Consider the following 142,963-nt stretch of genomic DNA (forward strand, 5'->3'; position numbering starts at 1 on the left):
ATCTTGTCCTTTTCTTTGGTCTTTCCGTCACCCTCACACTTTCATACAGAAGTGGTAAACAGTGTTCAACTGCTGAAGACTATGAGAAGGACACAAGAAGCTCCCAGAAAGAGTACATTACCAAAATGAAGAACTAACTTGGCTGCTGCTGCAGACCCACTACGTCACCAGAAAAACCCTGCATAACATTTGCATCAACAGCAAGTACAAACCTTGGAGCTACAACCAAGACTTACTTATTAGCCTGGAAAAAGGAGGGGAAAGCTTGTTAGCCTCACATAAACCACAATGAAATGTACTCAATACATACATAAAAGGTTTCTCCAAATTCTTTGTGTGGCAGCCTAATGGTTTTGAAACTAATGCTAAGGAAATTCAATGTTCAGAGACCAAGAAAAAAAAAACAACACTCAAGGGGAAAATATAACTAAAGAACATTTATTCATTTTTTCACTAAGACTTTATCTTGAGGACATAACTAAACTGTCACCACCACCCCCACCCCAACCTGAAGAAGGGTTAGTACAGTGAATGTTATAAAGCAGATATGAACAGTTTGAAGGATTGGAACCAACATTAACTGACAAACAACCTCCATCTAAATTATCATAAAAATGTTTAAGTAAAAAAAAAAAGGTGGGAGGGAAGGGGGCAAAGGGGGTTTCAGATTGAACAAGATTCTCACATTTCATCTAATACATTCAATCCTGGCTGGAGTATACCAAAATGGAAACAGGATTACTATAATACAAAACTTCCACTACAGCACGCTGTACACACCTGTGTTCCAAGCCCACCCCCATCCCCCTACTGCTTCCAACTCAACTATTTCCCGGCCTGCTGAGCCTGCCGACGAAGGAGCACATAGATCTTCTCTTTAATCCAGTCTTTGTTATAGGGCTGGTATGTCTGGGTATCAGCTCGGTAACTGAGGAACAGAAAGGTAGAAATAATTATAATGGTCAATTACTGTTGTGTTTTTATTTATTTATTTATTTTAAAAAGTTTATTTATTTATATATTTGACAGAGAGAGAGAGAGAGAGAGAGAGAGAACACAAGTAGGCAGAGCAGCAGACAGAGAGAGGGGGGGGAAGCAGGCTCCCCGCCGAGCAGAGCCCGACGTGGGGCTTGATCCCAGGACCCTGAGATCATGACCTGAGCCAAAGGCTGAGGCTTAACCCACTGAGCCACCCAAGCACCCTACTGTTGTTTTTAAAACACTAAATTATAACTGCCCCATGATGGTACAGGTGGGCGTGTTTATACATGAATTTAATGAAAACATAGAAAGAGCCGCTCACATCACTGCTGAATTATAAGTGATAGGAACTTTAGACCACCAAATACAATTTTACAGCAGAAAACGAAACCAAGGTCTAGAAACCTTAAGTTAAATGCTCAATGTGTTACACATCTACTTCTTGACATAGTACGACCAGAAACTGTGAGTTCTTTCTCCTGTCTAGTTACAACTTTTATGGTTTATTATTAAAATACAAAAACTAAACACTGGTACAAACTTGAGATTTGCTAAATTTCTTTAAAATTAGCTAAAACATCTTAAAAAAACATGTTACTACTATGAAGACTTCTTCCCTAAAAAGTGTTAAGGAAATCTTTTAACCTCTATCTCAGGATTTCCCCTTTTAAAAAAGAGTTTTATTTATTTATTTGAAAGAGAGTACGCACATGAGTGCACAAGCAAGGGAAGGAGCAGAGAGGGAGAAGCAGACTCTCTCTCCCCTGAGCAGGGAGCCCAACTCAGGGCTCAATGCCAGGACGCCAGGATCATGACCTGAGCCGAACACAGAAGCGTAACTGACAGCCACCCAGGTGCCCCAGGATTTGCTTTTTATTTATTTATTTTTAAAAGATTTTATTTATTTATTTGACAGAGAGATCACAAGTAGACAGAAAGGCAGGCAGAGAGAGAGGAGGAAGCAGGCTCCCCACCAAGCAGAGAGCCTGATGTGGGGCTCGATCCCAAGACCCTGAGATCATGACCCGAGCCGAAGGCAGAGGCTTAACCCACTGAGCCACCCAGGTGCCCCCAGGATTTGCTTTTTAAGGTAAATCATACTACAGGCTCGTACAGAATTACTGGAAGATGTAACAAGCTTCAAAATAGTTCTAATCAGAAGAGGAGGGTCAGGAGAGCCAGGACTGGCGGCATTAGCAATGAGACTCCAGTGGACTCCAGGCATCCTGAGGCCAATGTATCAATGAATAGCCAACCACTCAGGGTATCTGTACAAGACTAAGTACAAACATTCCAGTGACCTACCACTGAAATCTCATTGGTTAAGCATTAAAACATTTTTGGGCTAAAAAACTAAAGCTAGAGTATAAAAAAGCAGAACATAAGTAACCAGAGATCGCACAAATACAAATCACTTCAGTGTCTCAAAGGCATGTGCATCATGTGGTAGAAACACTACATGGCATCCAAGAGACAGAGATGCACTTTGCCTTTAAAAAAAAAATTAAAAACCCACCAACCTTAGGGATACTTTAGAAAAACAGAATATCTAATTTATCATTATATATAAAATTATATATATATATATTTTTATTTTAGAAACACTAATTCAAACTCAAAGAGACATAAACCACTAAATATCCCACATAATATATTTAAAAATAAATAGAAATACAACCAGAAGTCTACAAATCATCCCAGTAGACAGACTGGTGAAGCCCTAGCTATCATGGCAGTGAAGGGCTCTGGCTAGATTTTGATAGAAATTGCTTCATTCTACACCAAAAGCAAAAATATAATAAAATAACATGATATATACTTTCTGATGTTCTTTTTCGTAGCAGCAAAGCATGCTTCACATGCACTGCCTGTGAAGGATCTTACAAGGCCCCTTCCTGCTCAAATAGAAGGTCTGCCTGGCAAGAATGCAGTACCACCAAGTGTCAGAGAATCCTGAAAATACAGGCAGCTAGCCAGTCATGGTGAGGAAAGAGCAGTGCAATTTTCAGTAAGTAAGAATGACTACCCACAGTCACCAACGTTTCACTGTAATTCCACATTGTGCGTGTGATAATTTATAACTTTATAAGTTATATATAAAGTTATAAGATAACTTATCTGAATCAACTCACTTAATCCTTATTACAGCCCTGAGTGGATACTATTTTTTAAAATTTAGGGGCGCCTGGGTGGCTCAGTGGGTTAAGCCGCTGCCTTCGGCTCGGGTCATGATCTCAGGGTCCTGGGATCGAGTCCCGCATCGGGCTCTCTGCTCAGCAGGGAGCCTGCTTCCCCCTCTCTCTCTGCCTGCCTCTCTGCCTACTTGTGATCTCTCTCTCTGTCAAATAAATAAGTAAAATCTTTAAAAAAAAAAAAAAAATTTATCTGAAAAGCAGACTCCCTGCTGAGCTTAGAGCTTGATGCAGGGCTTGATCCCAGGACCTTGGGGTCATGACTTGAGCCAAACCAGATGCTTAAACAACTGAGCGACCTAGGTGCTCTGCGAGTAGATACCATTACCTCCTCTTTCTTTTTACAAAGGAGGAAACCAAAGAACAAGCAACCAGCTCAGTGATTTGGGCAGGCAGCAGAAGCTTAAAACACTCCTTGACAGAGTCCTCATTCTTAACTACTGAGCTAGGAATCTATGCTCCAACTACTGGCATGACAGACAAACTCAAAAGAAGGAATATTTTATACCACTATCATATTCTTCCCCTGAATAATAAGGTCAGAATCTGGTTTATTAAAAATGCATACATCTTCTACTTTTACAAAATGCTTAACAAAAAAAATAAAATAAAATAAGGGCTTACTAATCTCCTTTTGTTATAATGAGAAATATTCAAAAAAGTTAAATAATTTTCTCTGAATATTCTTTTTTTGTGCTTCCTAATTAAATAAGGGTTAACTTAGTCTACTTCAGATATGGTACAAAAGACTACAATATTTATATCAATACTGGAGAACAACTAAAACAAGAACACAATTTTTTCAGAACTGTATCAGGGCGGGACAGACTTAAGATTTAATTATTTGGGGTGGAGGAAGTGCACAGTGGCGGGGGAGGAGCAGAGGGAGAGGGAGAATCAGACACCACACTAAGCACGGAGCCCAATGAAGGGCTCAATCCTGAGTCCCTGAGATCATGACCTGAGACAAAAATCAAGAGTCAGATGTTTAACTGACCAAGCCAACGAGGTGCCCCAATAAACTTTCACACTGGGGCGCCTGGGCGGTGGTTATGCATCTGACTTCAGTTCAGGTCATGTTCTCAGGGTCCTGGGACTGAGTCCTGCGTAGGACTCTGTGTTCAGCGGGGCGTCTGCTTGACCCTTTTCCTTTGCCCCTTGCCCTCAGTTGTGCTGTCACTCATGCTCTCTCTAAATAAAATCTTTAAAAACAATAAACAATAAATAAAAACCCCTTTAATAATATATTTCATTAGAGACCAGACCTGAATCACTGGAATGTTTTGAGTTAGCTAAGTAAAACTCAAATATTCCAACCAAATACAAGTTTTCAACAGGAGTCACTGGTGAAACAGCAAGTCCTGGTCTGGCCCCAGCTATAATCCAGGAGTCACATGAAGTGCCTGTGAGTAAGACATATATATTTCAAAAACATATTTGCTTCTAGGAAGTATTTGGCATGTAATATTTAAGCACCTGATGACTAAAGATCATCTCATTATAAGGTATTCTCATTTTTCCTTTGTCATGAAAACAGAGTCATCTTAGTTTTAACCTAAAGTCAACTTCTTTAGGACAAAGACTTTGAGGGAGAAAAAAATAAAAAACAAAAAAACTAAAACCAAACCAAACCCAAAACAAAACAAAAAACCCCAAAAACCCCACCCCCCAAAACAAATGACTTTGGTTTAAGAAACCAAGATCAGGACTTTGAACTTCTCAGCATTACCTCTGCATACCAACTGCCATCAATTAGCAAAATTCTCAAGCTTCTCCTGCGCCTATAGGTTTATGTTGCCAAATTATCAGCCATATGTAGATGAAATATCACTACATAGTAGTCAAAATGCAAAGACCAGTTTCAGGCACAGAGTGACCTCACAATACCATAAATCACCTCAAACGGCTGGATGAATAACAGAAAAACACACCTTAAAAGATATGGTGGCTAATACTTACACAAGGCAGCTGAGGTCTGCCAGATCGTCAATAAAATCAAACAACTGACTGATATCATATGTGATAGAGGGGCTGTTGGGATTCATTCTCTTCAGATGTTCTTCATACATTTTACAAACACCTATGAGAGGAGAAAAAACAAGATCTTACAACTGTATAAACTTTAGATATGAACAGCATATATATAACATATATTTAGCAATGCCATAGTATTTTTTTAAGGATTTAACTTTCTAAAGTAATCTCTACACCCAATGTGGGGCTTGAGCCTACAACCCTGAGATCAAGAGTCACGTGCTCCATTGACTGAACCAATCAGGGACCTCCATAATACTTAATTTTATAAAGTTAGGCTGGGAGTGGGACGCCTGGGTGGCTCAGTTGGTTAAGCCACTGCCTTTGGCTCAGGTCATGATCCCAGGTCCCAGGATCGAGCTTCACATCGGGCTCCTTGCTTACTGCTTCTCTCTCCGCCTCTGCCTGCCTCTCTGCCTGCTAGTGCACAAGCTTGCTCTCTCTCTCTCTCTGAGAAATAAGTAAGTCAATAAATAAATGAAATCTTAAAAAAAAAAATAAAAAGTTAGGCTGGGAAAAGAACAGTAAGTTGGTCACTTTCATTTTAGTTTGGCACTAGCAAATTTCTTTTAATTTTATCTATTTGCCAGAATGTTCAGTATTTTATGCCTTAATAATAAAATAAAATGATTACTTCAAGCCACTAGGTCTAAAAGAACTTTAAAGGCTTGTCATATGAGAGTCAAACAAGTGATGACAGTATGGGTCTCACCAGGTTTTTCAATAAACAAATATTCCTAAAAAGACTCAAAATAAATAAAGAAAAACAGCACATTTGGGAATGAAGGATGACAAAACAGCCTTTCTATCCTGCTTTTAAATTTTGATACAATGCAAAAACAAATGAACAAAAAACTGGCACCCAGGAAGAGATTATGTTAAGAGTACTTAAGAGACGGGTCTCTGGATTCAGAGACTTGAATTCTAGCTCTTTTACTAACGACTCCGTCCCCAGAACCCTACTTGTCAAATGGTGAGGATAACAATATTCTTGATGGAGCTATGGTGAAGGTTTTGCAAAATGGTGCATATAAAAGCATTATTAGCACATGTTAAGTGCATGTAAGTACTCAAATATAAATCATAAAAACACAATAAAATGAATCAAGTCACTGATAGCAAACACACATTAATTATCTAAAGAGGACATTATTTAAATTTTATTCAGTGACATACTCTTGTTTCCACACAATGGAAAAATAACCTTTTCTGTCAATTCCCACTAACAAATGCTTTTAATACCCTATGATGAATGAACAAGCGAATAAATGTCATCTGGGAAAACATGTCTTATCCTTTACACTCAGGTCCTTCATGTACCTATAAACAGACTTAGTAAATTTCCCAACAGAAAGTAATATTATAAAAAAAGGTATGGTGTGCCTGGGTGGCTCAGTGCGTTGAGCCTCTGCCTTCGGCTCGGGTCATGATCCCAGGGTCCTGGGACTGAGCCCCACATCGGGCCCTCTGCTCAGCAGGGAGCCTGCTTCCCCCTCCCCCTCTGCCTACCTCTCTGCCTTCTTGTACTCTCTGTGTCAAAATAAATAAATAAAATCTTAAAAAAAAAAAAAGAAGTAATATTCAACTCAAGATCTATGAAGAGCTCTCGAATTAGGGTTTTTGACTGGTACTGGCACACCACACTGTGATCAGAGAGATTACTCATGAGTTACTGAACAGAAAGGTCGAAGTAGAAAGGAAATAAAAATCAGCAAAACGGGTGTCCGCCAGTGGTGCGCCTCGGCCCCGAGGAGAAATTGAGGGGTCAGGGCTGAGGCCCGTTCACGTGGGAGCCGTCGCTGCTGCTGTCCTCCTGCCCTCCCAGCAGCCATCATGTTGGCGCTCAACTCCCGCCTGCTGGACTGGCTTTGCTCACTCTTCTGGAAAGAGGAAATGGAGCTGACGATGGTGGGGCTGCAGTACTCGGGCAAGATCACCTTCGTGTGTCAATGTCATGGCGTCAGGTCAGTTCAGAGAAGATATGGTACCCACAGTGGGCTTTAATGTAAGGAAAGTAACTAAAGGTAACATCACAATAAAGATTTGGGACATAGGAGGACAACCCTGATTCTGGGGCATGTGGGAATGGTAATGCAGAGGTGTCAATGCCACTGTTTATATGACAGATGCTGACAGATGCTGCTGATCGTGAAAAGACAGAAGCCTCTAGAAATGAACTTCATAATCTTGGGATAAACCACAGTTACAAGGAATTCCAGTGCTAGTACTTGGAAAACAAGAGAGAGCTTCCTAATGCCTTGGATGAGAAACAGCTAACTGAAAAAATGAACCTGTCTGCTAATCAGGACAGAGAAATTTGCTGCTATTCAATTTCTTGCAAAGAAAAGGACAATACAGATTCATACTTCAGTGGCTTATTCAACATTCAAAATCTAGAAGAAGCTGAAGCATCTCCTGAAGTCTTCCGGTCCTTCCTGGCTATAATCCTGGAATTGCTGTCCGTTCCTCTGAAGTACTTCCCAGAATATGGTCCTTCGAAACCCAAGAAATTGCCTTTTCCAAAGTTTATTTCTTTTGTGCATTGCTGAAGGTGTGCATCCCTAATCCCTCATAAAGAATCAGCTAAAGTTGTCATGATAAAGTCAGCACACACAGAAAAGCTGCTTATACATACTTGTCTCAAACAGTGTGTAGAGCCTTTTTAAAAACAAAAACAAAACAAAAGAACACATACAAAAAAACACTTGACCATCTTAAATCAAGAAAATGGCATATTTCTGCTCTGGTATTCCTGGGCCAGACTTTCATATTGGTTTTCAGTAAATGTCTATGGTATTTCATTGTAGAATCCATTCGCTTAATACTAATACTGACTTGATAACAACATGAAATTTCTAGTGCCACACAGTATTTAAGAAACCTTAAGCTTGACTCATGTGGGATATAAACAGAATGTTTACATATCTCACAAATGCATGTGAAATGTATAACTACACCTTGGGAATTTTAAAAAATGGTCTACAAGGAGTGAGCTGAGGCCCCAGATCAGTGTTTTATGGTTTTTTACACTGGTGAGATTGTGTATGAATTTTTAAAACATCTGCTTTCTGAGAATTCTTCATCAGAGATAGCAGTTGGGGATATGAGAGGAACTAAGGCATGCTGTTATGTATCTGTCCAGATCATTACTTCTCTATTTTTTCTACTTTTTCTTTTTCTCTTTTTTGGGGTTGGGAGCGGGGCGCGGAGCTCAACACACTTTTATAAAGGGTTGGGAACTGAAGATTTTCTCAAAGGCTTTCATGGATTTAAAGCATTCCAACCAATGTAATAAAATGTGTTAAGAATGTCAAACTTTGTTCAAACACCTGTTTGTTCTTTTTATCTCTAGTCATTAAATCAGTGCTGCCGCATGACACTCTAACTCTCCACTTTTTATATCCAGACTGCTTCCCTTTCTCTGCCTGCTTGTGATCTCTGTCAAATAAACAAAATCTTAAAAAAAAAAAAAAAAAAAAAAAAAAAGGAGGAAAACAACTCCATGTACAACAGCATCAAAAAATAAAATTCTTTCGGGGGGCACCTGGGTGGCTCAGTGGGTTAAGCCTCTGCCCTTCAGCCTAGGTCATGATCTCAGGGTCCCAGGATCGATCCTGCATCAGGCTCCCTGCTCAGCAGGAAGCCTGCTTCTCCCCTCTCTGCCTTCTGTTCTGCCTACTTATAATCTGTCTCTCTGTGTGTCAAATAAATAAATAAAATCTTAAAATACAATTCTTTGGAATAAATTTAATTAAAAAAGCATAGAGGGGCGCCTGGGTGGCTCAGTGGGTTAAAGCCTCTGCCTTCGGCTCAGGTCATGATCCCAGGGTCCTGGGATCGAGCCCTGCATCGGGCTCTCTGCTCAGCAGGGAGCCTGCTTCTTCCTCTCTCTCTGCCTGCCTCTCTGCCTACTTGTGATCTCTGTCTGTCAAATAAACAAATAAAGTCTTAAAAAAAGAAAAAGAAAAAGAAAAAAGCATAGAGGGGCGCCTGGGTGACTCAGTGGGTTAAGCCGCTGCCTTCGGCTCGGGTCATGATCTCAGGGTCCTGGGATTGAGTCCCGCATCGGGCTCTCTGCTCAGCAGGGAGCCTGCTTCCTTCTCTCTCTCTCTGCCTGCCTCTCAGTGTACTTGTAATTTCTCTCTGTCAAATAAATAAATAAAATCTTTAAAAAAAAAAAAAAAAGAAAAAAGAAAAAAGCATAGAATATACAATGAAAACTACAAAATGTCACCGAAAGTAAAGATTTCAAGTATTTGAAGATCTTGTATTCATGGATCATGAGACTTAACATTAAGTCGGTAATGCTCCACAGGGACACCTGGGTGGGTCAGTTAAGCATCCAACTCTTGATTTCAGCTCAGGACAGGATCTCAGGGTTGAGATCTGAGCCCCTCATCAGTCTCCTGGTTCAGCAGGGAATCTGCTCCCCACCCCTACTCATGCTCTCTAATAAATAAATAAATCTCAAAAAAAAAAAAAAAAAAAAAAAAAAAAAAAAAAAAAAGAAGAAGATGGTAATTCCTTCAAAATGATCTATAAATTCAATGTAATCTCTATCAAAATCCAACCTAGTTTTGCAGAAATTGACAAGCTGATCTTAAATTTGATATGAAAATACAAGAAGCCCAGGATAACCCAAAGGATCTTGAAAAAGAACAAAGCTGAAGACTCACAATTACCAATTCCAAAACTTACTATGAAACTACACTAACAGAGTGTGGTACCGCTTCCACATTAAGTACCGCTTCCACAGATCAATAGAAAAGAAAAGAGGGTCTGCAAATAAACCCTCACATTTATAGTCAATTGCCCTTAAAAAAAAAAAAAAAAAGATTTTATTTATTTATTTATTTGACAGACAGAGATCACAAGTAGGCAGAGAGGCAGGCAGAGAGAGAGAGGGGAAAGTAGGCTCCCTGCTGAGCAGAGCGCCTGATGTGGGGCTCGACCCCAGGACTCTGGGATCATGACCTGAGCAGAAGGCAGAGGCTTTAACCCACTGAACCACCCAGGTGCCCCAGTCAATTGCTTTTTGATAGGATACAAAGACAAAACTTGAAAAGAAAGAACAGTCTTTTCAACAAATGGTGCTATGACAGCTGGAGAGTCACATGCAAAAGAATAAAGTAGGGCCCACACTTCACATCATAAATGGCCCAGAGACTTAACTGTAAAAGCCCAAACTATAACACTCCTGAAAGAAAATACAGGCACAGATTTTCATGACTTTGAACATCGCAATGGATTCTCAGATATGGCACCAAAACCATCAGAAGAAAAAAAAAATAAACTGGAGTTCATCAAAATTTAAACCTTTTGTGCTTCAAAGGACACTACTGAGAAAGTGAAAAGACAAGCCACAGACTGAGAAAATCTCTGCAAAACATACATCTGATATAGGACTAGCATCCAAAATATACAAAGAACTCATAAAACTCAACAATCAAAAAAAAACCCCCAAAAAAAAAAACCAAAAAAAAAAAAAAAAAAACCAAACACCAAAAATCAAAAAACCAAACAACCAAAAAGTGGACAAGGGATCTGAACAGACAGCTCACCAAGGAAGATAAACAGATGACAAATAAGCATGATGAAAAGATACTCAACATCATGTCATTAGAAAACTAAAAATTAAAACGAGGTATCACTATCTACCTATTAGAATGACAGAAATCTGAAACAATGACAGCACCAAATGCTGCGAAGGATGTGGAACAATGGGGATTCTCATTCATTGCTTGTGAGGATGCAACATGGTACAGCCACATCTGAAGACAGTTTGTCAGCTTTCTACCAAGTTAAATACAATCTTACCATATGTTGCAACAATCACATTCCTCAGTATTTACCCAAAGGGGTTGAAAATAGGTCCACAAAGAAACCTGCACTCAAATGTTTGTAGCAGCTGCAATACCAGAAGCAATTACTATGTCCTTCAGTAGGCAAATAGATAACCAAACTGTGGTATTTTCAAATGATGGATCGCTCAGCAATAAAAAGAAAAGAGCTTTCAGGCCATCAAAAGATACTTTAGATTCTTAAAAGTACACTCTCTTGGGGGCACCTGGGTGGCTCCACTGGTTAAATGTCTGACTTTGACTCAGATCATGGTCTCAGGGCCCTGGGAAGCCCTGCTCAGTGGGGAGTCTGCTTGTCTCTCTTCCTCTGCCCCTCCCCTGGCTTGTGCTCAAATAAATAAATAAATAAATAAAATCTTTAAAATCAAACAAAAAACCCCACTATTTTGTGAAAAAGCCAACTTGAAAAAGCTATACCCTGTAGAACTTCAACTACATGACATTTTGGAAAGGTGATGATGCTATGGAGACATTAAAAAGATCAGTGGCTGCCGGAAGTTTAGGGGAAGGAATAGGTGAAGCACTAGAGACTTTTAGATCAGTAAATGGTAGATACCTGTAATTATATAAGCCAAAACCCATAAAATGTCTGAAGCAAAGGCTGGACACTAATGTAAACTATGGCCTTTTAGTCAATAATAATGTATCAGTACTGCTTCTACAATTGTAATTAATGTACCACAGTGAAACAGGATGTCAGTGGTAGGGGAAACTGGAAGGACAAGGTAGAGAAGAAAGGGTGTGATGGAATTCTCTGTACTTTTCAATGTTCCTATAAATTTACAACTTCTAGAAAGAAACTAAAGCTATTAATTTAAAAAGACATGGAAGAACCTCAAATGCATACTGCTGAGTGAAATAAGCCAGTCTGAAAGGGCTACATACGGTAATGATTCCAATTCTATGACATTCTGGAAAAGGCAAAACTAAAGAGGTGATAGTAAGACCAACAGTTGTCGGGGGCAAAGGGTGAACTGGGGAGGAGGGATGAACAGGTTGAGCACAGGGATTTTTAGGGTAACTGAAAATTGTTCTGTATGATACTATACCAATGGGTATAAGTTATGCATTTGGTCAAACCCAAAGAACTGTACAACATTAAGAATGAGCTTTAGTTAATAATAACAGACTTTAGGGGGCGCCTGGGTGGCTCAGTGAGTTAAGGCCTCTGCCTTCGGCTCAGGTCATGGTTCCTGGGTCCTGGGATCGAGCCCCACATCGGGTTCTCTGCTCGGCAGGGAACCTGCTTATTCTCTCTCTCTCTCTCTCTCTCTCTGCCTACCCGTGATCTCTATCTGTCAAGCAAATAAATAAAAAAATCTTAAAAAAAAAAAATAACAGACTTTAGTTAATAGTAGACTTTAGTTAGTAATAATAACAGACTTTAGTTAGTCACTGTATCCATACTGGGTTCATGCGGCACCTGGGTGACTTGGTTAAGCATCTGTCTTTGGCTCAGGTCATGATCTCAGGGTCCTGGGATCAAGCCCCATGTCCGGCTCCCTGCTCAGCAGGTAATCTGCTTCTCCCTCTGCCCCACCCTCTGCTTGTGCTTGCATGCTCTCTCTCAAATAAATAATCCTTAAAAAAAAAATTTGGGTTTATCAACTGTAACAAACATATCACACCAAGGTCTTATTAATGGGGGAAATTGTGGAGGTGGGGAAAGGAAGTACATGGGAACTTTATATTTTCTATTTTCTTCTGTAAATCTTAAACTGCTCTAGAAATAAAGTGCATTAATTAGAAAGAAAAAAAAAACAGGCTTCACTAAAATCAGCAGAGGTTGGCAGGGTACTGCAGAAGCGAAGACATGGTAATACAGTTAAGGCCCTAATGTGCCAAGGTAGCACGTGCACAAAGTCCACCATAATGGTCAGCAGAGAAAGGGTCCTGAAATGGAAGGAAGAACAAGAGCTGCTATTCTTTTAACATTAAGAGAATCTGCAATCATGAAGGCATGGTGCCAACTACTTAGAAGATGTCTCTAATTATTACTAGTTTTTTTCCCCCACAGATCTACCCATTGTTGGCTTTATAAGGACAGATTTTAAGGCTAACCCAGTTAGTTTTAGATAATCAACAAATTCAGAGACATGCCCAGCAGCAAAAACAGAGAATATAAAAGCTTTATAGGAAGAAATAAAGAATGGACAACTGCTAAAAAGGGTGCAGAATGTGCACAACTGGTTTACTTGATATGATGATTAAATGTAAGGATGAATCCAATTTGTGATGATCCAATCTATACCCTCTCATCTAATGGTTTACTGAGTAAAGAAACATTAAGGGCTAATAGTTCCCTTCAGGGTGGTGTCAGCTTATCAAATGCACAATAAATTATACTTATTTGTTTCCATTTGCTTTTATTCTGAGCTAATTTTTAGTTTCTAACACTCTGATGGAGTATAACAGGTTTACCTCAACAGCTTTTAATGTTTATTTGTTCAATGACCAGACATTAGAACCTATTAAGGTTCTGAAGATATCCCTAGAGCCGGTCTTAACAACTCTATAGTGCTTGAGTTTAATCACAATACATAAGGAGTAACTGATAAGATATTTACATATCACAATAAACAATGGGATATCAACATAACAAAGGGAGGCTTCAGAAAGTCATTAATTGCTTAAAAAAAAAGTCATTCATTGTAATCATGAGCTGGATAAAAAAATATTTGCAGCAAAAAGATAATATATATAATCAATGCTTGAACATTCAACAAATAAGGTCCTTAATATCTTCCTTCCCTGCTCAAATTAATAATTCAAGAAGTCTGGAGAAAAAACAAGCCCAGTTCCTAAATGAGACATGTTCTAATGTGAATGTCAGGAAAACAAAAATAAAAACTCTTGATTAGTGTTTAAACTCACCCTCCATGCATTCATTCACAGATTCATAGTCAGCGTAAGTTCTGCCTTCTGGCCTCTTGGTAGGCTGTACCAGCAAAATGGTGTGAGACTGCAGGGGGAAAAGTGATTTCAACATAAATTTCCAACTCATATTTGAGAAATTCATAGTATGATGTAAAATCCTCAGCCATGACACAATGACCATTGATTATTAAAATATTATTAATTAGGGTGCTCGTCTTACATTTATGCCTTCGTGCAAGTGTGGTGTCAGAAGGTGGACTGCCAGCTTCTCCCTAAAGTCTCTTCTCTGTAAGGTCTCCCACTCCTTAAGGGCTGCTTTCTGCAACTGCTGGACCTACTGCATGTAAGCATTCAGCATAAACTACGTTGTACTCTTTTTTTTTTCTTTCCTATCATTCTCCCCAACCAGATCATAAACGCACTTAGTTTTCTATCTCTACTGGTCACTTTCTATCTCTAGCCTTATAAGTCTCTTAATAAAAACTCAGATGGGGGCGTCTGGGTGGCTCAGTGGGTTATAAAGCCTCTGCTTTTGGCTCAGGTCATGATCTCAGGGTCCTGGGATTGAGCCCTGTTATCGGGCTCTCTGCTTGGCGGGGAGCCTGCTCTCTCCCCTCTCTCTCTGCCTGCCTCTCTGCCTACTTATGATCTCTGTCAAATAAATAAATAAATAAATTTTAAAAAATAAAAATAAAAAAATAAAAACTCAGATGGAGGCTGATAAAAGTAGAAAAGGGGGAACACTATTATGACTGTAAGCACTGGATCTGATTTATGTTTTTTCCAACCTTGGCACAACAGTGGAGTCACCTCTTAGGGCTTAGACTCCAACATGAAGGCAGAAGATAAACGGGCACTATAAAATTAATAGAGTTAACATTACCCTAGAAAAACCATTAAACTATTCACCCAGTAGATGACTCACCTTCAGAGTCTCAAAATCACATTAAAAAAAAAAAAAAAGATTTTATTCATTTATTTGACAGAGAGCACAGCAGTGGTGAGCAGCAGGCAGAGGGAGAGGAATAAGCAGGCCCACCGAGCAGGGAGCCCAACATGGGGCTCAATCCCAGGACCCAGGGATCATGACATGAGCAGAAGGCAGAGGCTTTAACCCACTGAGCCACCCAGGCGCCCCAAATCACGTATTTTTAAACACTAGAATCACACGAAATAGATGAGCACACTGTGATGACTGTGAATATGCCTCCAACAGCAGACAGACTTCACATCTTCCACCTCATCATGCTCAGTAGGGGGCACATTTTTGTTAGTGGGTCTATTGCAGTTTCTCAATCTCTGCACTTTTACAATCTGGGCTTGAAGGGTTCTCCTTACAGAGGTAGTCCTATGCATTGTAGGATGTTTAGAAGCATCCATGGCTTATTTCCACTAAATACCAGTAGCACTTGAACCCCCTGCTCCTTCCTGAACAAAACTGTGACAACGAAAAATGTCTCCAACTACTGGTCTATTGAAATTATGGACCCTTCCAATCTTTTGCCAAGTGTGTAAGGTCAATTAATTAAATCCAAGTATGATGTAACCTCATTGTAAACACAATCCTCCAACTATTCATATTTTTCTCTTTTACTTTTTGGGGTCCCAAAAATACTTTATGGCAGGTCCCCCAAACTGTTTTGAAGTGGCAAGAATTGTTAAGCATCAAGATATTGGAACTGGGGGCGCCTGGGTGGCTCAGGTCATGATCCCAGGGTCCTGGGATGGAGCCCCCCATCCAGCTCTCTGCTCAGCAGGGAGCCTGCTTCCTCCTCTCTTTCTCTCTGCCTGCCTCTCTGCCTACTTGTGACCTCTATCTGTCAAATAAAATAAATAAAATCTAAAAAAAAAAAGATATTGGAATAGTTGAGGCAGGCCTAGAGTTTCTGAATAAGCATCAAAAAAACCCAGTACTCTGAACACTATATAGAAAGCAAAGAAATTGTTCATATTCCTCCCTCCCCATCAAGAACCAACTCACTCTGATGAAAACCTTTTTTCCCCCCAAAGATTTTATTTATTTGACAGAAAGAAAGTGACAGCGAGAGGGACTACAAGCAGGGGGAGTGGGAGAGGGAGAAGCAGGCTTCCTGGGAACCCAATGTGGGCCTCGGTCCCAGGACGCTGGGATCATGACCTGAGCTGAAGGCAGACTCTTAACAACTGAGCCACCAGGCGCCCCTGATGAAAAGTTTGAGAGAATGTGAGATAAAAATAGACGTTGGTGACAAGAGATGAAGGGTAATTTTCACCTATAATGACCTGAGTAGTCAAGGCCTTTGTTTTTTTTTTTTTTTTAAGATTTATTTATTTATTTGACAGACAGAGGTCACAAGTAGGCAGAGAGGCAGGCAGAGAGAAAGGAGGAAGCAGGCTCTCCGCTGAGCAGAGAGCCCGATGTGGGGCTCGATCCCAGGACCCTGGGATCATGACCTGAGCCAAAGGCAGAGGCTTTAACCCACTGAGCCACCCAGGCACCCCAGTCAAGGCCTTTGTTAAATAGGCATTATAAACCAGAGAAAGCATTTTATTAGACTGTTACACAGCATATTTTCTAAGTCACCTACTCAAAAAACAGTAGTTATGATGGGTCACATGTTGAGAAGAAAATAATTTTATAGAAACCACACTAGCATTCCGGCAGTATGGCTCTCGCTCTGTACATTAGCCACACCAGTGGCTACTATATTAATTCTGTTCTCATTCTAATGCAAACTGAGGGACTAATTTACTTAAAAGAGTAAAGATATGGAAATGGCTATTCACTACGCTAATTTTTACAGTCTTAAAATGAACCTCTGACAAAGCTCAGTATTATCAATACTTACTACGCAAAGATGAGGATTAAAAACTACTAAGAACAAAAAGAAATGACTGAATTTACAAATCTGTAACCAAAACGAGTATTATTTTTAAGTGGCAGTGCTTTCTTATTAACATTTTAAGATCATAAAACTTCCCAAATCAATTTTGATCACTTTCTTCTTTCTGGAGCTATTTTTGAAGCCATTTGGTTTTATTAAAAAACAAATACATATACGCAATATAAGTACATACAAGCATATACATATGTATTTAAATTTCTCACAACAGAAAAATAAAATTGCAAAACCTAAATCAGGAAGAGGTATACAGAATTACCTTAGCAAAATCCTTATTCTCTCTGATTACCAGGCACAAGTGAATTACTTTAACGAATAATCTTGCATTACTAACTAAAAGTCTCACACACATGAACTCTAAGAACCATTCTACTGCTACAAAACAATACATACGATTTGCCCATAGCTTCAAATGCTTCTCCCAAACTATCAAAACAAAACAATAAAAACCAAAAAAACCCCTGCACCCAAAGTTTTTATTTTTAATAAAGCCAAAGGTATTTAAGACCACTGAACCAGGGGTGCCTGGGTGACTCAGTGGGTTAAATCCTCTGCCTTCGGCTCAGGTCATGATCTCAGGGTCCTAGGATCGAGCCCTACATCGGGCTCTCTGCTCAGCAGGAAGCCTGCTTCCCCCCCTCTCTCTGCCTGTCTGCCTACTTGTGATGTTTGTCAAATAAATAAAAAAATCTTAAAAAAAAAAAAAAGACCATTGAACCAAAAATTATTTGTTTTATACACAAATTCTAATTTTTAATGCTACTTGGATTGAGAAGGAATTATCACTGATATTTGCACAACAAGAATGGGTTATTAATTGCTGTCACTTCCTGAGATTTTAAGCATTATAGCACAATACCAAATGACATTAAAGGCAGGGAAAGAAGGAAACTCAGAGATGAAAAAACTTGTCCAAGTTCACATTGTTAGTTAGGACAAAACAAGGACTTGGAAACCCAGTCTCTCTTAATTCCTGGTGGTTCTCTGGGAAACCATGCTTGATCACACACTGAAACGCCCCAATTCAGAAAAGTACAACCTCAAAAAGTTCCTTGCTAACAACAGCTGTGTAACTTGTTAACAGTAACGGCAGCAATCAGAAAACGAAAGCTGAAGTGTGGAAGTAGCCATGATTCCTCATGATCCCTGTGGACCATATCTCCTTTTTGGTGGAATATAATAAAAAATGCAAACAAAATACCCACTCACTCCACTACCACCCCGATCAGATCTGAAGGAACCTGGACCCTCAGCTAAGCCTATCTTTTCCGCTTTCAGTCCCAAGAGAATGAATGCGAACAAGACTGAGGGCTGGGAGAAACGCCAGGTCAGGCATCTGGGGTCTTGGAAAAGAGAAAAATACGTTACGTGTATATTTAAAGGCAGAGCACAGAAAAGCAAAAGAGAGGAGTTGAGAAAGCGCACACAAAGCAAAGACGCTTCCTCCCGGCCCACACGCTGGGTGTAGTACACTCAATCTGTCAGCTCTGGGGACAGGTTTGTCAGACATCCCTCGGCCATTGTTCCCACACTGGGCCAGGGAGTATGGAGGGAACGAGCAGCATCCCCACGCCTGCCTCGACCAAGGAGCAACTGGGACAAAGCGCATCCTGCACACCGCAAGGCTCGCCGGAGCCCGCAGGCGGGCGCGCAAACGCAGGGCGGACCCGGGCTCCGGGGCCTAGTGCCAGGCCAAGCGTGTCCGCGGCGGGAAGGGGAAGGGTCCAGTCACAAACTGGGCGGCCAGGGAGGTGCACGCTCGACCTGGATGGGGTGGGGAAAAGATGAATCGGGTTGGGATCGCCCCAAAGGCCGGGGAATCGGGGAGCCGCTGAGGCCTTTCTCACCATCGCGCCAAACTCTCTCGCTGCAGCCGCTGCCGACACCACCGCCGCACACGAGCTTAGCCGCAAGGCCGCCAACAGCCAATCCCCGCGAGAGGAGCCGCCGGAAGTCGTCAGAAACGCACCGCGAAAGAGCCTTATGGACCATAGAGGTGCATACATTTCCGGCAGCTAGAGGGGATACTGACTCTGTCTCAGCCATCTTGGTTAAGGGCTATGAAATACACAGGGAATTACTGCGGAACTTGAAAAACTATCATTTCTTGTGAAGACACAGTCTATCATACTCTCGTTATCAGAAATACGGATAGAGTAAACAGAGCTATGGACTCTGACACCAAACAGCTTGCATTAGCCCTACTCAAAAATGGCGGCAACATAAGAATCCCGGGCCATAGGTCGGTTGTAACCCGGAAGTACTCTTCTTAAAGGAGGGGGGCGGTGAAGCAATCCGGAAGTGGATGTAATGAAGAGGTGCCACTTGGCGGCCATGGCAGCTGTAGTATCCGTGGCTCTGGGTCAAGGCCCAGCGGAATGGAGTAATATGGGCAGCATCGGATATAGGGCAGAGACAGCTTTGTATCAGCTCCGCTGCTGAACCCCTGAGCCCATCGTTAGAGAGCTGCAGGACTCTTTCCTATTCTAGACTCGGAGGAGAGTTTCCCGGGACTGGTGGGCTGGTCCCAGCCTAAGGGGGACTGCCCCAGGGACGGAGGGGCGCCGGGAGAAAGAACAAGTTTGCTTGGGTTTTCTTCTTTTTCCACCTGGGACTTTGTCTGTGGAGGGAGTGGACTGATTTTTCCACCATCCCGAGACTGAAGAAATCTCCCGCATACCTTTAACTGCTAACCGTAGGGAATCCAAAGACTGGCCTCTGAAAACGCAGGGGCTGGGACCTGAGATTGCTGAAAGTTCTCTCTGGTGCTAAGATCAGCAAAAGGGGGCTATTTCCAGGTGCGTGCCAGAGAAAGGGGTTTCGTGAACACATCTGCTGGTGGGGAGGACGAAAGAACTGGCAAGTCCACTTGTTCTCTTGGAATCACCACACGCGTTTAAGGACCTCCGGCCCCTTTGAAGCCACTGAAAATTTGTAGTCTGGTGACTGTGGGTAAATAAAGGAGGACAGAATGGATGATTTCATCTCCATTAGTCTGCTGTCTCTGGCTATGTTGGTGGGATGTTACGTGGCTGGAATCGTTCCCTTGGCTGTTAATTTCTCGGAGGTAAGAAATTCTCAAATTTCTGTCAGCTGTTGAGAAGTAGTGACAGTTGTAAAGGGAAGATGCTTTCTCAATATCAGAGAGGCACAACTTTTCTTAATAGAAACTAATCTCATTTTAAGCACTCTTCTGGTAATTAAACATTTTTTCTAGATAGATTATACTATTATAAATTGATGTAACATGAAACTAGTGAGATGATTTTGTAAAAAGTAAACTTCATTCATGGGGGCTGGGAAGCACAGTTTCTGCCTTTAGAACAGTTTCTACCCCAAGCTCCTCCATTGGCTAAACTACTGTACTTTTTAAGGAAATCTGGCTTTTCTTAGGGACTAGTGTTATTATAAAATAAAGAGACCAATCTAATTTATTTTGCAGTTCACTTTCATGTATATGAAAAGATATGCTATTTATTCATGTTCTTAATCTAGCTGCTGTTTTGTCACTCAATACCTTTTTCCCTCAGAATTTCCCAGAGGCAGGAATAAGAGTTTAAAAAACCCATTAATTATGGCAGGATTAGTATTTAGAAATGAGTTAAAATTAAGTGACCCAAAAATTGCTGTAGCAGTTCGTGCCTACCTGCTATACCTGACCCTCAAGAGGTTTACATGACATTGATCTCTCAGTGACTTTCTTCAACATTCCTTGTACCCAAAACAACTTTCTTGATGCTTTTGTAACTTCTTCCTTGTTTTTTGACCTGGTGACTTTGCCTTTATCCCTAAATGATTGCTGAAACAGAGGAAAAGAAATCTCTGATTCTTGAAAGCACTTACGAGTAACTGATAATCAAGATGCTCTCTTCTTCAGCCTATGGGAAGGAGGAAAACTGAACTTGTAAAGGAGGCCAAAGCATACCTTACACCAAGGAAGTCCCGTGTGGTAAAGGAGTTGGAACTACTAGCTTACCACTATCTTAACAATGTTAGATTCAGTTGGTAATGAGCAGTTGTCTTTGACTCTAAAGGAAAAAGCTACCTAGGTAGGTTGAGAGCCTACAACTTAACATTACCTAGAATTAACCCCACTTAGCAGGAACTCTGATTAATGAATGAAGTTAAAATGTAAACCATGGCCAAAGTGGTTGTAGATTGATTATCTAAGGATTGTTACTTACATGAGCATGTCTCCTCTTTGCCACAGAGCTGGTAACAGAGAGCAAGCTGTTTGCACCAGAGATCTAGGGCAGTGCTCCTCCAACTATCTGGTAAATGCCTAGCTCTTGTTTTTGTTTAATTTCCATTCCATTGCAGACCAATATATTTATAAAAATTAAATACTAAGAAAATGAAGTGAAAAAATACAAATTATAAACTCAAATGTAGTGTTATTATTTTTTAAGATTTTATTTATTTATTTGACAGAGATAACAATTAGGCAGGGAGGCAGGTGTGGGTGTGGGGGTGAGGTAGCAGGCTCCCTGCTGAGCAGAGAGCTCAGTGTGGGGCTCTACCCATGGATCCTGAGATCATGACCTGAGGCTAAGGCAGAGGCTTAACCCATTGAGCCACCAGTTACCCCTGTTATTATATATACTAGACATACTCTTATATGTCTGTTACTATAACCCCTGTTAACTAACTAACTAATAACTAATAACCCCTGTTATTATATTTACTAGACATACTCTTATCTATTACTCCTCTAATTGTAATATTCATATTCTATGAAATTTTTTGAAGACTTTGTCTCAGTTTCATACTTTCCTTGTTGCACACCATTTTGGATTATAATGCCACATTCTTCATGTGTTAAAATAGTATGGACCCACGGGTATGCAGATGAAAGTAGTGCTGCTCTTACTTCAATAAAGAATTCAAGATATTAGTAACGCACGAATATTCCAGGAACTGTCTGGGACAGATAGTGTAGTTCAAAATCAGTGTCACTATTTGAGCAAGCTATTTAACATCAAAATCTCTTCTTTTAAATAACCTTATAGGATTGTTGTGAGGATGTAATTAATTAATATGCATGCAAGAATATATTCTGGAATGTGATAAGAACTTCAGAAAATCTTGAGGATTATTCTTCTTACTAATTATGAAAACTCTTTAAGATTTTCATTTTTAGAACTTTGTTCAAAATTATAATTTTTAAGCCTTTATTTTGGAACAGACTTCTAATAATGGGTAAACTCCTCCATTTCCCTCTCCAGTTACCAGAAACTTCTCAACAGGTTGGGATCTGAAACGTCTTGTTTGGCGCTTGGCATTCCTATTCACTATGAATGTTCCATTTTGAGAGACCAAGCCTTCTTCTCTAGTCTCCCTACCTTAGAGTATTTTTATTTGTATTCACCTTTCTTTTCTTCATTTATTTTCATTTTAAGGCTTGTCTTGTTTTTCATGTGTTAAAAAGTTTTGTTTTGTGTCTAACCATGATAACTGACTCATTCAGTAATAGATATCTTTAGGGCTTTGAGTTAACCAACAAATCAGACATTTGTGTCTGAAGAATAAATTTGTTCAGTTAGTATGCTCTTCTCTAACAATTGGTTCTTTTTGAAATAAATGTGACACAGTTGCATTTTTCAGGGCGTTTGCATTGTATGTTAAAAGTTTTATTCTCTTCAGGTAGTGCAACAGATGTTAATGTTGTGCCTATTGGGAATTTCATTTCTAAATTCAAGCATTTTACACTTTGCATTCTGATTTATCCATGTTTGGAAAGCAATCAGTAATTTTGCCTTTCCTCAGATTATTTTTTTTTTAAAGATTTTATTTATTTGATAGAGAGAGACACAGTGAGAGATGGAACACAAGCAGGGGGAGTAAGAGAGGGAGAAGCAGGCTTCCCGCTGAGCAAGGAGCCCCATGTGGGGCTCCATCCCAGGACCCTGGGATCGTGACCTGAGACGAATGACTGAGCCACCCAGGCGCCCCAGATTGTTGTTTTATAAGGTTATTGTTTCAATAAGTATCTTTGCTAGATAAAAGTATTTGGATCAGATAAAATCTGATTGAATATTTTCCTGAAAAACTTTCTTTTCCCTAGGATATTCTATGGATAAGTGTTACTGAAACTTACCTGTTTAATAATACTAATAATAGAAGCTTATTGAGTGCCTTCTGTGTAGTGCCAGGCACTGATGTGCATTGTCTTATTTAATCTTTAGGAGATTGAGGTAGATACTGTTAAATCTCATTTTACAGATGTGCACACTCCCGCTGAGAGAGTGTGGTAGACACTGGTAGGGATGGAATTTGAAACTAAGTCAGTTTGATTACCAGTCCAAAGCACTTGACTGTTAGGTGGTATTTCTTTTTCTGATGACTTGTGTAAAGAAGGATGAAAATACCATGAATCTAAATTGGCACCTTAGCTCCCCAAATTAGGAATGTCTTTAACACGACTAACATTATCTCCATTAGCTCCCCAAATTAGAAATATCTTTCACATCACTGACATTTGACCTTCCACAGTAAAACCTCCTATCTTGTGTTTTGTAGTGTAGCAGAATTGAAACCACAGAGATAAACCATCTTCAGATAGCACTGAAATGTTTAAGAAAGAGTGGATTTTGTCTTAGATGCCCTTTAAATTGACACCTGCCAAGTTAGAATCTAAAGCAGTTCCCATTTTGAACTATTTAAAATTAATTTCATACTTGATGTCTTCATAGTCAAGTCAGTTCTAAATTGTGATGTTCAAGAATTCACATCCTTTTTGAGGGAAGAAGACCTGAAATGGATTCTGAAATGCTTTTGTATGTGACAGGCTTAACCTTTCCTTTAATTGCAGAAGTGCAACTTTGTTGAATGCTAACAAGGTTTAAGATCCTCTATAGCTCAGTTTGGAATTCGTGGTAACAAGTAGTAATACTAAGTGTAAATACAGGTATTTCTTAAAACCTTTGACAGAATTCTAGAATGTTGAATGTCTAATTTTATTAAAATAAAATAAAATAGAAATAGTATCAATTACTCTGGAAATTCTTCTGCCCCAGTTATATGGCTTTTAAGTGATGATGTCTTATGGTTAACTAATAGATAAGTACATCATACTATCTATTGCAAGCCCTGTATTTCTCAGGGGGTCAGTTTTCTAGTAACCAAAAAATTATACCCTGGCTTTTGTACCTTGTATGTTTCTTTCATGAGTTCTTCATGCATTTGACAAGGGCAAATTGGGGAAACAAGATGGGTGCTAAAAGCAAAAAATTAAACAATGAAATGAGTTTTGTAGTGAAGCAGTTTAGCATTGCATTTAAGAGTATAGATTCTGGGATGAACCTAGAGGGTATTATGCTAAGTGAAATAAGTCTGTCAGAGGAAGACAAATACCGTATGATTTCACTCGCGGAATTTAAGAAACAACATGAATATAGGGGAAAAGAAGGAAAAACAAAACAAGATGAAAATAGGTAGTCAAACCATAAGAGGCACTGAACTCTAGGAGACAAACTGAGGGTTGCTGGAGGGGAGGTAGATGGGGGCAGGGGTAATTGGATGATGAACATTAAGGAGAGCACTTGATGTAATGAATGTGATATGCAACTGATGAATCACTGAATTCTACCCCTGAAACTAGTAATACACTATATGTTAACGAAATTGAATTGAAGAAAAGTATAGATTTTGGAGCTAAATTACATAAATTCAGATTGTGGCTCTGCCATTTGCTGCCTGTTGTTATCTTGGTTACATTACTTGAACTTTTGTAAAGTGAAGATAATAGAAGTATCTATCTTGTAGGATTGTTTTGAGGATTAAATGAATTGATATACATTCTTGGCATAGTAAATACTTAATAAATATTAGTTATTATAATAGAGATGAAGGAGAATATTGGTAGCACCTCTTTTGTGTGGAACTTGTCCATCCAGAAACTTCGTTAATTTATAGCACCAGAAAAGTGTGTGAGTAGCTAAATAGGTAGCCTGAAGAGCAAGCATTTTACTTGCTCTCTTCTGTTCTTAGGTGTCACTTGGCTTCTGTGTCTTTTTTGGGTAATTTTAGTAGGTTAGTGTGTCATTTATCAATTTATTGCCTTTCAGCTCCAAATTTACTCTTCATTGACTACTCTGCAGAAACAGATCTGGGCCCTTTAAGTATTTTTCCTTTGCCAGCTGGCACAGTTAGAGGATACTGGAGAGAAATTGTAAGAGGAAGGGTGTTTCCTTCTTGGTCCATGTTTGCTCCTGGGCAACGACTCGGGTGACGATTCTTAAAGCACAGGCAGCCAGCCTCCCCAGTGCCCAGCGTCCCCAGTGCAGCCTGCTGCACACACACATTTGGCTTCTCTGGCCGCCAGGTAGGCTTCTCCAGGGCCCAGCTCCTGCACTGCAGGCAGGTTTTCAAGCCAGAGGCTCCTGCTAAACACATACTTCTCCAGCACCCACCAGTCAGTAGTTCTCACTGGCACCACCCTGCCTTGGGTAGTTTTATAGGATAGGAGTGTCTCTCCTTGTAACACAGTTTCCCAGCAGCCAAGAGTACATATTTCTAGCAAGTTTCTCCAGTGTGGCACCACAGAAACTTCTCTGCCTCTAATATTGTACTTTATAATCAATATAGATTTGATCTTCCTTATTTCCGGCACAGAGGTCCTAAAACCCTGGAATTTCCAAAGTGATGAGAGCCATAAAGATGTCTTTTGCCTTGTGAATGAAATGATTTCTAGAATGCCCCTAGGTCCTAAGGTTGGAGGCTGGTTGCCAGGAGAACCAACCATGTGATTGGAAGGTTGGAACCTTCATTCCAAACCTGGAAGGGAGAGGGCCAGGAGGTTAAATTAATTGCCAATGGCCAATGATTTATTCAGCCCTGCCTATGTAATGAAGCCTTCATAAAAACCCAGAAAGACAGGGATCAGAGAACTTCTAGGTTGATGAACACATGGAGATGCTGGGAGAATTTTATGCCTGGAAGGGGCATGGAAGCTCTGAGCCCTTTCCCCATACTTGGCCCTGTGCAGCTCTTCTATCCGGCTGTATCTGAATTATACCTTTTCATAATAAACCAATTAATTAATCTGATAAGTAAAATGTTTCTTTGAGTTCTTTGAGCCACTGTAGCAGATTAATCAAACCCAAGGAAAGGAGGTCAGAAACATAGGTGACAATCTGGACTTGCACTGGCGTCTGGACGTAGGTGGGGTGCAGGGGCGCCTGAGCACCTGGCTCCAAGGGGGAGGGGTCCCAGACACACCAGGTTTGGCCACTAGCTGCTGACAAAATCCAAAGGCAGAGAGATGAGTAATTGTGAAATGAGAAAGGAGTTTATGTCAATGAGGTCAACACCAAGATGGCAGCTGGACTAAAGTCTCAAAGAGGTTTTTCCAAAGTACTGAAAATATTTCCAGGTTTATATGAGGAAAATGTGGCGCAAAGCTCAGTGGGTGCGGGCAGGTGGGCAGTAGCCAGGTCAGTCATTGCCTTGGGGTCAGTTATACAGGGTCTTGCTGCCTCAGGGCAGCCATTACTGTTTCAGGGGGTAGTTTTGTTTCCTTTGTGGGATGCTTTGCCTCTAGGGTCTTTTGCCACAGGTAAGAGATAAGCTGGAAAGAAGAACTTGGTAAGTTAGAAAGGTCAAGGTCAAAATGGAGGCAGTTGAAGTTCTCTTTTATAAAGCTGGGGGGCAGTCTTATAGGATAGAACCCTTAACCTGTGGGGATCTAATGTCTCCGAGTAGATAGTATTAGAATTAAGTTGGATTGTGGTACACCCAGCTGATGTCCCAGCATTGCTTGGTGTGGGGACCCCCCCACCCCCACCCCACATACATCAGAATGGGTCCCAAAACCTTTTACTGCTCTTCATTGAGTCCCAGGCATGCCCTTTCAGCAGGGTTTAGATCTCCGCACACATAGGACCTCTTCTTTGACCACTCTTACCTCAGTCCTACAGCAGGTGCTCCTTTTATCTGCTATTCTTAAGAGTTTGGTCCTATTAGTTAACTTCTCATAATTCTGTCCCCTGTTTTAAACTTCCCCTGTTCAAATTATGATTTTTCTTTCTTGATTGGACCCTGACTAATACAACTAGGTAATGGGTCATAAAAGTCAATAACTGCTAAGGCTGGACTGTGAATCAGGCCTGGAGTAAGATAAAACACTTCCAAGTGCTATGATACGTGGTAGCTGACCTTGAGTGTCAGTGCCTGGGAGTCAGGAGGGAGGGGCAAGAAACTGTGGTCATCTGAACAACCTGTATCATTGGACGACCTAAGTCTTGGTGTGGCCAGATCATCCCACTTTTCAGAAGCTGGAAATCGGGATTTTTACATGAAATACTCTGAATTTTATATTTTGGCTCTAAATCAAATATTTTTAGATCACTGTGTGGGCCAGACAACCCATGTTTATGAATTGCCAGTCTAGAACTCTGGGCTAGACTCGTTTCTAAGCCCTTTGAAAACTAGAAAGAGCTGGGTTCCTGGGTGGCTTAGTGGGTTAAGTCTGTGCCTTCAGCTCAGGTCATGATCTCAGGGTCCTGGGATCGAGCCCCATATTGGGCTCTCTGCTCAGCCAGGAGCCTGCTTCCCCTCTCTCTGCCTGCCTCTCTGCCTACTTGTGATCTCTCTCGCATGCTCTGTTAAATAAATAAACAAACAAACAAACAAATAAATAAATAATTTTGAAGGAAGAAAGAAAGAAAAAAAGACTAGCTTACAGGCATAAAAAAGAAAAGAACAGTAGAAACTGCAAACCAGAAGGGTTGGGGGAAGTAAGTGGGGAAAATACATCACAACATGACAAGAGGGGGAGACTAGAAAACATTTCAGATTATTACAGAACATTGAAGTGCAGTTGTTAGAACCACTTAATAAAGTGGAGGACATCTCCAAGTGTACATTATTAAGGTCATTGTGCTCTCTAATCCAACCACAGTATAATAATTAATAATAATAATAGCTGCAGTATTAATTTATGTGTCAAGATCTTTGTTGATTTTAACAGTAACCTTGAGAGCGAAGAATTCTTATCCTGCTTATGGATGAGGAAACTAAGTTCAGAGTGAGTTTAGTAAATTCAAAGCCGCTATTTTTACAGCCTCTAAATAAATGAACAAATTAAAAAAAAAAAAGCTCGGCTATATAATAGGCTCTTTGTGAAAATTTAGAAAATATGTTCATCTGTAAAAGGAAAATAAAATCATCTACTCTTTCACTGTCCAGTGAGAATTGCTAGTAACATTTTTTATATCTTTCCATTCTTTTTTTTCTATTTGCTTTTTTAATGTGGTTAATTATGTGGTTTATGTATAATTTTACGTTCTCCCTTCTTTTACCTGGTAGTATAACATAAGCATTTTCTTTTCTTTTCTTTTTTTTTTTTTTAAGATATTTATTTATTTATTTGATAGAGATCACAAGTAGGCAGAGAGGCAGGCAGAGAGAGAGGAAGGTAAGCAGGCTCCCTGCTGAACAGAGAGCCCGATGCGGGGCTTGATCTCAGGACCCTGGGATCATGACCTGAGCTGAAGGCAGAGGCTTTAACCCACTGAGCCACCCAGGCGCCCCAAGCATTTTCTTTTATTACTAAAAATGTATTCTGGGCACTTTTTAATGTTTTCATTACACTCAGTTATTTTATGCATAAAAGTTCTTTTTATGTATTTAACTTGTTCTCACATTTTTGCTATGACAGTAGTTTTGAATGAATGTTTCTGTGTCTAATGCTATGAACATATTTCAGATTATGTCCTTAGGAGTCGAATAACAAGATCAAAGGAAATAAATGTTCTTAAGAAGGTTCTCAATCTGTTTTATGAAGTTTTTTTAAAAATGCATTTTTTCCAACAAATGCAAATGACACAGTCTCACAAACGTTGAATACTGTTTTGTTTTTAAAGATTTTATTTATTTATCTGACAGAGAGAGAGAGAACATATAAGCAGAGGGAACAGCTGGCAGAGGGAGAGGGAGAAACAGGCTCCTGCTGAGGAGGGAGCCGAGTGTGGGACTCGATCCTAGGACCCAAGGATCATGACCTGATCCGAAGGCAGACGCTTTACTGACTGAGAACCCAGGCATTCTGAATACTAGGTTTTTAAGCTTCGCTAATTTGATAAAGGAAAAAAATTTTAGGCGGGGTGAGACAGAGGGAGGGAGAGAATCTTTTTTTTTTTTTTAATATTTTTTTAAAGATTTTATTTATTTATTTGACAGACAGAGATCACAAGTAGGCAGAGAGGCAGGCAAAGAGAAAAGGGAAGAAGCAGGCTCCCTGCCAAGCAGAGAGCTCTGTGCGGGGCTGGATCCTAGAACCCTGAGATCATGGCCTGAGCCGAAGGCAGAGGCTTTAACCCACTGAGCCACCCAGGTGCCCCAGGAGGGAGAGAATCGTAAACAGGCTCCATGCATAGCATGAGCCTCACGTGGGGCTCAGACTCACAACCCTGAGATCATGACTTGAGCCAAAATCAAGAGTTGGATGCTTAACTGAGTGAGGAACCCCAGAGTCCTGGGTAAATGTATTTTTATTATTTTAATTTTCTCAGGTCAATTAAACATCTTATATATTAATAATACAGTATGAATTGCCAGTGTTTTCCCAGTGGGTTTTTATTTGTTTTTGTAGTCACACTGAACCACCATAAAGGGGATTTCCATTTATGCTTAGCTCTTTTATGTTTGAAAAAACGCTTTAAAAAAATCAGTCTTGTTTTCCAGAATTGGAGAAAGTGGCATTAATAGAGTATTGCTAATTATTATCTCTAAGTCAAAAGAATTAAGAAAGTGGAAGCCTGTATGCCACTGGAAAAATGGCAAAAATCAGAGCATTGTTTGCTGAATTTTTATCCAAATATCTGGGGCTTGATTTGTTATTCTTGTGAAGAAGGGGCTTAGGAAGCCCTTTCTGCATGCTGCTAATGATGTTAGAGATAATTGATAATGAGCATTGCTCTGTGCTAAGTGTGCTGATGTCCTACTGCTGCATGATAATAGCAGTGTGGTCGTACCCCTCACAGAGGAGGACACTGAACTTACTCAGGGTCACTGCTGCAACTTAGAGGCAGGAAATTTTTAGGCATCTTGTCTCAGTTGTCGGGCCTTGAAGAGCAAGTTCGTATTTGAATTTTCTTCATTACCTGTTCCTGACAGTTAATAACAGGTAATATACCAATTAAATTGGCATAGGAAGGATCGCCTTGAAGTAGGTTTGTTTGTAAGAATATGGAGATGGCCTTTGTTGCTTGAACAAGAGTTACTGTGCACCCTAGGATATTTTATCCCTCAGTTCCTTGAGCTTTGAAGGGAGCAGTCTTTTTTTTTTTCTTCAAGATTTTGTATTTTGATTTGTCAGAGAGAGAGAGCTGAGCAGAGAGCCTGATGCGGGGCTCAATCCCAGGACCCTGAGATCATGACCTGAGCGAAAGGCAGAGGCTTAAACCACTGAGCCACCCAGGCACCCAAATACAAGTTGTTTTAATTAATATATCTGGTCAGTCCTTTGGCTCAGTCAAACTGCAGCTGTGAAACCATAGAATGAAATATTGGTTAATGGCATTGCAGAGTCCATGCTTCTTTTGAGCAAATATGTCATTTCTCTGACAGAAACTATTGCTTTGGGAACCCCATTTTCATCTTGAACCACACTTGGAATATGTAGTTCTTCATTCAGATACATCCTTATAGTGACTTATAGTGACTTACCATAAGCAAAGAAGCGAACCTGTCAGCATTAACTTTGACATATGCATAGTTTTGAGATTGAATCTCAAGTTGTGAAGCTGTGAAAAAAAAAAAACAGTTATGCAGATAACCGGAACCACATCTTAGTGCTTGAAATAAATCAGATTGCATCTAAAATAATTTAGGTAGTTAATATATTTTTATAAAGTAAAAATACAAACTACAACCTGTGACAGTGATGCTTATCTTTTGAAAACGGATTCTTTTTGTCATTACAAGTGGTACCTCTGTAATATTAGTCCCTCTGAGAAGGTTAGTAGACATTTACCTAGCTCATAAAAGTTACGGAGGATGAATAACCTTCATAGTGCTTTGTTGAAGATTGAAGATGTAGTAACTGAGCAATGTTCTGAGCTCCTTGGAAAGAAAAAATAGATGTCATTTAAGATATTTGCATTAATGAGACAAATGACAGCACTGCTTCATGTTTACTGTAGTGGAATCACATTGTGGTTCTTTATTATATGTACTTGAATAGACCTTGAGCTAAAGCATAAATTCCAAAGCAGCTAACCACTGAAAATTCTTGATATGATTATACTTGTAAGGAATATGTTAGGGCTATTTCCCAGGTGTAAAGTGGTTCCACTACATCTGTGTATCTGTTGATACTGCAGCCAGTGAAATGGGGGGGGGGGGGTACCATGTCCCTAGTGCCTTTGTGTGGTGCTGGGCATTTAATTCATTCTTTCAGTAAATATTTAGGGAGAATTTGTTATATGCAGTTTCTGTCCTATAAACTGTTGAGCATTGAGCAGTAAATTAAAAACAAAAATCTCTTTTCCTTCATGGAACTTACAATTTTGGGGTAAGGACAAACATAGTATTCAGTGGATGTTTTGCTTCATTTGGTAAATATATGTGCTTTAATTAATTTCAGAAGGAACTAAACATAATGTAGTAATTTTAGCTCACACTGTCTTTTCTCCAAGGAGGTTTTATAAAAGTAGATGATTAACTGACGTTTACCTGGATCTCTCACAGTTTCTCAAATTCTTTGTTTCTAATTTGTTTATAGTATTATAATACAGATCTCATGTTTACACTGAAGATCAGGAGTTTCCAGGCTTTTGGGTCTCCCAGACCGGTAGTATTTTTGAAATTAGGGGAAATTGACACAGGATTGCCTGCTTTTAATTTTGCCAAGTAAGGATGCTAAAAATAAAAACCAATGTCACCATCATTTTTTTTAAAAGAAAGGATATTTTAAGGGGCGCCTGAGTGGTTCAGTGGGTTAAGCCTCTGCCTTCGGCTCAGGTCATGATCCCAGGGTCTTGGGATCGAGCCCCGCATCGGGCTCTCTGCTCAGTGAGAAGCCTGCTTCCTCCTCTCTCTTTGCCTGCCTCTCTGCCTACTTGTGATCTCTCTCTGTCAAATAAATAAATAAAATCTTTAAAAAAAAAAAAAGAAAGGATATTTTAAGATGAAAAAGCAGATAGGACGTAATCTCAGAATAAAGAATAGTCTTCTACATTGAAGAAATAACGCTAGGAAAGCTTGGTACCTTGTCCTCCTCGTACTTTGCCTTGAAGCTTTAGAATTTTGGTTTTCCTCTTGATGTTGTTTAGGGGTTTTCCCAGCTCATAATATTTAAAGAGGTGGTATGATTGAATGTTACCTTTCTTCAGAGATAAATTTTGTATAACGAATTGTATATATTGTGCTATGTGTTGAAACATTGTCTTGGAATGTGTAGGGCAACAGAGTGCATTGTCAAATCTAATCATGTCCCTACCATTACCTATCTAAGCCATGGGATCTTTTTTTTTTTTTTTAAGATTTTTATTTCTTTATTTAACAGAGAGATCACAAGTAGGCAGAGAGGCAGGCAGAGAGAGAGGGGGAAACAGGCTCCCTGCTGAGCAGAGGGCCTGATGTGGGGCTTGATCCCAGGACCCTGAGACTATGACCTGAGCCAAAGGCAGAGGCCCAACCCGCTGAGCCAACCAGGCACCCCTAAGCCATGGGATCTTAAGCAAATTATTTTTCACCTTTGACCTTTGATTCTTCATCTATATATCGAGAGAGGATCATTCTTTACATTTTCTTCCAGTTCTTAAATATGCATTCTGTCTTGGTAACTTTGGTAGCTAATGTATCCCTCTTTTTAAAGTATGTGTCTAAAGATTAACAAAATGAAAATAATTTTCATTGTGTCTTTTTAAAAATTTGGATAAGGCAGCATTTTAGGAGAATTTTTTTTACTTTATGGATCTGAAAGTTTTTTCTTTTATTTTTTCTTTTATTTTTATTTTTATTCTATTTTTTAAAAATATTTATTTATTTATTTCACAGAGAGAGAGATCACAAGCAGGCAGAGAGGCGGGGAGGGGGGGAGCAGGCACCCTGCTGAGCAGAGAGCCCAATGTGGGGTTCGATTCCAGGACCCTGAGATCATGACCTGAGCTGAAGACAGAGGCTTAACCCACTGAGCCACCCAGGTGCCCCTTTATTTTATTTTTTAAAGATTTTATTTATTTATTTGACAGAGATCACAAGTAAGCAGAGAGGCAGGCAGAGAGAGAGGAAGGGAAGCAGGCTCCCTGCCAAGTAGAGAGCCCGATGCGGGGCTCAATCCCAGGATCCTGAGATCATGACCTGAGCCAAAGGCAGAGGCTGTAACCCACTGAGCCACGCAGGCTCCCCGAAAGTTTTTTTCTTAATGCCCGTAGATGTCTTAAGTTATTCTGGATGGCATGTATCCCTTAGTTATCTTACATGGTACTACTTCACTTGCAACTTCATGTTGTAGTACACAAGCCTCAAAAACTCACCTCTGTTCCTGCCTTTTTTTTTTTTTAAGATTTTATTTATTTATTTGACAGAGATCACAAGCAGGCAGAGAGAGAGAAGGAAGCAGGCTCCCCGCTGAGCAGAGAGCCCGATATAGGGCTCGATCCCAGGATCCTGAGATCATGACCTGAGCCAAAGGCAGTGGCTTAACCCTCTGAGCCACCCAGGCGCCCCTGTTCCTGCTTTTTAAATCTTGACTCTATAGAACTTCACATGACACCAGTGTAGAATATTCTTTTTTTTTTTTTTTTAAGATTTTATTTATTTATTTGACAGAGAGCGAGAGTTCACAAGTGGGCAGAGAGAGAAAGGGAAGCAGGCTCCTTGCTGTGCAGGGCTCAATCCCAGGACCCTGAGGTCAATCATGACCCTAGCCAAAGGCAGAGGCTTAACCCACTGAGCCACCCAGGTGCCCTGCCAATGTAGAATATTCTAAAGCACCTGGTGCGTGCCTAGTGAATTTGTAGGTTGGTCCAGAATTGTGAATACCTCTGGTTTTTCCAGCAGTCCTTTACATAAAATTGTGAGGAATGATTTTATTTTGCCTTTTTTTTTTTTAAAGATTTATTTATTTGAGAGAGAGAGCATGAGAAGGGGGAGGGTCAGAGGGAGAAGCGGACTCCCTGCTGAGCAGGGATCCTGATGTGGGATTCGATCCAGGACTCCAGATCATGACTTGTGCTGAAAGCAGTTGCTTAACTAACTGAGCCATACAGACACCCCTCGTGAGGAATTATTTTATTTTATTTTATTAAGGATTTTATTTATTTATTTGACAGAGAGAGAGACATCCCAAGTAGGCAGAGAGGCAGGCGGTGGCGGGGGAAGGGGGGAAGCAGGGGCCCTGCTGAGCAGAGAGCCAGATGTGGGGCTTTATGCCAGGACCCTGAGATCGTGACCTGAGCCAAAGGCAGAGGTTTAACCCACTGAGCCACCCAGGTGCCCCATGAGGAATGATTTTAAAGGAATGTCTGAATGACAGGTGAGTTGTTTAAGAAAAAATTTTCCAAGTATCTTTAGTATTCTACATAGACTCTGAGCTTGTTTTCAAAGAGCTGCCATGAAGAAGCTTTGTTAAAATTGAATAGCTCTAAAATGAATGCTTTCAGGGGTCGTGGCTGAATAAATCAGTACTTAGGTGGTTTTTTATACATATGCAGTTTTGTAGAGTAAAAGGTACCTATCTTAATGCAGTTTGATGAATTTCAACAAATGTATAAAAATGTACCTCATGTTCCAGTCAAGATTTAGAACATTTGCATCATCCTAAAAAAAATAACTTGGTGCCATTTTCTAGTTAATGTTAATCCCTCTGGCCACTATGTTCTTACACTAACCCATTTTGCTGCAGGCAGCCACTGTTCTGATTTCTTTTGCTAAGGGTTAGTTTGGCCTGCTTTTAAACTTCATATAAATGGACTCAGACAGTAAGTAACTCTTTTGTGTAAGGCTTCTTTCATTCAAACATCAGGATAATGTTTTTGAACTTCATCAGGTTGCGGTCTAGCAACTTTTTTTTTTTTTAAGATTTTTAAAAAGATTTTTTTATTTATTGTCAGAGAGAGAGCACAAGCAGGCAGAGTAGCAGGCAGAGGCAGAGAGGGAAAGCAGGCTCCCTGCTGGACAAGGAGCCTGATGTGGGACTCGATCCCAGCACCCTGGGATCATGACCTGAGCAGAAGGCAGCAGCTTAACCTACTGAGCCACCCAGGCATCCCATGTAGCAGCTTTTTGTTACTGAGTAGTATTCCGCTGTATGAGTGTACCGCAGTTTGTGTATCTATTCTCCTATTGATGGATAGCTGATCAAATTGTGCCTATTATTGATAAACCTCTGTGAACATTCTTGTACAAGTGTTTTTGTGAACATACATTTTTATTTCTCTTGGAAAATACCAAAAGTGGAATTGCTGGTTTAACTTGATAAGAGACTAATAGTTGCCAGAGTGATTGTATCATTTTATGGTCCTGGCAGCAATGCACGGAGAGTTCCAGTTGTTCTGTATCTTTGCTCTCATTTAGTGTCATCAGTCGTTAATCTGAGCCATTCTAGTGGGGGTAAGGAGGTATTTTGTAGTTTAGATTTGCATTTTCCTGGTGAGTAACGATGCTGAGCATCTTTTCATGGGTATATCATACATTCATATATCTTTGGTGACGTATCTATTCAATATTTTATTCATTTTTTGTTGTGTGGGTTTTTTGTTTTTTTGTGTTTACCTTTTACTGAGTTGAGAAAGTTGTGGAAGTTCTTTATATTTCACAAGCCCTTATCAGTTTCTTAGTCCATAGAAAATAGACTCTGAGAAGGAGATTTGCACATCGGAAGTTTATTGGTGAGTGCTCTTGGGAATAACACGTGGGAAAGAGTATGTAGGGATAAGCAGATGGAGAAGTTGAACTGTAATTTGGTTACAATAGAGGCCTCGGGCTCACCTGGCTCTTGAGAGATACCCATAATTGAGGCAAGGGGACCTGGCTTTGTACCTCCTTCCATACAATGCAAGGGACTAGTCTTGGGATGTAGACTACCCTGTCAGAGGGAATATAGCCTTAGGTTAGTTGGTACCCTTGGGCCCAAGGTCAGGTCCTCAGAGGGACTCAGCTGTGAGCCAGCAGTAGGCAACACTCCCAGCAGCTCGGGGAGCAGGTGTCTCCAGCCTGGAGGAGATGGATGTGGACAGTGTCACCGCAGCATCCACAACAGATAGATGTGTTGTGGGTATTTTCTTCCACTATGTAGCTGGTCTGTTCATTTTCTTAGTGGATCAGCAAATGTTTTCAATTCTTTTTGTGTATGTCCTTGCTAAGAAATTTTACGAACACTAAGATTGCAAAAATACTCTTCCCTTCTAGAAGTTTTGTGTTCTAGATTTTATATTAAAGTATAATCCATCAGGAATTAATTTATGCTTATGATGTGAGCTGCCACCTAAGCGATTGTTGAGGGTGCTCAGCTCTTTCTCTTTTAAATACATCCCTTTCATCACTTCTCATCTTCCCTTAATTTGCAAGGTAGGGGCATCTTTCATTTCCATTTCCCAAAGTAGAGCATAGTCGTAGTCAAAATGCTGAAAGGACAGCTTTCTTCCCCAGCAATTTATTCATTAGTTTGAATTTTGGAGTTCTGACACCAAGTCCCTACAGTGAAATGGTATGCTTAGTCCAGTTCAGTTTACCATTATTTTTGTCCTTCCTCAGGAGTAAAACTTTACATTTAAAACAAAGGTGGGATGCCTGGGTGGCACAGTTGGTTAAGCGGCTGCCTTCGGCTCAGGTCATGATCCCAGCGTCCTGGGATCGAGTCCCACATCGGGCTCCTTGCTTGGCGGGGAGCCTATTTCTCCCTCTGCCTCTGCTGCCACTCTGCCTGCCTGTGCTCACTCTCTCTCTCTCTCTGGCAAATAAATAAATAAAATCTTTTTAAAAATTTTTTAAATTAATAAATAAATAAATAAAACAAAGGTGACTTTTATGACTTCGTTAGAGAAAGTGATGAGAAGACTAAGTCATATACCATGTCCCCTTTTACACAGAACAGAGCTGCTTTTCTGTCTTGTGTTCTCCATGCTCTGACAGTTGGTCTCAAATGAATGCCGTGATTAACAGTGCTTTGATGAGTTTAGTAACTTGTAAAAGACAAAAGCTCTTAGAATAGCTCAGTATTAAATATTAAAATAGTAACGCCAGTTGTTTGGTGTCATGCTTCAATCACTTTCAATCACTTTGTCCTGTTGCCTCCCATATAAGACATGTAAAAAAATATTTATTTAACAGAAGTAAAGCTAAAGTACTGAATTATTAACCGTGAAGTCAGTTCTGCCTCCCGAGCCAGTGCCCCCAACTGCGGGATGCATTCAGAATGCTCTGTTTACAAGTAGCTAATATTGGCCATCCTGAATGTAGGAAGGACCGACCTGGCCTTTGTGCTAGGGAGCAAGGAATCCCCCTCTTGCTGTATGGCAAGTGTGAGTTGGTGCTGACATTGCAGCTGTAGTCTCTCCATTTTCACTAGACACACAATGAGATACAGATTCCTTTCTTCTCCCAAATGAGGGGGTGGTAATGCTTCACCTAGCCTGTCAGCTAAGAAACCATTTTCCCATAGAGACAGCATATATGTATGTATGTGTATATTATATACTTATCCCCTAGCCTCAGAGTCACAAGTTCAGTAGTATGTCAGAGATAATACAGCCATTGTTATTTTTGCTAACCTCTTAATACTAAAACAGAAATGTGAAGTACATGATACTCCATTAGTTACGGAAACTTTTTCTTAAAGTACAAAATTTCCCCCTTTTAGTTTTTAGGATCATTTTTCATACCGCTAAGACTCCAGGAAGCCATATAGGGTACACCACTACTTCAAGAAACTTTGAAATGTAATCTTTTATATCTCATATGTCAGGAGGCAGTCTCTCAAAGAAATTTGGGTAGTAAGAAAAAAATTGAGATTAGCTCAGATCAAAACTATAAATCACTAATGGCATTGATTGTAATGATAGTTTCACAGATATATACTTATCTCTGTACACATCAAGTTGTATACATTAAATATTTACAGCTTTTGGATTCCAGTCACACCTCAGTAAAGCAGTTTTTGAAAGACATCCATAAAACATTTTAGTACTGTATTAATTAAGCATATTTTTTATTATATGAGTAATACATATTCATTGTCGTTCACTTACAAATATTTTTGTAAGTTGTGTATTACATATTATGCTTATGTTTTATAAAGTCAAAACATTTGTTAATGTTTGATTTACACTTGTTTTACCTATGTGTATACTTTTTATTACAAATATGAGATTTTCAATGCATATTGTTTGCCACCAGCTTTTTCCTCATAGCAGTGCATCATGACTTTGTGTATCTGTGAAGAGACCTGAATCATAATGTTTAATCGCTGGGTGTTGTTATACTGTGACGAAGTATTATGGTTTAGTCACGCAATCTCCTTTTTTGACGATTAGGATATTTTTAGGTTTGCACTCTTAGTGCAGTGATCATCTTTGCATAGTTCTTTCTTAGGATAAATTTCTAGAAGTGAAATTGCTGGATGAAAGAATTCACATTTTTGAGGCTTTAAATTGAAATTGCCAAATAGCGGTCACCATACATTGTAGTAATTGACATTTCTCGCTGCCTCAGATAAATGTGCTTGTTTCTCCCATCATGGACGATAGACAGATTTTCCCACATCATTGCCAATCTGGTAAATTTATAAGTGGCATCTCCTTGTTTTAATTGGCATTAATTCTTTATGAAGCTGACCCTGTTTCATGTTCACTAGCCATTGTAGATTTTGGTCTCACAAATGAGCAGCTCACGGTCTTGATTACAGATCCTTCAGAAACTTTTTCTCATTCGATCATCAATCTTTTCAACAGTTTCTGGTATTTTCTTTCCAGGAGCGGCTAAAGCTGGTGACAGTTTTGGGAGCTGGCCTTCTCTGTGGAACTGCACTGGCGGTCATCGTGCCCGAAGGAGTACATGCACTTTATGAAGATATTCTTGCGGGTGAGAGACAAAGAACAGGGTCTTCTTTGAGATACGTTGTTGACATGGAGGACTGAAAGGAGAAGCCTCATGGGTTTTTTCCTGAACATAGTTCATATTGTCATAGAATTCTGTCTTGGGAAAAGTTCTTAAAACATACCTTTTGACGTCTTTGACATTGAACACATCCTTAGCAGTTTGTGAATTGAATCCCCTGTTCATGAATGCCACTTAAGATTCATTTACTATAATGCATGAATTCCAGACTTTCTAAGTATGACAATCTTTTTTAAAGCCCACTTAAATTCTAAATGATAGTAATTGTATTTTTAATGTTCTTTAATTGAGAAAAGGAACAGGTGATAGACACTTGGATTTACGGAGTCTTTTCAGTAATTGGTACAGGTAATTTACAGGTAATTGGTGAGGATCTCTGCAGTAAAGGAGAACTAAAAAAATGAAAGAAGTCTTTCCTGACCCTAAGAACAACAAGCAGAGAATGCACAGTATAGGTGTGTGAGAGTAAATATTGGGCAGGCAGCTTGCATCGCTCACCTGCTAGACAGTTTGGTCCTCACACCTGGAAACATGCTTGATTTAGATTTGTGACTCAGCAAAATCAGATTACTGCTTGTCACAAGACTTTAGGCACCTGTGAAAGATTGAAATCACAACTGTTACATTGGTGAGTGGAATCTTCAAGTGTCAGGACTCTACTGGACTCTAAGAGTAGTATAGAAAAGTAGGCACTTTCCAAACTTCATACTAGATACAAAATAATAAGCAGCTTTTCAGATCTCAGTCAAGGAAAAAAACTGTCCTTTATCTAGAGTGATTATACTCTCCTCCCTGGGATGTGCACATAGGCATAATGAATGGTGTTATAGGGTGGTGGCCAATGTTATGTATGAGTATTGTGGGGTCTTATTGCAAAATAGGAGAGAGAAATTTTTTAAAAGATTTTATTTATTTATTTGACAGAGATCATAAGTAGGCAGAGAGAGAGAGGAGAAACCAGGCTCCCTGCTGAGCAGAGGACCTGATATGGGGCTCCATCCCACGACCCTGGGATCATGACCTGAGCTGAAGGCAGAAGCTTTAACCCACTGAGCCACCCAGACGCCCTGGTTTCTTCTCTTTTTTGATGACCCATCCTCTTGGCGGGGGAAGATAAGCATGTACTATTGCACTGATTTACTGTATACATTTTAAAACGCAAACCTAAAATGGAAAATTTTGAAGTATGAGATTTAAAGTAAGTGTGCATAGAAGACCAGTATGGTTGACTCTCGAACAGCACAGGTTTGAACTCTGCGGGTCCACTTATATGTGGGTTTTTAAAAATACAGTACCGTAAATGTGTTTCCCCTTCTTTAATCTTTTCTCTGGCTTACTTAATTGTAAGAATACAGTATATAGTACGTAAAACATACAAAATATTTGTTAAAAGACTTTATGTTATCAGTAAGGCTTCTGATTAATGGTAGGCTATTCGTAGTTAAGTTTTGGAGGAGCCAAAAGTTATATGCGGGTTTTCAACTGCACAGGGGGTCAGCACCCTAACCCCCATGTTTTTCAAGCATCATGTGTATTTTCTTTCCTATCTCAGTAGTTCACCTTGAATTTTTCTGACATGTGATTTTTTTCAGAATGTCATATAAAAAAAAATTGTGTATCCTTTTGGTCTGACTTCTTTTGCTTAGCCTAATGCATGTGAGAGCTATCATGTTATTCTGTGTATCTATTGCTGGTATGTGGTGCCTTTTTATTTCTGAGTAGTATTCCATTGTTTGGGTGAACTTTTTTCCTTCACCTTTTCCTTTCCTTTTTCCTTCCTTCCTTTAAAGCCATATTGGTTATTTTCAGTTTGTGTGGAAATATGAATAAAAACACTGTAAACATTTATATACAGGTTTTTGTGTGAACCTGAGTTTTTTTTTTTTTTCCCCTTGTGTAATTACTTGCAAGTGGGGTGGTTGGATCATATGGCAAGTGTATGTTTAACTTAAGAAATAACCAAACTCTTTTTCAAAGTAGCTGTACCTTTTTGCATTCCCAAAAATAATGGGTGAGAGTTCAGTTGCTTCCCTTCCTTGTCAACTCTTGACGCTGTTTATTTTGTTTCGGTTTTGTTTTGTTTTTTTAAGATTTTATTTATTTATTTGACACAGAGAGAGATCACAAGTAGGCAGAGAGGCAGGCGGAGGGAGAGGGGAAAGCAGCCTCCCCGCCGAGCAGAGAGCCCAATGCGGGGCTTGATCCCAGCACCTTGAGATCACTACTTGAGCCGAAGGCAGAGGCTTAACCCACTGAGCCACCCAAGTGCCCCTTGTTTCAGTTTTTTATTTTAACTGTTCTAATAAGTAGGTAATGCTATCCCTATGTGGTTTTAATTTGCAATTCCCTCATGGCTGATGATGTTAAACATCTTTTCATATACTTGTTTGCCATTATTATGTGTTCTCTGATGATTCAAATTTTTGCCTATTTTTTAAGTTGAGTTTTCTTATTATTGAATTTTGAGGGTTCTTTACATGTTCTGGATTCAAGTTACTGTTTTTTTATTTTTTGTTTTTAAATAAGCTCTAGGCCCAACTAGAGATTGGGGCTCAAACTCATGACCCCAACATCAAGAGTTACTTACTCTACCAACTGAGCCAGACAGGGGCCCCCGGATACAAGTCCTTCTTTTTTTTTTTTAAAAAAAGATTGTATTTATCAGGGGGCCCCTGGGTGGCTCAGTGGGTTAAAGTCTCTGCCTTCAGCTCAGGTCATGATCCCAGGGTGGTGGAATCGAGCCCCACATTGGGCTCTCTGCTCAGCAGGGAGCCTGCTTCCTCCTTTCTCTCTCTGCCTGCTTCTCTGCCTGTCAAATAAATAAATAAAATCTTAAAAAAAAAAAGATTGTATTTATCTATTTGATAGGCAGAGATCACAAGTAGGCAGAGAGGCAGGCAGAGAGCCACTCAGGTGCCCCCAATACAACCTTGTCTTGATGACTATATCTTTACAGCAAATCTTGACATCAGATGGTGAAGTCCTTCTAAGTTTGTTCTAATTTTTCAAATGTGTCTTGGTTAAACTAGTTCCTTTGCTTTTCTATAAAAACTTTAGAATCAGAATGTCAATGTCTGCACAAAAAATCATGCTGAGACTCTGATTGAGTTGAATCTATAGATTAATTTGGGGAGAATTGACATCTTAAAAACATTGTATTTTCTAATCCATGAGTATAATATATCTCCCATTTTTTTCCGGTCTTTGATTTCTTTTATCAGTGTGGTAGTTTTTTAATTTTTAAATTAAATTAAATTTTTTTATTTTTATTTTTATTTATTTATTTATTTTTTTAAGATTTTGTTTATTTGACAGAGAGAGAGGGAGCAAATGAAGGGGAGCGGCAGAGAGAGAGAGAGAGAAGCAGGCTCCCTAATGAGCAGGGAGCCCGATGTGGGGCTCGATCCCAGGACCCTGAGATCATTACCTGAGCTGAAGGCAGAGGCTTAACCCACTGAGCCACCCAGGTGCCCCTAATTTTTAAATTTAATTAATTACTTTTTTTTTTTTTTTTTTTTGAGTAACTTCCATACCCATCATGGGGCTCAAACTCAGGCCCAAGAGCAAGACTCAATTGTTCCACTGACTGAGCCAGCTAGGCGCCCCCAGTGTTATAGTTTTTAGCATACAGATCTGCAGTTATTCTGTCAGACTTATACCTAAATATTTTCCTGTTTATAGTGTGATTGTAAATGATACTTAAAAAGTATTTCAATTTCCAGTATTCTAGGATATAGAAATTTGCTAAACTCACTTGTTACAGGAGCTTTTCTGTGGATTCCTTGTGAATTGGTGCACAATCATATCATCTATGAATATAGACAGTTTAATGCTTTCCTTTCCAGAGACACTTTAATGATTTTTTTCCCCAATATGCTTAAAATTTTTTTTTCTTTTCCGTATTGCTCTGGCTAGACCATTTAGTATGAGGTTGATTAGGAATGAAAGTAGTCAGCCCTGCCCTATTCTCACTCAGTCTTTCACCATTAAGTATAATGAATGATAGCTGTAGATTTTTCAAAGATTCTCTCTTTAGGTTAAGGAAGTTTCCTTTTATTATTACTAATTTGTTGAGAGTTTTTATCGAGTTTGTTAATGTGGTGAAGTACGATGATATTCAAATATGCATATGCCACCCCCCTTATGGGCAGGGATTATCATGACTGGATTCCATGTGCTAAGATCCTGTTGAGGAGAGTTGCCTGGGTGGGTTAGAGCCTCTGCCTTCGGCAGGGTCATGATCCAGCCCCATGTCCGTCTCTAGCTCAGCGGGGAGCCTGCTCCTCCCTCTCTCTGCCTGCTGCTCTACTTGTGATCTCTGTCCATCAAAAAAAAAAAAAGATCCTGTTGAGGATATTTGTATCTCTGTTCGTCAGGAGTATTGGTCTGTGGTTTTCTTTTCTTTTCTTACAATGTCTCTATGGTTTTGCTGTCAGAGTGCTGGCTTCTTAGGGATGGAAAGTGTTCCCTTCTCTACATTCTGGAAGAGACTGTATAGAATCAAAAATATTTCTTCCTTAAATATTTGTGAGAATTTACCAGTGAAACCATCTGGGCCTGGAGTTTCCTATGTTGGAAGGTTTTTAGCTATGAATTCAATTTCCTTAATAAATATAAAATTATTCAAGTTACCTGTTTCTTCTAAGTTGAAGAATTATTCATAGTAAGAGTTGTTCATGGAAATCTTTTATTATCCTTTTAATGTCTGCAGTAATATCTTCTTCTAAATTTTTTTCCCAAAGAACCATGTTTGATTTCATTTTTTTGCTTTGTATTTTATTGATTTCTGCTTTGCTTTATCTACATTAAAGCTTTTTGGTCAGGTGTTTACACATTTAGGGTTGCTATGTCTTGTTGGTGAATTGACCTTTTTCATTATTATGTAATGTCCCTATTTATTCCTGGTAATATTTCTTATTGTCAGGTCTGCTTTATTTGATATTAACATAGCCACTCCAGTTTCCTTTTGATCAGTGTTTACATGATATATCTTTTTTTCATCCTTTTACTTTTATTTATTTTCATTTTTTATTTTTAAAGATTTTATTTAAAATCTTCAAGATTTTTATTTAAAATCTTTCAAAATCCTCTAGAGAATATTTATTTCTTTTGTTTTAGCGGTCCTTTAGCCTGGTGGGTTTCAGGCTGCCAGTTCTGTGGTGCCTTTTTGTGTGATGGTTTTAATTTTAGTTCAGTTTTCAAAGCCTTTGTAATGCTGCTTTGGGTATGTTCTATCCCCGCAGAGTTCAGGGGTAAGTCTGGGACTTGTGCCATTTGTATGAACTGTTAGGGGAGCCCTCCTTAGCTGTTTCCTCTCCAGTATTCATCTCACAGTCCCTGGCTCCCAGGGGACCCTTTACCTAGTCCTCTGGCCACAAAGATGGGTTTTTTCTAGGAGTTGTAGCTGCCTGAGCTGTCACTGCACAGTTCTGTGTAACTTGGGGTGCCCTCAGGCCAAAGTGGCAGGAGAAAAGAGAGAACAGAATAACCAGATCCACCCCCCACCCCCACAACTCCATCCCGGCCCCTGTGCTTTTCCGACCACTCTGGCCAAAAGTATGGTGTTTTTCTGGAGGTTTTCACTGCCTTTGTTGCTGCCATGCCGTTCTCCAACTGGGATTGTCTTCAAGCCTGGACTGAGAAAGAAAAAAGAGGTGGTTTCCCTCCATAGAGACATCCTCCAGCAGCCCCTTTCCCTGGTCTTCTGGCCAGAAGGACGAGGTTTGTTTTCCAGTTTTTGCTGCCCTCTCTTCTCTGGCTTTTATTTACCTATGTAGTCCTTAGGTAGTTTTTTGGGTGTTTTGTCCAGAGTTTTTATAGTAATCATTGTGTGATTGAGGTGACACTGGGTTTTCTCCATCTGAGCCAGCTCCAGAAGTCCCCATTATTTTTTTTTTTAAGATTTTATTTATTTGAGAGAGAGAGAGAGAGAGCATGAGAAGGGGGAGGATCAGAGGGAGAAGCAGACTCTGCCGAGCAGGGAGCCCGATGCAGGACTCTATCCTGGGATTCCAGGATCATGACCCAAGCCAAAGGCAGTTGCTTAGCCAACCAAGCCAACCAGGTGCCCCCCCCCCAATCATTCTTTTTAAAAAGTAAAATATTGATACCCCACTCTGTGAAAAGTTCTTTAAGGTAGCTTAACCGTCACAGTAACTGTAAGCTGTCGCCACATTTTCCACATCTGTCTGCACACTGGTGAGATTAGTCACATCGCTTTTGTTTCTACTGCTTTATCTTTTTCTCCCCCCCCTTCCCTCTTTTTCTTTATTATAGATCCAACCAGCTTTTCTCCCAGCTTCAAGAAAGGAGTTTGTGTACATGTTTACTACAACCTATAGTTTAGTTCTTCTGTGGACCTTATAATTATGATAATTAACATATTTTTTCAGAGCTCAATAGATCATATTAACTGAGTGCTCTGGCACTTTAATAAGCATTAGTAAATACCAATTAATGTAAAAAGGAACCTCTCACATATTTTTCTATAATTATAGCTCTAGAATCACTGGAATTAGACCAGCATTCCTGTGACAAGACTGTCTACAGAAATAAGTTTTTATAAAAATATGATCTATTGAGGACTGTGGTGCTTGTTTACCATGGGGCTACATTTGAAACCACCATAATTCTTTGGAACATGAGAATTGGTATATTGAGAAAGGCCAAGCTATGGGGTCAAAGACCTAAACAGAGGGGCGCCTAGGTGGCTCAGTGGGTTGAAGCCTCTGCCTTCGGCTCAGGTCATGGTCCCAGGGTCCCCGCGTGGGGGGGGGTGTGTCTCTGCTTAGCAGGGAGCCTGCTTCCTCTTCTCTCTGCCTGCCTCTCTGCCTGCTTGTGATGTCTGTCAAATAAATAAAATCTTTAAAAAAAAAAAAAAGACCTAAATAGAAACCTGAAACCTGTATTATTCATAATTGTTAGGATAGTTACTGGAACTGTTATCTGGAATGGTTCAATATAGATTATTTCACTAAATTTGTCCACGAATGCCACATATCATATTTTTTAGAGAAGTACAGTTATCTTATGGTTTTGTCATTTTGCTCTACATTTAAATAAAGGGAGAGGGTTAAATCTGTTTTATTTAACTAACTCTTGGCCTGTCATTCATTAATAAAAATGGAGCTCTTTAAAACTCTTACACTTAAAAAAAATAATAATAGGGGCGCCTGGGTGGCTCAGTGGGTTAAAGCCTCTGCCTTCAGCTCAGGTCATGATCCCAGTGTCCTGGGATCGAGCCCCGCATCAGGCTCTCTGCTCAGTGGGGAGCCTGCTTCCTCCTCTCTCACTGCCTGCCTCTCTGCCTACTTGTGATCTGTCAAATAAATAAAATCTTTAATAATAATAATAATTAATAAATAAATAAACATCAAAAAAATTCTTATACTTTATCCTCAGGATTCTGAAACATGGATGATGGGGGACTGATCTCTATCTCTTCTACTTCTTATTTTGTCTATTAAAATGTCTGATCTCTGCTTTTCTCCCTGATCCCTCCTCTCCCTTCCCCCAACATTGTTTTATTACTCACTGTTGTTTCTGACTGATACTCAGATAAATTGTATGATGTAAGTTGTTTAAAAATGAATCTTCCAAATCCCATTTATTATATAACCATGTTCCTGAACATTTAGCGAGCCCTTAGCATATACCAGGTATCGCGTGGAGCCCTTCACATTAACTGTCTCATCATCACAACAGCCATCTGAGGTGGGTGCTGTTTTACAGATGAGGACATGAAGCCACAAAGAGATTGAATGACATGTCCAGGGTAGTCAGCTAGTAAGTGTCACCATCAGCATTTAAACCCAGACAGTCTTACTCTAAAGCCTACACTTTTTTTTTTTTAACCTTAAATTTCACCACAAGGAAAATTTTATTGATGGTGCTAGTTTATTTTCCTCTTAAAAGGCCAATTGTAACCAAACGAAGTGAACATACTTCAGGATTTTACTGTCTTCATACTATAATAAAATACGAAGCTCAGACCTGGACCTTTTCTCTTCGTGTCTCCTCCCAGTTCATATTGTTTGCATCGCTTAATGGCCAGCGTTCTCTCAGATCTGCAGTTGGGCTCAACACATTTAACCCTCAGCACAGTCGTCTTTGGAGTTTTAGCTTTTTTCCAGAAAATCCACTTAGTCTGCCCACCATAGCCACTCTTCCTGTCATGATGTTGTTTTCCCTGGGTGTAAAGAGAATCTTTGCCTTTCTTATACTGTGTCACTTTGTGGGGTTGGTACTTACAGAAACTTTCTTGCAGAAAGTCTGGTAGGTTTTAGGAACACTCACCATGTTTGTGAGTGCTGTCAGCATGGAAAAAAAAATGAAGCCTACATTCTTAATGATAGTCTGCTAGATGGTGTGCTTCATAAGGAATTTAAAATCACTATTGTAGTGTCTATCTGCTGAAGAAAAATTTTTTTGAGTCCTGGAGCCCAACACAAGGCTTAAACTCAGGACCCTGAGAGCAAGACCTGAGCTGAGATCAAGAGTTAGGCACTTGGGGCACCTGGGTGACTCAGTGGGTTAAGCCTCTGCCTTCGGCTCAGGTCATGATCTCAGGGTCCTGGGATCGAGCCCCATATTGGGCTCTCTGCTCAGCGGGGAGCCTGCTTCCCCTTCTCTCTCTGCCTGCCTCTCTGCCTACTTGTGATCTCTGCTAAATAAATAAATAAAAGCTTTTTTTTTTTAAAAAAAGAGGCACTTAACTGAATGAACCATTCAAGTGTTCCTGAAGAAATCTTACAATAGATTTTCTTCTTTTTAGGGGTGCTTGGGTGTATCTGTCCGTTAAGGGTTGGACTCTTGATTTTGGCTAAGGTCATGATCTCAGGGTTGTGGGATCGAGCCTGCTTCAGACTCTGCACCCAGTGGGGAATCTGCTTGAGACTCTCTGCCTCTCTCTGCCCCTTCTCCCCCGGCCCCATGCATATGCCCACGTGTGCGTTCTATCTCTCTCTCTCGAGCAAATAAGTCTTAAAAAATTAAATATGAGGCATTTGGGTGCTCACTTAATGTCTGACTCTTGGTTTTGGCTCAGGTCATCATCTTATGGGTTGAGGCATCAAAGCCCAGAGTTGAGCTGGAGTACGCCTTCACTGGGCTCAGGGGGAGTCTGCTTGAAGATTCTCTCCCTCTGTCCCTCCCCCTGCTCACATGCATGTGCACGTTCTCTCTGTCTCAAGTAAATAAATGAATCTTTAAAAAATAAATTTAAAAAAATTAAAACAGTAATATTTTGATCAAAGATTCATTAATTAACATCCCTTTAAAAATGTCAACTTTAGGGGCCCCTGGGTGGCCCAGTCAGTTAAGCATCTGCCTTCAGCTCTGGTTATGATCAGAGGGTCCTGGGATGGAGCTCCACGTTGGGCTCCCTGCTCAGTGGGGAGTCTGCTTGTCCCTCTGCCCCTCTGCCTGCTTGTGGCCCGCCCATAAATAAATAATAGCTTAAAAAAATAAAATATCAGCTTTATACAATTGACTGTGATCAGGTTTTCTTTTTTACATGAGAAATAATATGTCATCATTAAGCAGAAGCTATTATGCCTTTATTACTAAAAATACATGTCATGTGTGATGAACTATTTGTCTTTGTTAGAAAAAAATACATATTAGAGATCTGTAACAAGTTGTAAGTTATGAGTAGAAGTTAAGAAATTAAAAAACAATCAACAAAGGCCAAAAATATAAAAACAAAACTGGAGATCACTTTTTTAAAAAGCCAGACTACCTGAAAATGTGTTTCTTTTATAGAAGCATATGTTAATCTGAAGGAGAAGCTTCAACAAATGTATTCAAAGGGTAAATTGATTCTGTTACCTTTGATGTTAATGTATGTCTGTGACAAAGGACAGCTACATACCATACTGATGGAACTTACTGGAAAGATTTCTATGTAAACATCTAGGCAAAGAAGTAAGCCCATAATGATTTGCTGAATACTCTCTTAGTGGCAGGAGAAAGATAAGTCTGATGTACAGGGTCTAGTCATAAAACCGTTGGTTTGTGTACTTTGCAGCAGGGAGTATGACGTGGAACATGTCTTGGCTAATGAATTACCAGCCAGTGTCTTGAGTAATCAGACATAATAACCTGAAAGCTTATTCATGAATGAGTAACATATATATACAACTTAATATATTTAAATTTATAGCTGGGTTTTCAGATTCCAGTTTTTGCTAGTTTCAGTTCCTTGTCCAGAGTAGAAGGAAGAATGGGTAAATTAATATTCAATACCCAGATTCCATTACTAATTTGTGTATGTATCATTAAGGTGATCATCACTCACTTTAAAAAGGGTTTATGTTTGGTTTTTTGCTTAATGTTAGCAAACAAAATCAAGGCTTACCATTGTGTATATTCTAGTAAGTATTTCATGTTTTTATATAAAGTTAAATTCCACTTAATGATAAGCATTCAGATCTTTTAGGAGAAACCTCAATCAACAGCACACTTATTTCAAGCAATATTTATAATATGTTGCTGACATATTACTTCTTTGCCAAAATTTTACATCAAAATAAGTATTAACCCCTTCAGAATTATAATTCATGAAATTAAGTACTTATAGAAGTGATTGCTCAAAAAATGTTGGAAATTATTCTTTGATTTACCTCCAGAATGTGCAGTACATTTAGATATCATCAGTAGCAGCAGCATTTTCCTCAAAAGTAGTTTTGGTTTGGGACGCCTGGGTGGCTCAGTTGGTTAAGCAGCTGCCTTTGGCTCAGGTCATGATCCCAGAGTCCTGGGATTGAGTCCCGCATCAGGCTCCTTGCTCGGCAGGGAGCCTGCTTCTCCCTCTGCCTCTGCCTGCCATTCTGTCTGCCTGTGCTTGCTCTCTCGCCCTCTCTCTCTGATAAATAAATCAAATCTTAAAAAAAAAAAAGTAGTTTTGGTTTTGGGGAATACAAAATTTGTTCAATGTCAGTCTGCATAATGAGATAGCTGATCAGTTCATTCAATACTATTTTATATCAAAAGCAGGTATGACTATGAAGTAATGTTAATTTTATTATGATTCATAAACTTGACCCTTAAGCAGTAAAAAGAAAAGTTCCAAAATTATTTAAAGAAAGCATTGCTAGTACCTTAACTCCTGTCAGAATGGCTAGAAGCAAAAAGACAATCAGAAGACAGTGTTGGCGAGGTTGCAGAGAAAGGGGAGCGAGCCCTCGTGCACTGTTGGTAGAAATGTGAATTGGTGTAGCCACTGGAAAACGGTATAGAGTTTCCTCGAAAAAATAAAAATAGAAATTCTGTATGAACTCGTAATTTCACTATTGATATTGACCTAAAGAAAACAAAATGCGGGGCGCCTGGGTGGCTCAGTGGTTTGGGCTGCTGCCTTCAGCTCGGGTCATGATCTCAGGGTCCTGGGATCGAGCCCCGCATCGGGCTCTCTGCTTTCCTGCTTCCCTCTCTCTCTCTCTCTCTCTCTGCCTGCCTCTCTGCCTGCCTGTGATCTCTGTCTGTCAAATAAATAAATAAAATCTTTAAAAAAAAAAAAGAAAGAAAACAAAATGCTAATTCAAAAAGATATATGCACCCCTGTGTTTATTGCAGCATTATTTACAATAGCCAAGATATGGAAGCAACCCAAGTGTCTACTGATAGATGAATGGATAAAGATGTGATTGACATATATATACATATATATATGAAGATATATATAAAACATTTTTTTCTTTTTTTCTATATTTACTATTGAAAAGAATGAGTCTTACCATTTGCAACAACATGGATGGATCTGGAGGGTATTATACTAAGTGAAATACATCAGACAGAGAAAGACATACAGAGTGATTTCACTTATATGTAGAATCTAAAAAACAAACAAAAAACCCAGACTCTTGGGGCATCTGGGTGGCTCAGTCAGTTAAGCATTAGACTCTTGGTTTTGGCTCAGGTCATGATCTGAGGGTCATGAGGTAAGCCCCGCATTGGCTCCGTGCTCAGTGCAGAGTCTGCTTGAGAGCCTTTCCTTCTCTCTGCCCCTCCCCCTGCTCTCTCTCTCTCTCTCAAATAAATAAATCTTAAGGGGGAAAAAAATTAAAAAACAAAAAACCAGACTCTTAAATGCAGAGAACAAACTGATGTTTACCAGAGGGATGATGAGTGAAATAGGTGAAGGGGATTTAGAGGTACATGCTTCCAGTTATAAAATAAGTCATTGAGATGGAAAGTGTGGCATAGGGAGTTTAGTCAATAATATTATAATAATGTTGTGTGATGACAGTAACTATACTTACTGTGGTCAACACTAATATAAAAAATTGTTGGATCAGTATGTTGGATCAGTATGATATCTGAAACTAATACAACATTGTATGTTAATTATATTCAGTCTTTTTAAAAAGGCATTGTTGGAATAAGATATGGAAGGATCTTATACTCATGTACATTTTAAAATTCTGATACAGGAGCACTTGGATGGCTCAGTCGATTAAGAGTCTGCCTTCAGCTCAGGTCAGGATCCCAGGGTCCTGCATCAAGCCCCGTGTTAAGCTCCCTGCTCGGCAGAGAGCCTGCTTCTTCCACTCCTTCTGCCAATCCCTCTGCTTGAGCTCTCTCTGTCTCGTCTCTGTCTCTGTCAAATAAATAAATAAAATCTTTTGAAAAAATAAAATTCTGATACAGTTATATCTCATAAAGTAAAATGATGTTGGGCGCCTGGGTGGCTCAGTGGGTTAAGCCGCTGCCTTCGGCTCAGGTCATGATCTCAGGGTCCTGGAATCGAGTCCCGCATCGGGCTCTCTGCTCAGCAGGGAGCCTGCTTCCTTCTCTCTCTCTCTCTCTGCCTGCCTCTCAGTGTACTTGTAATTTCTCTCTGCCAAATAAATAAATAAAATCTTAAAAAAAAAAAAAAAAGTAAAATGATGTTGACCATCCTTTGAAAGTTGTAATTAGGGGGCGCCTGGATGGCTCAGTGGCTTAAAGCCTCTGCCTGCGGCTCAGGTCATGATCTCAGGGTCCTGGGATCAAGCCCCACATCAGACTCTCTGCACAGTGGGGAGCCTGCTCCCTCCTCTCTCTCTACCTGCCTCTCTGCCTGCTTGTGATCTCTCTCAAATAAATAAATAAAATCTTAAAAAAAAAAAAAGTTGTAATTAGGCTTACTGTTTAGTTTCAGTGCTATAGACATCCAAAAAGTAATTGCCTTTAAAAATTATGATGCCATGGTTCACAAATAATAGCATGCCTAACACCGCCCTTTTTTTTTTTAAAGATTTTATTTATTTATTTGACAGAGATCACAAGTAGGCAGAGAGGCAGGCAGAGAGAGAGAAGGAAGCAGACTCCCTGCCGAGCAGAGAGCCTGATGCGGGACCCGATCCCAGGACCCTGAGATCATGACCTGAGCCAAAGGCAGAGGCTTTAACCCACTGAGACACCCAGGCACCCTGCCTAACACCCTTCAATAACATGTTAACCCATGCTTTTATCTAAACTCTGAGCATAACCTGTCACCTGATTTAATATAAATATCTGTTACCTATTGAATTTATAAAAAAGCATGTGCACAATTATTCTTAAAAGAAGACTAAAGGATTATAATTTATTTCCATTAAAAAAAATCTTTTTCTTAGGGTGCCTGGGTAGCTCAGTTGGTTAGGTGTCTGACTCTTGATTTTGGCTCAGGTCATGGTCTCAGGGTCCTGAGATTGAGCGCTACGTTGGGCTCTGCACTGGATGTGAAGCCTGCTTGAGATTCTCTCTCCCTCTCTCTCTACCCCTCCCCCCACTCACATGCACTCTCTCAAAAAAGAAAAACAAAACACTTTTTATCTAGAAAATAATTTGTTATGCTCCACAAATCAGTGAAAACATATAATTGACTCTCTGCTTAACTTTCACTCAGCATAATCTCTTCCAGTCCCATCCATGTTGCTACAAAAGTTGGGTATTCATCCTTTCTGATGGAGGCATAATACTCCATAGTGTATATGGACCCCATCTTCCTTATCCATTCGTCCGTTGAAGGGCATCTTGGTTTTTTCCACAGTTTGGTGACCGTGGCCATTGCTGCTATAAACATTGGGGTACAGATAGCCCTTCTTTTCACGACATCTGTATCTTTGGGGTAAATACCCAGTAGTGCAATTGCAGGGTCATAGGGAAGCTCTATTTTTAATTTCTTGAGGAATCTCCACACTGCTCTCCAAAGTGGCTGCACCAACTTGAATTCCCACCAACAGTGTAAGAAGGTTCCCCTTTCTCCATATCCCCTCCAACACATATTGTTTCCTGTCTTGCTAATTTTGGCCATTCTAACTGGTGTAAGGTGATATCTCAATGTGGCTTTAATTTGAATCTCCCTGATGTCTGATAGCCATTTGTATGTCTTCATTGGAGAAGTGTCTGTTCATATCTTCTGCCCATTTTTTGATATGATTATCTGTTTTGTGTGTGTTGAGTTTGAGGAGTTCTTTATAGATCCTGGATATCAACCTTTTGTCTGTACTGTCATTTGCAAATATCTTCTCCCATTCCGTGGGTTGCCTCTTTGTTTTCTTGACTATTTCCTTTGCTGTGCAGAAGCTTTTGATTTTGATGAAGTCCCAAAAGTTTATTTTCGCTTTTGTTTCCTTTGCCTTTGGAGACATATCTTGAAAGAAGTTGCTGTGGCTGATATCCAAGAGATTACTGCCTATGTTCTCCTCTAGGGTTCTGATAGATTCCTGTCTCACGTTGAGGTCTTTTATCCACTTTGAGTTCATCTTTGTGTATGGTGTAAGAGAATGGTCGAGTTTCATTCTTCTACATCTAGCTGTCCAGTTTTCCCAGCACCGTTTATTGAAGAGACTGTCTTTTTTCCACTGTATATTTTTTCCTGTTTTGTCGAAGATTAGGCACGCTCTCTCTGTGTCTGATAGATAGATAGATGATAAATGGAAACATTGCATTTTAAAGACCTGACAGTACTCTGAAGTGAACTGTATTTTCTCTAAAATTGACAGATTTTAAGGGGAAAAAATGTCATCGAGGTACTTCAGAGTTATACTTATATATATATATTTGATAGTGAAGCCATAGCCAAATCTCTGCCTCAGAAATGACTCACAGTGGAAAAGTTGCTTGAGGAAAGTAACACAAAAGGAAATGACCTGAATTAGTCTCTAGAAATCTGTCAGTCCAAATGATTTTCTGAATTAATAATCTGGAAACAAATGTGAACACTGGTAGGATCTCAGGCTTGCAGAAAGATGCTGACTGGAATTGGGACCAAAATTTTTTTTTTCTAAATATTTTATTTATTTATTTGTCAGAGAGAGAGCAAGTGAGAGCGAGCACAGGCAGACAGAGTGGCAGGCAGAGTCAGAGGGAGAAGCAGGCTCCCTGTGGGGCAAGGAGCCCAATGTGGGACTCGATCCCATGACGCTGGGATCATGACCTGAGCTGAAAGCAGCTGCTCAACCAACTGAGCCACCCAGGCGTCCCTGGAATTGGGACCAAAATTAATGTTAACAAAAGAAAAGGAAATGGGGAATGGGTTTGTCTAGAAAATTGTGGATCTGTATATATAAACAAAGAATGGAAGTATGACTAATAGGGTTGGTTTAATGGAAGAATCACAGAGAAATATTTTTAGTCTCAGATTCCTTCAAATAAACAAAAATAAAAACATTGCTCTTTTGGAAAACTGATTTCATGTGCCAAGTGAAAAAATACAGACATACTATTAAAATAAGTGTTTTAACACTGGTGCCGTAGAAAGGAACTTTTTTTTTCCGGACTACTACAAAATATTTTTAAGCAAGTATGTTACATAAATACTTAAACAAATACATTACTGTCTTGCATTCTGTATAACAGTTGACTTGTGATTATCCTGGCTACTAAAAAATCAAGTCATTTTCATTGGGAAAAAAATAGAAAATAATTAATTGCTGGAACTTTTGAAATGAAATGCCACATTAAAAAATTATACAAGTAAAGGCCATTTTTTGCCTTCAGCATTTATTTGTTGAGTATTTGCTAGATTTCTGGCTTTCTATTGATTTGATTTTTAGCAGTTCAGAGATCTAAGATATAGCCCCAGCCTTCAAGAATTCACAGCCAGTGGAAAATGAATAAGCATCAATAACAGCAGGGGTTGGCTTACATTTTCTGTGAAAGGCCAGATAGCAAATATTTTAGGCTTTGTGGGCCATATGGTTTCTGTTGCAGTTATTCAACCCTGGTGTCATAGTGTGAAAGCAGCCATAGATAATCTGTGAACAAATGAGCGTGGCTGTGTTCCAATGCAATTTCTATTTACAAAAATAGGCACCAGCCCTGTACTGTAATTTGCTGATGTCTGAATTATAGTATAGTGAGGTATAAGACCTATGGTAGAAAGATACCCAGTGAGCTGTGTATGATGAGGAGAAGAGGACACAGAAATCTCAAGGAAGAGGGGACTTACAAGCTGAGTCTCGAGAGACAAGTTGTGCAGGAGAAGCAGCATGGAGGGCCCATGGATTCATTAACTCACGCATATAGTATAGGCAAAGGGAGAGGTGGGAACCCAGGTTAGGTGTTAAGTGGGTACCTTATGAAAATGTAATCATTCAGATCCCCTCCAATAGCATATTTCTAAATTGTATCAAAAATTGTAGCTACCAAAATTCTGTGATTTACTTCTGATGGGTAGCTTCTTTTTTTTTTCAAGATTTATTTTTTTAAATTTTTTAAAAAAGATTTTATTTATTTGACAGAGAGAGAGAAATCCCAAGTAGGCAGAGAGGCAGGCAGGGGGGTAGGGCCGGGAGCAGGCTCCCTGCTGAGCAGAGAGCCCAGTGCGGGGCTCTATTCCAGGACCCCGAGGTCATGATCTGAGCTAAAGGCAGAGGCTCAACCCACTGAGCCACCCAGGCACCCCTAAAGATTTTATTTTTAAGTAGATTTTATTTTAAAGTAATCACATCCAACGTGGGGCTCGAACGTAGAGCCCTAGATCAAGAGTCACACGCTTCACTGACTGAGCCAGCCAGATGCCCCACATGGCAGTTTCTTAACATCTATAAATATGAAGAATTAAATCATTGTTATCTATATTAAAATGGAAGTATACCTGGGGCGCCTGGGTGGCTCAGTGGCTTAAAGCCTCTGCCTTGGGCTCAGGTCATGATCTCAGGGTCCTGGGATCAAGCCCTGCATCGAGCTCTCTGCTCCACGGGGAGCCTGCTTCCTCCTCTCTCTCTGCCTGCCTCTCTGCCTGCTTGTGATCTCTGTCTGTCAAATAAATAAATAAAATCTTAAAAATAAAAAAATGGAAGTATACCCAAAGTTGCCTTGTCTTTAGCAAAAACAAGATGTTTTAGTTCATTTATTTCACATTTTTGAGACCGTGCTAAACTAGTCCCCAGCTAACAAAGAAGACCCTAGTTGAAGAATGATGGGTGCAGCCATCTCAGTATTGGGCACCAGAGTACTACATTTTGAATTTATTAATTTTTATCAAAATATTACATACAAAAATATACAAATGGGAAAATACGCATATTGGCAGGGTACAGCTCAATGATTTTCACAAACTAAATACAGTCATGTTACCACAAGGATACATTTTAATTGTTCAGCATTACTAATTCAAGATTCTTGGCCTCCTTTTGAAACTTAATAATTTTTCATCTCTGAGCTTTCAGTCAGTTCTTTGGCTTAACATCCTTACTGCTAAAAATTTATTTTGTGTAAGGAACCAAGTGGGCACCTACAACCTGCCCACTCTTTTCTCTTAGGCTTGTTTAATGTTCAGCTCTCTTTAGTTGATCACTGCAGCCCAGGCTTCTAATTTCCAGAAAGTGCCCCTTATTCTAAAATCATTCATTTCTCCTCTGAGTCCAATAACCCTTTCAAACTGAAGGTAGCAACTCAGTGGGTCTTCAGATAAATTTAGTGAGTTGGACTTGTGACCAGCATTTAAAAAGAGCCTGGTAGAGGGACAAACAAAGAGGGAAAGAAAAAGAAATGGAAGACTGAGTTGTAACCATTATAAGCTTCACTGTTTGGTGAAACTTTGTATTTAGTTTTTCATGTATATAAAATTTATTTTTTACTATATAGGTCACGGTCTTGAAAGTTTAAAAAACATCATAAATCTCATTTCAGTAATTTAAAAATACTACTTAACATCAGAATAACTGTTGATAGTCAATGACCTTTTTTAAATCAATAAAATGGAAATGTATTGGCTGAAGAAGTCCTTTCTGTCTGTCTCTTGGAGGAACACCCCAACTCATTTTTTTATCCTTTTTTTTAAAAGATTTATTTATTTACTTATTTGACAGAGAGAGATCACAAGTAGGCAGAGAGGCAGGCAGCAGGGGTGGGGGGAAGCAGGCTCCCTGCTGATTAGAGAGCCCGATGTGGGGCTCCATCCCAGGACCCTGGGACCATGACCTGAGCTGAAGGCAGAAGCTTAACCCACTGAACCACTCAGGTGCCCCTACCCCAACTCATTTTAAGATACCAGTGTGATTCAGAGATGTTACTGGAAAAGAGTTACAGGCAGATACTGCTCATCAATGTACACACAGCACTCCTTTACCAAATGTAGCAAACTGAATCCAGCAGTATAAGAAAAGGATAACACGTCTTGATCAATAGGAGTTTATGCCAGGAATATAAAGTAGGGGTTGGAATAATATTCAAAAAACAGTTTAATTCATTATGTTAATTGAATAATGTAGAAATACTATTTGATCATCTTTTTTTTTTTTAAAGATTTTATTTATTTATTTGACAGAAAGAGATCACAAGTAGGCAGAGAGGCAGGCAGAGAGAGAGAGAGGGAGCAGGCTCCCTACCAAGCAAAGAGCCCAATGGGGGACTTGATCCCAGGACCCTGAGATCATGACCTGAGCCGAAGGCAGAGGCTTAACCCACTGAGCCACCCAGGTGCCCTGTTTGATCATCCTTAACAAGTACAGAAAAGAGTTTGACAAAATTAAACTCTCCTTCATTAAAATAAAGTACAGCAAACTAGGAAAGAACTTCCTTACTGAGAAAGGGTGTATTTGAATACCCATGGTTAAGACACCTGTAAGATTCAGAACAAAGCTAGGCCATCTCCTCTCAGACACTGGTATTTAACATTGTATTTGGGGTCCTGGCCAGAAAAAGAAAGAAAAGGCATAAAGATTGGAAAGAAGTAAAACTGCAGATAATGTGATTGAGTTTGTTAAGTGGTTAAAATTTTAAAGCCTCGTATTATCAAATGTTGACAATGGTATAGAGCAACTAGTACTGTCACACACTGCTGTTAGGTGTGTAAGATTGTACAATCACTGTGGAAGACAGTTTTTTTATAGCTAACCCTTCTGCAGAAAGACTTGTACCTGAGTGCTCATAGAAGCTTTATTTAAAATAGAAGATAACTGGAAATAACCCCAAAGTCCATCAGTGGGGGAATGGGTAAACACATTGTGATATGTCCATGCAGTGGAACATTATTCAGCAAAAAAAGAGGAAAAAACAAACTGATACATGCAAAGCATAGATAAATCCCAAAACATTGCTATAAGCAAAAGAATCCTTACATAAAAGTTATGCATTATATGATTCCAATTATATAAAATCCTAGAACGGGGGGGGGGAGTGTTTCTGGGGACAGGAAGCACATCAGTCCTTGCTTGGGACCAGGAGCGATATATTGATGTCAGAGGAGCAGAAGAGAACTTTTCTGGGATTTTAAAATCTTTGGTGTCTTGGTGGTAGTTACTAGAATTTTTTCATTGTGAAAGCGCATTGTGTCTTATTGTATGTAAATTATACCTCAATAAAGTTGATTTTTTACAAAAATAATAGATTTAGGGGTGTCGGGGTGGCTCAGTCAGTTAAGTGTCTGCCTTCAGCTCAGGTCATGATCCCGGGGTCCTGGGGTTGAGCCCTGTATCTGGCTCCCTGCTCAGTGGAGAGCCTGCTTCTCCCTCTCCCCACTCTTCCTGCTTGTACGCTCTTTCTCTCTCTGTCAATTAATAAAATCTTTAAAAATAAATAAATTAATTTTTAAAAAATTAAAAAATAAAAAAGAGAGATTTGGGCATTCAATTTAAAAACAAGTAGATAAAATCACTGTTAGGAAAAACAAACAAACAAAACTGACCAGATTAAAAAATTCCATTGGGCTGATGAAGAAGTTCTAGAGCTAGATGATAGTGATGGTTGCAGAGCAGTGTGAATGTACTTAATGCTATAGAGCTGTACACTTAAAAATGGTTAAAATGGTAAGTAAATTTTATGTATATTTTATCACATTTTTAAAAAGATTAAAAAATGGCTATGAAAACAAAATCAGGAATTAGGAGAATATATAGTTGTTTTTTTGTTTGTTTGTTTTTTAATTTCACATGGCATGTGCTTTGTGTCCCTCAAAAATATCTTTTAAAGGATTAAGGGAGGGTCTAAAATATTACAAGCTTGTGTAATTTCTTTGATCAAAGGTAAAAATGCTTAATTTGATTGTAAATGAGAAATACCCATCATGTTAGCCTCTCTTCATTAAATACAGCGAAGATCAGGATTCTGGCATTGAGGTATTTATGCTTTGAGTGTCATATTTGAGTATAATAAACCAGAAGTGTTATTTGGCCAAGTGTCACTTCTATAATTCAGAGTATCCCAGCAATTATATTTCTAGAACTGAATTTAGATGGAAAGCTGTGTCTCTTAAACTGCTCTGCCCTTTTGGTTTCTAGTTAGTGATTGCCTACTGGTATATGTTTTTAAGATTTTATTTATTCATTTGAGAGAGAGAGCACGAGCAGGGGAGAGACACAGAGGGAGAGGGAGAAGCAGGATTCCCCGCTGAGCTGGGAGCCAAACTCAGGATTGATTCCAGGACCTAGAGATCATGACCGAAGCTGAAGGCAGACACTTAACTGAGCCACCCAGATGGCTCCCCTCCTGATATTTTTTAAAGCTAGAAGTTTTATACTCAGTTTTCTCTTTATTTGCAATTTCTAAATCAATTGAGGTCTAAAACTACATGAATTTGGTTGAAACTATTTTCATTACTACTGCTCTTCATTTGCCTGTCTTCATCAGAACAAAATTTACTGTAGTTTCTTGATGATATTGGCACAAATTTCTTAGCCAAAAAGAAGGAACTGAGGATGATATCACTTGGGAATATGACTGCTTTCTTGTTCGGTGATTTGCTTCCACTTCCAGGTGTTGAGAGTAATAGGCAGTTAAAACATCTACATGCCAGATACCTGGGTGGCCCAGTTGAAGCATCTTCCTTCAGCTCAGGTCATGTTCCAGGGTCCTGGGATCGAGCCCCACATTGGGCTCCCTGCCCAGTGGGAACCTGCTTCCCATCCCCTGTCCTTCTCCCTCTGCTTGTTGCTCCCCCTGCATATGCTGTCTCTCTTTCTGTGTCAAATAAATAAGTAAAATCTTGAAAAGAAAAAAAAAATCTGTATGTCAAAAAGTTTATGATTGGCTGGTTTGTAATATAGGAAGTAGATGTCTTTGCAGTAAAGTAAGTAGAGCTTGAAATACAGAAGAATGGGAGCATCTATAAAAATGTTCCGAGGAGGAGGGGCACCTGGGTGGCTCAGTGGGTTGGGCCTCTGCCTTCAGCTCGGGTCATGATCTCAGGGTCCTGGGATCAAGCCCCACATCGGGCTCTCTGCTTAGTGGGGAGCCTGCTTCCCCCTCTCTCTCTGCCTGCCTCTCTGCCTACTTATGATCACTCTCTCTCTGTCAAATAAATAAATAAAATATTTAAAAAAAAAAAATGTTCCGAGGAGGAAAAGTTTTTCTCTTCATGGTTCATTCTGTTCTAGGTAAACACCACCAAGTGAGTGAAACACAGAATGTGATTGCGTCAGACAAAGCAGCAGAAATACCAGTTGCCCATGAACATGAGCACAACCATGACCACACACAGCTGCATGCCTACATTGGTGTTTCCCTTGTGCTGGGCTTCGTTTTCATGTTGCTGGTGGACCAGATTGGCAGCTCCCATGTGCATTCTACTGACGGTAAGTGGTCCCAAGACTTTCTGGGCAGTACAATAAATTTACAGTTTAGAAAGTCACAGATGATTGAATAATTCAATATGTATCAATGGCCTTCTTTAGTGCCAAAAACTCTTGTCTTTCTTGGGTACTAGTGAACATTTTATTCAGTTGGGGGAGTTGGTGAGTTGTGACATGTGGCACAAGAGAGTGCTCGTTGGGTTATTACCATGCTTATCTCAAAGCTGTCTCATTTTGTTGAGTCTAGGGCAGAAATTCTTTTATTTGGAGGGGGGGTGCAGAAATTCTTAACCTTTTTTGTGCCGTGGAGCCCTTAGGCATTCTGAAGCCTGTGGACCTTTTATTGGAATCATGTTTTTAAACATGTAAACCATAATGTGTTGGATTACAGAGAAAACCCGATTATGTTGAAATATAGTTCCAAAACATTAAAAACAAATTTATGATACAGTAATGTATATCTTCTTTATTGATGCATTAATTAATCAAGTAATATATTTAAATCATATGCAAGGTGGAGTTAAATTTTATTTTTTTAGGACAGCAGCATGACAGATAGCTTTTATTGCTTAGCTTGGCTAAAAACAAAATTGTGAGAGGGAATTCAACAAGGCAACAGAGTGTCAAGTTGAACATCCAGTTGATCTGGTTTTTCGTTTTGATGGTTACTAGTATAAAAATTCTTGCTTCAGGAAGATATTTTCTTACAAATACACTTAAACACATTCATACCTTGCTTTCCAAGGAAAGATACACTTCCTCAACTACAACTACTATTCTCCAAGACTTAAAATTTAACTCCAGGCATAGTAGCTTTAGAAAAAAATTTTTTTTAATTAATTACTTATTTATTTATTTTTAAAGTAAACTCTAGGGGCACCTGAGTGGCTCAGTTGTTAAGCGTCTGCCTTCGGCTCAGGTCATGATCCCAAGGTCCTGGTATTGAGCCCTTCATCGGGTTCCTGGTTGGCGGGAAGCCTGCTTCTCCCTCTCCCACTCCCCCTGCTTGTGTTCCCTCTCTTGCTGTGTCTCTTTCTGTCAAATAAATAAATAAAATCTTAAATAAATAAATAAATAAAGTAAACTCTACACCCATCATGGGGCTCGAACCCATGACCCCAAGAAATCACATGTTCCACCAACTGAACCAGCAAGGCACCCCCAGATATAGTAACTTTTTTGTATTAAGATCAATGAATTCATTAGGAAACAAGACAGGTGAACATAGGGGAAGGGAAGGAAAAATAAGACAAAAACAGAGAGGGAGGCAAACCATAAAAAACTCTTTATAGGAAACAAAGTGAGGTTTGCTAGAGGGGCAGTGGGTGGGGGCATGGGGTAATTGGTGGTGGGCATTAAGGAAGGCATGTGATATAATGAGCACTGGGTGTTTTATACAACTGATGAATCACTAAGTTCTACCCCTGCCACTAATAATAAACTATGTTAACTAAATTGAATTTAAATTTAAAAAATTTTTAAAAAGATCAATGACTCCATCTTTGGCTGGGTCAGCATCTTTAATATGGCTTATATTATTTAAAAAATAAAGATTCTAATCCTTGATACAACATTAATGCCACCATGACAGAATAAATGTGGAAGAGTTGCATCAAACTCCCCTAGAGTTTATAGAGGGGTTTATAGATAATCTCTTTTCAAATACACTGACAGAACTTTGCGGACAGGCACTGCTGGAGAGCAGCATAGAGGTGTCGGTCCAGTGAGAGATCCCCTGACTCCTGCTGTTTAGTAGCTGAATGACTGCGTGCAGAGTTGCCTGAGAGGTGCCCAGCTTCGTCACGTGAGCATCTGCAAACACAAAGACTGTCATCGTGCAGTGTGGTGGCACTTTATATGCCTTTAAAGTAGTGATAAGTGGAAGCAATGATAGGAAGATATCCACGGCTGTAAAATAACATGAAGTTATCAGAGTACTCCTGGCAGTGAAGTATAGGTGGTGCCAGTATTTGCAGTTTTATGGTCTGTACCCATAATCCAAGGAAGTGGTGAGTTTCACTTAGAGGTTAGTAAAAATTAAAATGCACTTTTTTTCTGAGTCAGGGTCTCAGGCACCCCCTGCATTGCACCTGTGTTCTTCTGTGTGGACCCTAGGTTAAGAATGCATGGTCTACAAAAAAAAAATCTGAAAAAGCAGGCAAAAGACATGAACAGATAATTCATAAAAAGGTAATTAAAGTGGTCCTTAAACATATGAAAAGATGTGCAATTTCACTTAAGAATGTACATCAAGGGACGCCTGGGTGGCTCAGTTAGTTGGACGACTGCCTTCGGCTTGGGTCATGATCCTGGAGTCCCGGGATCGAGTCCCGCATCGGGCTCCCAGCTCCATGGGGAGTCTGCTTCTCCCTCTGACCTTCTCCTTGCTCATGCTCTCTCTCACCACCTCTCTTTCTCAAATAAATAAATAAAATCTTAAAAAAAAAAAAAAGAATGTACATCAAAACTCTGCCGAAATGCCACTTCGAACCTGTAAGGCAAAAATTCAAAAGCTTGAGAATATACTCTGTTATCAAAGCTACAGTGAAACATACCTTCACCTATTGCTATGAGAGTACAAAATTGTACGGCCGCTGCAGAGGGGAATTTGGCCATATCAAACAAGACTATGTTTGTATCTATCCTTCAACGCCAAAAATGCCACTTCTGAGAATTTATTCTGATAATGCAGCTCCAGTAGGAAAATACACATGCATGAGGTGATTCCGTACAGCATTATTTATCATTGTAAAACCACTTAAATGTCCAGTCATGGACATTGGTTGAATGAAGTGTGATGTGTGCATAGAATGGAGTTTTACAGGTCGCCCTGAAAAAGGATGAAGAATCAGTTCTTTGTGAATTGATAGGGAGAGACTTCTAGGAGATATTTTTAAGGGGGGAGGGAGCCAAAATGTAAATTAGTATCTATCATATACTACATTTTGTGTAAGAAAGAGGGGGACTAAAACACATACATCTGCTTATTTTTACAGAAAGGATACCAAAAGCTCAGCTAGACAACTGTAAGAGGTGGGTAGGATGGAGTAGAAGAGTTTCAGGAGGGCATGGCACTTCCCTGGGCATGCCTCTTTGATGTCCAGTCAAATGACTGGATGACTTTTGGAAACATGCTGCAATTTCCCATATTCAAAAAATAAAATGAAATCAACAAAGTTAGGGGAAGCTAACTGAAGCAGGTGAACTGTAATTCAAATGAATAACACAATCACACTGAAGGGGATTTAAGAAAAAACTCAGATGACATATGAATATAGTATTTGACTATATATTTTTAGTTTTGAATGGAGTTGGAGGAGAAGCATAAAAAATTACTGAACTCTTTTTAGTAGGCTTTGCTTTTTGTGAAAGTACAGGTAAAAACAATTCTGAAGCTGTTTTAGGTATATTCTAGGATTAAGCAAGTGTTACTCTCACTTGAGTAAGTGTGCTGCTGTTGGTGGAAGCAGAGTTCTTACTGTGGAAGAGGGGACGTGCAAATACGGAATGGGGGAAGGCGAGAAAGAACCCCTATAGGGATGGACTGGAGTTGGAGCTATTGGACTCATGATTTCTAAAATGTATGTGTGTATATGTGTACATATATATGTGTGTGTTTATGTATACATGTATGTATGTCCTAGCTCTGTCTGCAGAGAGGGCCTAGAAGTAAAGACACCCCAGTAGCAATGAGCATACCAGTGCTCTTCAGAGAAATGGCTGATTCCAGGAGAGGGGCAGGGTAAGTACAAAATGAGCTTGGAACATCTAGTGCTCAAAAAAAAAAGTAGGAAGGAAGGGGAAAAATGGAAGCTTGTCACAGAGTTTAGAACCAGCTTGAAGGGGTTCCTGCTGGCCAGATCTAAGACAGTTTGAGCACCAAAAATAATTACGAACAGTAATGAAACAAAAACCATTGAGAAAATGGGAAGCACTGAGCACATTCATGTAAGAGAGAAGAGGAGGAGGGAGAGCACTTGCTTCCAGTGGGTTGCTAAATGCCAACTTGTAAGTATAGAAAGAGTACTGGCAGGAGAAAATCCTTTTTGCAAGCTTCGTGGTAAAAATTGGCACGTGCCAGAGTCAACAAATGTTAAACCTAGGGAGTAAATTTTGATTTTTTTATTAGTAGTTGCAAGGGAAAAAGGAATAATGAAATAAAGAAATCCGGTAGCATACTTGACCAGATGATCAAGGTTAAAGTCTTCGGTGTCTGTTTGCAATGTGAGCAAATAAGTGCCTATCAGACCAGCCTCCCCACAGATAACTGGGAAAATTTTTGAAAAACCTCTATGAAAAGACACTAGGGAGTGGCCTAAAGCAGGAAAATTCTGAAGGGGCGTCAACCCTTAGAATAGGGTAAATTTCTGTTTTTACTGCTTTTAAGCAGTCAGCTCCCAGTTAGGGTAGCTAAAACTGATAGAAAACTCGGTCTCTCTGGCCTAAGGAACTAGAGGTCAGGTAGCTACAGCCACTGGAAATTGAGGGGAGAATATCTTAGAAAGGAGAAATACAGAGAAACACAGCCCCAGATTTCATATATAAACTCAACCAACATCTGGCTGAGCCTCGAACCATTCTTTTGCAGGCAGACTCAGCTAAAGAGGAAAGAACTGACCTGGGATTCGGGCAGCTGCCGGAAAGACAGACTTGGCAGTTTAAGCCAAACCAAGTGACTTCAGGCAAAACACAAAGTGGACACTCTTTGGAGGCATATAATTGAATCCGGAGTATCCAAAAAATGACATTCACAATTTCCAGGATATAATCCAAAATACACTGTACTAGCAAGCAGCAGATAGACATAGATTCTGTGCCTATAGACATCCTGAGAAGCAGCACCTGTGTGGTATTCCATCTGAGGATGCATAATCTCAGGCCGCATCAGACAAACCTAAAAGGAAAGGATCATTCTTTTCTTTCTTTTTTTTTTTTTTTAAAGATTTTATTTATTTATTTGACAGAGAGAGGTCACAAGTAGGCAGAGAGGCAGGCAGAGAGAGAGAGGAGGAAGCAGGCTCCCTGCTGAGCAGAGAGCCCGATGTGGGACTCGATCCCAGGACCCTGAGATCATGACCTGAGTCGAAGGCAGCGGCTTAACCCACTGAGCCACCCAGGCGCCCCCCCCCTTTTTTTAAGATTTTATGTATTTGACAGAGAAAGAGCACAAACAGGGGGTGCAGGAGAGGGAGAAGCAGGCTCCTTACTGAGGAGGGAGCCTGACGTGGGACTCCATCCCAGAATCCTGGGATCATAACCTGAGCCACCCACGCGCCCTGGAAGGGATCATTCTATTAAAAAACAAGAAGGGCTCAGAAAGGGACATGTATTCTTCAGAGATACCAGTGTTACAAAATCGAAGGCAAAGAAAATGCTCCAGATTAAAGGAGACTAAAGAGATACAACTAAGTGCATATATGACCCCAGACTGGATCCTTCCTGGGAAGGAAAAATGCTCTGAAAGACATTCCTGGACAGTTAACAAAATTAAAATATCCAAGAGAAATGAGAAAAAAAGTATCAATGTTAAATTTACTGAAGTTGATCATTGTGATTATGTAAGATAATATCCTTTCTCTTAGGAAATATACTTTGAAATATCTGGGGGTAAGGAGTTTTCATGTATGCAACTTACTTTGAAAAATGTGTGTGTGTGTGTGTGTGTGTGTGTGTGGTTTGGATACAGAAAGAACATGAGCACAAATAATGAAGCAAATGGGGCAAAATGTTAGATAGTAGGTCATTCTGAGAAATGAATAATGAATGTTTTTTGAACATTCTTGAAACTTTTCTGAAGATTTGAGAGATTATTTCAAACTTTTATTTGAAAGATTACTTGAAAGATTTGAAATTATTTCCAAATAAATGGTTTTATTTGTTTTTGGTTTTTTTTCCCCCAAATTCATTGAACTTAATTAGCCTTTTTAGTCCAAGGGTACTTTTTGTTAATCTCCTTGCACATATTATTTCTTTTCAGTATTTTTCCATACACTTTTTCTTTTTCAACAGTCTTACATGTATTGGGAAATTGATTTAGCGATAAATGATTTTATTTGCGTGCTTTTTAAATAGCAAATGAGAAGCACCCTCTGGTGGGATGGTGTTTGATTCCAACTGGATTGCATAGTTGCTCCCAGTGGCATTTATGACATTTTTGTGATTCTCATCAGTTTCAATTTTAAATGCATTTAAAGGCCCACTGGTGCCCTATAATCCTATACAAAGAATTAAAAATAGCTTGTGTTCCTTTATTCTTCCTCCTGTTTCATCTCTTAAGTCACTGTTTTTGCTTGCTTTTATGTATCCAACAATTTGGTTTTACCTATTATCTACAGGGTTTTATATATTGTTAAATAGTAGTAAAAATTCATTTATTAAATTTATGCTGCAGTATAATCTTTTCCTATAGATTTGTAAAAACTGTGTTTTAATTTTAAATCCTCTAATATTTATTAAGATGCTATTTATAACCAGACATCAAGACTGTATAAAGGAAAGTCAAAACAAGCTTAGCATACAGTATAATATGATACTCTTCACAGTTTGGGGCTACATTGAAATATTTGGTGTCTCCAACCAATTAGGGACCTTACTGTCCCTTCCTTGTAGTGTTTAACCAGAAGGTAATTTTATTTTTACTAAAAAGATAACATGTTACTTCACTTACATATGTTTTTTTCCACTATAAACCATTCCTTCTGTGTTCTGGTTTTTTCCAGAAGATTAAATCCTTTGGAATTTATTTGGGTAATGTCCATCTGTCATTTCATCTGGCTTTTTGATGTCCCCATTTTTAAATTTTATGTTGTTCGGACATTATTTACTCGCTTGTGTATTTCCTGCTATAGCAGAAACATTAATGTGACACAGAGAAATATTTTTCCTCTCTCCAATAAGGATTTTTTAAGCAGCTGTTGGGTTTCCAGTGCTGTGCTACATTCTATAAGATGTAAAAAAGAAATGGAAAGAAGTGGAAAACTCACTTCTGTGTAGTCTACAGTCAGTCTGGGGATATAAGACCTATTTGAGTGAAAATAGCTGTATATATCTCAGTTGTGATCTAGGAACAGATCTGAAGTAGCATGCAGAGTCTGTGCACATAGAGCTCTTGGTTTCTAGGCAAGGGGAACCTTTTGACCTGGAAATAATCTTTGATTCTTTCTTGAGGGAAGTGGTCCTAGAATTAGACTTTGAACAGTGGCTAGGTTTCAGATTGATGAACTGAGAAGTTTAAGTTCATGCCCAGAATTAAGGAAGAGAGATTTGGGGGGAAGGACAATGAGAAGGTTTTGTTAGAAGGTGTTAAAGAAACTGGTGTAACTGGACTGAGTAGTGAGGAATCTGATGATACCAGCTAATAAAGAGATTAGGCACCCAGTGTGGACTGAATCTGAAAAGCAACAGATAACTGGCATTTCAGAAGAGTGGGGTGATTCAGAGTCGAATCCAACAAGGATGTGGAAGATGAGTTAGATGAGGGAGAAACGAGAACAGGGGGAGACCAGCTGGGAACCTGTTGCTCATTGATGTTCAGGTGGCTGCAGATTCAGGTTAGGACAGTGGCAATAAAATAGAGAAGGGCAAACATGACAGACATTTTGGTACTGGAATGAAGATAAAGTTGCAGGCGGCTGGGGGAGAGGGGTAGGTAGGCAATGACGAGATAGTCTATGGAGACACACCAAGAGGCCACCGAACACTTTCCAGGGAGAGCTGGAGGGTTAAGAGGTGTGAGGCAGTTGAGGCAGTTGGGGGTCCCATATTGTCTGTTCAGGGAAGGCTGGGACTAATGAAGTGTCCCTTCCTGCCCCGCCTCTTTCAGGACAGGGGAAGCTTCCAAGTGTTTGAAGCCAAAGAGAAAAGACAGTCAAAGGGAAAATACAATCAAAACTTGAAAAGCTTTCAAAGAATTCTACCTCCAGGTCATTTGTTCTGACACTTTCTGTTTCACATTGCTTCGTGGCTGACTTGTTTATTTGTACTTCAGATCCAGAAACAGCAAGGCCCAGCAATTCCAAAATCACCACCACCCTGGGTCTGGTTGTCCATGCTGCAGGTAGGTAGGGTTGGGTGGTGGTGAGACCCTTTCTCTTATGTCCTGGCCTGGGAGGCTTAGTGTGTACATCGCAGGGACCATCCACATGAACTGCCCTTGGGCTGGCCTTTGGGGGGAGGGTTACTTCATGGAGTCCTCCCACACAAGCACTGGGCCAGGAGGACTCAGTGTCGGGGATTTGCAAGCCAAGAACAGTTTTTATATTTTTTTAATGGAGGAAAATATTTTGTGGCACATGAGAATTACACACAATTCAAATTCTAGTGCCTATAAATAAAGTTTTTTGGAACACAGTGATGCCCACTTGTTTACATATTATCTGTGACTGCCTTTGCAAAGTGATGGCAGAATGGGTAGTGACTGCAAGGGAGCAGATGGCTTGCAAAGCCTGAAATATTTTGTCTCTGGCCCTTTAAGAAAAAATGTGCTGACTTCTACGCTAGAGCCTCATCTGGAAAAGAGCCTTGACATTTTGGTACTGAGGAGCCCTGTTTCTCAGTATAAACCCGAAGTGCCTGTTGAGGCAGGGGTGGGCTGTAGAGTGCAGATGGTGCGGGATCGCTGACTGGGCATGCCTTAGAGTCATAACTGAAGACCAGTCCCAGCAGTAGGTATCTATGACCGACAAGGCGTGTGGAAGAGGACACACTGTCACCTGGACCTTTCTAGTGTAACATGCTTATCTGACAGAAGTTCACCCATTCAGCCAATATTTACTTCTTGAGCATAAGTCACCTATGTGGAGTTGGAGTATTTTGTTTTTTGTTTTTTTCATCTACAAGATGCAGAGATGCTTACTTTGCAATCTCTGCAATTTCTGTTTTAACAGCTGACATATTGCATACTTGGGGCCAGGTACTATGCTGTTTACGTATGTTATCTCATTTAACCCTCATGGAAATCCCAAGAATACATACTTCCTTGAGCCCATTTTAGAGATGAGAAGGCTAAGGTTCAGAAAAGTTAAGGAACCTTCCCAGAGTCACACAGCTCTACCTGACTCTAAAGCCCACACATGATACTACTATACTGTTGTTGTTTTTATACTGTTTTACATTTTATTTTTTTCCAAATTTAGCGGATGGAGTGGCCTTAGGAGCAGCAGCCTCTACTTCACAGACTAGCGTCCAATTAATTGTGTTTGTGGCAATAATGCTACATAAGGTAAGCGAAATTTTAGTGGAAGATTTGATATTGAATATACTCATAATTAAAATTTCTCTTAGTCATTGGTATTTTTTTGGAACGGGAAGGTTTTTTAGTTGTTTTCATAATTGCCATTCATTTGAGATAATTGACGGGCTCTGTTCATAGCTAGGGTTTTTTGTTACTCTTAAACTCACTTGAAGGGACTTTTTTTATGGTCATGTACACGAACTTTTTTTTTTTAAACAGATTTTAATTTTATTTTGTTAAATTATCAGTGGTAAATCAGTTAGTCTACCAATTTTAACACTTATATGGATCTGTGTAACCACAGTCAGGACATAGAACAGCTACATTACCCCAAAACCTCCTCCCACCACCCCCAACCTATGGAAACCACCCCTCGGCTCTTTTTGAGAATGTCATATGATTGGAATCATCTAGTACATACTCTTTTGAGACTGGCTTCTTTCACTCATAATATCAACCTGTTCATAGACTAAGAGGTTCTGTCCTGTGCTTTCCAATCCTGTTCTGTCTTTCCTTGTTACAGTATCACGCTGTTTCCATTACTCTCTGTAACCTTACTGATGCGGCTCCAGCGTCTCTGGGGTCTGTCCGTGATATCTGAGTATCATTCGCTGATCCTTTATCACCCAGCAGTAGTCCCTGGTGCGGATGTACCACAGTTGTTCATCTAGTCACCTGCTGATGGACACTTGGGTTGTTTCCAGTTTTTTGGCAATTATAACTGTAGCAGTACAAGCATGTATAGGCTTTTGTGTGAACACAGCCGGCGTTTCTGTCATGTACACAAACTCTTAAATTCTCTATAGATCTCTACATTTTATTTTTTTTAAGATTTTATTTATTTATATATTTGACAGAGAGTGAGAGAGAGAGAGAGGGATCACAAGTAGGCAGAGAGGCAGGCAGAAGTGGGGGGAGCAGCACCGAGCAGAGAGCCGATGCAGGGCTTGATCCCAGGACCCTGAGATCATGTCCTGAGCCGAAGGCCGAGGCTTAACCCGCTGAGCCACCCAGGCATCCCGAGATTTTTATATTTTAAAGTAATTTTTTCTTCATAAATGTTTTTGTTTTCTTGTACTCTTTTCTTGCTGAAACACACACATACACACACACACACAGACGCAGGATATTTTCTTAGCTTAGAACATTAATTCCTAAAAGGCAGAACTCAGTCTTACTACCATGCCTGGTTGTTTTTTTATTTTTGTTTTTTTGGTGAGAATTCAGTCAAATGACACATGCTTTGTAATATAGAAGTGATCCATACTTTAAGAGTAATTAGGAATGCTTTTTCTTTTCTAGGCACCAGCTGCTTTTGGGCTGGTTTCCTTCTTAATGCATGCTGGCCTAGAACGGAATCGAATCAGAAAACACTTACTTGTCTTTGCACTGGCAGCACCAGTTATGTCCATGGTGACATACTTAGGACTAAGTAAGGTAAGTCTGACTCATTCCTCGCTTATCTAGACAAGTGTCTAATTCTTTTGTGATTTACCAGAACCTGTGGTCTTCTATGTTGAATTATGCAATTAAGTTACCCATTCAAACTAAAGATGAAATTAAGATAAAAGCCAGTACAAAGTAAACATCTTAATTCCATGGCATTCTCTTCGTAAATTTAAAGCATTTTTCCTATTCATTTATTTTGAAAATTTCTTCCCCATCAGTTCTGGAAACATTTGCACAGATATATGATCCTTATTTTTTTTTTATCTTTATTTATTTTGTATTTTTTAAAGATTTCTTTTTTTTAAGATTTTATTTATTTATCAGAGAGAGAGAGAGCACAGGCAGACAGAATGGCAGGCAGAGGCAGAGGGAGAAGCAGGCTCCCTGCTGAGCAAGGAGCCCGATGTGGGACTCAATCCCAGAACGCCAGGATCATGACCTGAGCCGAAGGCAGCTGCTTAACCAACTGAGCCACCCAGGCGTCCCTTTTTTAAAGATTTTATTTATTTGTCAGAGAGAGAGAGAACACAAGCGGGGGATCAGCAGGCAGAGGGAGAAGCAGACTCACTGCTGAGCAAGGAGCCCAGTGTGAGACTCAATCCCAGGACCCTGGGATCATGATCTGAGCTGAAGGCACACACTTAACTGACTGAGCCACCGAAGCGTCCCCATATATATGATCTTTAAAATAGCTTAACTGAAGCCTAACCAAACACACTAATTTTGTTTGACAGGTATATAATAAGTCACAACAGTACAAATTTAATGTTTAAGCAGGTGCATGAAGAGTGAGGAACAAGCAAACGGCAGTTTTGAGGAGAATAGGGGATGAGCAGAGAAGTCTATATTCTCAGTCATCAAATACTAAATATCCAGTTCTTTATCATTATCCTGAACATAACATCAGACCTCAAGTAACATGTGTTCTTTGTCAGTTCTGAGCCTGGGCATTCTTCCCTGTTGTTCAAGGTGGACCTTTCCCTGCCTTCCAATTCTGTCCCCTGGGGCTGTAGTCTTTTTTTTTTTTTTTTTTTTTTTTTAAGATTCTATTTATTTATTTATTTATTTGGCAGAGAGAGACAGTGAGAGAGGGAACACAAGCAGGGGGAGCAGGAGAGGGAGAACCAGGTCTCCTGCCGAGCAGGGAGCCCTTTTCAGGGCTCGATCCCGGGTGGGATCATGACCCAAGTTGAAGACAGACACTTAATGACTGAGCCACCCACGTGTGGGGCTGCAGGTCTTAACAGCCCTCCCTGTGGTACTTCAGTGTCAACTGATCCGCCACAGGAGGAAAATTTTAGAACCAAGCTGACTCAGGGCTAGTTCATAGGAATTGCTTTCCCCCATACTCTCTCTGATGGTCATTGGCTCTGACTGTTATTCCATTCGTAGTTGATAAAGTAAAACTTGTATTAAAAATAAAAATACGATGGGGCGCCTGGGTGGCTCAGTGGATTAAGCCGCTGCCTTCGGCTCAGGCCATGATCTCAGTGTCCTGGGATCGAGCCCCACATCAGGCCCTCTGCTCAGCAGGGAGCCTGCTTCCCCCTCTGTCTCTGCCTGCCTCTCTGCCTACTTGTGATCTCTCTCTCTCTGTCAAATAAAATAAATAAAATCTTTAAAAAAAAAAATAAATAAAAATAAAAAAAATAAAAATAAAAATACGAGAAATGAGGTCGTTAAAACACGATTAAGTTCCCGTTCATCAGGTTCATTGATTTGGATTGCTAACAAATGAGGTGTTGTAAAAACCCCCTCTGATCATTTGAAGATGCTTTTCTTCTTCTTCTTTTTTTTTTTTTTAAGATTTTTATTTATTTATTTGACAGAGATTACAAGTAGGCAGAGAGGCAGGCAGAGAGAGAGGAGGAGATAGGCTCCCTGCTGAGCAGGGAGCCCAATGCGGGGCTCGATCCCAGGACCCTGGGATCATGACCTGAGCTGAAGGCAGAGGCTTTAACCCACTGAGCCACCCAGGCGCCCCGATGCTTTTCTCCTTTCATTCAACAAGCAGTGTATAGTTCCTTTTTAAGTATTACCCTGTTTATCATAGAACTTCTGACAGGAAGGTATAATTCTGGAGGCATGGGGTTACATGTTAAGATATGGTGTATTCTCTTCTTAAAAATTTAATTAACTGGGGCGCCTGGATGGCTCAGTGGGTTAAGCCACTGCCTTCAGCTCGGGTCATGATCTCAGAGTCCTGGGATCGAGCCCCGCATCGGGCTCTCTGCTCAGCAGGGAGCCTGCTTCCTCCTCTCTCTGTCTGCCTCTCTGCCTGCTTGTGATCTCCGTCTGTCAAATAAATAAATTTTTAAAATCTTAAAAAAAAATTTAATTAACTGTCATAGTCCATAGGTCCACTTTTGTAATAGAAAAAATTGAAAATCATTGTGTCAGGATTAGCTTATAAGCTGTTTCCAGCCTCTGTGAGGGCAGGTACTGCATCTGCATTACCACTATATCTCAAGCACCATCCTAGAGCCTGGTGTATAGGGATGTTCGTTAACTGTTAGTAGAATGAATGAATGAATGTGTGAAATTGAACACCTGCATTAATAATGCCGTTGGTTCCATTGTAAGAATAATACACGCTAGACCTGTTCAACCAGACTTGAAATTTGTTTGAAAAAGCAGCTGTGTTTGTGGCAATAAACAGCAGTTTATAAAACTTATAAAAAGCAGTTGTGTACGTCATCAATAGTCTTAAATTTGGAAGTTTCTCATCAATAATAAAATTGCTCTCATATCTAGTTTTCCCCAGTGTTCCCATATCGCACCAGTTGTGTTACTGAGTGGTGGTGTTTTTTTAATCAGGACTTTCTTCTGACCCTGAATTTTACTGGTTTTAATTTTTCTTCTTTCTCTCTCTCTCTTAATTCACAGAGCAGTAAAGAAGCCCTTTCAGAGGTCAATGCCACTGGAGTGGCCATGCTTTTCTCTGCTGGGACATTTCTTTATGTTGCCACAGTACATGTCCTCCCTGAGGTGGGCGGAATGGGGCACAGCCACAAATCCGACCCCACTGGCGGGAGGGGCCTCAGCCGCCTGGAGGTGGCCGCCCTGGTCCTGGGTTGCCTCATCCCGCTCATCCTGTCAGTAGGGCACCAGCATTAAACGTCGGATTCCGCCTCGGCTGTTTGCCGTCCTGGGAGGACAGCCAGCACAGGACAGCTGCTCACTCCCTCGGTCTCTTGTCTCACCTTGCCCATCTCCGCCCAAATTCCTAGAGTCCAGAGGGAGGTGAGATTAAAACCTGGAGCAATGGAAAGCTTTTAGAGTAGAAACAACACGCTGCGACTGGACACAGACATTCCGTTGTGTTGTTTTTTTTAAAGGGCCCTTGGCATTTTGAGTTTTGATGTTTCTCTTAACCCTATTCTCAGGGAAGATGGAATTTCATTTTAAGGAAAAGTGGACAACTTCATACTCACAATGAAACAGTAATTATGAAAGTACAGTGTTCCATAATTAAGCTAAATCTCTTTCTTCATTTAGAGGCTCTGCCACTTACTTTGTCCATTGATTTTGAACATGGTTGTCGCTGTGTGAGACCGGTGCTTTAGCATCTCTGCCACATACCTTAGTAAAGGTTATAATGCCCACTGTCTTAGAAGCTAAAGAGAATTGTAGTTTATTTGGGGCAGGAGTCAGGAAAATGACAGCAAGGCACATGAAAAGCTGACTTTTTACTCAAGAGCTATCCATTGAAAAGAGGATGTCTGGAGAGACTTACCTCCTTTTGCACCTGCCTCTTTAAAGAGAGACTGCTGTCCCATCCTGGAGCCACAGAGATGAGCTAGCATTGAAGGAGGTAACAAGAATTTCCTCTCAAGGTCTCCTTTGCAGAATTCCTGCCTCCCGTGCAGAGGAGCCAAGTTCTGGTAGGTTCAGGCCCACTCAGGCCTTTCTTCCAGAACAGCCAGGTCCCAAAGTGTCTTTTGAAATGAAAGGATGTTAATTTTAAGTGAATTTGGATAGTAACTGACATCTTTATCGTAATCTTTTCAAAAGTAAGATTACCAAGACCTATGTTTTCTCTTTTTTTCTTTTTATATATTTATCTTAGCACACTAGCAGTCCCTATGGCAAAATACTTGGTGTCCCTTGGGGAGCGCTAGGTCAACATCACATAAGCACCTGTAGCAGTGAAGAAAGTCAAGACCGTATGACAAGTGGGAAATGTTTGCCTCTTGATTTAAAGCTTATTGAAATCATGTCTGTTGTCTCTTCATCTTCTCCATGCTTTTCTCTGGACTCCTCTTACACGCCCCTCCTCCCTGTCTATAATTTGCTGCTTACTGAGGGTGGCACCGTTAGTTATCTGTGTGAATTGAATTCTCATCAGGACAACCACTTCTTGAACTGTGTTGATGAAGATAACATTGTTTCTGTTCTTCATTCCCTTCAATGAAGTTACCTTTGTGTCAAATGCAACTTCGTTAAGTCCTTAAAATATCACTTCTACATATATGAGATGACACAATCACTAATATTCTGGTCATTTAAACAGTTGAGATAGTAAAAGTGTTTAACCAACTGGGATGGTTTTTCCATATTTGCCAAAATCCCTGTAAACTTTGTGTTATCAACTAAGTGTATAATACTATGTTATTAATTTATTTTGATTTTCTATACCATTTCAAAACACATTATATAAAGAGGGAACCAAGGCTATTTTCTTCAGGGCAGTGGGTTTAGGAGTTCGTAAGATATTTTATATGACGTACATGCCAGCATGCCTATAATTTCTTTATTTCCTTCCTAGATTTGTCACTGGGTCCGCAGCTATGGAAATAGAGCTTGTGAGCCCTCTGCTGGCCGTAGACCAAAGTAGCATTCATAGGATATGGTTTTGTATAGTGGCTGGCAACCATTGCATATGATATCAAAACCAACAGAAGGTACAGTCTGGAAAGTCTGAGTGACTTTCCTCATAACAACTCTTGACTTACAGGAATCATGGGGCTTCGTCTGGTCCTCTGAGATGTCATGGTTGCCTTGATTCTCCCTGCATATTTACTTTGTTAAATAAATAGTACATCTTAGTGTCTGGTTTGATTTGGGTAGCAGCACTTTCTATCATCCTGTTGCGTGCAATGATGAGAAATTCATTCTGCCGGCCAAAGCCTCTTTGAGCAGTGCCTTGCCATCATTAAAAGTTTGGCTAAAATATATTGCTGGGGGGGGGGGGTGGGCAGGGGGAGCTTGAACTCTGGCAAAGATTGAACCATCAAACCTCCAAATTTGCCTTCCCCTGTGGACCTCACGTTAACAAGCATACCTTTTAAGGCCTGTCAGCCCTCGGGAGCTGTGGGCTTTCCCAGATTTTAAAGCTGCTGCCCCCAGAGCTACTCATTTCTTTCCTGGTCAGTAGGCAGAAATGGCCATACTAACCTCAGAGGGCTCAAAGGCACCTCCAGGCAGCAGGGGACCGAGCAGTGTGGCAGAGGCCTTCTTCACAGGGGTACGAACTTGCTCATGCTGGGCGGTGTCCCAGAAGGGGCCGCAGTGGTGGTCACTTACTGGCACATTTCAGTTCTGTTTTCCTCTCGTGTTTACTGCCTCCTTCGATGTAGTTGCCTTAATGCGCTCACACATTTGGAAACATTGGCAGTCTTAGGTTGCTGCCGTGATTACAGATGGAATTACTGGCTACCAAAGAGATGCAGCTGATAATGACGGGCACGGCCCTCCTTCCTCGTAACCAGACTTTGTCTTCATTGCAGTTTGTCTCCATTTCCTCGGTAGGGGCAGATTTCTTCAGATTCCGAATGTACTCTTAAATGGCAAATGAAGTTGGAAAATGCTACTGGTCCATTCCCCTCCCTTGTTTTCCAGCGGATAGCATTATCAGTCCCCACTTCCCGAAGCAGCGCCCTTCCAGGGCTGGCTGCTTTCCTGTGCACGCTGCTGCCAGATTTCTTTAGGCAAAGGCTCTGCACTGGAGCGTAGAGAATTGGAAACAGTTCCATCTACAGAGGCTATGTGTTCTCTCTTCCCCCATCCCCTTTTTATCTCCCTATTCAAAACAGTTGAGTCAGTCTGGTTTCCTGTATTTTGAATCATTAGAGAAAGGACAGAGGTGGTCATTTTGAGGGGTCAGTTCTTTGTAGAGAGGAGACGATGAAATTGTGTCTTTTACCAGCCCACTTCTAAGTGTCACTGCCTGGTTTTTCTCTTTTTCAAGGATTAGAACTAGGAAGACACACCAGCATTGGAGTGTTATGCCCCTCAAACCCATGGTAGCTAGGTACTAAATAGGGGAGCTGTCTACCAACCAGAAAATGTTCTTGCCTACAGGTCCTCTGGGCTTCTTAAGAGATGAGAATAGTGACCAGATTCTCCCAGACTGCTGCAATGGAAGGTGATCTATAAGAGAACCATCCTTCCATTAGAAAAGTTCTACTCAAAACAGAATGATCCCAGGAGCACTGTTGAAGATGCTATGACATTAAAACCAGTGATGGAGCCCACCCCCTGCCCTGTACCTGAGACATCTAGATTCACCCCAGGAGACTTGAAGGAAATTTGTGACTTATAGGAAAGGACTAGACAACCATTGGGAACTGTCTAGATGTGCTCAGCCGAACAGAAGGAAATTGGCTTTGATTTGTTTTCTGATAGCATCTTCTATCAAGTTGGAAGTCTCATGGGATAAAACTGCAGTTCCCCTGGTTCAGTAGCCTGAACAGCGATTTTTAAATGTCCCCTTTTCTGGATCCTTTGTAAACATGAATCATTCCATGGATGGCTGCCTTATAATTTTGTCTCTTTCCACGTTAATTGTGAATGGTTAAAAAAAAATTTTTTTTTGCTGTTTTCTGATTTGTTTTATGATATTAAATTTTTATTAGTGGATACCTTATGTGAGTGGCTTATTACTTAATCTCTTGGCAGTTTGCTTCTCTGTTTGACGACTAGACTTGACCCCCATTTGAACACCAGAAAAGGTAATGAAAAGCTTTCAAGGACGGGGAAAGATGCACCCACTATATGCAGATCCTTTAGGGAAGGAGGGATGCAAAGGAGGAAGAGAGATGAAGGAAACAATATACCATGTGTCCCAAACGATACTAACTCATTGACTTTTACTTTGCTTTGCCAGCATTTTTAAGAAATATTTAGGGAGGTAGTATACTCAGAAAAGAGAAGCAGGCAACAGACCCCACATCACAGTGAGTTCAGTCCAAGGACAGAGTTGCTGTAGGAATATATAGAGGCTGTGAACACCTGACCCTAGAAATAGAGATTCTAATAGAAGTTCAGTTTGTAAATTTGTTTCTAATGCCTAGAAGTTAGGGCAGCATCGTACAGTGTAGTTTTTTACAGTGTCAGAAATAAGGTACCTTGTGTCCAATCCCTAGGTCTAAAATGCCCTTCCCCAGCTCCCTCACCTCCTTCTAGCCTTGATCTAAAGTCTCCTTCAGTTAAGACCCTGTGACCACCCGATTTAAAACTAATATGTCCCCCCTTGCCCCAGTGCTCCTTAGTTTGTCCTGTTATTTCTTTTTTAGTAGCACTGGTCACCTTTTAATTTGCTTTCTAATCTATATCCTTACTTTGTCCTTCCCTACTAAAATATTAGCTCCAGGAAGCTAGGTTCTGGACAAATAGGTGTAGTTGAATGAATTGATGTTCCCTGAGGAGGCACTTTCTAAGCCGAGGCCAAGTGGCACTAATCTGTAGCAGGGCTCTAGCCAGCGGCAGAACCAGCTGCCACCCCTGCATCTGGCTCTGCCCCCGCTCACACTGAGGTACGAGTCTGCACACAGGGCTGAGTGTACAGGTGGGAAATTAACTAGGTTTGGGTTCCTAACCCACAACCAGCTAAAGTTGGTAAGGTGCTGTGTGACTGACTGAGGGACCTGAACATCTGGTTCCCATTTTGGGCTCCGCTCCTCATTTCTGTTGCAATGTTCCCCATTGCCCAGTTTCTAAAGTTGGGTAGGAATGTGAGGGAAGACCTGTCCCATTCCGACTGCCTTCTTTATGGAGGGAGCCTAACAAATACGAGAGCCATCAGAGGAGGGAGCCTAGTGGAGACAGGATGAGAAGCCAGAGCATTTGAAGAGATGTGGAAGGAACTGAGTGTTTGCCTTCATCTGGAATGTTCTTGGGGGACAGAATTTGGTAACCACCATCAGATACTTCAAGGGCTGTCAAGTATACGAGAACACAGATGCTATTTTATCCAGAAGGTGGAATGGAATATAAGCTGAGCCCTACCTCTTCTCCATTTACCTCTTCATTCGGCAGCACTAACTCAACACAGAGCCCTTCCAACAGACCGGGCACTTGAAAGTGCTGAGTGTTCAAAAGGGAGTAGGGGTCATTTCCAGTCCATAAAGACCTTGTGATTCTGAGAAGGATTCAACAAGAAGACACAGTTGCCAGTAGGACCTGGAGGCAGGCACAGGGCGCTCGGGGAACGCATGGGAGCAAGGAACCCACAGTGAGGCTTCAGGAATGACATCGAGAGGGAGAGGAGGCCTGCGTGAATCGCCGGTAGAGCAGTCGGAACGGTTCTCGGGGCAGGAGGACCTCCGTGGCAAAGGCCTGGTGGCACAGGAGAGAGCACACGGACTCTGCATAGAAGGTGCCATGAACTGGCTCAAGGACAGGGGAGGTACCAACAGGTGATATGTGACGTGTCCATTCCCTAGGTGACGTCTGTGCTTCCAGATGTAAAATTGCACAGATAACGGCCTAGCCAGGGTCTCTGTGATTCCCTCCTTGCTGGCAGCCATCCCAGGTGTAGTCCCGGCTGACCTCAGGAGTTCTGTCATCACTTGGATCATTCATGGATATGGTAGTCCAGAGACCCCTGTGCTCCACAGGCTCTTCTGGCCCCTCAGGGTGGAGCTTGGTGACTTTTTTCCTTCCTCATCCCTACTTGTCTCCCCCACTTCCTGGCTGGGGCCCAGAGACACCCCTCCATCCCGCTGGCGAACATCTGTGTTAGTTACAGTTTGTACAGAGGGCCAGGTGGAAGCTCAGTCTTCCTTCCGTCCTTTGGTTCTCCCTCTCCGAAAGTCCTCTGCCACCCCGCACTCCGATTTACCCAAGGGCACGTGTCGTGGAACATGGCCCTCTGTGGTCACTGTCTGACTGGAGTCTCCACCCTCCACCTCTTCCAGCTGTCCAGGCCCTGTGTGAAGGTGGAGATGGGGGCAGGAAGGGCAGGAACGAGAGCAGATCCTCCCCCGCGCCCCCATTCTCTTCTGCCCATGACCTCGCCCTGCTTGGTATTTGGAGAAACCAGAAAAGAACGTCTGCTACTGGACCTGGAGAAAGCATTCCAAGGGTTGCACGATGCTGACAGTTGGCGGGGCCCCTTTTTGATACATTAACCTGCGAGGTCTTTGATATATGAAGCCCAAGGTCTTTAATCAAGTACAGGTGGAGCCCTTGGCACCTGATCCAATGAATTGTTAATTTTGTTCCAGATGAAAAACCAGCCCCTTGGCTCTTCCTCAGAGGTCCTGGGAGAGTGTGTGGGATTGTAACAAGAAATGGCTTTGAGCCTGTTGGCCAGACTGAACACATCCCTCTCCCCCAGTGAAATGTACTTGCTCTTAGAAGCCAAAGGAATGTATACCTTTTAATCCACACATCACCCACAAGGGGGAGCACTGGATACCTTCAGGGTTCCTAAGCAGTGTGCTCCCCACAGCAATGGCCTTGGATGCCACGGGGACCATGTTAGTGCCCCAAAGCCACTGGCAGGCGTGAAAGCAGTAAGTCCTTGGGCCCCTCCCAGAAACACTTCGACATTGGCAACCTTGGGTGTGAGCTGTCTCCAGGCGGAGAGAGGGCAGAAGCCTGGCCAGAGGTTGACCCAGCTGATGAGAACAGAACTATTTCATGTAGTGCAAGAATCTGCCAGCTCAGGCCATCTCAAACATGGGACTGCCGGGACCCAGGGCCATTGGTCTGTGCCGGTACATACTCTCCTTTGATTTCCTGAGCCCCTTCACTTGGTCTCCTGGCTTTGAACATGCATGTGGTGCCCTTACCCCACTCCCCCTCCCTCTTGGGTTCCTTTGGGGGGCTGCCAAGCCCTGTGCAGGCAAAGGAGTCTGGGACCCATGCTTGGCCTTAGAAAATGCAGTCATGGGAATGCAAGCTGGTGCAGCCACTCTGGAAAACAGTATGGACGTTCCTCAAAAAGTCAGAAACAGAGCTACCCTACGCACCAACACTCCTGGGTATTTACCCAAAGATACAAACGTAGTGATCCAAAGGGGCACCTGCACCCCAATGTTTACAGCAGCAATGTCCACAAGAGCCAAACTATGGAAAGAGCCTAGATGTCCATCAACAGATGAATGGATAAAGAAGATGTGGTATATATATACCATGGAATACTATGCAGCCACCAAAAAATGAAATCCTGCCATTTGCATCGACATGAATGGAACTAGAGGGTATTATGCTAAGAGAAATAAGTCAGTCAGAGAATATCATATGATCTCACTGATACGAGGAATTTGAGAAACAAGGCAGAGGATCATAGGGGAAAGGAGGGAAAAATGAAGATGAAGCCAAAGAGGGAGATAAGTCATAGGAGATTCTTAATCTCAGGAAACAAACAGGGTTGCTGAAGGGGAGGGAGGTAGGAGGGCTAGGGTGGCTGGTGGAGGGGGGTATGTGCTGTAGTGAGTGCTGTGACTTGCATAAGACTGAGGATTAATAGATCTGCACCCCTGAAACAAATAATACATTATATGTTACTAGAAAAATAATAATAAAATAAAAATTTTTTTAAAAGTTGCCACATTTCCCAAACACTCTTTCAATCCAGTTGTGACTAACATTTTGGAGAACTAATTCCTGTGATAAATTCGAAGCAGTGTACAATGTGTAAGGAGTCTTAGAAAGTCAATAAATTTTTACTTAGAATATTAAAAAAATAAATTTTAAAAAGGAAAATGCAGTCAAAGTGGAATATACAATTCAATAAAAAGAGGTAGGTGGTCTTCTAAACCTCAGAAGAGGAGGCGGGTGTGGCTTCACAAAAGATGAGTCATCCGAGCTGAATCTTGCAGTTGGGATTTGGGGGAGATGAGAAGAAAAGCACTCTGGACTGAGGAGCTGTGAAGGCTTGGTGGCTTCTCAGAATATCAGACCTGGCGTGGCTGGGACAGCTTGGGGGCAAGAGTTGAGGGAGAGCCCAGACAACAGGTTGGGAGGAAGGAATGCGACCCAGTGGGGCTGAGAGAACCCTGAGGCCCAGAGAGAACCCTGAGGCCCAGAGACGCCCGGTGATTGTCCTCAGTTCACACAACTGATGGCAGAGCTGGATTTAAACGCCTCTTAACACTAAAAGCAGGCAACAAGTCTGCCATCTCCACAGATTGTTTTCTCCTACATTCCCCACCACACCAGGAATCCCCCCCCCTTTTTTTTATTGAGGCCCTGGGGGGTGGAGGTTGAGGGGTGTCATGCTCCATTTGATGTGCAAACAAATAAGAAATTGCAGGCCCTGAATGGGGCCAAGTAACACTAATGGATTCAGTAAGTGTTTCTTGAGTATCTATTACAGGCCCTAGACTCTTGTCTGTCCTCAGGGATCTCACCATCTGGAAGGGATGCAAACACAGAGAGCGCCAAAGGAGGCAGACAGACCGTACTAGAATGGGAGGAGGGGCAGAGTTCCACAGGAACCAAGCGGAGATAACCCGAGGGATGGTGGTGCGGTTCCTGCTGAATTAGTGCCATACCTTGTGGAATCCAGGACTGGAACCCCAATGATGGAATTAGGGTGGGCAGAGGGGAAAAGTTTCCAAGAGATCTGATGCTGCAGGAGGGCCTGGCCTGGAGCCCAGATCTCTTCAGCCTCTTCAGCTTCTTGGCCCCATAGGGATGCTTGGGCAGGATCTAGCTAGCAGCCTGACATCAGTGCCAGGGCAGCCTAGGGAACTCAAAATAGGCACACTCCTGGGTCCTTCACTTGGCACCAGCCTGGCCCACCTGCCTGAGACTGGGGTCGGGACAAAGAGGGCTGGGAGCTGAGGAGGCTGCCCTATGGGAAGATCTGCTCTTGTCCCAGTTGCTGAGAGCTTTTGAGGCCCGATCAGGATGTGACTGCAGAGAGACCCTTGTCACCCTTTCCTGAGAATGTCTTCCTGCCCATTCCTGACTGGAGTGGGTTAAGGAAGACTCTAGCTCACTCTAGCTGAAGTGTAAGATCAGTGACCTGCACCCCAGTCAATATTCACACATTGTCTTACCATGGGCTAGTCACGTGTTGTGGCCATGCCAATACCTGCTTCATGCAACGATGGTGACTATCAGGTGGGCATGCAGACTCTGGATAAAGGCAACATCATGGTGATGTATGTTCTTTCATACAGCCAAGGAAATCATCAGAATGGAAAGACAACCTAAGGAATGGGGGAAAATATTTACAAACCATATCTCTGATAAGAGTTAATATCCAAAATATGCAAGGAACTCATAACTCAGTATAACCTGATCAGAAAATGGGCAGAGGTCTGGAATAGATATACGAGTACCAAGGTAGGGCTGTTGGTATAGGTGCCAACCGAGGCACTTATGTGCAATGTAAACACACCCTCTGATGATTTTAAGGGCCAAAATATATGGTATCATCCACCAGGGAATATGCCTAATCCAGGGGTGGTATTGGCTCATGAGGACCAAACCACTACTGTGTTATCACTAAATGAAGATTTAACTAAAGCAAAAGCAACAAAAGCAAAAATAAACACGTGGGGCTCTGCCGAACCAAAAACCTGCACAGCAAACCAGCAACAAAATGAAAAGGCAGCCTATGGAATGGGAGAAGATATTTGTAAATCAGTGATCTGATAGGAGGCTAATATCCAAAGAAGACAACTCAATATATATATTTTTAATCCAATTAAAAAGTGGGCAGAGGAACTGAATAGATATTTTTCCAAAGAAGATATACGAATGTCTAACAGGTACATGAAAAGGTGCTCAGCGTCACTAATCAGGAAAATGCAAGTCAAAACCACGATGAGATATCATTTCACACATAGCATAGCTGTTGTCAAAAAGGAGATAGTGTTGGCAAAGAGGTGGAGGAAAGGGAACTCTCGTGCACTGTTGGTAGGAATGTAAATTGGTACAGCCACTATGGAAAACAGCGTGGAGATTGCTTAAAAAATTAAAAATAGAACTACCCTGTGATCCAACAATATCACTTCAGGGTATAATATTCAAAGGAAGTATCCTGAAGAGATGTCCGCACTCCCATGTTCGTTGCAGTGTTATTCACAACAGCCAAGATACGGCAACCACGTCAGTGTCTACAGATGGATGAATAAATGAAGAAAATGTGGTTCATATATGCACAGTGGGATAGTATTCAACTGTAAAAATAAGGACTTTCGGCCATTTGCAATAACATGGATGAACTTGGAGGACCTTATGATAATGGAAATGAAACCAAACACAGAAGGACAAATGCCCTCTGATCTCACTCATGTGTAGAATCTTAAAAAGTCAAATTCATTGAACCAGAGAATGGGGAGATGTTGGTCCAAGGGTACAAACTTTCAGTTATAAAATGAGTAAGGTCTGGAGATTGAGTGTACAGCATGAGGTCTATAGTTAATAATACTGCATTGTATACTCGAGATTTGCTGAGAGTAGGTCTGAAGTGTTCTCACCACACACAGGCACACAAACAAAATGGTAACTATGTGAGGTGATGAATACATTAACTTGATTGTGGTAAGCATTTCCCAATATGCATGTAGTAAGTCATGTTGAACAATGTAAATATTTACGTCAGTCATGCCTCACTAAAGCTGAGGAAACAAATAAAGGCCAAAAGAAAATAAAATATATATTCCTGTCACTTCCCACATTCCGCACGTATTTGAGGGTGTTTCATGCTCCAGAAATGACTAGGGGAGTAGTAGACAACCTTTTTGAAAAGTAATAGACAACTTTTTGAACTTCATTTTACTCCCCTGGAGAATGAAAACTAATACGGACCTCACTGAGACTGTTTCAAAAATTCAGGACCTCACTGAGACTGTTTCAAAAATTCAACGAAATGGATAGGATGTAAACAAGCTTCTTAGAACATCAGCTCTGGGGCTGAGCATCTGCCCTTGACTGGTCTCACCCAGTTCCTGGTTAAGATTGAGCAACACCAGCCCCTACTGGGTCCAAGGCACTGAATTGTCACCAGCTTGTTTGTCTTCCTCAGAAGCACCTGCTTGGCCTTCAGCACTCTCACCAGCGAGGGCAGAGAACACAATTGAAGCAGAAACGGCTTCTCCCAGGGCTCACTTGGTATGATCTGGGCTGCTTAGTTGAGGGAAGCATGCCTCGGCCATTATTTAAGGTCGGGTCAGGTGTCCCGTGTGTAGAGGGAACCGGCAAAGATTGGTTTCTCTTCACCCCTGAAGAAACTTGTTTGTTCCAGTAAAGACATTGAACATTTCCCAGGAGCCACTTGGGCTCATTCCGCCCAGCTCCTTGGGAACAGTTTCCTTAAGAACGCTTCCAGGTGGGGCGCCTGGGTGGCTCAGTGGGTTAAGCCGCTGCCTTTGGCTCAGGTCATGATCTCAGGGTCCTGGGATCGAGTCCCGCATCGGGCTCTCTGCTCAGCAGGGACCCTGCTTCTTCCTCTCTCTCTCTGCCTGCCTCTCTGCCTGCCTCTCTGCCTACTTGTGATCTCTCTCTGTCAAATAAATAAATAAAATCTTAAAAAAAAAAAAAAAAAGAACGCTTCTCCCTCCTATGGCTCAGGAGCTCAGCACTAGTTCTTCCCAAGCAGCTAAAGCTGGTCCTGACCTGATTAAGCAGAAAAGGAATTAATAGAGTAAAAGGACATTGGCAGGGCTAGAGAACTAGACCTGACCAGAGGTAAAGCTTCCAGGAATGCTGCCACACTGAGGAAGCCCGCTGATGACAAAGCTGTCACCACCACAGAACTCTTGCTGCTGCTGTCTGCATGTCACCTGCCCAGGACAGCCAGTGCAGCCAGTGTGGACACTGCTTGCTGCCTGGGGGGACGCAATCTTGCAGCCACAGCTGACCCCCAGTCATGTGCTCCAAGTACCACCTTCCCTGGAGACACCGATGCCTCTGCAGGTTTTTTTCTTCTTGTCTGTCACCAGCATCTCCAAGTCTTGTCCTAGTACCCCCAACCCATGCCCTCCACCCCAAAAGGCTTCCAGCACAAGTTTTCTAGCTTCCATCTGGGAAAAGCAGGACTCCTAAAGTGGAACATTTTCCGTGCTTTGGAACCTGTGTCCAAAAGAGCCCTGAAGCGTGTGAAATGTCCACTCTGCCTTCTATCCTAGCCCTGTCTCTTCCCACCTGGTGGACCGGGGCCCTGGGCCGGACCTGACATGTTTCTGCAGGGGCATGAGGAGGCACAAGGGGATTCAGATGTGGCAGTTTGGACAATGAGCACCAACGTATGCAGCGGGGGCTTGGGAACTCCAGAGTTCATTAGGGGAAGGTGTGGGAGCCCTTGGGGAGACCCCTTCTTGACCAGACTCATGAAATGAAACGTTAGACCTGGGAAGGCTGTGGGGAGGACATAGTGAGGATGGCAAGCTCAAATCCCTACAGGGAGGAGGCAGGCAGTTAATAAATGAGCATGACAAGCTGAGCAAAGGACAATAGGGCATGGCGGGTCTGGAAGAAGGTCATTTTAGGCAGGAACATTTAAAAAATGTTTAAAGGTGTGCAAATGTTGCTAAGAGAAAGCAGTTGCTTAGGAGGGGTTGGGGGATGGCAGTTGACTGGATAGGGGCAGGTAGGAACTTTCTGGGGTGATGGAAATATTCTGTATCTTGTTTGGTGGTGGTTACTCTGTGCACATAATTAACAAAATACACTTGGCCAGATATATACTTAAGGTCTGTGCATTTATCCTGTAATAATTACACCTCAATTTTTTACTTGGGCAAATTAATACAGTATATCTATAAACCGATCTGGCTCTTAGGCGACCCACTTGCAAACTTCTGTTCTAATCCAACTCCTTTTTCTTACACAGGAGGAATCAGAGCTCCTGGGGGGCGTGGCGTGGGGTGGTTTTTCTCAAGGGCACAGAGGTGGCTCCTCCGCCCGGGAAGGGTGACTGCAGTGTGGTCTAGCAGGCTGCCTCTTACTGCGCAAACTCACTCCCCTGCTTTTGGCGCGGTGCCAGCGGGCCGCGGGGTAACACAGCCCTTCCGTCCAGGGTCCCCAGAGGTTGAACAGACGTCTACCTAGGCGTGGAGGCCAGCGGGTCACCCAGAGCCCAGGCCGAGAGGAGCGGAAGTGGGTGGAGCGCCGGACCCCGCAACACCAGCCAGGCGCGCAGATAAATCACGGACGCAAACTGCACTGACGTTCGGCGCTGACACCGAGTGCCAAGTGCCGACGCGGACAGCCAAGTTCTGGGAAGAGGAATCTGATCCCGGCGAGGCGGCAGCGGTGCCGACTGAAACCCACTCTAGGGGGGGCGGGAAGGGCGGGGAGTCTGCACTCCCTGCGGGCGCTTCGGGCACTTACGGAATTCTTACCTGGCCCGCGCCCAGCCCGAGGAGGCACTGGCATCTCCGCTTCACAGGTGAGAGAAGCAAGACTCTCCGCAGCTCCTCGGAGCTGCGTGAGGACTCAGCTGGGGTTCCAAACCTGTCTAACACCAAACCCTTGCCCCTTGCTCTCCTCTACCTAGCTCGAGTAGGTGTCTGCAGGAGTGACCCAAGCACATTACAAAGCACACGACTTCCCAACTTCGGTGAGGCCCTGCCCGCACGCCGGAGGGTACAGGAGGTGGCGGTGCGGGGTAGAGCGGGGCGCGAGGGGTGGGGGTGGGGAAACGCAGAGACCGCATCCCGGGCCGAGCGACCCGCCGGGACCTTCCGGGCGCGCAGAGCCCGGCCCTCCAGCCGGCGCCCGCACTGATTGGCGCTCGCGGTTGGCCTCCAGCTAGCTCACCTGCCCCTCCCAGCCAATCGGGGCCACCAGAATTGGGACTGTCGCGGGGAGCTGGAGGGAGATGCTGCCGGCTGGAGACTGAGCCGCCCTCCCAGCCGAGTTCCCACCGGGCCCGCCCCAGCCGCGAATCCAAGGCGCAGGCTGCGCGCCCCGCGACCCTTCGGCGCCGCGCTTCACGCCCCTCGCGCTTTCCGGCAGCGGGTCCTGGCCCGGGCGGCTCGGCGCCTCTGCGAGCTGGAACGCGCCCCGACGGCGCACGAAGCCGCGCGCCGACGCCGCCTCCCCGCAGCCCTCCGTCGCGCGCCCGCCCTCGCCGGAAGCCCCCAGTCTGTGCCGACCCCGGGGAGTGGGTGGGCCCGGCCCCGGACAGCCCCGCGGAGGCAGGATGTTCACGTCCAAGTCCAACTCGGTGTCGCCCTCGCCGTCCCTGGAGCAGACTGACTCGGACGCGCTGGACATCAGCACCAAAGTGCAGCTCTACGGTGTGCTGTGGAAGCGGCCTTTCGGGAGGCCGTCGGCCAAGTGGTCCCGGCGGTGAGTGCGCCTCCTGCGCCCGGTGAGAACCGCCTGGGGAGGGAGCCCGGGGCCTAAGAACCCTGTACCATTCTCGCTATTACCGTTGGCCTCTGACTTCCTTGGTGACCTTGGCCTCGCCCTGTTTCACTCCTGCCTTTGGCTGTCCCTGGAAGATGTGGATCTCCGCTGGGACCCGGGCCATCCCTGTCGGAGTGCTGGCCCACCTGGGGTGGTACCACTGGCCCGGGGACGGGGCGCGGGGGGTGTGAGATTCCTCTATGGAATGCATCTAAGTCTGAGTGGGGAGGTTGGGCATGGTCCGAAGAGGTCATGGCCATGATAAGTGCCCATCTGGATCAGGTTAGGTCAGACTCTGCCTGGGAGGGAAAGATATCCAGCCAAAGATATCCTCCTGGGATCCCCACGGACAATTCCATCATCTTCACAAGCCCCCCTCTCCCCCACTTGACCCTGTGCTAGCTCCACCGTGGGCTTCTGACTCAGCCAAGAGAGAGAGGAAGGGTGAGGAAAGGTCTGTGCCTGCGCTTGGTGGCAGTCATGTGGCAACCCCTCCAACTCTCCCTTGAACTGATTTTTAGAAATCTGAACCTTAGGGAAAAGAGTCTCCAGTGCTCTGGCACAGAAGCCGAAGAGGAGGAACTGAGCTGAGACAGAGATGCGTGGAGACTGAGGGGACAGGGGAGAGGATGGATCGGTCCTGTCCCAGGGATCGATCTGTAGGAAGGAGTGTTAAAGAGGGTCAGAGCAGCCCCAGCCCAGCTTCCCTGTCCACAACTCAGAGGGGACTCCCCAGATGCCAGGCAGTAGCCACTTTCCACTTACAAAGGGGCCCAGAAGGTACTGGAGGAAGGGGCTTCTTACAGGAGGAAGGTATTGGAGGGATGGCTCATAGCCTTGAACTTGAGGGAAGCTCCCCACGCTGGCTGCAGGAACAATGGGCCATCTTCTGGACAGCTTCCACCCTCAAGCCAATCTCAGTTCTGAGATTTGCTATTAGAATGGTCGCTAGAGCTCAGACCCTGATCCAGCCTCTCCCTGGAGGTGCGACCCTGCACGGAAAGGAGGAGTGTGTCCAGATGCTCTTTCCCATCCCCCTGTGAGTCTGTCCTGGAGCAGGGCCTCAGATATCCCAGAACCACAGATCACAGAGATGTGCAGCGTTTGGTTCTGATGTTCTGTTTTGATGAATAATTTAATATTTCTATAAGACCCGTAGAACAAAAGGATCCATGGAAGATGCTTCATGATTTACGGAGCGGGTTTCACCTACCTTTGTTGGTTCTGCCAGGTTTCTCTCTGGGATTGAGTGGGAGATAGGTTTCTCGAATTCCTCCAAAATTAAACTTCTCTCTCATCCCCTAAATGGAGGCCCGGGGCAACGCGGAGGGCATCTTCTGGGGGGCTTCCAAGGTTGGGCTAAGAAGCAGTTCCTGGTCTTTGTTTTATTTTATTTTATTTTAAAAGATTTTATTTATTTATTTGACAGACAGAGATCACAAGTAGGCAGAGAGGCAGGCAGAGGGGGGGGGGGAAGCAGGCTTCCCGCCGAGCAGAGAGACCCATGCGGGACTCGATCCCAGGACCCTGAGATCATGACCCGAGCCGAAGGCAGCAGCCCAAACCACTGAGCCACCCAGGCGCCCCAGTTCCTGGTCTTTAGCAGGGCACCCTGGTGGGGAAAGGGAGTGGGAAGGTTGCTTGTAAACTCAAGTACCATCATCGCAGTGACCCCCATGCCCCTCTCTTCTGCCTTAATTGCTCCCAGCAGCTACTGGTCCCACCCCATCGGGTCTGGCTCCTGCCCTGAGTCTGGGTCTCATCCTCCAAGACCTTTCTTGCCAGCCACTTACACCTGATCACATCTTTAGTAAATACTAGGGGCCTGTGAACCCCAGGGTCTATCTCCTAGCCCCCCTCACTTACAGTGGTGGAGACCCGGGCCCTGTACCCACAGTTGTTTTCAGGATTGGGAGGTGCCAGGGGCAAAGGATCCCAGCTCAAAGCCCATTGAGGGCACCAAGGGAGGCCTGGGAGGCTTTAGCTCCCCCACCCATACTCTCCATCAGCAGCCCCCACAGCCGCTCCAAAAACCATCCAGTCTCATTGAGAACAGCATGTGCTCTGCAAATACAGCTTCAGCTCAAGTCCTCCAGCCTCCTTCTGAGGGGGTTGTCACCTCTGTTCCCTTCTTTTATAGGAATTCTAGAGCTGCCACTTAACAGAGTCCCCCTCCCCTGGGGTTCAGGGAACAACTAACAGCCCACCTGCCAGTTGGGGGTGGGGGAGGCCTGATGCTAAGCTTAGCCCCCTCTTGCTTCCCGGCAGGGCCCCCTGGGCCCCAGTTCCTCATTTGTGCAATAGAGTCTGGACTTCAGCTAATTAGTGGCCACAGGAAGGCTTGGGGAGGGGGCAGCCTAGGCCCGCCCCTGCAGAGCCTTGCCATTAAGGCGATCGATGCCCTGGCTGGGGCAGCTAAGGGGAGGGGGCCTGGAAAGGCTCCCGCCGCATCAATAACGGGCAGGATGGAACCAGCGGTGGCCAGCTGGGTTCTATAAAGCCTCTTCCGCTCAGTAGCTCGGGACCCATCTCAGGGCCTTTGCCTCCCAACCATACCCCACCCGAGCAGCCCTGCCCTTCCTGGGGTGGGAAGATTCCCTCAAGCTAAAGGATCCGCTTTCTCCCCAGGGGCTACCAAAGGGGAAAGGAATCAAAACCTTACTTAAAAGAGAGAAGAGAACCTGGGAGAAGTGACTAGAGGGTAAGGTTGATGACTCAGTGCTCCCTCGTCTGTGAGCAGTGGAAATGCAGAGGCTGTTGGCAAAGACCAGGAGGAAAGGTGCCGAGAGTGTCTTAGCCTCAGCCAGTGTCAGTTGCTGCAGGTCTGGACCCACAGGCCTGCCAGCCCTCCCAGGGTTCAATCCTCTCCCCAGCCTCTAGTCCCTGTCCCAAACCCTTCTGAACAAATGCCAAGGCCTAAGCCCCTGATGAGGAGGGCCCAGTCAATTCCTGCAGCAGGGCCTTCTATACAGCCCCGGGTTCCTCCTTCCCCCATATAAGGTGGCCATTAGGGCAAGCTAGGAGTCAGTGTCCATTAAGTGCCAGGGGAACGTAGGGAACTTAGTGGACACTTAGGAGAACCCTTCTGAACAAATGCCAGGGGAACCGTGAGACGGTGGCCCCACTTCCCAGATCTCAGGGCATAACCTGCCCGGGTGTGGAAAGATCATCTGTGGTCACCGTACCAAAAAAATCTCGGGGAGACTCTATTCCCACAGGGATTTGGGTCTGGGAGTTTCATCAGTGGCCCTGAGTGCTGTTTCCTAGCGATGACATCACCACGCGGAGCCGGCTCCCAGGCTGAAGGGAAGACCTAGCATGTCAGCAGCACACGCCAGGCTCAGGCTCTCGTGGCAGTGCGACTTGGTCTCGCTTTCTGGCTGACACAGAACTCCGCACAGCTGGCTGCCTGAGGTGTCCCATGGGCACAGCTGTAGCGTTATTGCTCGTCTTCTGTGCCTGCGCACTCGTCTTCTTATCATCGACTTGGGTCCTTCAAGCTTCATCTAGTGCCACAGTGTGGTGGAAGGTGGCCAGGGGGCAGGTGAGGATCTCTCCAGATCCTTCGGTCTGTTACCCCTGCCCCTTTTGGAGGTGGTGGTTTCCAGGTTCCCCTGAGCCCTTAGGTTAGGGAGGTGGGTGCCATCTCACAGCCAAACAATGCAATACCAGCTGTTCATTCCGGCTTCACTCACACGTGATGATTCACGGGAACTTCTTTTTTAAATTTTTTTTTATAAACGTATAATATATTATTAGCCCCAGGGGTACAGGTCTGTGAATCGCCATACTTCACAGCACTCACCATAGCACATACCCTCCCCAATGTCCATAACCCAACCACCCTCTCCTGACCCCCCTTCCCCCAGCAACCCTCAGTTTGTTTTGTGAGATTAAGAGTCTCCTTTGGTTTGTCTCCCTCCTGATCCCATCTTGTTTCATTTATTCTTCTCCTTCCCCCCAAGCCCCCCACATTGCATCTCCACGTCCTCATATCAGGGAGATCATATGATATTTGTCTTTCTCCGATTGACTTATTTCACTAAGCATAATACCCTCTAGTTCCACATTGTTGCAAAAGGCAAGATTTCATTTTTTGATGGCTGCATAGTTTTCCAATGTGTGTGTTTGTGTGTGTATACACCACATCTTCTTGATCCATTCATCTGTTGATGGACATCTAGGTTCTTTCCATAGTTTGGCTATTGTGGACATTGCTGCTATAAACATTCGGGTGCACGTGCCCCTTCGGATCACTACGTTTGTATCTTTGGTGTAAATGCCCAGTAGTGCAATTGCTGGGTCATAGGGTAGCTCTATTTTCAACTTTTGAGGAACCTCCACGCTGTTTTCCAGAGTGGCTGCACCAGATTGCATCCCCACCAACAGTGTAGGAGGGTTCCTCACGGGGACTTCTGAAGGGAATCGGTTACCAGTGCAAACAAGACCCGCTTCCCTCGGCCCCCAAGCCCAGGAGCTGGGCCTCGTGGCTGCTGACGGTCTGTTTGAAAATGGGCCTCCCCGGAATAGGGGTCAGAGCTCAAGCAGGGCCCACGCAGGCAGTTCAGGACTTGGAAATATGAAAGCGACTTCCTTTGAGAGCAGCTCTGGCTGTGCTGGAAAGCAAACCTAGGCTTAGAGGCGGGCGCTCGGAGTTCGGGTCTGGGCCTGCGGGAGACCAGCTGCTGAGCCAGGCCAGGGGCCCTGCCCCATCTCACTTCACAGTGTGCTGCAGTGGAGGTGGGTCACGCTGTGGTTTTTCAGATGTGTTCTGTGGAGGACTCTAGAGATCCCTTGACCGTACCTAACCACAACGGGGTGGGGCTCCCAGCCTCTGCCCACTTCACCCAGTGCCTCTGCATTCCGATCGGTATTACATAGTAACCTTGTCTTTACTGTATTGTTTGAAGAATCGCGCTACCATTTGTGAAAACTCCCTTGGACTTGATGATGTCTGCATAAACTCCTACTTGTCATTCCTGGTGCCCTTCACAGCGAGGTTTCCTGCTGTCCTGCTGTCCACACAAGTGGCATAGGCCAGGACAAGTGTCCCCGGAGCCCACCGGGTCACTCGGCATGAATAGAAAGGGACATATGCTGGGGGCTGTGTCTTTTCTTACCTTCCTTCTGCCACTGCTGAAAAAGGACACTTCTGACGAGCTATCCTTCCCCTGCTCTAGGATTTACCTGGCCCCAAACACCACACACCTGTTCTCAGTGCCCGAGAGTCTCAGGGATAAGGGAGAGGGTGTGCCGGTCTATTCTGGAAGTTTGTGCCCAGGGAAGAAGGGGCAGCCAGGCAGCCAAGACATCCGCCTTCCGGTGAAACGTAACCCGTGTGTAGCTCACCTGTCTACTGGGCTCTCGCTGCCTTCTTGAGAGTGAGTTAACTGACCCGAGGTCTGATCCCACATCCTGAGGAAACCTACACCTGCCCCAGGGCTTCTGGCCATCCTCAGGGAGCTCCAAACGCTTATTTCCCGAGGGGTCTTCTGCAGCGGGTCCTCTCTGCAGCAGCTCAGCTCATCCCTCTGTCTCCCCACCCCCCTTCCCCACCCCCGCAGGGACAGACCCGCCTTTCACACAAGATATTTGCGAAGAGGTTTGGCAATGAAAAACGATGGAAGAGGCATTTAAATCACAGAAGTGTGAACCCTGTCTCATTGAATGCTGGCTCCCTGTTTTCCGGAGCCTTCCAGACACCCGGTCTTGCCACCACCCCCAGAGATGGGATTGTTCACCACTGTCTGTTGACACTGTAGGACCCAGCCGCTCACATCTGCCCTGGGGCCTCTGTCCTCTGCACTCTCCCACCAACCCTCCTCCCCACAGCCCTCCAGGATCTCCCCTGGCTCCAACTTGCTCTCGCTCTCGCTCTGTGCTCCAAGGCCCTTTCCGGCCCTGACTCCCAAACTTGACTTTTGCCTTTTCAAAGAGTAAGGAGCTCAGCAGAGTGGATCCCTTTCTTAAACAGGACCTGCCCAACTTTGAAGATACCCGTGGGTCTAAGTGTACTGCCTGTCCTCTCACTTCCGACTGGATTGACCATGAGGCCATTGTTGGCCATGAGGCTCTAGCTGAGCCCTCGTTGCGTTCAGAGCACTGAGGAGGGGAGTAAAAGGTGGAGACAAAGCTTAGGAAATACCTCCCAGAGTCCCTTGTTCGTACTGGATGGCACTGGTGTCCACCCTGTCACCTAAGCCGGCAGCTGCCCTCATCAGCAAGAAGCAGCCCCACCCTGCTCTGGTCCCTGCTTCTCTCTTTGACCTTCACTCACCCCCTACTGTCCCTCCCCCATACCCCAGCCTACCCCTTTTCTATTCATCTGCCAGTAATACCAGACATGTTTTATTAACCTTGAACACATGGTTCTTTACATGTGCTGTCCCTTCTGTCTGGAATGCATTTCTCCCTTTGCCTTCCTCCCAGAGTCCTGACATACTCCTATTCAGCCTTCAAAACCCTGATCAGTTGTCACCTCCTCTCAGAGAATTCCCTTGGCTGGACACCTAAACCATCACTTCTCCCCAGTCTATACTCTTCTTGTACCTCATACAAACTGGTAATGTCAGCGTGTATCTGTGTGCTTTACAGTGTCCCGTGGTGTGCTGGTGCTTGGCCATGTTGCAGTGCCCTGCCGGTGCCTTACAATCATCCCAGCTCCCTCACTTACCAGCTGTGTGACCTAGGGCATATGACTTAACTCCTCTGCGCTCCTTACCTTGCCTCCCTCATGTGAGGAACGAATGAGTTAACACACATAATGATGTTACCAGAACAGCGCCTGGTGCAAAGGAGAAGCTCGATAAGCATTAGCTGTTTTTTTAAAGGATTGATTTCTACCCGGTCTCTCCTGTATTCGACTCTAAGCTCCTCAAGGGCAGGGAGTCAGAAAGCCTCAGAGGCCCACTGAGGACTTGGCTCTACCCAGTGATTCATTAATGCCTCCTGACCTGAGCTGACCGGGAGCTTGCCATCTGTCTGCCGAGATGAGTTCTAGGAAAACAGCCACTGCAGGCAGGAGGGATTGGGAGGGTCAGGCTGAGCCATGAGGACCGGCCATCCCAGAGCACAACAGTCCAGAACATCAGCTGCGTCAGCAGACCGAGCCGACTTCCCAGTCTGCCCCTCCCTTGCTGCTTGATCTCCCTGTGCCTCCACTGAGTCACCAGCATCCAGAAGCACAAATACCTCCATCTCTTAGAGTCGCTGTGAGAGATAGAAAAAGATATTGCCAGTGAAATACTTGCCAAAGTGAGCGTCCTGGCACCTTGCAAATGCTCATTTAGCTGGACATGCAAATACCATCCTTTAGGGCCTGAGAGAGGAGGCCGTGGCCTTGACCAGACCCTTCCCCTCACTCACACGCTCTGGGCTGCACCCCAGGTGGAGTGGGGCGGGGCTCACTAGCGGGGCTGCCAGGGAGAGGCCTGGGACTGCCGACACTGACACTCCGGTCAGGCCTGAAGTTGTTCCTGGATGGAAGGGTGGGCCTTGGACAGGAGGGAGCTGAGATGCAGGGAGAAGCCCGGTGCTTGGAGGACAGGGGCTGGCCAGCTGGGCTGGAGGGGCCGAGGGCTGCTGCCAGTAGGAGCCAGTGGGCTGGCAGGGGAGATGGGAACAGAGGCAGGGGCAGCCTGCCGCAGACTCTAAAATATAAATAATAATAAATAATATTATAGGGGCGCCTGGGTGGCTCAGTGGGTTAAGCCGCTGCCTTCGGCTCAGGTCATGATCTCAGGGTCCTGGGATCAAGTCCCGCATCGGGCTCTCTGCTCAGCAGGGAGCCTGCTTCCTTCTCTCTCTCTCTGCCTGCCTCTCAATGTACTTGTAATTTCTCTCTGTCAAATAAATAAATAAAATCTTTAAAAAAAAAAAAAAAAAAAAAATAAATAATATTATAATCATATTTATTATAACCATAATAATAACAACAGCGGTAATAAAACTAAGCATTTATTGAATATTTACCATGTGTCACAATACACTACGTCTTTATATGAACAAGCTCATTTACTTATCCCCCAAACCCTAAGAGATGTAGCTGCTATGATTGTCCTCAGTCACACTTGGACCTGAGGCCTGGAGAGACCAGGTGACCTGCCCTGGCCGCACAGCTGGTACTTGACGAGCTCTGACCCGGGACTCCCCAGCCTCAGCACCTCTCGCCTCCGGCTGGTGGTTTCCTGCCCGGTGCTGCCATGAGCAGAAGCAGCTCCGCACGAGGGGAAGTAGGAGCAGGGACTGTGGTCTGCAGGCTCTTGTCCCAGCCCTATCTCTGCCCAAGCTGGGTGACTTTGCCCACGTTATTTCTGCTGTGGGCCTCAGTTTCCTCATCTGTCAAATGGGAACAAAAGTCCCGTCTTCCAGGATTGTGACCTCGATCAAACACTCAGGCACACTCAGAACACTAAGCAGGGGAGCCAGCACACGAGAACAGCTAAATAATGGGGGTTGTCTCGGCCCTGGCATCGTCCGCCAACTGCACAGGGCACAGAAGGAGATGCCTCTGGCTCGCAGTCAGAATGAGAGCGTCGGGGAGCAAGGGGAATTTGAAGGAAGGGACGGGAAGAAGACATGTCCTTCTGTGCCGGGCCACTCCGGTTCTGGGCTCTCACCTGCTGAGAGGAAGCTGGGCGTCATCAGTGGGAGCAAGGGCTGTCACTGAGAGGTTTCTGAATGAAGGTGGCTCCTGGAACCTGGCAGTGTACTGGCCGAACGCACCCTTTGTTGGGCGGTACTCACCCCTGCCCGCTGCGGAGTCGCTCTCCTCCAGGTTCATGCTGGCCCCCCTCCCTTGACCTTCACGCCCACCCAAACCAAGCTGAGCAGAGCTGACGCGAGGCTGGCCTTGGTGTGCATAGTGTGTGGACCCTTCATGGGCGCCGTTATCGGGTCTTGCTACAGCCATGCTGTGAGCCTCACGGTTCCTTCCAGAGCCCCACTTGCTTCTCAGGGCCTTTGCACCTGGGGCTTCTCTGCCAGGAGCATCTTCTCAAATGTCACCTTCATGATCAGGCGCTCCCTGAGCACCGTGTTTAATATCGAAACCCCCACCCACCACTCACCCCGTTACTTATCCCACTTTATTTCCCCCCTGAGCATTTGTTGGTATCTGGTACGTGGACTTTCTCTCTTGCTTACTTAACCGTTGGCCTGCCCATGCACACATACTCAACTGTAAGCTCTATGTGTCTCTCTTGCCCACAGTTCGCTCCCTAGCACCGAGTACAGTGCCTGGCACACAACGGGAGCTCAGCAATGAGTCTTTACAACAGCCCCAAGAGACAAATATTTGCACCCCTCATGTTATAGAGAAGCTTTGAAAGGGAGGCTGAGCAAAGCTGAGAGCTCGCCTGAGATCATGGCTTGAGGGATGGGGACTGTTTGACGCCAGAGCCCCTGTTGTCTCCCTGCCCATTGTGGCCAGTGACCATCCACCTGTTGTCCCTTCTCCCCAGCTACGTCCCTGGCACAGCGCTGTACCCTCGGTGGGGAGGGGACTCCGGAAGTGTCAGGAAGGAAAGAACCTATTTGTCTTTGTTAGGCTCCCGTAACAAAACACCAGAGATGGGGCAAATAGCCACTTAAACTGTTCCAGCTCTTCTGGGGTAGGTGTTATCATCCCCATTCCACAGGTAAATAAACTGATGCTCAGAGAAGTGAGCTAACTCGCCCAGGGTCCCCCAGCTGGGACATGCCAGGTCTGTCTGGTGCCAAAGCCTGTGTTCTTAACTACCCTATGAAGTTTCTCGGAAACCAGCAGGGGGCCTCTCCCTTGGCCTGTGGATCAGAGAGGGCATGCCCCTGCCCCTCAGGAGCCCAGCATCCCCTCAGGACAAGAGGAACACCTTAGTGCATATGGGCGCTAAGGGTCCAGCGCACGGCCCAGTCAGCAAGGCCAGAGGAGCCGGGATGGCACTGTGGGCTGGGCAGGTTCCCAAGGAAGGGGGCATCCAGATGAAAAGCAATAGGCAGGGCGTTCCGGGGAGGATGCACAATCTCCTTCGCAGGACTGTACAAAATGTAGTGAGGTGAGGGCTGGTGAGGTCAAGGTCAGTGTTGGCTTGGACAGAGAGGCTGAGGGCAGAAGTGGCGGGAAACCCACCGGGGTCAGGTGCTGGAGGGCCCAGACTGTCCCTGCATCTGGGCAGAAGGTGGTACTGGTGTCCTTTCTCCATCAGAGGTCGAGAGGCGTGGGGGAGGAGGGCACTGACAGGATGTCCACAGCTCCGTTCGGTGTTTGGCTGGGCCAAGAGGGTCGGTGTAAATAAAGAACTAGGATTGGCGATGGGCTCATACCACAGGACAAAGCTGAGCTTCTCTTTCCTGGGAGAGGCGAGGTGGCAGCTGTGGGTGCCCCGGGGACCCTCTCCCTGCAGCTGCAGCCTCAGGAAAGGTCACGGGGCTGGTGGGCCTCCATACCCACATTCCATGCCATCGCCAGCGTCATGATTACTTGTCAGAAGACGCATCTTGGGATCTTACACAATCTGTTAGCAATGAGGGAGGCCTCCCAAAGCTCTGTGTTTCCTACAACAGAGAGGCTGAGAGGCAGAAATGGTGGGAAAGCTTTCTCCTTTCCCTCCTCCCCCCTCTCTTGGGGGAGACCCTAAGCGACTAGAGCTATGGCTCAAGGGGTTGAAGATACCGGAGGGGAAGGACTACAGGTGCCCTCCTGTGCCAAGGATGCCAGTGTGGCAGGAGGGAGGTAGCCACACATGGAGGTCCGTTGTGGGCGTCTCACTTCTGCTTCCCACTGGGGCGAGGGCCAGGCTGTTCCGGTGGTGGGTGACTGGCCAGCTGAGGCCTTGGCCCAGATGGGGAACGTGAGTTGGTGATGAGTCTGAGCTGGTGTCCCCAGGGTGGCAGGACCTCCGGGGCCTTCTTACTGTCCCAAGAAACCTCACGCCTTCCCTCCTGGTTGCCTCTTCTTCCCCACCACCCACTCTAGGTTTTTCATCATCAAAGAGAGCTTTCTTCTTTACTACTCTGAGAGCGAGAAAAAGAACTTTGAAAGCAATAAATACTTCAATATACATCCTAAGGTGAGACATTCTCCCCCGCCCAGGGCCACAGGGGGGAAGGTCTCGTGGGGACAATGGGGGAGTGTATCCTGTAAGGGTAGAAGACCTTCTCTCTTCTTGCTCTGGTCTAGCAGAGAGTCTGGAGAACAAATCCTTCCTGGGGCACAAGACTCCCTGCCTCTCCTGGGCTGACCCCTGTGCCCTCCTGTGCCCCAGAGCCTGCCCCAGCCCTTCCTCTTCCTTTTGGGAGTCAGTCTGGCCCCCAGCCTGGGGTGCTGGGCAGGATTTGGCTTTGGCTGAAGGCTCCCAGAGGCCTTCAGTGACCTGGGCGGGGTGGGGGCTGCCTATTCTGGTTCTTTCCCAGGGCGTCATCCCCCTAGGAGGCTGCCTGGTGGAGGCCAGGGAGGAGCCCAGCATGCCCTATGCCATGAAAATCTCCCACCAGGACTTCCATGTGAGTAAACTCTCCCCTTAGCGTGGACTTAGCGGGGCAGACCAGCCTCTCCAAGGACCTCCAGACTCCCTAGGGGCAGCCTGTCCAGTGGCCTGGCCTGGGAGGGTGTCCATGTCCTAGGGATGTGTGATGGAGGAGCAGAGCTGGGCCATTGGGGCCTTGTGGGTGGTCTCTGACATCCCGGGAGTGGCCTCCCCTCAGGGACACCTGTGCCTCCTCTTCCTGGCAGGGCAACATCTTGCTGGCTGCTGAGTCCGAGTTTGAGCAGACCCAGTGGCTGGAGATGCTACAGGAGTCCGGGAAGGTGTAAGTGCTCATAGGCAGGAGGACAGGTCCCGAAAGGGAATGGTTATGGGCTGGGTCCACCCTGATCTCCTTGCCTCTCCACTGGGATCCTGGGTGGGCACTGAGACCCCAGGAAAGGACAGGGTAGGGAGAAAAATAGCTGGGCCTCCTTGGAAACAGAGCTGTGGATGCTGGTTAGGGTGGGAAGAAAGGCCAGGCCAGGTGTAGAGCATCTGAGGGGGATCTGCTAAGTGGGCTTTGAGCACAGTGAGCTTGGCCTGTCTGGAGTCATAGGTGGCAGACGTGGACAGCACTTGTCCTGAACTCCTGGGAGCAAATCCAGCATCGCTCGGGGGGTTTGGCTGCCTCCCGACGCCCATCTCCCCTCCCCAGGCCCACAGTGAATCCTGGCACAGCCTGACACTGGTGCTTTGTAAATCAGAATCCAGATCATAGAAACCTCCAGCCTAGCACGATCTATTTATCCATAAACTCCTGTCCTGGCACCTGCCTGTTCACACTGGATCATGCTTTCAGCTCAACGAATGACACCGAGCGGGCCCCACACCAGGCCCTGTGCCCCGGGGCTAGCGTGCAAGGATGTGGAAGGAGCCTGGGAAGCAATCTCTTCCCCGCTCTGCAAGTGCTGCTGGCCCTGTCCACGGTGGCCCACTTCGCAGCCTGGGCCAGCCTCCAGGGACGGGAACCGATCGATGCTGGTGGCGTGCCCAGAACCACGGGGGCCGGAGTGAATGGGGCTGGGATTCTGGAGGAGACGGGATGGGCGAGCGCAAACCATGCCCAGTCTCCTTCTCTGCCAGCCTTCCGTTGTGACGATTTTGTGTTTCTTCTTCTCTTCTCTGTCCCATCTGCCCTCCCTCCCCAGGACTTGGAAGAATGCCCAGCTGGGAGAAGCCATGATCAAAAGCCTGGAGGCCCAGGGGCTGCAGTTGGCCAAGGAGAAGCAGGAGTATTTAGGTTGGCTAGAGGGATGGCCTGGAAGCTGAGGCTCCCTAGGTAGCAAGAACTTGGGGGCCAGGGATTAGAGCGTGGGCTTGGCAGTGGAGCTGGGGGCAGGGCTTAACGAGCTCTAGGGAGACACAGATCAGCCGGAAGCCTAGAGGCTTTGACCTTGTAATCTGTGTCCTTTTGGCCAGCATGACAGGGGGCAGGAGGACCTGGTGGCCAGGAGCCTGAGCTCTGGCCACAGCTTTGCCCCTTCTCTGTCATCTGTGTAGTCCCCACGCAGTGTAGCCCCCATGAACCTCAATGTCCTCATCCTTAAAATGGAGACGAGAATAGTCCCTAGGTTTCAGAGGTGGCGGAGGGCCAGGGCAAATGAGAACATGCCTGAAAGTCCTTATTTCTTGCCCACACGGTATGGGCCCCATAAATGGAGTTGATGTTATCCTGCCGTGGGTCCCCAGGTCCCGGCTTTGCCCCTAATCCCTCGTACCTGCCAGCTCACTTTAAACCTGACCTTGTGCTGGTGACTGGCTGGCCAACATGTTCTGTTTGGGAAAGAAGGTGAGACTGGGGGTTTGATCCTTTACCTGGGATCCTCTCCCCTGCCACCTCCTTAGACACTTGGGGCCTCAGCCCTGTTTCCTTAGACAGCCCTGTCGCCCCAGGACCTGCCCTCCCCCACCCGCCAGACACTAGTGCAGAGGGGTGGTGATCTGAGCAGCAGCACAATTAACAGCACTTCTAGGGGGGTACAGACACCCACCCACCTGAGCTTCTGAAGATGAGGCCATCCTTGCCTTGTGAATGCATGAACAGGGACAGTGAGTAGAAAGGAGGGCGGCAGCTGAGGCCAGCACGGCGGCTCCCAGCCCCAGCAGCTGGCGCGGCTCTCTGGCCGGCCTGGGCATGGCAGGACGGACCATTTCCCTGGGAGATCCTGGGAGTGAAGGAGGTTCCTAGAAGGCACCGGCCCCTTCCTCTCCAGAGCTGCAGTGAGCTTTCTGTGAGAGGGTGCGTGCTTGCTTTGCAGACAAGCTGATGGAGGAGACGGAAGAACTCTGCCTTCAGAGGGAGCAGAGAGAGGTAGGCGCGCTGGGCTGCTCGGTACGGCTGCCCCTCCCCAGCATGTCCCACTCTGGTGACTCCTTCGCAGACTGGCCTGTGTTTCTGGCATTTGGGAATCATGCCGGGGAGCAAGACCCCCAGAGAACTCACGGGAAAGTCAGCCAGGTGGAGCAGAGAGGCCATGGGGTGACAGTGCTTGGGGCTGGCTCAGGCTTCTTGTCAGCAGTGTGTTTCTTCTTGCCGGTGCCCAGGGACAAAAGTGAAAAGCATAGGTGACCACTTTCTAGAGAGAGTCATCCCCAAATTGTATGAGCTATGTCAGTAGGTAACGAGCTGCTTGTTACTGGTGATCTTCGCGGGAGGCTGGCATGGCCTCTGTGATCTGGACAGGGGCTTCTGCATATCGGGGTGATTGCATTGGATGATTTCAGGGGTTCCTTCCTTCTCTAAGTGACACAATGGAAGTACCAAAAAAGCCAAGCTAATGGGACATTAGCCTGGGGCAGCCTGTAGAGAGAGGGAGACCCTGGCCTCATTAAGGACAGGGAGCCACTGAAGTCCCCTTCATTTGGAATCTCCGTGCAGCCTTGGGCCTTGCCTGTCCCGAAGGGCCATCAGCACCCTTGAAGGTCAGAGAAGGGGAGTGTTTAGCAGTACAGACTTGGAGCGAGGCTGCCTAGGTCTGTGTTTGATCTTTACCGCTTCTAGCTGTGCAACCTTGGACAAGTTACCTATCCTCTCTGAACGTCCATATTCTTACATGAAAAATGGAGATCATGGAACCCATCTTCTCAGGATGCTGTGAAGATTAAGTGAGATGTTACATATAAAATACTTGGCACATAGGGCTGAGTGAATACCCATGTTTGTCAGTATCACGCTCAGATTATTATTAACTAGGGGCCCAACCCGCATGTGAGCTGCCCGAGGCCTGAGGCTGCAGAGTGGCCTGCCCACGGGGGAGCCCGATTCAGCCCACTGCTCTTTGTCCCCTTGATTTTCCTTGTCCTCATGGGGCCGGGCCCGTCAGCCCCGGCTCAGTGCCCGCCTCTGTGACTTCCCTCTCGCCAAGCATCTTTCCCGGCCACCCCTCCCTGGGCTCTGAGGCAGACCCTACAGTCAGGAAGAGTCACCTTCCTGGAGCAGCCTGAATAGTCCCCAGGCCCAGACCGCAGCTGGCCTAGGATGAGAGCTTGATAAATGCAGGATGACTCCATGAGTGAGCGTTTTGGATTCTTATAATTTCGCATTACATCTTGATTTTCATCCACTGGGACGATTCATCCTCATTTCTCTCCTTCCCCCAAATGGTGTCTGATATTCTTGCCTGCTCATCCTTCCAGCTGGCCTTGACGCTCACTTTGTCAATGCACAGCAACAGAAAAAAAAAACCCAAACCAAACCCAAAACAAAACCCCAAAGCCAGTGGGGATTTGTATTAGGATTGCGTGGATTTGAGGATCGGCCTTGTGACAGCGCTGAGCCTCCCCCACCCCACCCGCCGCGGCGGGTATGTGGGCCTCCCCGCGTCCCTGCTGTCATCCAGGTCCTGTGTCAGACTCTTGGCATTTTCTTCACACAGTTCTGTCACTTTGAGAAGCCGGACTTCCGGTGCGTTGTCGGCAACCTAGAGACAGGTAATTGAAGCCAGAGGAAGGGATGGAATGACGGACACAGCCACCGGCAGGGAGAGAGACAGACTTATCCATCAGAGAGGCTAAATCTGGGGCAGCAGTCAGTCGGAGGAAAATTTAGACACTCTATCTAGGTCTTTAGGCAGGAATTGAGGACAGCGGAGACCCACTGCACGCCAGCCTCACTTAAAGCCATAGCACGTTGAAGGAATGAGGCCTGACAGCTGTGAACTTCCTGGTTTTGTGGCCCAAGAATGTGACTCCCTCCGGCCCGGCCGATTTCCACAGCGAAGGCCGCTGTGGACGGGCAGAAGGGAAAGGTCTGGGGCCAGGAGACTCAGATTGGAGTCTCAGCTCCATCACTGACTGCATGGCCTTGGGGGCCTCAGTTTCTCCATCTGTGATGCTTTGATAAGAGTTAACGACTGTGCCCGCCCAGCTCCTGGGTTGCCTTGAATCTCGGTGACTAGAAGTTACAGAGTACATCAGGGACGCCCAAGGCCCTCGCAGGTGTGTGCCATGCGTGGTGGGGCCACGCGATCCTCCATCGGGAAGGAAGGCCCTGGGACTCTAGACACGTGAGCAGAGTGTAGGTGGACCCCCCCAGCCCCCCGGGGCTCATCTGCCCTGGGGCAGGAGGCCATGCCCTTCCCTGGGCGCAGGTCCCTCCAATGTCCCTGGCTCCTTGTGACCTCATCTCTCTCATCCCCTGGAGCAGGGCAGCCTGCCTACCTTTCCTTTTCTGGCTGAACTCTGAGAGCTCAGCCTTGCCTGTGAGCAGGCACACGGGAAGTTAGAAATGCCCAGGGCCCGTTAGGCAGGCATCTTGCCACCCAGGCTGCTCCTGGTCAGAACAGACTCTGGGTGTTGGAAAGAACCTTCCACTTCAGGGTGAGGCTCTCTGCTCACCTCCCTGAGGGATGATATCCTGATTCTGTTGTGGGTAACTCACAAGCTCTGGAGCTATTCTCTGCCTTATTGCTCTGTTGTTTGAAAGCTCTTCCTTCCTTTGAGCTGAAATTTGCCTTCGGGTGACTTCTCTCCAACCCTGAGCTCCTGTACCTTAGGTCAGGCCCGGGGGTCAGAGGAACAAGCCCTAGACTGCAAAGACAGGCTTCAGCTGCTGCAGGTAGATCTTGGCTGACCTGAGCCTGTAGCAGGGCTGCTCCAAGTGCTCAGACCCTCTTGGCTGCAGGAACAGAAGGTTCTGGATGCTCCGGGTTTATAGATTCTGCTGTCATCCAGGCTTCTCAGGCTATACCCGGGTATCAGTTTTAGTTAAGACTCACACAGGTGAAGTGAAAGGTGGAAAAGAAGTGAGTGACTGGGAAGAGGTTTCTGTTTCTTTGTCCTCATTAGTCCGTAACCTTCTTGTTAACAGTAGAAATCATGCTCTCTGTAGAACAGCCTGAAAACAAGCGTTATCCTCGATCCCACAGTGAACAGACAACTGCTGCCAACATTTTGGTATTTTTCTTCAGTCTTTAAAAATACATATTAGTGTAGGGGCGCCTGGGTGGCTTAGTCGGTGAAGCATCCGGACTCTTAGTTTCAGCTCAGGTCATGATCTCAGAGTTGTGAGATCGAGTTCTGCAGTGGGCTTCACACACAGCATGGAGTCTAGCTGACATTCTCTCCCTCTCTCTGCCTGTGCCCCTCCACCTGCTTGTGCTCTCTCTTTCTCTCTAAATAGATAAAATATTTAAATATATATTTATATATATTTATATACATATTTATATATATATTATTCTTATACCTATTTTCAACATAAGAGGATATTCAGTTTTATTTATTTATTTTTTAAAGATTTTATTTATTTGAGAGAGAGAGTGAGAGTGAGAGAGAGAGCATGAGAGGGAAGAAGGTCAGAGGGAGAAGCAGACTCCCCATGGAGCTGGGAGCCCGATGTGGGACTCGATCCCGGGATATTGGGATCATGACCTGAGCCAAAGGCAGTTGCTTAACCAACTGAGCCACCCAGGTGTCCAAATATTCTGTTTTATAGCCGCTTTTTCATGATACCTTCATTAACACTGTATCTTTAGCAAGTTTTCATGTCATTCAACATTCTTCAAAAACTTCATTCTTAATGACCAGTTCATCCGATGTGGTGTTCCATTTAACTACTCTTCTATCTTTGGAAACCTAGACTGTTTTCACTATTTTTTTTTAAAGATTTTATTTATTTATTTATTTGACAGAGAGAGAGAGAGATCACAAGTAGGCAGCGAGGCAGGCAGAGAGGTGGGGAGAAGCAGGCTCCCGGCTGAGCAGAGAGCTGGACTCTGGACTCGATCCCAGGACCCTAAGACCATGACCTGAGGCGAAGGCAGAGCCTTAACCCACTGAGCCACCCAGGTGCTCCTAGACTGTTTTCACTATTTTAAATTATGGCACAGCAAACATTTCTGTACACTTAACTCTTGGTCTGCTGTCTAATTGTTTAGGAGAGATTCCAATGGGGGAAATCACTGAGTTTGAGCAAGAAATTTTAAGACTCCTGAGGCATATTGACAAATTGCTTTCCAGAAAATTTGCACCAGCTTTCACTCTCCCCAGCAGTGCGTAGCCATTTCCTTCTTGCTCTACGCTGCTACCCGCGTTTGAGTCCTTCCTTCATCATTGACTAGCTACCGTGTGGGGAAAAGGGAACAAGTTTCCTTGACCTTTAGGTACCTCCGCTTTCCTCATCTGTAAGATGAGGATAAAAATATTATCCACTTTCAGAGCTGTTATGAGGATTAACTGAGTTAATACGTGTAAAGTACTTAGAACAGTAAGCTCACAGAGAATATTATCCATCATTGTCATTATTATCACATACAAGACCTGTTTCAGAATTCCCTTTTCTGTTCCTTTGAATTGCTGTCTATCCGTGAACAGATACCACACAATTTTGGTTATAATACCATCTATCCTTTATTAAGCACGGACTATGTTGCAGACAATTTGCATAGATTAACTCATGTGATCTTCCTATTAACCCTACAAAGTAGTACTGCCCATCTCTAAGAGTAGCTCCATACCCTCTCTTCTCTCTGCACTACATCCAAAGGCAGTCGAGACCACACCACTGGCTTCATTTCCTGTGTGCGTGCAAATGACTCCCCATTGACAGGTGCAGTCCCTTTTCTCTGCTGAGCTCCAGCCCCTTAATATCCAACTGTTGATGTCACATCTCCAGCCAGATGTCTGAAAAGTTCTGCAAATTCAGCATGTCCAAGGGTACTCATGATCTGTCCCAGCAGAGCTGGTGGTCCTCTAGAGCTCCCTATCTCAAGGAATTCACCACCATCCATTGTTGGTGCAGACTGGAAACCCGGGAGTCATGCCTCTCCCAAGGTCTGATAGCATTGCCCCCACAAGCTCTTGAACCCACCTGGCCACTTCTCTCCATTTCACTGCCCTGTTCTGGCTCACATTACCAGGTCTTGCTGGACTAAGGCAGTGACCTCCCACCTGGGTTCCTTGTATCCCTCCCTTTTCTCCATGCTGCAGCCAGAGTCACGGTTCACAATGGAAGTTGGATTCTGTTGCCCACCTTCTTCGCCTACTCCTTGCCCAAAACCTTGCTCTTGCTCAGGAAAAAAGACCCAAATCCCCAGCATAGCCCAAGGCCCTGTGTGGCCTAGACTCCTCCCACCCACCCTCACTCTGGGCCCAGCTGTTTGAGTCTGTCTTGCTTCTTTCGGGGCAGGAGGTTTCTGAAGGGCCTTTGCACATACTGATCCTTCTTCCTGGCATGTTCTTCCCTCTTATCTACCTTCTGCTCCCCCCACTAGTCATATCCTCCTTCTTGTCCAAGGCAGCTTTCCATAGGCCTGTGTCCCTGTCCTGCACATCACGGGCCTTGGTTTGTAAACATACTCTCGTGTGTACTTATTTTATTAGTTTCTGATTCTTGCGTTGAGCCAGAAGCTCCGTGAGAACTGAGACGTGTCTGGTTTTGCTCATCTTCACATCCTCAGTGCAGAGCCTGGCAGGTGCTTGGCAATATTAAGCACCCAATAAATATGTGTGGCATGAATGAATGAAACCATTAAAAAAAAAAATCTCATTGGGATTTTTACTGAAATCGCATTGAGCCTGTAAATTAACTGGGAAGATCCTTTACTATAATCTTCCCAATCAGGGGCCTGCATTCTTTTCAAAAGCATAATTACTTTTTACTGGGGATTTAGAAATAATGCAATGAAGCATGGTGGGCAGGGATTATCTGGCTTGGAGGAGAGGAGACTTGGGGACAGAGGAGCCGTCCCCAACACCTGAAGGGAAAACGGATCAGTCTTGTTCTATGGATCTGAGGGGAGAAGCCGGACCTGCCGGAGGAAGTTACGAGAAGGCAGCTTTGGGCTCAGTTGGCCCATGTGGATGAAATGGGCTGCCCCTTCTCCTAGGTGTACTTGGAGGACTCAGGGTGTCCACAAGTTGGCTATGTCCTTGGCTTTGCCAGTCTTCTGTTTTGCTAAGCGCCGTTCCCCAGCTCTTCCTTTGCTGGCTGGGATCTTCAGGGTTCAAGGCTGAGGAATGGTAGCTGAGGACAGCAAGTTCCCAGTGAGGGAGGTAGATGCTGAAGGGAGAGAGTGTGGTCCAAAGACAGAGGCGGCGACAGGAGCATTGGAGGGAAGTTTTGCTCCATCAGCAAGAGTCAGCCCTCTCCTCTGAACCCCGCAAGAACTTGTGGCAAATTCTGGGCCCTTCCTCTATGCTTCTGTATTTGTAGCTTTCAGAAAGGGCCCATGCTGAGGTTGAACCCGGAAGGAAGAGCTGTGAGCAGGTTGTTCTGGAGTGAAACAGGCTGTCTGAAGGGGCGAGTTACCTGTCATGAAAGCCGCTCGAGCAGAACCCGGGCCATCTCTTGGCAGGAAAACTGATCCAGGGATTCGAGGGTCTGACGAAGACAAACACACCTTTTAAGTGCCCTTGACTGTAAAGGGCTCTGATTCATGGGTTCCCGTTTCTCTGACTGTCGCCCAGCACTCAGTGTGGGCCGGGCCCGTGGTTACAGACTCAGGTGGGAAAAGCATGTATCGCACAGACCTGGGGCCAACGCAGGGAGGAGGGGTAGGAGAAGCCCAATGACTGTTTGAGTGTGTTATCTTCAGGAGCATCGGTTTCACTCTCTGGTTCTTAGAGGCATCGCCAGGGTCTGCTGGCATCTGAAGTGCCAGAAAATTCTATCTTCCCGCAGTGTGAACTGTGGAGGAGCAAAGCAGTTGTTGCAAAACGGCTAGCAGCTAAGCTTCTCTCCAAGCGCACTCTGCAATCCCACCTGCCGGTGAGGCCTGGGAAAACAGGGCCTGTGGAGGGCACATACTTGCTGGAAAAAGATGGTGCTGGTCAGCATTCCTAACAGCACAAGTCTGGCCCTGCCTGGGGGCCTGCCCAGCGCTTTCTGGCCCTCCTGTGCCCTTTGGGCCGAGCACAGGGAAAGTTGCAGCCACTGGGCTGCTTCCTAGAAGCCCTGAGGAAAAAAGAACCCTGAAAAATGGGGAAATGGCTTTTCTTTGCCACCCTTCACAGATGGCACTCTAGGGATCTTTGATGGGAATAGACACTCATCCCTTTTTCCTCTGGCACTTGAGAGCCGGCCAACACGCCTGAGGGTGTTAGCGACTGGAGTTGTCTGGCAGAGTAGATGTCTGGAATGATCTCCACCTCCAGTCCCAGGGAAACAACCTTGCCAGCCTTTCTAAATGCGGCAGCATGCTCAGTGTGTCTGATAAGGCCAAACCCCACACAGACCTTGGGTTTGTTGAGATTGGGTGTCACTGAGTGGGACCAAGCCTCCTTGGGACTTACCCCCGAGTCTGCTCCCATAGAGCCTGGCCTGGACTGCATCCCAGGGGGCTCCTGAATAAGAGCTGCGGTTCCGACCTCAGAAGTCCTTCGCTGCGCATGACTCTTCTCTTCCCCTCTGGTTCTCCTCAGGAGCTTGAACGCCTGAACCAGGTGCTGGAAGCCGAGAAGCAGCAGTTTGAGGAGGTGGTGCAGGAGCTGAAAATGGAGCAGGAGCAGATCAAAAGGTGGGGGTGGTGCCCAGGAAGGGGTGGGAGGGAGGTGTGCCTTGGACAGAGGGTGAGAACCCATGTTTCCCATCAGGCCTGGGGAGCTCTCGGCCAGCAGAGCCTCACTACGTGATGGCTTGGTTTGGGTCTCTCTTACCAGTGCTCCAGGCCTCAGGGTACCCAGAAGGAGCTGTAGAGCCCACACAGACTGGACATGAGGCACGGGCAGGTGCAGACCAGCGCTCCCTTCCTCCCAGCAAGCCTCTGTCAAGCCTTCCCTACCCAGGGGCAGACGGGAGGTGCCATTAATCAAGACCCCCAACAGCCCCTCTTCTCGTTCTGGCTAATTCTGTCCCTTGGGATCTTTAGTCCTGGGTATGATTTGCAAACCCAGTTGCCCAGCTACACATTCCGATCGTGTAGCAGAATGAGAATCTCTTGGGCGCCTGGGTGGCTCAGTGGGTTAAGCCGCTGCCTTCGGCTCAGGTCATGATCTCAGGGTCCTGGGATCAAGGCCCGCATCGGGCTCTTTGCTCAGCGGGGAGCCTGCTTCCCTCTCTCTCTGCCTGCCTCTCCATCTACTTGTGATTTCTCTCTGTCAAATAAATAAATAAAATATTAAAAAAAAAAAAAAAAAAGAATGAGAATCTCTTGAAGGTAGGGCCCAGAGAGCTATATTTTCAAAAGCTTTCCGGGTCACTCTGATTCGGACTCTCTAGGGATTTGGAGACTAATGCTCTGGGTTCTGCTGTGGGGGTGGTTGTCACCCTCCTCCTCATCATCACTACTGATAATCAGTGTTAGCTCAGAAAGACTTTTCTTGCAACAACCTTATAAAAGGAAGTCAATTAGACAATGGCTGTGGGGATGGAAAAGCTCCAAGAATCTTAACAAGTAAACAGCCAAGCACCTGCTTATCTTCAGAATTGTGCCAGATACTGGAATAGAAGATAAGTACTCTTATCTTACAGTGCAGGATCTTACAATTTGGTTGGGAAAACCAGACTCACATGCAGGAAACATCAACACAGTAATATATAATCAGCCATTAGGAGGCACAGTGCAGACTCCCTGTGTCATCGGAATTAAGGTATACATGTGATCCTCGTGGGCAAAAGAGAGGTTCGATTGAGCTGGACCTTGAAGGATGGGTAGGTTTTCAGAAATTGGGCAGGAGGAAGGGAAACCAGGAGTAAATGCCTGAGGGGGCCTAGGCTTGCAACAAGGAGATTATCACCCCAGAGAGGGGCCTCAGCCATGTCCCAATTCAGAGTGAGTAGGGGTTCTAGTAGGGTCCGTCTGCAGAAGACAGGGGGTGGGGCCAGGATCCCCATGGTTTCTCCAGTGCTTCTCTCTGCCTGCGGGGTGGTCCTGGGTTTATCCCATCTGACAGATGCCTGTGTACCTGGAGCACGTGACTTCAACCCCACTTGGCTGGCATCTCCTTCTTTCAGCCCCAAGTCCCTACAGCTGCTGTCAGGACTCCACCAGGCAGAGGGACTGGCCTTTCAAGGACCCTTCTGAGCCATATCGGGAGGTGAAGCAGAAGCATTTCTGTGTGCAGAGGGGATTGGGAGAGGTGGTGGACACAGCCATACCCAGCCCTCTGTCCCTGCAGGGAGCTCGAGCTGACAGCAAGATGCCTCAAGGGTGTGGAGCAAGAGAAGAAGGAGCTGAGGCACCTCACAGAGTCCCTGCAGCAGACGCTGGAGGTGAGGGGCCACTGGTCCGATGGTTGGCCTGGAGCCAGGCTGGTTGGTTGGGCCATATGACACTGTTTTCCCAGCAGCATTTCCCCAGAGGGTTCTCCATAAAGGGAATGGGGCATGATGGAGTTCTGATCTAAAAGATTTCTTCTCTGTGGACCAGCGAGCCCAGGAGGCCTAATGCAGGACCCAGAGGAGCAAATTCAAATTTGTCCTGCTGTGACCGTGGCCTTGGGAAATCCACCTTCTTCAGTGTTCATATATATATATATATATTTTAATAAATTTCTTTTTTTCTTTTCTTTTTTTTTTTCAAGATTTTATTTATTGGACAGACAGAGATCACAAGTAGACAGAGAGGCAGGCAAAGAGAGAGAGGAGGAAGCAGGCTCCCCGCTGAGCAGAGAGCCTGATGGGGGGCTGGATCCCAGGACCCTGGGATCATGACCTGAGCCGAAGGCAGAGGCTTTAACCCACTGAGCCACCCAGGCGCCCCCAGTGTTGATATTTTTATACCAGATGAAGAATTACTTCTTGTGGCTCATTCACATAGCTGCTCCTGGGTGAAACTGATCATGAAGGACAATCAACTGTCATATTACCTCCGTTTGATACCACAGAAACTGTGAGGGGGAGGAAGGAGGTGGCATGTACCAAGGACCAAGTGCCAACTCTGTCCCCAGCTCCTCCTCCTCGACTTTTCCTTGGTTGTTCCTCCACACCTTGCACAAAGACACTCTGACTCCTCCTCCAAACCACTGAGCTCATGTGTCCTGGGGAAACCTAGCTCTTTCAGATTCTACACCCTTGCCCAAGCTGTTCCTTCTACACAGAATGTCCTTCCACCTCTTCTCCGCCTGGAGAACTCATCCATCCTTCTAAGACTCAACTCCAGCATCACCATACCCTAGCTTCCCTGACTCTTCCAGGCAAGGGTTTGTTCTGAGCTCTAGGCTCCTGCTGCACTTTGCACATCTGTTATGGGACACTAGGTTGTGTTTTCCAAACTGTGAAGTTCACTAGACTGTGTCTTAAGGTCTCTCCAAACCCAGCACCTGGTACATTGCTAATGTTTACTGAATTCATGAATTACCTTAAAGGCTGCAAGGCTTCTATTTTCTCTCAGCTGACTGGGGCTTTGTTTCTGGTTCTTTTATTTGTTTATCTTTCCACTTCACATCATGATAGATGGTTCTCGTGGAGTGTTTCAACTCCAGAACTTTTGGGTAGTGCAAGACCCCAGATTGATAAATGGGGAAGACATCTACCTCTGTTCTGGGCTCACTCCTCTTGGGTGTTCTTCATGAACCCAACACACTCCATCACTTGCCCTTGGAGGAATAAAGACCCCCGAAGGTCATGGTGCCCTTGGGCCCCGGCTGTACAGGTGTCAAGTTCCCTGGAAGCTGCAGTGGGCTCCTCCCCGAGTCCCTTGGTGAAGGAGTAACCTAACCTCTTTGTTAAGGAGATCTTGCTTTACCTTTTATCACCAGGGAAGAAGTAAGATATTTCAGGTGTCTCTCCTAGAATGTCGAGTGAGGAGGGCATCACTCCCTGAAATTGAAGGGCAGATGAGGGCAGCCATGTTGGAGAGCCTAGATTAGGCTCTTTCTCTTCCCTCCCTCGCTCCATGCCAGGAACTCTCCATAGAGAAGAAGAAAACCCTGGCGATGCTGGAGGAGAATGAGAACCAGCTGCAGACACTGGCCAATCAGAGTGAGCAGCCCCCTCCCAGTGGGTGTCTCCACAGCAACCTGAGGCAGATAGAGGAGAAGATGCAGCAGCTCTTGGAAGAGAAGCTTCTGGCTGAGAAGCGGTGAGAGGCCCTTCAAGCTCTGAGTCCAGTGTGGTAACGTTCCTTGAACTGCACACCCACATTCTTGAGTTCTAGCTGGCATTGACCAGATAGATCAATTACTTCCTTTTGCCTAGGACTCACTTGCCCCATGAGGCAAAGGCAAAGAAAATTTTCACTACCCAGAGCTGACTTGATCATTATCTCTTGCAGTGGTGGGAGCCATACAGAGAGGCATTAGGTCGATCTAACAGTGCTTTGTCACAGGTTGGGGATGTCTTCATAGCTCCTTTGTACAAATGAGGAAACCAAGCCTAGGAGGGTTGATAGGACTTTCCTGAAGTTACAGAACTAGCCAGACTAGGATCCGAGACTCTGGTCTTCTGACTCTAAGCCAGGGGCTTCCCCTCACTGTCCATACCACTCCTCTCATCCCCTGGGTGACAGAACCTAGAAAGTTCTGGGGTTCAGGAAGCCTGGGTGTCAGACTTCTCCAGCCAGGTCTCCAGGAGGGGCTGCCCTCCCACTGGAAAGCCCCCTCCATGAGGAAGCACTGAGCACCCCCTCGGCTCCGCAGGATGAAGGAGAACGAGGAGCGCTCTCGGGCCCTGGAGGAAGAGCGGGAGTTCTACTCGACCCAGTCCCAGGCCCTGCAGAACTCGCTGCAGGAGCTGACCGCAGAGAAGCAGCAGGCCGAGCGGGAGCTCAAGGTGTTGGCCAGGGCCTGTGGGCAGCTGCCGGGTTTTGCACATTCCCTCTCACATCCCTTACCCCGCCGCTACCTCAATTATCTCGGCCAGTCTGACCCGCTAGGGGCAGGCGATGGAGCCACCCCTTGGGGAGCAGCTAACCCGCTACTAGGGTGCAGAGGCTGAGTCCGGGCCATCTGCTCAAGGGCGCCTACCCTAGTCAGGATATGGTAACTTCCATCCAAGTCCAGAGGCAAGCAAGCCCTCTTGATGGGGGTTGGGGGTGGGGTGACCAGGGAGGACTTCCACCGGAGATGGCAACTGCTCCCCAGGACCCCTTTTCGTCTGTTTTCCCTCTCCCCGCCCCAGGCCGAGGTGAAGGTCCGCATGGACCTGGAGAGGCGTCTGCGGGAGGCAGAGGGGGCCTTGCGGAGCCTGGAACAGGGGCTCAACTCCAAGGTGCGGAACAAAGAGAAGGAGGAGAGGATGCGGGCTGACGTGAGCCACCTGAAAAGTAAGGCCCAGCCCTCGGGCTCAGCCCTCACGGGAGTCCAGACCCTGCGGAGCCGGGATCCGGGCCGGGAGCGCCGCACGGGCCCCGGGGCGCATTAGGCGGTCCCGAGCTACCAAGGGAGTTTCTTCTCCAGGCTCCTGCCGCCTGCGCGTCCTGGGCTAGGCTTCCTGGGTCTCTCGCACCCGGGTGGGGGCGCAGCGGGGAGTTCCGTACCCTGCCCGGGCGGGTGGGCGGGGGGCGCGTGTTTGCGGCGGGAGTGGGAGCCCGGAGCCGGGAGGGGGGGGGGGGTGTCGGGCCGGGGCCGGGCGGGAAGGACGCAGCGGCACTGCGGCCGCAGGGTTCTTCGAGGAGTGCATCCGGAACGCGGAGCTGGAGGCCAAGATGCCGGTCATCATGAAGAACTCCGTGTACATCCACAAGGCGGCCACTCGCCGCATCAAGAGCTGCCGCTTCCACCGGCGCCGCTCCAGCACCTCCTGGAATGACAGTGAGTGCGTCTGTCATCTCGCGCCTGCCAGGGTGGGAAGTGCTGGTCCAGCTTGGAGGCCGGACTAGGCAGCCTGCACCTGGCTGCCCCCACCCCGGCCTGGCCTCGGGCATCTTCCAGGATTCCGAGAGCTCCGGTGGGTGCCGAGAAGCTTGTGGGGTGGGGAGCGAGGGTAGCGGGCTGGGGTTGGGGCCCCGGGCAAGCCTCGGCGGAGGGAGGCTGCTCACGGCCTCCCTCTCCCCAGTGAAGCCGTCCCAGTCTTTCATGACCTCCCAGCTGGATGCCAACAACATGGAGGAGCTAAAGGAGGTGGCCAAGCGGCTCAGCCGGGACCAGCGCTTCCGAGAATCCATCTACCACATCATGGCAAACCAACCAGGAGCGCCGTCTGTGGCTCCGCGGGGTGGGAAGTGATGAGGGGGCCTCCCCTGCTTCCCGGGTCTTTCCTCAGCCGCTGGGTGGGCGGGGGGGGGGGGGGGGGGGGGCGGTTCTGACTCTACCCTCTCTGCTCGCCTCTGGGCCGGAGCTCCACCCGCAGCAGCCTCACCCTCAAAGCACAGGGATGGCCCCTTGCTCTCCCAGACTCTACCCTACCCTCGCGTTTACATCAGGCCCAGTCAGGCCCCAGCTGGGTCCTGCCTGGTGCTCACCTCAGGCTCCCTTGGAGGTCAGGGGGGGCCTGGCTGCACTTGGAGACCTTTTGGTTGGGGAGTGGTGTAGGCCAGGCCCACAACCCTTTCTTGTGCCCACTGCATCTCTCTGCGATGCTGTCGCCCTGTCCTTGTGTATGAAGACCTCCCCACCTTGCCTCTGCCTCGTCACCTGCTTCCCTCCTGGGGTTCCTAACCCTGTCTTTGCTTCTAAGACCCACAGATATCCCACAGCCAAGGCCCTCACTTTTACTACATTGTGGGGCAGGGAAGAGAGGGGCCTAACACAGTGACTTTTGGGTTTGTGGCATACCACACTTGCCATGGTGTCTCCTTTCCTGAGGTTGGGCCCTGATAGAGGGGCTGCCCACTCGCTCCCGTCCTCAGGAGAGTTCTCCCACCTGCGGCTTCAGGTGGCTTGGAGGGTGACGTGACCCTGCCCCTTTTCCCTCACATTCCTCCTGCTGGGTATCTAGGGCCCAGGGCCCTGACTGAGATATGGGGCCAGCAGTGATTCTGAGGGCTCTCCCAGATGACAAGTAGTAAGCTCAGGGGGTGGGACAAGGTGGCATTGCCTCCTACTGGTTGGATAAGGAGGAAGCTGCTTCTGACTGTGGGGGCCCTGTTGGTCTGTGGGATCACAGCTGCCTCCCTCTGAGCTGCTCCTGCTTTAGCCACCTTGCAGCCTCCTCTTTCTGCAGAGGCTTTACCCACTGAAGCAATGTGACCCTGGAAGATGAAGGGCCTGGACCTGTAGAAGACCAGTAGCCATTGGCTGGCCCCATTGTCATTGGGGGTGAAGCTGAAACATCTTGCTGGTGGTCTGTGAGGGGACAGCCCTCAGCCATAGACCGACTGCTCTTCTCTCTTCCTAGCCACACTCTCCAAAGCTGCCTGGGTCTGTTGATCTCTGCCAGAGAAAGGGGGTCTACCTGGGATCTGGGTGCTCATGGTCACTGTTGGTATTAAAGGTGCTGATCTTCTGCTGCTTGGCAAACAGAGCGAGGAGCCCGGTCTGAGCGGTGCACAGATGGCTGCCAGGCACGCGCCAGCAGAGGTGCTGCCCCCACCCCCCCAAATGCGTGCATATCTGCTGGACGGCCTGCCCAGGCCAGGCCGCGGTGCACTGCTCACGGTGCTCACGGCTGCCCGGCAAAGCTAAGGGGGACTCAGCTAAAGTCCTGGGTGGACTCTGATGGCTTTAGCCGGTCTCTGCGGAAGCCGGGTGGGAACAGGGGCAGAGACACTTAGAATCGATGCGTCTGAAAAGGGATGAGTCTAAATGTAAAAACTCCAAACATGTAGAAACCTGCATAGACTTGGAACTCATTTATCTAACATTAATAGAGGATGGACTTTGAAATGAGGAGGAAGAGGTATACAGTCAAGATTACCGTGTTTTTGGTTTTTTAAATAATTCTGTTAATAATGGTTTGCTCTTGGAAAAAGATCCTTTGGAAATTTTCGAATGTGTTTTTCTCCGAGGCAAGCTATTAACCAGAAGAGAAAGTGCTTTTCCGTGCACATTCACCAATTCTTATTTCCTCTCCTCCTATTTTACCTTGTACTTTCTATACCTCAGGCAAGTCTGGGCTATCTGGGTTATCTTCACCAACTGAGCCATCCATAAGTATTTATTTGTTAAAAGCTCACTATGTACCTAACACTGTAAATAGAAAAAAAGCAACATCTCTATATGAAAATATATCACAGTGGAAATGGCTTATTGGAAATGTACTGATCTGATTTTTTTAAAAAAACAAAACCCGTACTCCTTAGCCAATTAAATGGGTTTCTTGCAGTAACGCTTCTGGTGTGATCATTGCTGGAGAGATGTTGCCCCCTGCAGGCCAAATATGGACTTGGGCGATTCCAGGCATGTAGTCTTTTTTATTTTAATTGTTTATTTTCCATTAACTTAGTGTATTATTTGTTTTAGGGGTACCAGTCTGTAATTCATCAGTCTTACACAATTCACAGCATCATCGTAGCACATATCCTTCCCCAGTTTTCATAACTTAGCCACCCCATCCCTCCCATCCCCCAGCAACCCTCAGTTTATTTTCTGATATTAAGAGTGTTATGGTTTATGTCCCTCTCTGGTTTCATCCCATTTCACTTTTTCCTCTCTTCCCCCATGATCCACTGCCTTGTTTCTCAAATTCCACATATCAATGAGATTGTATGATAATTGTCTGTCTTTGAGTGACTACTTTCACTTAACATAATACCCTCTAGTTCCATTCATGTTGTTGCAAATGGGAAGATTTCATGTTTGATGGCTGAATAATATTCCTGTGTGTGTGTGTGTGTGTGTGTGTCCGCGCACGCGCTTATGTGTGTGTACCACAACTTTAATCCATTCATCTGCCGATGGACATCTCATCTAGGCTCTTTCCATAGTTAGGCTCTTGCTGCTATAAACATTATAAACATTGGGGTGCACATCCCCTTTTAGATCACTACATTTGTATCTTTGGGGTAAGTATCCAGCAGTGCGATTCCTGGGTTGTAGGGTAGCTTTGTTTTCAACTTTTTGAGGAACCTCCATGCTATTTTCCCGAGTGGCTACACCAGCTGGCGTTCCCACCAACAGTGTAGGAGGCTTCCCCTTTCTCTGCATTCTCGCCAACATCTGTCGTTTCCTGACTTGTTAATTTTAGCCATTCTGACTGGTGTGAGGTGGTATCTCACTGTGGTTTTGATTTGTATTTTCCGGATGCCAAGTGATGCCAAACACTTTTTCATGTGTCAGTTGGCCATTCGGTTGTCTTCTTTGCAGAAATATCTATTCATGTCTTCTGCCCATTTCTTGATTGGATTATTTATTCTTTGGGTGTTGAGTTTGATAAGTTCTTTATAGATTTTGGATACTAGCCCTTTATCTGATATGTCATTTGTAAATATCTTCTCCCATTTTGTCAGTTGTCTTCTGGTTTTGTTGACTGTTTCCTTTGCTGTGCTAAAGCTTTTTATCTTGATGAAGTCCCAAGAGTTCATTTTTGCCCTTGCTTCCCTTGCCTTCGGCGATGTGTCTAGGAAGAAGTTGCTGCAGATGAGGTCAAAGAGGTTGCTGTCTGTGTTCTCCTCAAGGATTTTGATGGATTCCTGTCTCACGTTGAGGTCTTTCATCCATTTTGAGGCTAGTTTTGTGTGTGGTGTAAGGAAATGGTCTAGTTTCATTCTTCCGCATGTGGCTGTCCAATTTTCACAACACCATTTGTTGAAGAGACTGTCTTTTTTCCACTGGACAATTTTTTTCCTGCTTTCTCGAAGATTAGTTGACCACAGAGTTGAGGGTCTACTTCTGGGCTCTCTACTCTGTTCCATGGATCTATGTGTCTGTTTTTGTGCCAGTACCATGCTGTCTTGATGACTACAGGTTTGTAATAGAGCTTGAAGTCCAGAATTGTGATGCTGCCGGCTTTGCTTTTCTTTTTCAACATTCCTCTGGCTATTTGGGGTCTTTTCTAGTTCCATACACCACATGTAGTCTTTTTTTTTTTTAAAGATTTTATTTATTTATTTGACAGACAGAGATCACAAGTAGGCAGGAGAGGCAGGCAGAGAGAGAGAGGTGGAGGAAGCAGGCTCTCTTCTCTGCAGAGCAGAGAGCCCGATGCGGGACTCGATCCCAGGACCCTGAGATCATGACCTGAGCTGCAGGCAGAGGCTTTAACCCACTGAGCCACCCAGGCGCCCAGTCTTTTTTTTTTTTTTTTAAGATTTTATTTATTTATTTGACAGAGAGAAATCACAAGTGGGCAGAGAGAGAGAGAGGAGGAAGCAGGCTCCCTGCTGAGCAGAGAGAGCCCGATGCGGGACTCGATCCCGGGACCCCGAGATCATGACCTGAGCCGAAGGCAGCGGCTTAACCCACTGAGCCACCCAGGCGCCCCACATGTAGTCTTAATAAGGCATCACGTTTGAGGAAATCCTTCCCACTGCTGCCCCTCCTGGGAGTGGCTTCTTAATAATGAATTGAAAAATCTGTGTTCCCACCCTGAGGTTCTGGCCATCCCCATGTAACTAGGACCATGAACTATATTTTATTCCGATTTGAGCACTGACCAAAGGGAGCAGACTACATGAGTGGGAATACCCCAGGGGAGGCAAAGAACACCTGTTTTTATGGCTTGCTGGTTTCAGTGTCCCACTGGAAATTGACAGCATGCCTTCTCTGATCAGGAGAGGTTTGTGCTTTTGTTTTGTAATCCTATATGAGAGAGCAAGAAATGATAATGACTGGATTCTTCTTTTTGGTTTGTTTCCTCCCTGGGGATAGATAATTGATCATCATGCCCAGGACTCTCCCGGTTTGTATTGTTTCCCAGCATAATTATTTCTTTTTAAAGATTTTATTTATTTATTTGACAGACAGAGATCGCAAGTGGGCAGAGAGGCAGATGGCGGGGGGGGGGGGCTCCCTGCTGAGCTCCATCCCAGGACCCTGGAATCATGACCTGAGCTGAAGGCAGAGGCTTTAATCCAGTGAGCCACCCAGTCGCCCCTCCTAGCATAATTATTAATGGTTCCCAGCTTAGGCAATACTTCTGTGGTCATCCTGGTTGTAATACTGTTCCCTGAGAGTATGTTAATGGGTGAGGTAAGAAATCTTAAAACACTCAGGTCCTGACCCACTGCCCAGCTCTCAGCTCCCAGCTCCTGGGAAGGATCCACTGCCTGTGTTTGTCTCTGGAGAGACGTCACCCCCTAATCCTATCCCATCCAGCTCTGCATAACCTGGGCAGCCTGTGGGTGATCAGGTACCATCTAAGTAAAATTTGGAGCCCACCATGAGTGAATGATGTTGATGGAACAGAGACTTACTCCAGTCTCAGGGAACCAGCCTATGCCAGATTTGGTCTCCATGGAAAGTAGTCATTGAAACAAAAGGACTGCTCTGAAGCCCGCAGATAAAGGCCGGCAGCCCTTGGGGAGTCTTGTGCTTCTGCAAGGAGCTGGGATGGGCCTGCTTAGACTCCGAGGCTGCTGCAAGGGCTCCTGAAAGTCAGAAACCCTTATGGCATTGATTCTTGGGAGGAAAGCTACTGACTTCTTTTACCTCTCACACCCCTGGTGAGTAAGGGTAAGGAGTGTTCTGGTTTTGCTTCTGGGTGAGACTTGGTGATTGGGCAAAGAAGTAGGGTTGAGACAGAGCTGCTCAAAGGCAGGAGGCTCCATCTCAGGGGTTCCAGAAGATTGCAGAGCCAGAGTCAGCTGCCAGGGCATCTGGGGGGCTCATTCTTTGCACTCTGTCTTGCCCCCTGATGGATCTGATCCCTGCCTCTAGGCTGAGGGTCCTGCCATGAACAGATTCAACCTGTCCTGTTCCCTGGGCAAACACTGGGGCTGAGGGGCCTTGGAGTGTCACTGATCACAGGAGAACGTTTCCTCTAGCAGAGCACTAACCTGGCCACAAGGAGAGAAGGGAGGGAAGTTGGGCCCCTTGCACTTGCTGCTGTGGGGGTGGGGTGGGGGTTTCTCTGATGGTGAAAGGTCCATTCTCAGCTCTGTAGGATTTAATAAGTCACTAAGTAAGATGCCTTCTTATAGGGGCATCTGAGTGTTTCAGTCAGTCAAGCATCTGCCTTCAGCTTAGGTCATGATCCCGGAGTCCTGGGATTGAGCCCTGCTGGGCTCCCTTCTCAGTGGGGAGCCTGCTTCTCCCTCTCCCTCTGCCTGCTGCTCCCCCTGCTTGTGGGCTATCTCTGTCAAATAAAATAAAGATAAAATCTTTAAAAACAAAAAAAGACTTTTTTTTTTTTTTTGCATTTCAATTAACTTTATTGAAAAGTATAGCCCTGAGTACCAAAACATAATGGTGGTTGGCTAGGCTACCTCCACCAACTCAGAATTAACATTGATGTAGTCAAGTTTTTGAAATATATCAGCCTTTTGGGAAAACTGAAGTTATCCACAAAACACAGTTCACAAAAGTATAAGATACATTGTGGTTTTTTGGTTTCTTTTCCAGTGCACATTTACCCATAACATGATATCAAAATTGGGTACAGCCATCGTGGATGGACTCAGGCTACTTGTTGCACTGAGTAACGGTTTACAACACATCCAATGCTGTATATCTCCTTATAGTCCCTGACTTCATAGAAAATCTTGAATACAACCTTAGCAACTTCATAATTATGAAGATGCCTTCTTACTTCTTTAAAGACTTTTTTGGCACAGGAGGAGCAATTAGTGAAAGCATACTGTCTTTCTTTAAAAAATTCTAAATTAGAAGCAATAGTAGTTTTTATAAAAACAGCCCTTAGTAAAAACTTCTGGAGTATTAAATCAGCAAGTTTTGGGGGCAAAGCTATCTTGAATTACTAACACAATAAAAACAAATTTTCTTGGTGAGATTAGATGGAGGCAATAGATACTGTGTAAATGTTATCATAGATACAGATATCACCTGTTTTTTAGAAAAAGTATTAAAGATAACTTAATATGCTAAAATGACTAAGACTGTAGTTTTGCTTTTATAAAAGGCCTTCACATTTGAGTGTAGTTCCCAGGTATCAATAAAGTCTAATCTCTGGATTATCTATTACTTGCACTACAGGTACCAAGGAACCATTTTATTTATTTGACAGAGAGAGACACAGCGAGAGAAGGGAATACAAGCAGGGGGAGTGGGAGAGGGAGAAGCAGGCTTCCCGCCGAGCAGGGGGCCCGATATGGGGCTCGATGCCAGGATGCTGGGATCATGACCTGAGCCAAAGGCAGGGGCTTAACCCACTGAGCCACCCAGCCCCACCCCCCCGCCAAGGAACCATTTTCATATAAATCTCTCAAATCTCTCGAGTCTGCTTGGAACCTTTGCAGTTATCAAGTTCTATGAATTGGGAGAACTGGGAACCTGCAGCTCTGTGGTGAACAGAAACACGGCTGCTGCTACCAGGGCTGATCACAGAAATACGATTCTCAGGGAGGAAAGATGTTCTGGCTCAGGATGAACTTGATGCTATGGCATTGTCAGAAAATTTTAGTGTTGAGATGAGAAGAGGAAAGATAACTAATTTATTACCCCCAAAGAAAAGGCAGTGGTGATTAATCAGTCATTTGGAAGGCCATCCTAGGAAAGGAAAGATGTCTATTCTCATGTTCATCCTGATGTCTGAGACCACCTGTCAGGCATCAACAGATATTTATTGGGATGCCATGGCCTGAAGTCAAGCGCCCACCATGTGCTTATTATCTCTATCACTTGCTATTATTTTTTTCATTGTGGTAAAATATGCATAACATAAAAGTTACCATTTAGGGGCACCTGGGTGGCTCAGTGGGTTGAAGCCTCTGCCTTCTGGCTCAGGTCATGATCCCAGGGTCCTGGGATCAAGCCCTGCATTGGGCTCCCTGCTCGGCAGGGAGCCTGCTTCCTCCTCCCTCTCTGCCTGCCTCTCTGTCTACTTGTGATCTCTGTCTGTCAAATAAATAAAATCTTTTTTAAAAAGTTATCATTAAAATATATATTTTATTTATTTATTTGAGAGGGAGAAAAGCAAACTCCCCATTGAGCAGGGAGCCCAACTTGAGAAAGCCAAGCCCAGGATCCTGAGATCATGACCTGAGCCAAAGGCAGGTGCCTAACTGACTGAGGCACCCAGGCGCCCCCCATTTTGACCATTTTTAAGTGCACAGTTCAGTAGTATTAAGCGCTTTCACAAAGTTGTGCAACCACTTCCAGAACTTTTCATCTTGCAAAGATGGAACTCTACCATTAAACAGCTCCCTGTTTTCCCCTCCCCAGCCCCTGGCAACTACCATTCTACTTTCTGTTTCTATCATTTTGACTCCTTTAGATACCTCATAAAAGTAGAATCATACGGTATTTGTCTTTTTATGACTGGCTCATCTCACTTAGCATAACTATCCTCAAGTCTCATTCACACCGTAATGTATGTCAGAATGCCTTCTCTCTCTCTCTCTCTTTTTGTTAAAGATTTTATTTATTTATTTGACAGACAGAGATCACAAGTAGGCAGAGAGGCAGGCAGAGAAAGAGGGGGAAGCAGGTTCCCTGCTGAGCAGGGAGTCCAGTGCGGGGCTTGATCCCATGACCCAAGGCAAAGGCAAAAGCTTAACCCACTGAGCCACCCAGGTGTCCCAGAATGCCTTCTCTTTTTAAGGCTCAATAATATCCTACCACTTTTGAAAAGAAACAGTGATTGAAATCTTATTTTTCTATAAATTGTTGGTCCATGATGAGGCATCTGCCTGTCTTAAAGGATAAGAGAGTCACAGCTGAGGAAAGTTGGGTCCCTGTGCTTCCCTTTGCTTCCAGGTGGCTCCTCATCATGGCCTGGTCTGAAGCAACGCTGTGGAGCTCACTTCCTCCTTCTTCCCACCAGATGGCGGCCTGCTCTGCGCTGGGCTGGCAAAATCTGGGGGCCAAGTGAGCTAAGGCTCCCGGAGAAGGGGGAGGGCTCGGGGACACTGCTTGGTTTCTGCGTTATTGGTGATGAATCTCTCGGTTGTTCTCCCTTTTAAGATATGACACAAAAGTCTCCGCTTCAGCCATCGTTCATTAAATCTGTTCTACATCACGTAGTCTCACATTCATTTGTCTTTTTTGTCCTCACAACATTCCTCTCCTTGAAAGCCAGAGGTTGAGGGAGTTTGGTCCAAGATCACGTAGCTTCTAAGTGGAGTTTCAGGTCTCTGAGTTCATGGCCAGTGTTCTTTCTAGCATATGTAAAATATCATATGTAAATAATTCCATGTAACTTATTTTTTTTTTAAGATTTATTTATTTATTTGACAGACAGAGATCACAAGTAGGCAGAGAGGCAGACAGAGAGAGAGGAGGAAGCAGGCTCCTCGCTGAGCAGAGAGCCCGATGTGGGGCTCGATCCCAGGACCCTGGGATCATGACCTGAGCCAAAAGCAGAGGCGTTAACCCACTGAGCCACCCAGGCGCCCCTCCATGTAAGTTATTTTTACTGGGTTTCTTTTCTTTCCCCCTTCTTCCCCACCCCTGCCACTCCTTCCCTCCATTTCTTTCTTCCTTCCTTCAGTGAATATAAATATACCGATTTCCTCTATGTTCTAGGCGCCAGAATCTGCCCACAAATTTTTCCTATTATGCGTCCTTAAGGGCTTGACTCAACTGTTTGGTGACTGAGAGTTTCCTGAGAATTCTTCCGTTCTGAAGATGTTAGTCCAACAGAGCAGGCCCTGAGGGTTGGAACTTCTCAGCCTAAGAACTTTGTAAAGTAACCAAGCCTTTGCTTGCTGCCTCCAACCCCTCCCGGGCTGGCAGTCTCTTGCCCTTCACCCTCCTTTGCCCTCCCCTACGCTTCCCTGGCCAGTGTCTTCTGGAGCTGAAGCATCCTCTCTGGGAGGAGGCAGCCAATGGGAAGTCGCTGGGCTGGAGATCTAGAGGGTCTGGGTGGTCCTGCAGAATCAGAGATTAATTCCAAGAGAAGGCCAAGCTATTTGACCCCCCCCACTTTGTACAATGAGGCTATGGAATTAGATGCTCTCAAGAGCCTTCTATAATACTGGTGATCACACTTCTCTGCTGGGAATTGCCTTAGGGGTGGGCATGAGATAGCGAGGAGACTGGTCCTTACTGAGTGGTCACTGAGTTCACCAGTCCTGGGTCTGCCCTCTCTCAGAACTTCTTTTTTTTTTTTTTTTTTTTTTTTTTTTAAAGATTTTATTTATTTATTTGACAGAGAGAAATCACAAGTAGATGGAGAGGCAGGCAGAGAGAGAGGGAAGCAGGCTCCCCGCTGAGCAGAGAGCCCGATGCGGGACTCGATCCCAGGACCCTGAGATCATGACCTGAGCCGAAGGCAGCGGCTTAAACCACTGAGCCACCCAGGCGCCCTCTCTCAGAACTTCTTGTTATGCAATCTGACTTTTATCTTTTCTTATTGTTTAGGCCTTTTTGACTGGTTTTTCTGTTATGTTCGAACAAGAGCTGCCTCATTAATAGTCAGCTTAGCGTTTTCAGAGTTGTTGTGGGATCCCCAATGACTGAGAGTTCTTTTCCTAAGGAAATCACAACATTTCCAGTCATGGACTGGGAACTAGAAGTCACCTACTCATCCAGTCAACAAATGTTTGTTGAGAACCCACAAGCATATTTTTAAAAATTCTAGACACACCCCCTCCACAACTCAAAATCTCTGAAATCGGGGTACAATTAAAATTTTTAAAGTCTTCTTAGTTTTTAAAGATTTATTTATTTATTTGAGAGAGAGAGAGAGAAAGAGAGCTCGAGCTGGGAGAGGGGTGGAGGGAGAGAGAGAGAGAATCTCAAGCAGGCTTCATGCTGAGCACAGAGCCCCACACAGGGCTCCATCCCAGGACACCGAGATCATGACCTGAGTTGAAAACAAGAGTCAACTGCTTAACAAACTGCACCACCAGACGCCCCTGAAATTGGGATAAATTTCAGATTGCTGCTGGTCACATGGCCATCTCCGTGAGGTTGCCACTGCCTTTGCAGACATCAGACATCCTAGCATCACAAGTTGTAGACTATGTGTCAACAGTTTGGTGAAAAAAATCCGCAAATACTCACAGAGCACACTCTTCATAAATAAGGGTCACATAGCTGTCGGGGAGGTCTGAATCAGACACATTTGGGGGCCCAGAATCGTAAAGCTGGCTGTAGAGCCCAACACCCATGACACTTCGTTCTTTTATGGATTCTTTTGAGAAAGGCTGCATCATCAAGACTCTTGATACCTCAAAGGAAGAGACGGTCCTTGTCTCAGTCAGATTCTCAGTCAGAAAGAGAGGAATCAGATTTGGAATGAGAAGCCCTAGAAATACCTTTGCCCATTATTTCACTTCTATTTCCCGATTTTATTATGCACAAGCATAATGATTTACGATGAAGATCCTTGACTCATCAAATCCAGAATGACTTTTTCAGTAAGTGTAAACTAAAAATCTAGAGTGAAAGCATCATGTCATAGTTTAATTGGCAGCACTTTTAATTTCTTAGTGGGACATAAAATAATGGTATGCCTTATAGTCAATGATGTCTTAAATTGGAGAATATGTACTCTGGCCCAACCTCTGTCCTGGCACGAGGAGACGACTGTCAACAAGACTCAGAACCCCTGGGGTGCCTGGGTGGCTCAGTGGGTTGAGCCTTTGCCTTCAGCTTCGGTCACCATCTTGGGATAGAGCTGGCATCCAGCTCTCTGCTCAGCAGGGAGCCTGCTTTCCCCCTCTGCCTGCCTCTCTGCCTACTTGTGGTCTCTCTCTCTGTCTAATAAATAAATAAAATCTTAAAAAAAAAAAAAAAAGAGTCGGAATCCTGGTTGTTTATTCAGCTTGGCTTTGGAGAGTCCTTTCGATGTCAGTCAGGGACCTATAGGACAACCACGTTTCTTTTTTTTTTTTTTAAGGATTTTATTTATTTCTTTATTTGAGAGAGAGAAAGAGAGTGAGAGAGCCCAAGCCCAGGCAGTGGCAGAGAGAGGGGGAAGCAGGCTCCCCACTGAGCAGGGATCCCGACATGGGGCTGGATCCCAGGATTCTGGGATCATGGCCCAAGCTGAAGACAGATGCTTAACGGATGGAGCCACCCAGGTGTCCCTGACAGCCACTTTTCCCCTATCAACTTGTGGCTTCCAAGGTTGCCCTTGAGATTATAGTCTCCAGCAATCCGCAAGAATTTCCCTTTTCTGTTGTGCCTGGGAGGAACCCTAGCACCTCTGTCCTCACTTAATCGGTAGAAACTTGGTCACTTGGCCTCGTCCCCTGCAGGAGAGGCTGAGCACCTGGGGTAGAAGGTGACTAAGGACGGAGGCTAATGGGCAACCAGTGGTCTCGCTGGGCCCTGTAAGCAGCACTGTGGAGATGCGGGAGAGTCGAAGCAGCCGAGAGCCTCCTCAAAGGAAGTGGAAACACCAACGTGCCCATCCTGCCGTTGTGTCTCTGGGAGTATCAGGCACATCATTGCTTAGGAAGGTGTTCCCGACTCAGAATATTAGCCCCATTGGTAACTGGTTTTTGATAGCTCTGATTACCCATGGGAGCTAATGAGGTTAAGGGAGTGTGTAGTGCTTCTCCTAAACCATGAATCTCTATTTAAGATATTTTTGGGCAGAAGAGATTTTTTTGGGAATGCCTGTAAAGCCCCATCACTTAGCACTGCCAATTCCGCCTCTCTGCCTGCTGGGGGCTGGGGGAGCGGGCGGTGCGGTGCTGGCGGGGCTGGATGGTTTGCTCACTGGAATGTGTGCTAGTGACTCGGCCTGCGGAGCTCCAGCCTACAAGATACAGAACAGAGCGGGGCGCCTGGGTGGCTCAGCGGTATAGGCCTCTGCCTTCGGCTCAGGTCATGATCCCAGAGTCCTGGGATCGAGCCCCACATCGAGCCCCACATTGAGCCCCACATCGGGCTCTCTGCTTGGCAGGGAGCCTGCTTCCCCCTCTCTCTCTGCCTGCCTCTCTGCCTACTTGTGATCTCTGTCTGTCAAATAAATAAATAAAATCTTAAAAAAAAAAAAAGAGACACAGAACAAAGCAATGGTGCCGAGGCCATCGGACGTCCTGGGGCAGAGCTCAGGTCTCATCTATTCTGTGCTGTGTGATTTGAACACGTTCCTTAACATTTCTGGGCATTGGATCTCTCCATTGTGAATGTGCAGCCCACAAATGTAACCGTAGCAGCAGCGTCTGCCCTTACCACCTCACAGGGGTGTTGAGAGGATCCAGAGAGCTGCCGTAAGGGAGAGCTCTATCCTGTGTAAATGCTCCGTACAAACAGTACTTCGCGTTGGCGAAGAGAGCAGGGGTGTGCACGGCAGGAATGCTCCTTGGGTGAGCGACGGTGGTCTGGCTCACTCTCTCTGATGGGACATTTCTTTTTTTTTTTTTTTTTTTTAATATTTTATTTATTTATTTGACAGACAGAGATTACAAGTAGGCAGAGAGGCAGGCAGAGAGAGAGGAGCAAGCAGGCTCCCTGCTGAGCAGAGAGCCCGATATGGGGCTCGATCCCAGGACCCTGGGATCATGACCTGAGCCGAGAGCAGAGGCTTTAACCCACTGAGCCACCCAAGCGCCCCTGATGGGACATTTCTAAGCCACTTGGTTGAAAGCCTCTCCCTTTCCTTACACACACACACACACACACACACACACACACACACACGGAGCTGCTTGTGTTTGGTATTCAAGGTAAAGCCTCTACGCCAGGGCTGAGGAACTGAGGTCTAACATTAGCGGGGAAGCCGGGGCCATGGCTGCCTCTCCCCTGAGTGGGAACTGAGTACATTTTTGTTGGCAGCTGGGGCTGGCTGTGAGTGCCAGGAGGCGCCCATCCGTATGCCCGGGTTGGCCCAGCACACAACTTTGTCTCCCCTCCCTGGCCAGCTCTGCGCACGGGCTCCTTTCTGTCTCTCCACCTCTCCTCAGCGTGAACCTTTCTGTCATCCTCTGAGTTCTGGGATATATTCCAGAGTTCCTGGGCCTCTGGAGCTGCGCTATCTCCTCTTGTTCCACTGTCATTTCCTAGCAGAAAAGAGGTTGGGAACAAGACGCTTTCTTTTCTCTTGAGAGCAATGCAAATCAAGACAGAGAAGGGAAGGCATTTCTTCAGATGGGGCGGAAGAGGAGGATGGGAGGCAAATGAGGAGAGATCGCTTGGAAAGAGGGAGGGCCCGTCAGGACACTTCTGTTTGCCCTGAGAGAACATGCTGGCTCAGGAGGCTGGAAATGTCTCTGAATCAAAGGACAGGCCTCGGGGCTTGGAACTGAAGACCCTGCCACCAGGGTGTTGGTTCTCTCTCTGCTTCTCCAGGCTTCTCTTTGTGTGTTGACCTTGCCCTGTCTCACTGCAAACATCTGGGGGAAGACCTAAGGCAGCAGCAGTTTGGCCAAAGGAAGGAGAGGGGGCCTTCCTTGAGGCTGGCCATACTCCTCCCGGGGAAGGGATAGGACCCGCAGCTCAGGTCCTGTTCCCGCTGCTTGGCTGAGCTGTACTTTCCCAGGCAATCCACCGGCCCAGAGCTGGGTGGGAAGGATATATGCAGAGGATAGAGGTGGCGGTGTGTGTGCACGTGCCTGCACCAGTGTGAGTGTGTGTGTACGTGTGTGCGTGTGTATGGTGCAACCTGTCTGCCAGGACTGTGGCGTCGGGGGCTGGGGGGGGCGGGGTGGGGAGTGCAATGCCCCCAGGGGAAGCAGCCTCCGGCAGCAGCCGGATCACGTCCTCCCCGGGCTCCAGCGGCTTCCTGAAGGCGGGTCAGCAGCGGTTGTCATGGCAACAGCCTTGTGGGGAGGATCTTAAGGAAAACACTGAGGCTGGAATGTTGAGAATATTTGCCTACAAATGAGTCTGTCTCTTGCTAAGAGCCAAAGAGAGACAAAGCCCAGCTTTTTGGGCATTTCAGTCTGAGTAGATCAGTGGGCAGTGGTATAGGTGGGCTCAAATTTGAGTTTCCCTCCCTGAGATGGAGGAGGACGGAGGATGCCAGGGGCTGGAGGACTCTTTTCTCTCTCTCTCTCTCTTTTTTTTTAAATTAAAGATTTTATTTATTTATTTGACAGAGAGAAAGATAGTGAGAACAGGAACACAAGCAGGGGGAGTGGGAGAGGGAAAGCAGCTTCCTGCTGAGCAGGGAGCCTGTTGAGGGGCCCCCAGGAGCCTGGAATCCTGACCTGAGCTGAAGTTGCCGCTTAACGACTGAGCCACCCAGGTGCCCCCTCTTTTTTTTTTTTTTTTAAGATTTTATTTATTTATTTGATAGAGAGCCCACAAGCAGGGGGAGGGGCAGGCAGAGGGAGAGGGAGAAGCATGTTCCCCGCTGAGCAGGGAACTGGACACAGGACTTGATCCCAGGACCCTGGGATCATGACCTGAGCTGAAGGCAGAAGCTTAACCAGCTGAGCCGTGCAGGCGCCCAGCTGTAGTTCTCTCCTAACACAGTTGTGTGAACCCCATACCACCTGCCTGCCCCTGTGCTGGATCGTCTACCACAGACTATTGTTCTTCGAGGTGTGACAAGAGGGTTCCCTACTAGCATTCAGGCAGCCCGCAGGCAAGGACTGATTTCATACACCCTGAGCCCCTCCCAGGGAACCTGCTGTTCCCCTGGGTATGCTCACTATCCATCTCCAGTCCAGCAAGGACTTGCTGGAGTAGAGACTGGCCACATCAACAAAGGTCACCCAGATTGTGAGGCTCCTTACCATAGGCTCTTTTTTTTTTTTAATTAAAAAAAATTTTTTTTTTCTTAAAGGCTTTATTTATTTATTTGACAGACAGAGATCACAAGTAGGCAGAGAGTCAGGCAGAGAGAGAGGAGGAAGCAGGCTCCCTGCTGAGCAGAGAGCCCAATGCAGGACTTGATCCTAGGACCCTGAGATTAGGACCTGAGCCCAAGGCAGAGGCTTAACCACTAAGCCACCCAGGTGCCCCTTTGCCATAGGTTCTTATCTCCACTGGCTCAGCTTTCCTTCCAGTCAGCCCTTGAGGAAACAGCTGGTGCTTTTACAGTTCTCATTTTAAAGATGAAGAAACAGGGCACCTGGATGGCTCAATCAGTTGGGCGTCCAGCTCTTGGCTTCAGCTCAGGTCATGGTCTCGTGGTTGTTGGGTGGAGCCCCACATTGGGCTGTGCGCTCAGGACAGAATCTGCTTTGGATTCTCTCTCCCTCCACTTGTGTACATGTTGTCTCTCTCTCTCTCTCTCAAATCAATAAAATCTTTTTTTAAAAAGGTGAAACAATGGTCAAAGAATGCTGGCCTCAAGAGAAACCTGAAGCCCCACCCTCTTCTCCCATCCTAAGGAACAGGATGACACCAAGCATGATTGGATATGTAGGGAAGGAGGTCATGTTCTAGGCCTGCTTGATGGGGAGGGGTGCCCAGGGACTTCCCTCGCTGAGTAAGCGTGAAGGTGTGGAATGAACCTGCTTTGCCTGAATGTTGGACAGAATTTTTTTTTTTAAGATTTTATTTGTTTATTTGACAGACAGAGATCACAAGTAGACAGAGAGGCAGGCAGAGAAAGAGAGAGGGAAGCAGGCTCCCTGCTGAACAGAGAGCCCGATGTGAGACTCGATCCCAGGACCCCGAGATCATGACCTGAGCCGAAGGCAGCGGCTTAACCCACTGAGCCACCCAGGCGCCCTGGACAGAAATTTTTGCTCACTTGTCCCCAGCATGCTTTTTGTGGTATGCCCCTTTCTTTACTAAGGGAGTGTTAAGCTGTTCTGGGATTCAGGAGAAATGAAAAATGGCCCCCTAAGTGAGCCCTGAGCCTACATTAAGGGGTCCCTTATGTGGAATAGCCTTGCCTACTGGGGCAGAGATACTTCAGTAATAAAGTGCTTGCATTTCGCTTGTCTCGGGACAGGGTAGGGCTGGAGGGTATGAGGTCTCTGGCCAGATCCCGTTATGCTGTCACACCACAGAGCAGCCATCCCCTCAATGTCCCACTGCCACAGAAGGTAGAATTGGGGCTGGAGCTCCGCCTCTGGACCCAAGTCCCCATCTCTTTCCTTCTGCCCCTTCTAATCTTGAGACAATGTCCAGCCGTAAGGGGGGATGGTCGTGCAGCCTTGGGCATCCCCCCAGGGGAGCTGTGCACACTGGTTCCGGGTTCCTGCTTGGGATCACCAGTCCCCGGTGGATGAGCTCCACACTAAGTCATCACATTCCTGCAGCTGCCCTGGGAGACCAGGGGCATGTCACTGCGGGAGTGATTATGACTCCTTCCCCAGAGCCTGCTGCCTGGCATTAACTAAAGTCCTTGTTCTGAGATTGCTTGAAGAAGGCAATTTGTTCTATCACTATCTTTCCTTCTGCCTCCTCTCTCTCCCCCTCCCCATCCACCTTCCTTCTATCCTACCTTCCTTCCCTCCTGCCTCTCATCTACTCACTCAAATTTAAGCAGATGCATCCCCAAGGCGTGCTCCCCACTGTCTGTCTCCTGTAGGTTAAAAAGCAACAGAAACCAAATACTTCCTGAGTTGAGAGCCATGATGAATTAATTATTCATAGACCAAATCTACGGCAAATTTCAGAGTGACTTTTATTCAAGGTTAAGGTTGTGAGGTTCCGGGTAAAAGGATTAATGACCACTCCCGACACAGCACAGCCCTCCCCGAGTAAGTCCTAAGTCCTTCCTATCATCTCTTGCCTCTTGCCCTTGACTGTGGTTTATGCATAGACCATTCCCTCCCCGCTGTGATGGAAACTTCTAGTTGTCCACTAGTGTCCATTCTCTTTCCTTTTCTCGTAGTTTTAACTTGACAGGTGGCTAATTAGAGACTATATTCTCCAGCCTGCCCTGAGGTCGGGAGTGGCCATGTGACTAAGCGCTGGCCAATGAGAAGGAAGAAAACCGGCGCACACAGCATCTACAGGAGGAGACTGTTTGCCTTCCAGGTTTTCTTTTTTCCTGGAACACGGAGATGGTGCTGGTGAGTTAACATTGATCACGCAAATGAGGAAAACACCCTAGAAAATGGCAAGGTAAGACAGAGGAAGCTGGACAACGGGTGGCATGGGGCCATCTACCCAGCCTGGTCCACCTCCCTGCCCAGGCACTGGAACGCAACAGAAAAATAAGCCTCTTCTCAGCTTTGTGCTCATCCCAAGGCCTCACTTTACATGTGAGGTGTAGGAAGCCATTTTTCCTAGGAAGCCATCTTTGAGCCTCGCTGGACCAGCACTTCCTGGGAGCTTTCCCCCATGCCCTCACTGGAGCCACACCAGAGAATCCTATAAAGGCTTGTCGGTTTGTTTGTAACACACATGCTATACCTGGCCCAGCCTGGCAGTACTTTGAGGCAGGTACTACAATCTTACCTGCTCCTTTCACTTGGGATCTGGAATACAGTAGGCGCATAGTAAAGGTTGACTAGCTCGATGGGTAGAGCCATACACCTGCATTCTGCCTTAGTTCTCACCTACAGAGATTTGAAGCCCTTCAAGCCCAAACTGAAGGACGGTTCCCATTCTTCTGTCTTCCTACAAACACACACAGGACTTTCCTCCATGTCCAGTCAGCCAGGCCAGACCTCAGGAAGGGTTGCTTCCCAAGAGGGATTGTTGAGTATGGCCAAAGTGCAGCCCAGTGCTAGATCCCAATCCATGACCCCTGTTATCAGATGTGCTTCACCCAAATGTGAGGCCTGGCAGTGTTTTCAGTAGGTCCCTGACTTATAGCAGGAGTTACCCTTCCTTGATTGTCTTTGCCTTGAAAACCTGGGTAAAAGTGGTGGGCGTTGTGGAAATCTATGCATCACATTTAGTTGGAAATGGTGTGCAAATTTTTTTATAATTTGTTTTCAGTTCACACAACGATGGAGGTCTGTTCACACATCTGGGATGGAGCAGCCCTGATACATTTCTCTGGTCACTACCTAGATGGAACCATGCACCATCTGACAGACCAAGGCTTTGGCAGTTGCTCTGAGAGCTGGGGCTCTGGCCTCCAGACAGCCTATCCTTGAAGACACTTCCCAAGAGCATTGACCTTGGTAGCACTTAGATGTTGCTGCTTCCTTTCCTTTCTTCCTTCCCTCTGCCTCTCTTTCTCCTTCTCTTTTCTTTTCCTTCTCTTCTCTCTCTCTCTTTCTCTCCTTCCTTCCTTCCTCCTCTCTCCTCCCCTCCCTTCCCCTTCCTTCTTTCCTTGTCAGACCATTCTTTGGGAGTTCTTTGTACAGACGCCAGTTTTCACTGTGGCCTGAGGGTTCCGAAGAGCCCAGTCTGCCTGCCTCACCACCCCCAACAACCTCAGTTTTGGGGACCAAATGCACAGCATCCTCACATTCCCAAACAAACCTCCAACATACACATTGTGATCCCACTGCCTAGAAGGCTCAGAAATAGCGTCAGCTTTCCAAGGGCTCAGTGGGTCTAGTGATCTTCAACCGGGGGTATAAGCAGGTCTTTAGGAATTGAGTTTGCCCCAGAGCAGAGGAATGTATCCTTGAGCCAAAAAAGAATGAGACTGGCACTTTTGAGAAGATGGGCCATTGGACCCCGCATTTGCCTCAGGCATGATCTCCACCGGGACAAGGAGATTTTAGTGGTTTCTTCCCCAGCGTTTCAACCAACATCCCACGCTTTTCTGGAAAGTTATAAAATGCTGAGCTCCGTCAGGCACAAATTCTGATGCACGATGCTCCCATTTGCTCCCTAGTGGAGCATGGGGTGAAGGGTGATGGGAGGGGAGGCCACCCTCAAGTAGCCATCAAACAGGGGAGTCCTCTGGCGTCATTAATCCCTTGAGCACACCCCTCATGGAGTCACATTAGCTAATGCAAGGTCACCATTCCGAAGCTCATGTTCACCTTACTTCAACGTGTTCAGGGGTCATAAGATGTGGAAGGCATAGGTCTGTGTGATCTTAAGCTTTAAAATACTCGATATGTGTTGGCTTTCAATGGTCACACTTTTATACTACATTCTAACATAGATATCCAGAAGCATGCGCCCAGGTCTTAAGAAAAACATCACTGGACACCATCTAAAATTAAGACAGTTTTATGTTTCGACTTAATTTTTTCTGTGAATTAAGAAAAAAACTGCCTTTATTCAGTTTGAATGGAACACGGACACCTCCTGCCAGCCCGTCGGCAACCCTCCCAGCACTTCCTCTCCGAGCAAAGTTAAGAGAAATTGTTCAGCTAATGATTACCTCTGTTTCAACAGAATTCAACTTTTAGAAGCCACTGATTTTTTAAAAAATAATGAGATTAATAATAAAAGCTATTTATTGAGCTCATGCTATCTGCCAGGCACTATGCTTTTATTCTCTGCATGCTTTAAAAAAAAAAAAAAGATTGTATTCATTTATTTGAGAGAGAGAAAAAGCAAGAGAGATCACAGAGGGAGAGGGAGAGGGAAAAGCAGACTCACCGGTGAATGGAGAGCTCGACGTGGGGTTCAATCCCAGGACCCTGAGATCATGACCCGAGCCTAAGGCAGACACTTAATGACTGAGTCCGCAGGCGCTCCTTCTCTGAATGCTTTATCTTATTTTCAGGACAACCTGTGAGATATTTACCAATATTGTCCCTCTTTACAGATAAAGAAACTGAGGCTCAGAGAATTGGTATAATTTGCCTCAGGTGACCCAAAAGCTTGTGTCTGCCTCTCCAGTTTTAACCACTACACAGTTTTGCAAGAGGGCTGGTCCTCAATGATATGGGCAGACACCAGGTTCTCTCACTGTAGGAAAGGCTGTGTCCTGCCATCCATATCTGATGGTCCTAGAATAATATTCCCAATCTTTGCACTTTGTTGTAGGGAAGGACCCGGACGGGAACTAAATTTAAAAAGACAACAAAATAAGGTGTCTTCAGAAATTTTATTTCCTGGCATTTGGTCTACAGCCTCTTCTGCGAAGGGTAACAGTTTGGCAGATCCAGCTCAAGTAACTTGTGGGGTCACGCGGGACCCTGCACTTTGAAAGGCTTGTCTGTGGTTCAAGGCTCTGGTGTAGCTGTCTTGAAATTGTTAGTCATACTTACATTTTCCCTTTGCACTGGGCACTGCAAGTTGCATAGCAGGCCCTGTAATTGAGGAGATAAAAGTAATGCATTTTCAACATCAAGTAGCTGCAGCCATGAACTAGTCGGGAGCCAAAGCTGACATGCTTTTGGCACTCCCTCGTCAACAAGCTCCTTGTATGGAAAGTAAGTGACCAGAGGAAGCCACACGAAGGAAATGTCCACTCCTCTGCCCCACAGCAAGAGAGGGTGTTGACAGCAGGGCAGAGACTCAGCGCTGACCCCATCAGAAGAGTAGAGGGCAGTTGAGAGGGAGGCACCTCTGATCCTATTTGAAAATCCCAAGAGAACGGGGATAGAGAGCTCTGGGTGCCCTGAGTTTGGGTTTGCCTAATGCCCTGACTGGTGGCAAACAGCCCAATTTCAATGCCTCTGACATGAGTCTGTCCTTCTGATTTCCAGTTGGTGTTGGGAGCCCTTGCTACCCCCTGTTTTGAAACCCAGCTGTTGAATTGTCATACCATTGGAAAGGCTCTGCTTAATCAGGTGGGGTGAGGCTGGGGTGGGGTAGAGTATACACACCTGGCTCCCCGCCAAAGGGTGCCTAGAGGTCTGGAGGTCCTGCCTGTGGGTTAGCCACAGTGAAGCCCAAATTGAAGGGCAGAGTTGAGAAGGAGAGTTGATGCCGTCTGGTTTGGCGCCTGTCTTCACCCCTGTTTCCAGCTTGCAGATACGCCTCTACATTGCCTGTTTGGTTTTCTCACTTGTTTATGATTTTTCTCGATCCCCCGCACACTGCCAACAGTCAGCTGTCTCCTAGAAAGCGTCTCTGAGGGTGCTGGGTCTCCAGGAGCCATCCCTGCTATGCTCAGGTGAGTGCTGTCATTAAATATTAGGGAACGGAAGCAGAGATCCTGGTACTTAGGCTTTGGCCACCCCGCTAGCAGCAGTGGCTAAGGGTGATATGGGCCAGTTGGGGAGGCAGCATCTGTGAGACACACCATCTGGACAACACTGGAGCTTTATAAAGAATTTATCCAGTCACAAAGCACCAGCAGCCCATTATTTGCTGGATTCTCAGGATTTCTGTCCTCTTATTCAGCTGTAACAGGAAGAAAGGACATCCAAGCTGCCCTGAACTATTTGGCTTCAGTGCCAAAGTCAAGGTTTATGAGTGATCATTGCTGGGCATCTGGAGACATTTTCTCACTGCTTCCGCAGACCCCTTTCCTAGAGTCTGGGCATTAACTCCCAGAATGCAGTGCTGCTCAGGCCGACTTTTGGCATCCCCACCGCCCTGAGCCGTCCTCTGCCATCTGCCCCTAGGGCCTTTCTCTGGCTAGCTCTGAGCTAGCAGCCTGCTTGTGGCCCTGTGTTGTCATGGAGAAGGTTTTAGAAACATATTGTTGGATTGTGGGGCGTATATCTGCCACCTGGAAACAAGTGGGTTTGTAGAAGAGCCACCATGGAGGAAGGGAGAGGGCTCTTGGAGGGCGGAGCCGGTGCCAGAGTAGCCGGCTGGAGCAGAGGGACAGGAGCCTGCACTGCTGCTGGCTGTTTGGTATTCTGGACAGGAAGCCGCATGCCGATCAGCTTGCTTCTACAGGGCTCCTGGGAGCGTGCATCAGACAGAAGGCTACAGACTCTGCAGAAAAGTTTGCAGATTCTAAGAAAATACCCTGTGGTGCAGCCCACTGCTGTGGTGGGGGAGGCCAAGAGAGCTCCCGTTTAGACATACGGATGTAAATTTTTGCTTCCTGCAGGTAGAGAAGCTGGCCTTTGCCTGTGCACACCAGCAGGCTGCCCTTGACCTCCCCGGGACAACTTCTGAATTCAGGGACATCTATTTTTGCATGAGACCTGGACACCCCAGCCATCTGGTCATAGCCTTCCTACCTCCACGCCCAGTTCCTGAGGGGCTGCTGACAACCCTTGTAGGGCACCAGTCACCTTGCTGTTTGCTGCTTTGTAGGTCAGAAAACAGTCAAGTATCGGCAATTTCATATTGTTCAGCCAAATTGAAAAGCTTCAGGGCAATCTGGCACCTTTCATCAGGATTGGACAATAAGAACAGTAAAGAAAATCCATAGTAGATTTTCTCTTGCCTAACGAATACAATCTATTACTTTCTAAATCATTCTAAACTCCAGCACTTTGTGTACATCTCAAATCTTCACCTTCCCAGTGATGCACTTTCTACCAAAAAGCTTGAGCTTTTTTTTTCTTTAAATAAAGATTTTATTTATTTATTTATTTGATAGACAGAGATCACAAGTAGGCAGAGAGGCAGGCAGAGAGAGGGGAAGGGAAGCAGGCTCCCCGCCGAGCAGAGAGCCCGATGTGGGGCTCGATTCCAGGACCCTGAGATCATGACCTGAGCCGAAGGCAGAGGCTTTAGCCCGCTGAGCCACCCAGGAGCCCCTCCCTTGAGCTTTGCATACTTTTTCTTCTGCTACTTGAGGTAGAAACTGGATCCATTCTGGGGCCTCTGGGTGATTCAGTTGTTAAGCATCTGCCTTCAGCTCAGGTCATGATCCCAGCGTCCTGGGATGGAGCCCGGCTTTGGGCTCCCTGCTCAGCAGGAAGCTGCTTCTCCTCTTCCACTCTCCTGCTTGTGTTCTCTCTCTCACTGTGTCTCTCTCTGTCAAGTAAATGAATAAAATCTTAAAAAAAAAAAAAAAAAAGAAAGAAAGAAAAGAAAAAGAGACTAGATCCATTCTGATGCCCATACAGAGAAGAGTCATCTCAAATGTACATTCTAATGGATTCCAAGGATTTGTTAACTGCTTTAGTCACTGGCAGAAGAAACTGTACATGTTTCCATTACTCGTACATTCTTTTTGCTAGAAGTTTCAGCAACTTTTGGAAAACCCCTTGGAGTGAGCTTGCCTACCTTTATCCATACAGATCTGACATCTATGAACTGTGACTGCATTTTGAGTCGGGACCCAAATAGCAAAGCATCACTGTCTAAGGCACCTGCCCTCTCCTTTCTCCTCCCTGGGTCTTCCCTCTGCTGCCTTAAGATGGTTCCAGTGAGAGGCTTTGAAGCATCTGTTGAAACACTGACTTATTTAGCCATGCTCAGACTCACAAGATATATATCCCGCCTGTATTTTTCTGCCTATGGCTTCCCTCTAGTGTGCTCTAGCCTCTCCTCCCTTCTTTTTATTCCTATTATTTCTAGGCCCTCATGGCATGTCATAGTGATGCATTTACTTATTTTAATAACCCTTCCTCGGGCAGCCTTTTCTCCTCCGAAACAGTTCACGTCCCTCCCTCCTTGTTATTTGTTAACATTTCTTTTAGTGGCTGCAGGAAACGGGAGTCCATGCAGAATTCTTGACCTGCTGATGGCAACGGAGGCAGACTATGGAAAGTAAGGCCATAAATTTTGGCTGGGCCTGTACCAAATAATTAATGGTTTCACTCTTAATATCCTTATTTTTTAAAAAGTTTTTATTTATTTATTTGACAGACAGAGATCACAAGTAGACAGAGAGGCAGGCAGAGAGGGAGGAGGAAGCAGGCTCCCTGCCGAGCAGGGAGCCCAATGCAGGGCTTGATCCCAGGACCCTGAGACCATGACCTGAGCTGAAGGCAGAGGCTTTAACCCACTGAGCCACCCAGGCACCCCACTCCTAATATCCTTTTGTTGTGAATCTCAACAGGAAGGGCTGGTCTGATAAATGATAATAGGTGTATCAGGTGAGGTGAAGCCCCCCCTACTGGATGCCCCTTTGCAGGAAGGAAGCAGGTAAACTACCAGACTCCTAGCTTCACAAGACAGTGAACGCAAGCACTTGCACCTACGTGCAGGAGTAGCCGATTGTAACTGGGAATGGTTGGTACAGGCAACACCCAGAAAATAAAACACGGAGCTTGCAGCCCAGAGATGGAGGGAGCAAAGGAGAGAGTTTTTTTTTTTTTTTTTAAAGATTTTATTTATTTATTTGACAGACAGAGATCACAAGTAGACAGAGAGGCAGGCAGAGAGAAAGAGGGAAGCAGGCTCCCTGCTAAGCAGAGAGCCTGATGCAGGGCTCGATCCCAGGACCCTGAGATCATAACCTGAGCCAAAGGCAGCAGCTTTAACCCACTGAGCCACCCAGGTGCCCAGGAGAGAGTTTTATTAAACTGCTCTAATAAGTAGCTTTTTTCCCCCTCCTTTTTGGCAGGGCAAAGTCTTCTAGAAAACCACGTGCTTAGGGATAATTGGGAAGCCAAGTCCTTGACACCTGCAATTGTCCTAATAAGACCAGAATGAGTGGAATGGGTTAGAGTGGGAATCCCCAGCAGAAGGTCTGACCAGGGCAGGGGATTTATTCACATCATTCAGATAGAGAGAGGGATGGATGATGTCTAATTTCCCTTTGAGTCCTAAAATATGATCTGGTGGCCTAGGAAGTGGAAGCCTAGCCCCAAACGACACAAATTTGTCAGGAAGGAAAGAGTCGCCTAGAAACAAGTAGGTGAGGAGGTGAGAGAATTTACCAATGGGAGTTAATCACACCTGCAAGATGAACTGGACTTGGGCTTGTCTTCAAGAGCAGTGGCTGTCACACTTTAAAGAGCAGCGCATCGGGTTGCCTGGGTGGCTCAGTGGGTTAAGCCTCTGCCTTTGGCTCAGGTCATGATCTCAGGGTCCTGGAATCGAGCCCCACATCAGGCTCTCTGCTCAATGGGGAGCCTGCTTCCCCCATTCTCTCTGCCTGCCTCTCTGCCTACTTGTGATCTTCTCTCTCTGTCAAATAAAATAAAATAAAAATTTTTAAAGAGCAGCACAAATTAACTGGGAATCTTGCCAAAAAAGCAGCCCGATAGAACTTCCCATTTTGATGGACACATTCTACACTTCTGCTGTCCAATAGGGTGGCCAGCGGTCACGTGTGGTTACTGAACACTTGAAAGATGAGTAGTGTGACCGAGGAGCTAAATTTTTTAGTTTCATTTCAATGTGACTAACTTACATGGAAACAGGCCGATGTGGTTGGTAACTCCCAAATTGGAAAGCATGGGTGTAGAGCAGTGGTTCTCAAACTTAGGTGCACACAGGGTTCCCCCGGAGGGCTTGGTAAAACACAGATGGCAAGGTCCCACCCCCACAATAGCTGATACTGATCCTGCTGGCCTACGCCCACCCGTGGAGAACTGCTCTGGAACATGCACCGAGCTTCACGGTCAGTATGAGAATCTCTCATCTTTGCTCCAGGCAGCGAGCCTCAGTCGCACCCTCAGGGTCAGCATGCCTGTGCATGGCACAGTGGGTGGTGAATTCAAGGCTGGCTTTGGAAGGCTCCGGGAGGGCCCCCTTTTAAAAAATATCTTTCCCACTGATGCCCGAGAAGTGATAGGACAAGACGAGTTACAGCATTTACTGCACAGCCAGAGGAACTGAGGTCCAGGCTTGGTTATGCCCAACACTAGCCTTTGTGACCTTGGGCGAGTCACTTAAATTTTGTGCCTCAGTTTTCTCATCTGTCAGATGGGAAGAATAATAACACTTACCTACCTCATAGAGGCCTGCTGAGGATTAGGGCTTAAGACAGCCACGCAGTACGTGCTCAGTATGGATTAGTTATCACGATCCACAATCCCAGCATTCACAGATCATTCACTCCGGCTATGTACGCACTTGGCTCACCCTGCAGGCTCTCATCAAACAAGAAGATACTCCCGGCAGTCACGCTCAGCCTACCCTACTATTTTGCTGAGGGCTCAGGAGGCCTGTAAGGTCCACTGGGGACTCCCTCTAGGGTGCCCAAGGACAGAAGAATGGTGACAAAGCAGGAGGGCACCTCGCTTTCTGACGTTCACATGAAAGCTGGCACGGGCCTCCCGGCTGTGGACTGCTCTATGTCCGGAATGGGGACTCGACTTCTCCAAGTCCAGCTGCGCCGCCAGCCCCCAGGCAGCTGTGTGCAGGGCCAGTGGGGGCAGGGAAGGATAGCATTTTTCTGCACCTTCTTAGGAAAAGTCATCTGTTGAAGATGAAGCAATGAGAATATACACCCACCTCTCGCCTTCTGCTCCCACATCTGTTCCTACAATGAGCCATCAGCACTTTCCCAGGCTGAGCTTGTCCCAGACCCCCTTTCTCATGCCCACGTGGCCATAGCAGAGACAGCAGCCCATCCCAGA

The 142,963-nt window shown here is 45.1% G+C and overlaps 3 protein-coding genes and 2 pseudogenes across 4 annotated transcripts; 3 read left to right on the forward strand and 2 right to left on the reverse strand.

Annotated features, from left to right (window-relative positions):
- Positions 1-422: 422 nt before the first annotated feature.
- ERH (ERH mRNA splicing and mitosis factor) lies at positions 423-18,848 on the reverse strand. Its single transcript, XM_004739013.3, has 4 exons — positions 18,675-18,848; positions 13,943-14,030; positions 5,133-5,253; positions 423-928 (listed from the first exon to the last, which is right to left on the reverse strand). Exons 1-4 carry the CDS (start codon positions 18,831-18,833, stop codon positions 826-828), a joined length of 471 nt encoding a protein of 156 aa, XP_004739070.2. The 5' UTR covers positions 18,834-18,848; the 3' UTR covers positions 423-825.
- On the forward strand, positions 6,788-7,614 carry LOC101677606 (annotated as a pseudogene).
- A 270-nt stretch (positions 18,849-19,118) lies between the features above and the next one.
- On the forward strand, positions 19,119-78,411 carry SLC39A9 (solute carrier family 39 member 9). Its single transcript, XM_004739014.3, has 7 exons — positions 19,119-19,894; positions 38,745-38,853; positions 60,675-60,872; positions 68,857-68,925; positions 70,004-70,089; positions 71,404-71,538; positions 74,437-78,411. Exons 1-7 carry the CDS (start codon positions 19,799-19,801, stop codon positions 74,665-74,667), a joined length of 924 nt encoding a protein of 307 aa, XP_004739071.1. The 5' UTR covers positions 19,119-19,798; the 3' UTR covers positions 74,668-78,411.
- Positions 46,835-47,187, reverse strand: LOC123390489 (annotated as a pseudogene).
- Positions 78,412-87,676: 9,265 nt separating the features above from the next.
- PLEKHD1 (pleckstrin homology and coiled-coil domain containing D1) lies at positions 87,677-118,179 on the forward strand. 2 transcript variants are annotated; one of them, XM_045070978.1, is made up of 14 exons: positions 87,677-88,126; positions 88,235-89,031; positions 100,046-100,139; positions 100,483-100,572; positions 100,802-100,878; positions 101,744-101,835; positions 102,854-102,906; positions 110,457-110,551; positions 112,152-112,245; positions 113,877-114,055; positions 114,612-114,744; positions 115,093-115,237; positions 115,575-115,724; positions 115,969-118,179. In XM_045070978.1, exons 2-14 carry the CDS (start codon positions 88,883-88,885, stop codon positions 116,136-116,138), a joined length of 1,521 nt encoding a protein of 506 aa, XP_044926913.1. In that variant the 5' UTR covers positions 87,677-88,126; positions 88,235-88,882; the 3' UTR covers positions 116,139-118,179. The 2 variants fall into 2 exon arrangements, with proteins under 2 accessions (XP_044926913.1, XP_004739073.1); XM_004739016.3 differs by having other exon boundaries at positions 87,677-89,031.
- The last annotated feature ends 24,784 nt before the right edge of the window (positions 118,180-142,963 follow it).

The sequence above is a fragment of the Mustela putorius genome, unplaced genomic scaffold, assembly GCF_011764305.1.
Source record: "Mustela putorius furo isolate JIRA1106 unplaced genomic scaffold, ASM1176430v1.1 tig00000129_pilon_pilon_pilon, whole genome shotgun sequence".
Taxonomy (NCBI): Eukaryota; Metazoa; Chordata; class Mammalia; order Carnivora; family Mustelidae; genus Mustela; species Mustela putorius.

Excerpts from the sequence above, each read along its gene's own strand:
- ERH (XM_004739013.3), bottom strand. The coding sequence starts at position 18,833 with ATGTATGCACCTCTATGGTCCATAAGGCTCTTTCGCGGTGCGTTTCTG. Across the intron at positions 5,254-13,942 it reads TGTGAATGAATGCATGGAGG|GTGTTTGTAAAATGTATGAA; the intron begins GTGAGTTTAAAC and ends CTCCTCTCATAG. Across the intron at positions 929-5,132 it reads GCAGACCTCAGCTGCCTTGT|TTACCGAGCTGATACCCAGA; the intron begins GTAAGTATTAGC and ends TCTGTTCCTCAG.
- SLC39A9 (XM_004739014.3), top strand. The coding sequence starts at position 19,799 with ATGGATGATTTCATCTCCATTAGTCTGCTGTCTCTGGCTATGTTGGTG. Across the intron at positions 70,090-71,403 it reads TGGCAATAATGCTACATAAG|GCACCAGCTGCTTTTGGGCT; the intron begins GTAAGCGAAATT and ends TTTCTTTTCTAG. Across the intron at positions 71,539-74,436 it reads CATACTTAGGACTAAGTAAG|AGCAGTAAAGAAGCCCTTTC; the intron begins GTAAGTCTGACT and ends CTTAATTCACAG.
- PLEKHD1 (XM_004739016.3), top strand. The coding sequence starts at position 88,883 with ATGTTCACGTCCAAGTCCAACTCGGTGTCGCCCTCGCCGTCCCTGGAG. Across the intron at positions 89,032-100,045 it reads TCGGCCAAGTGGTCCCGGCG|GTTTTTCATCATCAAAGAGA; the intron begins GTGAGTGCGCCT and ends CACCCACTCTAG. Across the intron at positions 114,745-115,092 it reads AGGCCGAGCGGGAGCTCAAG|GCCGAGGTGAAGGTCCGCAT; the intron begins GTGTTGGCCAGG and ends TCCCCGCCCCAG.